Source organism: Acartia tonsa, chromosome 6, assembly GCF_053477335.1.
Source record: "Acartia tonsa isolate MP-2025a chromosome 6, ASM5347733v1, whole genome shotgun sequence".
NCBI classification, from domain to species: Eukaryota; Metazoa; Arthropoda; class Copepoda; order Calanoida; family Acartiidae; genus Acartia; species Acartia tonsa.
Genome location: NC_137265.1, coordinates 52,274,027 through 52,418,205, shown reverse-complemented (window position 1 = coordinate 52,418,205; position 144,179 = coordinate 52,274,027). Strand labels below are relative to the sequence as shown.

The 144,179-nt window shown below is 34.2% G+C and overlaps 5 protein-coding genes and 1 long non-coding RNA gene across 12 annotated transcripts; 3 read left to right on the top strand and 3 right to left on the bottom strand.

Moving 5' to 3' along the window:
• Positions 1-24,111: 24,111 nt before the first annotated feature.
• Positions 24,112-33,841, bottom strand: LOC145323158 (uncharacterized). The gene is made up of 17 exons (XM_080165551.1): positions 33,475-33,841; positions 33,098-33,179; positions 32,646-32,741; positions 32,368-32,418; positions 31,919-31,996; positions 31,762-31,834; positions 31,501-31,561; positions 30,845-31,387; positions 29,643-30,740; positions 29,345-29,572; positions 28,598-28,715; positions 28,288-28,398; positions 27,829-27,898; positions 27,374-27,426; positions 26,062-26,111; positions 24,507-24,552; positions 24,112-24,234 (listed from the first exon to the last, which is right to left on the bottom strand). The coding sequence occupies exons 1-17, from the start codon at positions 33,780-33,782 to the stop codon at positions 24,112-24,114; spliced, it is 3,189 nt and encodes a 1,062-aa protein (XP_080021677.1). The 5' UTR covers positions 33,783-33,841.
• A 3,355-nt stretch (positions 33,842-37,196) lies between these two features.
• On the bottom strand, positions 37,197-52,962 carry LOC145323157 (uncharacterized). The gene is made up of 11 exons (XM_080165550.1): positions 52,854-52,962; positions 52,234-52,285; positions 51,629-51,696; positions 43,281-43,391; positions 42,697-42,745; positions 42,267-42,339; positions 41,133-41,181; positions 40,423-40,487; positions 39,732-39,816; positions 38,395-38,467; positions 37,197-37,203 (listed from the first exon to the last, which is right to left on the bottom strand). The coding sequence occupies exons 2-11, from the start codon at positions 52,275-52,277 to the stop codon at positions 37,197-37,199; spliced, it is 624 nt and encodes a 207-aa protein (XP_080021676.1). The 5' UTR covers positions 52,278-52,285; positions 52,854-52,962.
• A 17,470-nt stretch (positions 52,963-70,432) lies between these two features.
• wnd (Mitogen-activated protein kinase kinase kinase 13 wallenda) lies at positions 70,433-103,604 on the top strand. 7 transcript variants are annotated; one of them, XM_080165271.1, is made up of 21 exons: positions 70,433-70,582; positions 71,706-71,788; positions 75,277-75,345; positions 78,749-78,799; positions 79,958-80,063; positions 80,433-80,562; positions 84,730-84,814; positions 85,713-85,814; positions 86,137-86,328; positions 86,526-86,673; positions 87,085-87,287; positions 88,572-88,691; positions 89,749-89,824; positions 89,946-90,052; positions 92,350-92,452; positions 92,866-93,042; positions 95,704-95,910; positions 96,388-96,559; positions 97,016-97,603; positions 98,650-99,013; positions 99,813-103,604. In XM_080165271.1, exons 1-21 carry the CDS (start codon positions 70,481-70,483, stop codon positions 100,447-100,449), a joined length of 3,822 nt encoding a protein of 1,273 aa, XP_080021397.1. In that variant the 5' UTR covers positions 70,433-70,480; the 3' UTR covers positions 100,450-103,604. The 7 variants fall into 7 exon arrangements, with proteins under 7 accessions (XP_080021397.1, XP_080021393.1, XP_080021398.1 ...); XM_080165267.1 differs by having other exon boundaries at positions 92,866-93,168; XM_080165272.1 differs by lacking the exon at positions 78,749-78,799 and adding an exon at positions 76,992-77,033.
• An 8,879-nt stretch (positions 103,605-112,483) lies between these two features.
• LOC145323156 (uncharacterized) lies at positions 112,484-132,684 on the bottom strand. Its single transcript, XM_080165549.1, has 7 exons — positions 132,600-132,684; positions 122,244-122,342; positions 121,777-121,875; positions 121,299-121,397; positions 120,358-120,447; positions 112,944-113,039; positions 112,484-112,491 (listed from the first exon to the last, which is right to left on the bottom strand). Exons 1-7 carry the CDS (start codon positions 132,682-132,684, stop codon positions 112,484-112,486), a joined length of 576 nt encoding a protein of 191 aa, XP_080021675.1.
• A 3,947-nt stretch (positions 132,685-136,631) lies between these two features.
• LOC145323155 (uncharacterized) lies at positions 136,632-140,600 on the top strand. Its single transcript, XM_080165548.1, has 2 exons — positions 136,632-137,073; positions 137,401-140,600. The coding sequence occupies exon 2, from the start codon at positions 137,685-137,687 to the stop codon at positions 140,598-140,600; it is 2,916 nt and encodes a 971-aa protein (XP_080021674.1). The 5' UTR covers positions 136,632-137,073; positions 137,401-137,684.
• A 2,244-nt stretch (positions 140,601-142,844) lies between these two features.
• Positions 142,845-143,284, top strand: LOC145323424 (uncharacterized). The gene is made up of 2 exons (XR_013880968.1): positions 142,845-142,916; positions 143,182-143,284. It is a non-coding gene; the product is annotated as an uncharacterized LOC145323424 (long non-coding RNA).
• The last annotated feature ends 895 nt before the right edge of the window (positions 143,285-144,179 follow it).

Genomic DNA, 144,179 nt, shown 5'->3' with positions numbered 1-144,179 from the left:
TCGGGTGCCCCGGCCACACAAAGATAACGCTCAATGGAAACTTGTATCTAGCCAGGAGCAGCCCAGCCGTGTCCAGCCCAGAGAAGCAGCCGTGACCCGAGCCGAAGATCCCCAGCCGCGTGTGCGAGGTAGATGGCTGCCTGGAAGCTTCTCACACTGGTGGATGGTCCTGTGGGGACTACTGCTGGCAGCCGTGTGGCCTACAACCAGCTACGTCCTGGTGGGATGGGACTGTGCCAACCCCACCCACGTCACAGCCTACAATAAAGAAAAGATGTGCAACACAGAACCTCTACACCAGGAGGTGCCCCTGGGCCATGAAGTACACGTCCTGCAGCAAGTCAAGGTGAGGGAAACAACAGGATACAGTTGTCAGCTCACTGTGTCCCAGTGGACATTCAGGTGTGGGGTATGGGGTCACCTCAAGGTGACCTCGGTCCCCACCCTCATGAGGCCAACCAAGATAGATCCAGAAACGTGCCGCGACCTGGCCAGGAACCGAGTCTACACGCTGCCAGGCAAGACCCAGCCACTGACGTTCCAGCTGAACCATCCCCTGTTCTTCACCCTCGATATGGTGGGCGCCCTCGTCAACAGCCCCGAGGGGGTGGGTTGTGAAGGGGAGGACGTCCACTTCGAGGGCCAGCTGTACCGCAATGAATTAGTGCTCCAGGAGCGACGGCTGCTGGACAAGGAAGAGACCTACGTAGTAGAGGATGGACGGGTGGAGTCCCAATCTGACCACCTGACCTTGGAATGTCCCCATTCAGAGCTGTCTTGCATCACTGGGGAAGCAACCTACGTGTGGGACCACCTGGGGAGAGATTGCCCCTTGAGGCTGATCCGCAGCCTCCAGCCTAGCCTAGTGATGGATGCGTTCCTGGTGGACCATCAAGCCCAGTTTTTCATCAACATGACCAACCCCACCTCAATAGTGAACTGCGACTTTGAGGCCCATGCCACCAACCACCCAGCATTGTTCGTGGCAGCTGACCCAGCCGCGGCAGCGCTACCCAGAGTATCGGCCAGGGATGTTGATGTCCCCCTGCAGGCCCAGATACATGCAGGTTATATTGGATTTACTCTGGAGACACGCATGAAAAGCACAGCAGCAGAAGAAGTAGCGGCCAACTGCTGGAAGCTCCAGCAACTAGACCCGGCCCACCCGGTGCGTGTCCAGGGGAGCACGTTCTCGGTGCTGAGGGGAGATGTCCTGCTCCAGCTTACCTGCCAACGCAACAAATATGTTGTCCGTGAACACAAGGAGTGTTGGGACAAAGTGCCAGTAGAGCCCACAGGGTTTGTAGACGCCGTGACACGAGTGTATAGCGGCCACGCCACCAAGATTCCCTGCTCCTCCACATACCCCCTGACTGTGCACGCGGAGGAAGGCTGGATAGAGTTAACCCCCGCTCCTAAGAAGAGGCCACCCCCGCTGGACACGCCTAAGCAGCTGCTGACAGAACCCTTGGATGACTTCAGTTCAGGGGGCTTGTATTCGCAGGCTGAGTTGAACGACTGGCAGCAACTGCTGGCGTTCCCAGCATATAAAAGCGCCATGCTGACCGGCCTGTCCTATGGCTCATGCGTTCAGCAAGGTAGCTGTTCGGCCACAGGTGACCATGGGATAGTGTCCTACAACATCGACCGACTGGCGGAGGAAGGAGAGGCCGCCCTGGATGTCTGGGCTGGGTTCAGACAAGCTATTCACGAGTGGGGAGATGGCGCAGCCATACTGTGCTTGCTGTTGTTAATCCTCAAACTGCTGGGGGATCTGACCATCATTTCTCTGGCAGCAGCACAAGGAGGTGTACGGGCAGCCATGAATGCGATGTCACAAGTGTTCCTGTACCATCCAACTTTGTACAGGAAGGCCTTGGCCAGAGCCCGGCTCACCCATGCCAAGTCCCGGGACTTTTCAGTAGACTGGGATGCCATTCCCATCGGCCGGGAAGCAGCCGAGGAAATGGTGTCCATGCAATCAGCCGATAGCGGGCATGACCGCCCAGGCAGGCCAGGACCGCCCTCTGGACGACCCCGCGGTCCCTCGGGAGGTCAGGCTGCCGCCCAGACGGTCAACTTGGCAGCCAGTGCCCCAGCCGCTGCCAACAACAACCAGAACGCCCCACTGCTGACTGTCCCAGCAACAACTGTGCCACCCGCCAACCTGACACCTGCCGGCGCTGAACTACGTGTCCAACCAAAGCCAGCCTCTGCCTTCTATCCCACGTTGGGAGCCCATCAACCCTGAGAAACACTCACCACTAGGATTCCATTGAATCATTATCGTTTGTATATATCTTAGCCCTAAGGAGCGGACCGAAGGCCTCAACCACTGTCGGAAGTCTGGTAGGGAAACCCTCTCCCAGCCTTCCGAGGGGAGAGTTGTGGTATTCGGCAACCGTGAGCCATGCCTATGGCACCCCTGACCGGGGTTCGGTGGAGGGTCAATGGCCCTCCCCCCAGTCCTGGGGAAGGGGTCTGTCGACCCCCTCCCTATGCCTAAAATTAATGATTGAATCTGCCAAGTTTATTATGGTTAACTGTATTGTTAATTCCCCCCACCCTTTCCAGGGATGGGGGATCATTATTGCCCAAACTGACTATTGTATATGTATTATAATGCTTTTATGTTATGACTATTTATTCCTATCTGTGTAGTTATTGTTTGTTGTATATAGCTTTAGTACCCTTTAGACCTGCAATAAAGTGACAACTGAAATAGATGTTGATTATTATTTAGTGAATGCTAGAGAAGCGTAGCTTCTCTATAGTAAGGTGTCCACGTCTGTCACACTGCCGTAATCTAATTGAACTCCGGTGTCTGCCATTTATCCTCGGCGGATACCACAATTACATATCAGGGAGATCAGAAAAATAGCCTCAAACCAATTTAGGACATTATATAGCTTCTCTGAAAGGCACAACTTATTTGGAAGAGCAATTTATTTTCGAGATCTTTAGCTACAGACAGAAGGCTACAAAACTTTATATTATAGGATAAAAAGAGAGTCCCACAAAAAGTTGTTTTTATTTTTAGAGACATGCAGGTGTAATAATTTTAGGTATTTTATATCTAAAAATGTAAACCAATTTGAATTTTTTACATTCGTTCGTTTAACTCTCTTTCTTTTTTCCTTGGACACCTTTTGTAGATAAAGTTAAAAGGCGTGTAACAAAAGATGTATAAAAATGAGTTATCTTTGGCATTACATAGTATGCAAAAGTACAAGGGATATGAACTACAAAGAAAAAAAATTGGACAGTCCTCTTTTTTTTACAGTATATTTTGTCTGGTAATCTATGTAATTTATTGTATATTAACATTATTACTAAACTTAAACTAAAGATGGACATTAATACTTTTTCACACTAGCGGCTGCCCGACTAGAATCTAGGTTCTCAAAGAACAGAGAAAGCAGAAAAATAGACTAAAACCATCCCAATATGTAAATCTAAAAATCAAATAGCCATAAAGCCAACCTTCGACTTATGTAAAGCTTACATAAAATGGAGAAATATCGGTTCAGTAATTATCGAAATCTTGATTTAGAGACAAAAAAAAGCTTACTACTTTGCATAAAAGGATTGGAAAAAAAGTAATATTTTAGAATCAATATACCTTAAAAACCTGTCCATATAGAAGTCATAAATAGATGGATAGGCCTGTAAATGTACACATAATTCATTACATGCTATTTTGGATAATCAGGGTTGGGACAATTCAATTGAAGAAAAAAACTTTTTTAGTAAAATTATTCAGAGAGGCTGATAAATGTCCCTAAAGTTTTATAATAACGTTTTTTATTTGTTGGCTTAACAACTTTGATAACTTTTATTGAATTTTAAATCTAAAAAAGGGGTTATCATTGGGGGTGGGCATTAATTTATCGGCCATTGTCTTATCCATTTAGATCACTAAATTGTAAGAATTGCATATTTTCAACTACAAAAAAATCAATGAAAAAAAAAGAAAAATCCTCTAACTTAGAATATCTATTTAACAGAGCCTATAGTTAGTTCATTCAGTTTGGGCCAAAAAAGTAAACCAAAGGCACAGTTTTTAAACAAAATATATTCATAGGGAAAAAAATTTCAATGTAAAATTTACATGATTCTGACATTTTTGGGCTATAATACTTGATTCAAAATGTCCGTCCGTCCGTCTGTCCACCCGTCCGTAAAAAAAGGAATTAAGGAAACAAAAATTTATCAACTACATTTAAAGATAGACAACCGAATTTGGTGTGAAAATTCTCTGTACCAATAGGCATCCAAAATATGTGATTTATTTGGTCCGTCGGTCTGTCGATCATGCTATCAAAGACATAAAAGTAGTAATAATATAAAAAGGTTTCGTGCTTTTCTATATATCAATCATTTCTTATATGCTTTATAACCTACTTTTTTTTGCGCTGGTACATTTAACTTGCAATAAATTTTTTGTTCTTCCTTTTTTTTTCAATTTATACTACAATAATACTATATAACAGTTTACTGTTCTATGTAATCATTAAAATTTGGTTGTTTTATATCATTTTCTACTTAATCCGTGTTTTTATGCAATAAAAAGATACGAGGAAAAAAAATACGAAAATCTTTATAAAAACTAATCCTGGGATGTAATCAGTTTTCTAGTACATTAACTCCTATATATCCTATAGTAGATGGATCTTTTAGCCACCGACTACCCCCCCCCCCCCCCACCCCATGTATATATTACACTCTTTCATACCTTTTCCCCAAATTTTTCAGGGATTATTATATCAAAATATTTAGCAAATAAAATCAAGAGAAATATTACAGTATTTAAAAACTTTTTGGCTTAAAAATATTGTTCACCATTTTCTTAAACCATAATAGATTTTATTTTACTTTTATTGTAACAATTATAGTTTTTAGATAATCAGAATAGTCTTATCTATGTACGATATCAGTTTTTAAAAGTGAAGCTTTTCTATAATTAGAGTCGGTCCGTCCGTCCGTCACAGAGAATTATATCTTTTCGTTAATTTCAACAGGTTAGAATTGTCCTATCGATTCCAAACTTTGCATGATAATTCCTTAAGTACTTAGGTACAATTTAGAAAGCGTAGCAACTCTATAATCAATACCAGAATGTCCGTACGTACATTTGAAACAGTACCATCTATTATGCAGTTTTGCAACAAATATACTTACAATATTGTTTGTACTGATGCATTGATATTCTGCTAATTAGGTTCTTACAGTCTACGATTGTTATTGTTCGTTGTCCTTCCATTTCAGAGCTTCGCTTTTATGGATGTTGTCATCCTTGTTTTCTAAAGATCTCGCCAATGGGTGATCCTCTTCAGATAATCTTCATATTGGTCCTATTTATATGCTATTCGTTCAGCCTTCCCCACCCCCAAAAAAAAATATTTTATATTTTGCTTTAACTCAAAATAGCCTAAAACCATCCCGGGACACATGTGAATCAAGATAAAACCATATAAAAAATTTCCTACTTTATATTTTCAGCTTATATCTATTTTCCTGACGTAACCTGTCCCGTAACCAAAAAGTTATCATATTATTAATCATGTGGTTACAAAAAGGCACCTTTCATTAGATTGTGCCTTTACACCAGAATATTTATCAAAGATATTAAAATAGTTATTTATCACACGGTATTATCGTCAGATTTCCGCAGATATTAAAATGAAAAATTAAAAAAATTAAAAATAATCTAGTCAGCCCAGAGGGGCCGAAGGCCGTTGTAACAAAACTGGTATAAATTTTAATATTTTTTTATTTAAACATTCGTGGAAAATTGTCTATAATTTGCTGCTATACATGATTTCTCAGTATGGTTTAGAACCGGTTCTAATCCACCAGGTATTAATCGGTTCCAAAGCTATACGTGAAAATATTTTCTAACAAGGGCGTGAGGGAAGGGGGATATAAACACCATCCGCATATTAAATTCACATGATTTAATTAATTTTATTGACATTTTGACTTCATACAGGCATTTTATATTTTTACTAGCGGCTTCGCCCCTAGCCTCTATGGCTTTGCCCCAAGAGGTTTGATCAAACCAATTTTTCGTAATTTAGATTTTTAAAAAGAAATATAAAAAAAATTTCTTCGGGGGGGGGGGAATTTTTTTTATGGGGGGGAGGGGGGGTAGTCGACCCCACTATTTTAATTTTAGTTTTAAAAAGAAAAGAAAAAAATTTGTTGGGGGGGGTATTTTTATTTTTTGGGGGGGTTGGAGGTGTCCCACCCTCCAAGAAAATAGTAATAAACCTTCCCGGGACCTATGAGAAGCTACCCTGTAAAGGAGAACCCGATCGGTTCAGCGGTTAGCGAGATCCTTCGCTACAAACAAACAGACACACAGACAAACAGACAGACATCGTTCTACTTTGTATTATAGATATCCTAGATGTTTTAGATGCGGCGTATCTTCTCTACATGTCGATTTTAGAAAGAGAGAGAGATATATATATTTATAATAAGAAAGTATCAAAGTATCATGAATTTAAAATAGATTTGCTATTAAAATAAGAATTAATGCAATTATGGACAATGCAAATGTGGTATTCGGCAACCGTGAGCCATGCCTATGGCACCCCTGATCTGGGGTTCGGTGGAGGGTCAATGGCCCTCCCCCGAGTCCTGGGGAAGGGGTCTAGTGACCCCCTCCCTACGCTTAGAATTAATGATTGAATCTGTCATGTTTATTATGGTTAACTGTATTCTTAATTCTCCCCCACCCTTTTCAGGGATGGGGGATCATTATTGCCCAAACTGACCATTGTATATGTATTATTTATGCTTTTATGTTATGATTATTTATTCCTATCCATGTAATTATTGTTTGTTGTATATAGCTTCAGTATCTTTTAAACCTTCAATAAAGTGACAACTGAAAATAGATGTTGATCATTATCTAGTGAAAGCTAGAGAAGCGTAGCTTCTCTATAGTAAGGTGTCCACGTCTGTCACACTGCCGTAATCTAATTGAACTCCGGTGTCTGCCATTTATCCTCGGCGGATACCACACAAATACGTCCCCTCTAGACTATAATTCATAACAACAGCAAGATAACAAAATTTGTGCATAAACAAGAAAATTCTTATCTTTGAGTTTCTTGTTAAATTTTGGATGAATGTGGTTGACACAAACAATTTTGTTTTTATATATAGGCCATAATAGTGGGGCAGATAAACAATTTACTTTACGTTAGATTAGGTTAGGTTGGGTAGCCTTGCAGGGTTTTGGCACCACAGGTATAAACCCAACAGTGTTATTAGATGTGCTTATTATATTCCAGAGAATTCTTATCCTTAAGTTTCTTGTTAAATTTTGGTTGAATGTGGTTGACACAAACAATTTTGTTTTTATATATAGGCCACAATTGTTAGGCAGATAAACAATTCACTTCACGTTAGATTAGGTTAGGTTATATCTGGTACTGGGTAGCCTTGCAGGGTTTGGGCACTGCAAGTCTATAGGTGTCCAATATAGGGATTGACGAAGCCCAATTCATAAAAATGAGGAATTATCAATATATTGGTTTTTTCCCCACTTCTTCTCTCATCTCCCTTATTTTTATGACGTCACAGAATCGACCAGGTATTAAGCATTATAAATACAACGTTTATTCTAAAAAAATGGGTGGTTGCATTGGGATTAGTGTTTGACAGGCCCTTTCTGGGAAATCACCAAATAACAATGTTTTTTTTTATTTTTTTATTAAAAGATGATTTAAAACTATGAAGCATTAATAGGACAATATATCTAATGATCTGATGATCTAATGCAAATTTAGTTTGGTTTAAGGAGGGTGTTGCACCTATGAACAATTTTTAATGTTTTGCGCACATTACACCTCTGATCGAATGTATAAAGTAATAATAGAGGATTAGTTATTCATGCATCTTTCCGCAAATGTTAAAATAAAAATAAAATTGTAAAAATTAAGACCAGTTTTATTAATCCCGAGGGTCTGAATGCTTACAAATTAAATATTAATTTTATGATTTTTTTTAATATTTGAAGAAAATAGTTTATTATACACGATTTTTTAGTATGCTTGAGAACTAATTCAGCGGATAAAAAACGGTTTCTAAGCCATACTGGAAAGAGCTGATAACATCCCCCCAACTAGAAAGCTGCAGAGAAATTTATAAATTCATAAAACATCTATAAATCTGTCATTTCATAAGAAAATTTCAATATTTTCACATAATTTATCTTGTAATTTCAATTCAATGAGGTAAAATTTATTATATTTTCTATTTTTCCTATTTTTATGCTTTAGGAGGACCAAATCGGTCCAGTGGTTAATAGTAAATTTTTTTAATGGTTATTTTGGCGGTTTTCTCTCAATCAAATAAAATTTTATTAAGTTTAAATATTTCCCTAGAAAAAAATAATCTATAAAATCTTTTGACAAATTTAGTTCAATAGAGATGTTTTATAAGATAAAACTTCTATATATTACAGGGTGTTCGTAATTGTAGAATTTCAATAAAAGCGAAGCTTTGAAACTGTAGGACAAAAACCATTATCACTTGTAGAGTGTCAATACTGAATAATCAGAACATAAATGTATAAAAGTCTATACAAAATTGTAAGTAAATTTGTTGTTGAAAAAAATGCGCTAATACAGGATAATATTTAAGGACATTCTTACATTTTTAGGACTTGATTATATAAATGCTTCGCTTATAACATTGTACTGTGTTGTCTTAGGAATCACTATTCCAAAAATCAGATTAACGAGATCATTATATCACATAAAAATTTATTGTAAAAAAGTTTTAAAATTTACATGTTTAACCATTCTGATAACGATTATATAGTTGTTACGCTTTTTAAATCATATCTAACTATTACAGGAATCGCCATGCAAAGTTTGAAATCGGTAGGACAATTTTAACCTGTTAAAATAAACGAAAATAGCTAACTGTTACGGACGTACGGACGGACCTACCGTGATAACAGAAAATTCTCGCCTTTAAAAATTATTAAACATTTAAGTAATCTTACACAAAAATTTATTGGATGGATAAAAATTGTAAATACACTCTACACTCGACAGTACAACGGCAAACAAACGTATATTCCGGTCCCGTGTACACATATAAGTATTTAAAACAAGGACAATTATATATATTAGTAGCGCAGTATTTAAGAATCACAAAAAAATGAGAAGAAGTAAAGAGAGAGAGAGAGAGAGAGAGAGAGAGAGAGAGAGAGAGAATAAAAGTAAAACATTTCATTGTCACAATATCAAGATTAATATGTGCTCTAATAAAGTGAAACTTGCAGCTGGCTAAAATAACGACCCTCCCCCATCAAGCCCCACCTACCAGATATGCGAACTGGCCAATGAGTAATGTCCATATTAGCAACTTAAATTGACACCAACTGCATTTAAGACTTGTAGAGTAACTATGCTTCTAAAACCCTAGAACAAAGTTTTTTTTTAGTTCAGTTTTAAATTCTTTAACAACTCTGAAAGCGGCTTTACATTGAATTTGAAATAGTGCTTTATCAATTTCGCATAGTGTCATATCTGCATAGTTTTTTCAATAGCAAATTGATGTGGTTTTAAATGGGGAATATGGGAAAGATAAGTTTGTGCTGTAGTAATAATTAAAATTATGATGCTTTAATAAAATGTATATAGGATATACGTAAATATATTGACTGGAAAAGTTATCTTAAAGGTTGCTAATATGGACCTCATTTATTAGAGAGTTCTTTCCTCTAGTAGGATGGGAGGGAATGGGGTAAATAGAGTGAACCATTATTTTAGCCAGCTACGAATTTAACTATATTGGTGTACATGTTAATCTGGTGTAACATCCAAGTAATAATAAATCCATTGGCGGAATTATTTGGACACCATTTGAAATGGGTTTGTCGTTGAATAGGATGTAATTACAGGATAAAAAGTATTAATTGGTGGAATTGTTGGGACACCATTTGAAATGGGTTTGTCGTTGAATAGGATGTAATTACAGGATAAAAAGTATTAATTGGTGGAATTGTTGGGACACCATTTGAAATGGGTTTGTCGTTGAATAGGATGTAATTACAGGATAAAAAGTATTAATTACATACGATACAAATTTTATGTATTCAATTTCAGGATTCTCAAGGGATAAGACGATGTAAAATATATTGATGTAGAACCCCAATGATTATAACTAATGTAACCTTTTTTGGTTGAAAAGTTCATACACTAACTGACTAAGCGTTATAAAAAATCTCTAATGTTTTAAATTAAACGAATGAAATTAGGTGTTTATAATACTTCGGTACATGTATGCTTTACAGTCTAATGTCCACTCGCTCCCTGATTATGAGTTAACATTTAAAAAGCGAAGCTACTACCAAAGCCTTTTTGTCCGCATGTTTGTTTAAATGAAACGTTCTGGTTATCCAAGTTTTTCCAGCTGCTTATCATTATGTATGTACATATGATTTTTAGTAGCGAAGCTACTCTATAATTCACAATGTCCGTCCGTCCGTCTGTCCGTCCGTCCGTCCGTCTGTCCGTCCGTCCGTAATTAATGAATTGGGGGAAACGTGATTTTCTCGGCTCCTATAAAAGATAGAGAGCTGAAATTTTTTGACAACATTCCCATCATTAAGGAGCAAAATTAACTATAAAACATCAACGGCGATCGGACTGCTTTTTAGCAGGTTTTAGGCTATTTTTTATATTTTCCAAATTTTCCCCATATCTTTGGTGTTTATGGTCCGATTTTCAAAAAATTTTCAGTTGAAGATATCAAATTAAATTTCCCGTCATTTGAAGAAAACAACAATGACGGTCAGACTACCTTTTTGCAGGTTTTTTGCTATTTTAATATTTTTCACATTTTACCCATATCTTTGGTGTTTATGGTCCGATTTTCAAAATTTTTTCAGTTAAAGATATCAAAATTAAGTTTCCTGTCGTTTGAAGAAAACAACAATGACAGTCAGACTGCCTTTTTGCAGGTTTTGGGCTATTTTCATATTTTTCACATTTTTACCCATATCTTTGGTGTTTATGGTCCAATTTTCAAAAATTTTTCAGTTAAAGATATTAAAATTAAATTTCTGGCGTTTTAAGAAAAGAAACAATGGCGGCCAAACTGACTTTTAGCAGGTTTTTGGCTATTTTTATATGTTTGACATATCTTTGGTATTTTTGGTCCAATTTTAAAACTTTTTTGCATTAACAGTTTCAACATATTTTTTCCATTGTTATGTGCATCTAGTATGTAATTTACTTTAACCGTCTTCATCATACAAAATAAAACAAGGTTTCGTGTTTATTTTCTCCAACAAATCTATTCTTGATTTTAATAAATACACTTTAAATCTACTTCTACGTATTCTCATCCACAATTTTTGTGCTTCGCTACTTATGGATGTTGTCATCCTTGTTTACAATTCTAATTATTAAGAAGTAACTTATCTACTATACCCCAGTCTGCTAAATTATTTCGTTATATTTCTTTTTTTCTAACTTTTCTACCTTGCTAACCACTTACTTCATTTTCAATTTTAGAAAATATTTGCCCTCTTACTGAACCCCTCTTTTCTTTTCTAAACAGAGTTGCAACGCTTTTTAAATCCTCTTAAATCTCACTATTTGAATTATTACAAATAATGTTAACTATACGTTTGTAAATTCGTTTCTTATCTAAGTATTATTTTTAAATCATGATTATGTAGTACAAACTCTCTTTTTCGATTAAAATTAAAGGGTTTTATGTGCCTCAGTTTTTGTCCATTGTATTATCCATAAAGATGTCAGAAGTTATATATCATATAAATGCTTTGCTGTTAACAAAATTTTCTCTTATTTTTTTTATAACAATCACTATATAATTAACCCCTTAGAATTTTGAAATACGGTTTAGGTTCCGTCCTCTATCCGACTAAATTATCATTTCAGAGATATATCTCGAGGGAGAGATAGAGAGAGAGAGAGAGAGAAAGAGAGAGAGAGAGAGAGAGAGAGAGAGAGAGAGAGAGTAGAGAGAGAGCGAGAGAGAGAATCCAAAATTAAGAGTAATAGCGGCATATAGAGCGAGAAATGGACGAAAAACTATTCTTAAAAATATTTGAGACTTAATCACATAATATATTATAGGTACTCAAAATTAAAACCATTTTGTGATATTCTATGTTTTTAAAAATGCGTAGAAACTGCCATTAGAGACATTATAGAGTGCGGAAATCATGGTATCCCATGCTTTTGGGGTTAACCCACAAAAACGATAATAGTTTTTTTTACATAATTTCAATAATGTATTTTCTTACGTTTTACCTTTATTGATTTTTTTAACAATTAAAAGAAAAAACCTAATAGAAAAAGAAAGAGAGAAAGAGAAAAAGAGACAGAGAGATAGATAGAAAAAACTAATTTATGTTTTATATAGTAGTTTTTAGCAGGGTTGTGGGGACACCGATAAATTCCCTTTTGAATCAACCCATTTTTCCCTTTTACAATTCGCATAACCCACTTAGAAATAATGTGATTCAAAAACGTTTATTTACTCGTAGTACCTACACTGTAAAAAAAAAATAAACACAGTTATTTGAGTTATTTTCATTATATAATGCGCAATCATGAGCCCAATAACCCTACAGACAACCAACCCTTTTCTGGTTTTAATGATTTGCGTCTGTAAGCCCTGTGGCATTTCTACTATTTAATAACATTTTTAATATCTTTAGTTATGACGGTCTTTAAATCAGGGATATGACATTGGCTAATAAATGTATGAGTTGTGCTAACTTGCTTACTCGAGTCTCACCGGGGTTAGCAACCTCATTTATTTCTGAAAATAAAGTTAGGAAAAAGGGAAACCCCTTAAATCCCCTTGTTGAACTATAAACCCCCTAACTAACTCCTAATAACTTACACCTTTCCAAAAATAATATGCTTAATTTAATTCCCCTAAGTATTTTGAACTTGAAATATTAAAACTTAGTATTGGCAGACAGACATCCTGTTACTTTAGTGGAATGCAAATAAAGGGCTTACAGCTTAAAACGAAGGAATAAAAAAGGTATTTTTAGCAAGGAATTGTTTTTTATTGATAAGGAAAATAAAGTTTAATAAAAAATTATATTAAGACATAAATTGATTTTTATTTTAGGATTTGCAACAAAGAATGGAAAGAGATTTATGCTGTAAGAAAAAAGGACTAGAAAACTAAAGAAAAAGATGTTTGCTCCAAGAGCCTTGGTGTCCGACTGCCAGATAAATCTGCCAGCAGTTTTCATATCAGTTTTAATATTGCCGAAAGAACCTTGGCTTAGGCCCTGTGCGCAAAAATTCTTACACGCTCCTTTGTTGCAAATTCTTACATTGTATTCTTATAATGTAACATAATTTTTAATAATCACAATTTCATTACATTTATTAGTACAATTAATTCAAAATAAAAATTTATTTTAAAACATAATATAATTTTAAAACCTAATTTGGATTAGACGAGTCCGGAAAAAAGTCCAAATTTGAGCACACTGGAGTGTTTTAATCTATTTAACCATTTTCATGTGAAATATGTGAAAAAGTATTTACGCGAATTTGTGCTAAAACAGACTTATTGATATTCATTGAATAATTTTTGTTCTATTGTATAAAAAATGTTATTTAAATACAAAATGTCTAAAAAGTGTTATATTTTACTGATTTATTATATTTAATTGTTAAAATTCATACTGTTTTTGCATGAAAATGATAAAATGATCAAAAGTAGTATTTTTTAATACATAGAGTCGGATGTTTAAAACTCATGAAAACTAATGTTTCCTCGGACCTTTTCCCGAAACCGAATCTTCCCTTCAAGTCTTAAAACTTCGTTTTTACTATTTCTACTATTATTTTTTAAGAAAATTGGTAAATTATGAATTTTTTGACTGTTGTGAGTGGCCAATTTCTGCATTATTGTATGTCTTATTATGTACTTAAAGTTTTAGCATGCTAAAGGCTTGAATGGCCTTGCTAAAGGCCTGCGCAGCCTGACATTTATCTTTTAGGCGCGCCTTTAAAATAGGCAATCGTTTGATTTAAATTACTTCAAGAATATTCTAGAAAGAAATACACTCACACAGAAGCTAGGCCACTCTATAATTATCAAAATTAAATTGTCTATTTTAAGAAATGCATTATGATCCATGGATAAAAAGGGTTCTGTAAATAGAAAAACCATGAATCATAATGCATGTACATCCCCAATTATGATGCACAATAATGCCCATATGTAGATTTAAATATTGTTAGAAAAGTTTGGAAACTTCTAAATTGCACCAACCAATCAATATTTATTAAAAATAACCCAAAGTTTTTAATGAGCAAATGAGATAAAGATTTTACAAAACTTTGGGTATCAGTATAATTCACAATTCAATGTCTACTCCCTCCCTGCTTTAAGATGGCAGTGGGAAATTTGTCGGCGATTTAGGTTGCTTACATAGACTTTCTTTACTGGTCAGTTCGCTAATTCAGTAGGCGGGGATAAAATTGGGGTTATCGTTATTTTAGCCTGATGCGTGTACCACTTTATTAGAGTATATGAAAAATGAATAGATTTTTTACAGTGCACGCTAGGAGACGCTTTTTAGCAACAATAGAAGTAATTTCAAATAGGGGTGAATTATGTCCTTCCAAATCAGTGGTGTTTTTTTCGGAGATCTTAAGGGATACGACATTGACCGATAAATTGATCTCCATTCCTAATAATGATACTCAAAATTACCACTTTTGTATATTAAATTTATTGGTTGAAACATTTGATTACTCAACTTAATGAACCAACTAATTAAAATTCAACAAAAGTCCCCAAGGTTGTAAAGCCAACGAATAACATAAATTTTTGGGACTATTGTAAAAAAAACAGCCCAATGTCCTCTCCCTCCCTGATTTTTTTATTATGGGGGTTTATATTTGATGGATATTATTAAAACAAGGATGACAATATTTAAGTAGCGAAACACAGAAGTATAAAAAAATAGTATAATGTTATTCTATAATTTATCTGATTGTTGGAAAGGAGAATCTTCAAAATAAATATCAGAAACCTATCTCATTCAATTATAGTAATTCATCTCTCCAGTATGGCTTCGAAAACATCAGCTGGATTAAAATCATCCATACTGAAAAATCAGGAATAGCTTTGTATTATAGACAATTTTCCATGAAAATTAAAATAAGAATCATAAAATTAAATCTAGTTTTGTTAAGCAGGGCCTCTGGCCTCTCGAGGCTAACAAAACTGGTTTCAATCTTAAAAATTTTAATTTTAAAAACCGCGGAAAGCTGACTGTAATACGATGAGATAGATAACTATTATTACATTGGACAGTTTTTTAATAGAAGTTTAAAGTATTAACAAATACTTTCAGCAGATATATCCTTAATAGCAACTGAAAAAAAAACTTTTTTGATAAAAACCAAACTTCTAGAATAGACTTAAAGGTAGACAGGGGGACAAAGTGAGTTGTAGAATATTACGTTATTAGTCACAAATAATCTTTACAGATCATTTCATCTATTCATATTATATAAGCAAAATGGACAGACAGACATTGTAAGTTTTAGAGTAGTTGAAATGAACATAATTTAAACCCGTATTTCTTTAAAATTTTAATGTATACAGAATTTTTAATGTTATCAAATATTAAATACTGTGTGACTATATGAATAATTATGTTCGTTTGTCCAACCGTATAATTTGATGCGCTTTGCTTTTATAAATGTTGTCATCCTTTTTAAAAGCGAAGCTTTTCTATAATTAGGGTCGGTCCGTCCGTACGTCCGTCCGTAACGGATAGCTTTTTTCGTTAATTTAGGCATGTTAGAATTGTCCTATCGATTTCAAATTTTGCATAGTGATTCCTGCAGTAGTTAGGTACGATTTAGAAAGCGTAGCAACTTTATAATCATTACCAAAATGTCCGTACGTCCAATTTAAACATGTTGATTTTTTTACTTTTTTAACAACAAATTTTAATATGAACTAATTATCCGATTGATCTGATTTTTTGTATACTGATTCCTGGGACAACAAAGTACAATATTATAAGCGAAGCAACTCTATAATCAAGTCCTAAAAATGTAAGTATGTCCATAAACATTATCCTGTATCAAGCAGTATTTCAACAAATTTACTTACAATTTTGCTTTCACTCTTATACATTTATATTATGATTATTTAGTTCTGACACTATACAAGTGTTAATGTCCGTTTATCCTACCGTTTCAGTGCTTCGCTTTAATGGATGTTGTCATCCTTGTTTCTTTATAGTTATGGAAATCTATATTTAAGGCTAGGCTACATTGATCAGAAATTGGAAAAAATAGAACACTATCTGAAGCTTAAGTTTTTTGTTATAACATGCAGTGCAGCTATTGTATTTTTCCTCTCATTAGACACTTGGGGTGAAGCTACTATCCTTATACTAAAGTAACAAGATGTCTGTGTGTTTGTACCAAAGGATCTCGCTAACCGCTGAACCGATCGGGTTCTCCTTTACAGGGTAGCTTCTCATAGGTCCCGGGAAGGTTTATAACTATTTTGGGGGAGGGTACTACCACCCTCCCAAGAGAAATCGCCCCTAGAAAAAAATTAACCCTCCCGAAAAAGAGATTTAAACGAAACATAAACCAATTATTTCTCTAATTAGATATTTTAAATAAAAAAAAACATTCAAAGTGCCACTAGAGGTCTCTAGGGGCGTAGGTTAGTTATCTTTATAAGGAAACATCAAAGAATATGATATTTTTTGTGTATCCAATATGAATTGTAATTATAAGAATAGGTGTTTTTACACTTCACCATAGTGTTTTATATTTGTAAAAGTTCACAAATGCTTATTGGTTAGATGTTGGTTTATAATACAGGGATATAAAGGCATAAGGCATTTGCCGATTAATGAACGTACAATCCCAATTATGATACACAAAATTACCCCTTCTGTAAATTACAATAAGTAAAGTTAAAATGTTATGTTTCCTTAAAATGTTATACTTGGGCCTCTGGTGGAACAAAAAAGTTTAAAATAAGTTGTCTCTATTAAGATCAGCTGTTTTTATTTATGTTTCTATGTCAGTGGTGCCGCCTAGCGAAACCTTTAAATTTTGTTTTGTATTTCCTTTTAGTGGTTATTTTCCTTGGAATAGTGGTGGTATCCTCCCCAAAATAGTTATAAATCTTTCCAGGATCTACAAGACCCTTCATTGTAAGAAAAACGGTATCATTTCAGAAGTTAGCAAGATACTTAGGTACATACAGACACACACACACAGACCCTATTACTTCTATATAAGAATAATGCAGATCTCTACTAATTTGATACTGCGGAAGTGATTGCATATCATAAGAATGGGGTGTATGAATTATAAATGAGTGGTATTGCATATTCCTTAGTACTGTAGTATGCACTATTATTATATTCTGTAAAGGGTGATGTTAAATTATAAAAAAAAAGATAAATTGGACCTTAGATGCGTATCTTAATCCTTAACTGTCGGGCTCTAGAGGATCATATCATGAAACCTGAAACTGACTTGAACACCTGAATTTCATATGAGGATATTTTGTACTATTAAAGAATATTTTAAAATTTTGGTAACATGAAATGCTTTTTACCTGGATGACCCTGCCCAGTTTGCTGGTATCATGTGTCCACAAGGATGGAGATATTCAAAAATTTCCAATTCTCAGTTCTGTGTCACCCATATTTAAAAAGTCATACAGCTAAAGCCCTCTATCTTACTTATTAGAGAAAATGAGATAGAAAGAAAATAAGGGGGTGGGGGCGTCTCCCCCCCCCCCTCTGACCGATAGGGGTTAATTGTGCACACTTTATCTCAACGTAAAACTTTGCTCTGGAGTAAACAATATAAAATTATACATAGAATTAGAAATGTGGATAAACTGTAATTTTAAGCATTAAACATAAGGTATTTAAATAGTTTATGACCCTGTATTAATGATATGTTACTGTATGCAGCAGAATTGCAAGAATATTTTATTAACCATTCTTACTTTCTTCTATGCTTTACAGGAATAACCCTCAAGGAGGGATAAGACATTGGGCTGTTTATTACACTAGTTTTCTTATTTGTTAGCTTAAAAACTTTGGGGACTTTTAATGAATTTTGATTAGTTAGTTCATTAAGTTGATAATTTAAACTTTTTAACTACGAATTGTAATCTACTGAAAGGGGTGATTTTGCGTATCATCATTGGGGATGTACATCAATTTATCGGCCATTGTATTATTCCTTTAGATTCCTGCTTACTTTCTATGCTTTACAAGAAGAAAATAACAGTTATATTTCAAAGCGAGGCTGCTCTTGGTTTTAATATTACATTTCCCCAGGGATCTAAAGGGATAAGACATTAACCGATAAATTGATGTATATCCACCATGATGATACACAAAATTACGCCTTCTGTAGATTACAATTAATGGTTGAACCATTTGGACGCCAGACTTATTAAGCCTACGAATAAGAAAACGATATTATAAAACTTTGGGGACTAGGATAATTCTTTTTCTTGTAGACAGATATATGACAAACATTTATATTTGTAAAATATGTCTTAACAACTAAATAACCTTTGAAAATGCAGAAAACTAAACAACTTTAATATCAAGTTTAAATTAGAATAGCAACATGCCAACTTTAATGTACACTTTATTTATTTATGCTAAAAAAAGAAATAGTTGTCTTGATATATAAAAATACTAGCGGCTACGCCCCTAGACTTTAGGGGCTTAGCCCCAAAAGGTAATTTTAAAAAAATGTAGTACATGTGGTGCATCTTCATCTTCGTCATTGTTATCTGCATCATCAAAAAAAATTAGGGGGATTTTTTAAATTTTTGGGTGGGTTAGGGGTGTCCCACGCCCCAAGAAAATAGCTTAAAACACCACAGGACCAGTAGGTATATTTCCTGAAGAGTAGAATCCGATCGCTTCAGTGGTTACCGAGATCTTAAGGGACAGACTGATAGACAGACAGACATCAAGCTACTTTGTATTATAGATATCTAAAGGCTACGCCCATAGAGGCCCCAATCAACACTTAGGTGGGGGGTTGGGGAAGCTTAGAGGTAGTATACTCCCCCCTTCCCTACATTCACTTTTAGTTTAAAAAAGAAAAAGTATAAGTTAACAATATTGGAGATTTGTTTTTTTTCTAAGTGCGAGTTGAATGATGGGGTATCCTACCCCTAAATAGTTATAAACCCTCCCTGGTCACATGATGATCTACATTGTACAGAAGAACTATATCGGTTTAGCGGTCGGTGATGACAGACATACTATTACTTTTTCATGATAGGTTAATCTTCGCTTTTAAAGTTGTCGTAATTAAGCTATAATTACTTTACATTTGCCCTATAAATAAACGAAATATGAAGATAAATATTGAGAAAAATATTAATGAAAACATTCATAAAAGTTGAGCTCAACAAATCATGCAGACAGACGAACATTCACAATATAGAGTAACTATCAAATTTTTTTTAATTAATAAAGGATATTTATAATGGACCTTAGATCCTTCTGGTAAATGTTATATGGTTTCTATAAATTTCACCCAATTATAAAAGGAATCATCTTATTATGTTACGGACAGGCAGACCGACCTAATTAAAGAAATGCTTTGCTTTTAAAAACTCGAACATTGGCATTTTAAGGAATGCCATATATCATCACACATTATCTTAAAATAAGCTTTGTTAGCGAAAATTTATTGTATTCTAAAATAAAAATCTTTGTCAGGTAAAAATCTTTAAGTTTGTTGCATTTGATTGAACATCTAGGGTATTAAATCTATTTATTTAGACATGGAGTGCATTCACAGGCGCGTGACATCAAAAGTAAGATTAGGTAGAATTTCCGTACACAGTTAGAACTCCCAGACAGAGGTCGTGCAATCAAAGAGATGGATGTCTATTGGTTGAATGGACACTAAATACCGCAATTATAAGACGTGGACTATGTTTCAAGGTGCGTGTAGAGGTCTAGTACCAAAGCGACACAAAGCCCCTACAAAGATCATCATAAAGTAAATAAAAGCTTAGGGGAGGGGGAAACAATTCTAGCTAATTAAAAACAATTTGACTTTAAAGTAACATTTAACAAAAAGAAATAAACTGTTTCTATAAAATTAATTTTTTTTACTTTTTAGATAATTTTAAGCTGTTCATATTGTTTTTGTTCGTCTAATCATATAATTTTTTTACTTTTGCTTATGTAGATATTGTCATCTTTGTTTAAATTAAGTTTTTTATTAAAAATAATATGTATGGGCGATATATTCAAATGTAAAAACAAAATTTGCAAAACTCATTAAATCCAGGGTACTGTTTAAGAACATTACTTTTTTATGATTTGATTATAGAGAATAGATGAATGGGATAATTATATCACATTAAAAATTGTTGTCAAAAAAGTTTAAAATCAACATGTTTTAAATGGACGCAGATACTTTCTGGTAACGATTATAGAATATTGCTACGCTTTCTAAATCATATCTATCTATTACAAGAATCACCATGCCAGGTTTGAAATCTATAGAATAACACTTTCATGCCTAAATTAACACCAAGAGCTTTTACGAACGGACGTAAGAATGAACCGACCTAATTATATAAAAGCTCCGCTTTTGAAAAATAAAAATGTTGTATTTACTATTTGTAAAGATTAGTAACGCCATTAACAAATTGACATCAATAAGTATAAAAACATTATAAGAGGATGAAAAGAAAGATCAGCCCATATTGCCGCAAAAAAAAATTTACTAGAAATTGAGTATAGTTATTATATTAACATAAGTATATAGTTATAGTATCATTAGAATAACGCTATTTTGATAATTTGTACTTATGTAAGGTAAAAATATACTTTAATTTTAAAGATTCGGTTATCTAGTTTTGACACTTAGTTATATAGCAAACTAGCTTTGCTAATATAATATTTCTAATTGCTTATATTTTACTAGTAGCTGCGTCACTAGCATCGTATCTGTATTAAAAATTGTAAGAAAGGACAGAAAAATATCCCAAAACAATTAGATCTTAAATCCAAAATTAGCCTAAAACCACCAAAAGATCTATGTGAAGCTTCCCTAAATAGAAAAACTTAATTGTTATCGAAATCTTAAGCTACAGACAAAAAAAACCTTACTACTTCATATTAAAGGATAATTTTCATACTATGTTGGAATGTTCCGACACCAAATAACAAATACCCATCTCCACCATCCCCTCCCTGTTTTTAAAATAGAGTTATTATATTCGATAAATAATATTTTGTTGTCGACATTCATCTTAGAAAAGGTTGAGAAGATTGTAAATTTATAATTTTTTCACCTTTGTAAGGAAAGTCCAGTAAGTCATTTCCCCTAAAATAATCAGAAACCTTCCAAGGACCCATATCGATTTAGCGGTTCGCGAGATACTTCGGTACAGGAGCAAACACACAGACAGACACAGATTCTGTTACTTTATTATAAGAATTAATTGATATTTGCACTTAAAAGTTGTCTATTTTAATATGTCTATTGCCCTCTTACTTATATTTTTTTGGTGTTCATTCCATATTGCTAAAATATAATAAAAATTCAACAAATTGTATTGTACAGAGTAAATAAATTACTTTGTTATACAGTGAATAAACTATGTTTTTAGACAATTGTTTTTTTTTTATCAATACTTAACATCTTTAACTTTAAAAACATTACAAAAAGTCTAGCGATAGATAGATTTTTTTTTGATAAAACCCAATCATAGAGTAACTGTGCTATATTAGTAAACAGACATTGCATAATTTGAGTATCTGTGCTACTTGAAATTATTATTCTGCATGGTTGAAACGTTTATTTTTGCTTGTCAAATACAGCCAAAGATATTTCTTAGATAATTGGCCCTATTTAAAGAAAATAAATCTGTGTGGTGGGGGGGATTTTTTTCAGCAAGGCAACTCTATAATGTTTAACTGTTTCTCTGTCTATAAATGAGAAAACATGAATTCGTGTGCTACGAATAACTACTATGTTTTATTTAACCTAACCTAACTTGTCCTATTTAAAGACAGTCTGTGTGGTGGGGGGATTTTTTTTTCAGAGAAGCTACTCTTCAATAATTAATGAAAATATGAATTAGTTGCCACTAATAACTACTACGTCTGAATATAGTTCATTTAACCTAACCTAAGTTGCCCTATATAAAGAAAATAAATCTATTTGGTGGGGGGATATATTTTTATCTGCGAGCATACTCTATAATGTTAACTTTCAATTCGCCTTTAAAAGAGAAAATATGAACTATTTCGCTAACTAATATGTCTGAATAAGATTTGAAGAATTCATTGGCCAAAAACGAAAGGAGAACCATATCGGTTCAGCGGTTACAGATATCCTTCTGTACAGATACAAATCCTGTTACTTTTATGTACGGATTATTGAAGTATAATTATTTAAAAATTATTATAACAGTAAATTAGTATTGTGAGATAATCACATGATATGACATTTTTGTTCGATAAGTCGATTTGTTTTAATCATTCAGTGGTTAGTGAGATTATAATGGATAAACAAAAATGCCTTGCTGCTATACATTATAGGATAGAGATTAAAGTAAAAGAATACAGGTAACAGAAAGCAATATTCTAGTAGACGAAAAGGTCTTCACTCTTTGGGCCAGGTAGTTTATACATCTACATTTATTGGATAGGGGGCGAGGAGGAGGGGGGTCAATTAAGAATCTAGATAACGTAAGGGATTTGAAACGGTCCACTTTTACAATAAAGGATATTTCCCAAGATTTTAACAATAATAAAAAAAACTGTTACTTTTTGGCTGATACAGCAAAACCTTTCTGTTAGAGGCAGATTTTACAAACTTTACCTACCAAAACTTTGTACATCTATTTTTATTGTTCTGTTGTAATCTCTTATCGTTTTTAAGCGGATATAACGTAATGTATAGATATTATTAGTAATTTTGGCCTGTCAAAATTGTCCTTTTGATTTCAAACTTGGCATGGTCATTCCTGTAATAATTCGTATGTCTATTCAAAACATGTTAATTTTTTCTGCTTATTAATTTCTGACATTCTAAATTTGTTAACGTTCGTTTGTCCCACTGTCTGTTTTTAGGGCTTTGCTTTTATGGATGTTGTCATCCTTGTTAAAAATGGATTTAAGCTTATGAGGTTAATATTTCTCCTATATCAGGCGCTTGATGTTGATAAAAAAATAAAGTATGCCTTGGCCCATAAACAGGTACAACACATTATATAATGAGTTCTTCCACTATTAAAAGGTATGGTATCTTTAGCTTCACATATTCTATTTTTTAAAATTATGATTATAATACACATATATAATTAAACTATTTTATTTGATAATGATTCTTCTACAGTAGTATATATTCTTGCAGTTCTGTAAAAAGCATTACTTTAATTAATGTTGCACATTCGCCCGTTGTCACAAAGGTGATAGGTTTGAATCTCAGTACGAAACTAAAGACGTATGGTGTGACATAAATAGTAAGAGTTGGGTGGGGGGGGGGGGGGTGTTTTGGCCATTATCAAGATATGCTTATTACCATGTATAGCTATATCAAAGGTCGCGCACTTAATTAGCGAGATTTTGTTCGGAGATTAACCAAAAAAAAAGATCTCGATGCTATCTTTCTCATCAAGATAGCAGGAAAATGAAAATATAAAAACATTCATAAAAGCGAAGCTCTGAAATGGTAGGACAAACGAACATTAACACGTGTAGAGTGTCAGAACTAAATAAGCAGAATATTAATTCATACATCTAAACAAAAATGTAAGTGAATTTGTTGCAAAACTGCTTAAATACATGATACTGTTAAAGGACATACTTATATTTTAGGACCTGGTTATAGAGATGATTCGCTTAAAATATTGTACTTTGTTGTAATAAGGATCAGTACACTAAAAAAAGTTGTACCTAACTGTTATAGAAATCATCATGCAAAGTTTGAAATCAATAGGACAATTTTAACCAGTTTAAATTAACAAAAAGCTAACCGTTACAGACTGACGGACCGACCTTATTATAGAAAAGCTTCAATTATATAAAACATAAATAAGCTTCTTTGTTGCAATTAGCATGAGTGTCTTTGTCTTTTTTAGAAATATAAAAGTTTTGCTTTCCTGCAGTTCATAAATTAAACTTCTCATCTCCTCCACCTAATAATAAGTTATGGATTAGCTTTGGTTCATACAAAGGGGTTTATAACAAATAGCAAATATTTCAAAATCTAATAATTTTGATTTAAAGTAACAAAGCAATATCATACAAGAAGGATAAAAGCATCCATAAAAGCGAAAATCTAAAATCAATGTTACATTAATAATTCCTCTCTCTCATTAGTTAGCTACAAAAAATAGTATCCATTTTCAGAATATTTAAATAATTTACCGTCTACTGTCATGTCCTCCAAATTTTGATAAAATCTTACCATTCGATCAGCTTCTCGCGTGCTCTCCAACTTTGATTTCAAGTATCTAAAAAACGTTAAGAAGGTAAAAATGTCCAGGGAAATATCACAAAAATTATGCAACGTATCATCTTATTAACCCCTTACAGTCGGGCCCCTTGCCGCACCTTAATCGGTAGGGGGGGGGGGGGGCGTTCAACGCCCCCCCTTATTATCTCAGTTCCTATTAGAGCTAGAGGGCTAATTTTTTTTGTGCAAGTCCATGGTTTGATAATAAATTTCCGACCTTTTATAAGTCTAGGTCAATTTTCGCTTCCTTCACTCTTTTATTTAACAACCTTTGTTTTCAGGTCTTTTTTTACTTAAAAATTTCAAACGGCTGTAACTTTCTTATTTACGAAGCTAGAAGAAATTTTTTTTTCCAGAAAATGTTTATTTTTATGTAAATTTTACATTAGAAATATCAAATATAAGTTTCAGCGGCCGCAGCTGTACTTGGCAGCTGCCAGCCGCCGCAGTCGGCGGGAAAACGGCGGCGGATCTTCATGAAATTTTGATACGTTATGTAGACATGTAAGAAAAGCTTAAGTTTAAAATTTGAAGTCTCTAAGTCAAAAATTGCGGCCACAGGAGCCTTTTAAAGATTTCTGGAGACCTGGAGGATCAGGACCTGCAGGATCATACCTGGTACCTGAAAGTGACTTGAACACCTGTATTTCATATAAGGATGTACTACTAGAGGATATTTTAGTATTTTGGTATGATAAAATGCTTTGTTTTAGTCAAAAAAATATTTTTGCTCTTTACCTGGATGACCCTGCCAGGTTTGCTGGCATCCTGCGCCCGCCAGGATGGAGATATTCAAAAAATTCCAACTCTCAGTTATGTGTCATACCCATACTTAAAAAGTCAAAAGTTTGGGCTCTTTATCTTTCTTGAGGGTTAAAAAAAAATTTGCTCACAAGGATGACAATATACATGATATCAAAACTTAATAAATCAGCCCTGTTTTAGAAAAGATTTATTTTTAAAAATTATCCTTAAGCACGATCATTTATAAACAAGGATAAAAACATCCATAAAATCGAAGCACTGAATCGGAAGGACAAACAGACAGACTGAATAATCAAAATATAAAAGTATCGAAAGAGTCGAATCAAAATTGTAAGTAAATTTGTTGAAAAACTGCTAGATACAGGATAATGTTTTGGACATACTTACATATTTAGGACTTGATTATAGAGTTGCTTTGCTTATACTATTGTTCTTTGTTGTCCCAGGAATCAATATACCAAAAATCAGATTAAACGGATGATTAGATCACATAAAAATTTGTTGTTAAAAAAGTAGAAAAATGAACATGTTTAAAATGGACATACGGAAATTCTGGTAATGATTATAGAGTTGCTACGCTTTCTAAATCGTACCTAACTACTACAGGAATCATCATGCAAAGTTTGAAATCGATAGGACAATTCTAACATGTCTAAATTAACGAAAAAAGCTATCTATCTCGGACGGACGTACGGACCGACCCTAATTATAGAAAAGCTTCGCTTTAAAAGAATATAATTACCTATACATAAGTCTAGTTATGTCTCTTCTTTGTGTATTCAATTCCTTGTTCTAGAAAAAAAAGTGATTTAATATTGTAATCAATAAATATACAAAATGAATATTAACATAATATTGTAAATTTTAAAAGAAAATATTCAGTAAGACGATATTCTGTCACTTATTTCAGTTATATCCTTTACTCCACTCAGGGAAGGAGGGGATATTGGGCTGTCAATTACTTTAGTTCCCATAGTTTTATAATAACATTTTCTTTTTCGTCGGCTTAACAACTTAAGGGACTCTCATTCAGTATTGATTTGTTGATTAAAACCATGAATTAAATAAAATTTGCATGACTTTAATGTTAAATTGTGTAGGCTTTTAATTTGTTATTTTAAGAATTTGACAAAGCAGCAGTAAGAACTATTATAATAAATTTCCCTCTAAAATCATTTTGAACTTATAATTGTACGAATAAAAGGGATGTGTCAATGAACAATACATTGTACACCACCAAATAGAATAAACAAAATTAACCCTTTTGTAGATTAAAATTATAGGTGGAAACTGCTAGTTTGTATCCTTATACTAAAGTAACAGGATGTCTGTTTGTGTGTCTGTGTGTCTGTACCAAAGGATCTCGCTAACCGCTGAACCGATCGGGTTCTCCTTAACAGGGTAGCTTCTCATAGGTCCTGTGAAGGTTTATAACTGTTTTCTTGGGGGTGGGACACCCCCAACCCCCCTAAAAAATGAAAAATTCCCCCCCCCGAAAAATTAAAAAAAAAATTTTTTAACTAAAATTAAAAATGAGGGGGGGCACCCCCCCCCCAAAAAAAAAAAAAAAAATCGCTCAGAACACAGTAATAGTGTCTGACTGATTATGACGTAACAAAAAAAATTAGCCAATGAGAGGCCACTATAAATTTTACCATTGGTCAATAACGGCCTCTCATTGGCTAATTTTTTTTGTTACGTCATAATCAGTCAGACACTATTACTGTGTTCTTCGCTCAACCCAAAATCTTTTTAAAATTTTACTTTTAAAATCTAAAATAAGAAGTTGGGTTAATAATTTTGACTCTCTCCTCCTCAAGTGCCCCTAAGTCCTTTAGGGGCGTAGCCTGGACGATACATTGTACACCACCAAATAGAATAAACAAAATTAATCCTTTTGTAGATTAAAATTATAGGTGGAAACTGGTAGTTTGTATCTTTCAATCAAGATTTATAAGTAAAAAGATTTAAACAAACAAGCAAAAATTGTTTTTTAAACTTTGGGTACAAACTAAGTTCCTACAAAAAGATGAAAATAATCTTTCTAGGATAACCTGAGAAATTTCAGGATCCACACCAGGATCTGGAGTCAAATGGATCAATAAACCTGAAAAGCAAAAACAATTTTTGTTAAATATTTGTATAAATAAGAAAAAATATAAGAAAACGTCATTGAATAATAAATTATTCTAGTGCCCTAAAAAATTAAAAACAATTAATTCCCTTACTTAAACAATTATAATTAAATCTATATATAGGGTTACTTTATCATAATTTAGACTGTATTGTACAGTGTCTTATCCCTTAAGATATCTGTATGAACATATGAGCCATATGATAAAGAGTCCTATCCCAGGTGTGCGCATTAGTTAACAACACCACTCTTTAAGACTTCAAAATTTATATAAGATTATTTGTTTTGTTTTATGAGTATTACTTACAAATTTTTATTAATTTTAGTCAAGATAAATCTTTGAATTTGTATGTTAAATACTTCAAAATGTGTTACCATAAAGAGTTGAGAGTAGCCTATCTTTACCAGCTATGTTGCCAACTCTAGTCATTGTTGCAGCAAATGTCTAAATAATAACAATTATAAGACCTTTTTTTAATTTAATCTTACCTCCATTAATATTTTTTTCAAAGAATGTTTCCTAATTGTTGTGATTTTTTAACCAATTTATAACAAGCCCCCAAAATTCAAAGTTTTTATTCACTGGGGTTTAACAAAATAAATTTTTTCAATAATTACTCAACAGAATTCAAAAAGTACTACTAAAGGCAAAACTTACTGAAGGCACCGACTAAATATTTTTTTAAAATCACAAACATTAGGACACGTTCTTTAGAGAATTCCCAATTTAATTTCAACTTATAATCAAAATATTATCGTGATCAGACTTTAAAAAGTTGTTTACTGTGAATGCAATAAATAGATTTACTGATGATCAAGTCCTAAGTATAATACCTCCTCATCTAGAGCAGAAGAAGCCCAAGGGGAACTAAAACAGTCCCAGTCCTCCATGTTCAATGTTTTCAATGCTTTAGGATTGTTGGGGAACAACTTATCATAGATAACCTAAAATGTATATGAATTTAACAAGTGTTTGTTTTTTTGATATGGAATATAATTTCTTTAGGCTTCTTTGTCTGTCTGTCTGTTAAGAGCTTTAAACCACTGCACTACATGTCTTCGCCATTCTAGAGTAGCTTTACTTAGGTATAAATTTAGTTTGAAGGAAAGATGAACCTAAAGGAGGGGTGCATAGGTTGCTAACCTGAATTTCCTGATCCCAAAATCCAGCTTTTGATTCCTGATCAATAAGGTCTTCTGAATCAACATTAGCCCAACAGAGTGCCCAACCATACGTAAACCATGTCTTTGATATCTCACCTCTGAGAGTAATTTGAATTTATATGAATATAGCTGGATCTTTAATTCGTTTTTATGGTGCGCTGAATCGGGGCGATTCAAAGGTGAACCGTAGGTCCGCAGATGGTGAGCCACAGCGCACTTATAATACATTGATTTTTAAAAGATTTTCGGCGCGGTGTTGTTAAATCGCTTGAGCACTCACTAAAATATCGATCCGCACCAGTACAACTTTATTACTTAAGCAGTGTTAGTAAGGTATTTTATATAAAATGCCGTGTCAGTATGGTATTTTATATAAAACATTAATATATAATTTATTTTAAAAATAACTATAAAAATGTTTTCACGATAGTTTTGCAAAAAAATATTAAAGTAATTAAAAACAATATTTATTTATTAAATAAATCACCCCGATTTGGTTCGGCAATGCCACTCGCCCATGCAAATTCGATTTAAAGATTGGTGTTTAATAATTTGATGGCGCGCTGAATGAATCGCCCCGGTTTAGATCACCTATAAACGATTTAAAGATCAAGCTATGAAAAGACTGAATAAAAATCTATATTTGTATAAATACCAGTTTGCTATGTATTAGATTAGATTAAAACTACTATTGATAAATAAAAAAAATATATGATATAAGAATAACCTTATATTTTCCCAAACGTGCTGGGGAATGCTCTTAATTTCATCATAGATTGGAACACAATAACTGTGAGTCTTGTGGGCATTGTCTGCATACAGGTTGAAGATGTTTGGATCAATAACAACTCTCTTCTGGCCAAATGTACTCAGGAATATTAGACTCTTGTACTCTTCAATACTTGGATATCTGTCCTTCATTTTAATACAGTATTCTTTATAAACCAACTCTCTTCTAAAAATTAAACAAACCATTACAAACCATAAAATGTAACAAGTGAAATTTAAAGAAAGTGTAATCTTACCTGAAGTTGAGATTATGAATTCTGAACTCCTCCTCAACAGTCAGATCAAATATAGGAATCTTTCTCCAATTTATAAATCTTGACTTGGGATACCTTACTTGTCTCATTCGCTTTTGTTTCTTTAGCGGAATGTTATCCTTATTACCATCAAATGATGGAAGATTGTATGTCTTCTTCTTCTCAGCTACTGGTTCAGGACTTTCTATGCTGTCAACATCCTCCTCAAGCTCTATGATATCCTCTTCTTCTTCATCTTCAGTGCTTGTTTCTGAATCATCATCTTTATCGCTTGTATCATCAAGTACCTTGGTTCCTAATTGTCCTTCCTCTTTATCCTGTAGCAAGCTTTCAATGTTCAAATCACAAAATTCATCTAAATCTTCTAGCATTGGAGTTTCTACTTCATTCCTCATTGAGTCGACACTGTTCCAGCTACATGTTGAAGTTGAGGACACAGTACTTCTTCCACGAACAAGTGGACTTATTACTGTTTCACTAGAAAGAGTATCATGAAATTTAGTTTGTGTGTTTTTGATTGTACTTGCTGCTGTGTCTTTAGAAGATACAATGTAGAAATGATTGATTGGTTCCCCTGAAAACCCACCACTGGATTCTGTTACAACAGAACAACACTCTTGTTCAAGTGAATCTGCTGATTCAGAATATTGATGGGGCATACGCGCATTATCATCAAAAGTAGATTGCTCAAATCTATGTTCCTGTGGTTCACTCATTTGCAATGCAGAACCATAAGTATATTGATCAGAACTGTTCCAGACAGGAGCATTTGAATGGGGGTATTGGTTTTCTAATAAATCTGTATTTGAATTTGAAACTTCTGGAATAAGGTAAGCTTGTAATGCTCTTGCTGTGTTATCAGAAACACTAGAAGTTTCACTTACATAGTTGTGACCAGATTTTCTATGATAGTTAGATCTACTAATTCTTTTTGGTGCCTTGATTACTTTTTCAGTTTCTACAGATTCATATGGACACCAGATTTTTGTTTCTTTGCAATCAGTTTTTGTCTCATTTGAATCTTGGTTGAGAATGAGTTTGGATCTTGATCTTGTTATGGGAAAGGATTCAGAGCAGCATCTAAAAATCATAAACATATAAAATAGGCATAAATACTTTTTCTTTAAGTGTTATGTTTCATCATTTTTTAGTGTTGAGATTTTTTTTGTAATTCTGGAACTAACCTGCATGGTTTATTAGGATCACATACTAATTTTGTTGCCCCCAAACACAATTCCTTTCCTTCTTCAAAATTTCTGAACCTTTTCTTTTCAATTTTAGGTGAATTTTGAAAGTTATTAGATGAAAACTGTTTCCCATATAGAGATTGATTGTAAGTTTGATTATATGCATGTCTAGTTGAAATTATTTTATCTGGATAAGGCCTGAATCTTTCTTCAGGTGTAGTAATTTGCCTGGAAGGATAATCTGATCCAAATTTATTAATTTTGCTTTGATGATGTCTTTTATCTTGAAGATTTGGTGGATAATAGTAGTTACTGAAATCAGGTTTATATACAGATCTTATCCTTTTAGTTTGTTTCCCAAAAGTTAGATTGTATGAAGATGTTGATGGTTTGTTTGGATAGTTTGTTTCAATGTAGGCAGATGGTTGCTGTAGATTTTTCTGTCTCTTTAAACTTTTTCTACAATTATTCAATTCTTGTTCTATCTCTTCCTTTTTCTTGTTTAGAAGTTCAACTTTTTGGATCAGTTGCATCTCATTGCTAAAATGATTGCAAGATTAAATGATAAAAAATGTAAAAGTTTCAAATTATCTAAGATGAAAAAACTTAAAGATTGGATATATTTTTATCCCTCTAAAACTAAAAAATGTTACCTAGTCAAATTTGGATGTACAATGATAGATGCCATGTGGGGTCTTGGTTCTTCTTTCCTGTCTTTCAATAATCAGAAATGTATTATGGTTAATATCTGGCACAACACAAGTGTCTTTTTGTCAGTTCAGAAAAATCTCTATTTTGTCAATTTTAGAATTGGATGTAGCAGCAAAAGAATTAATTCTTAGTGATGTTAGGACAATGTGTATTTTAATAAATTCCAAGCCACAATTTAGTTTATCAATAAAAGTCTTTGTTACCTTGAATTGGTAGTCGAGAGGTTGAACTTGATCGAGTTGGAATTCTTCTCTCAGACAAATGATCAAATTGACCCTTTTTATATAAAGGGTAAGTTTTATATTTTATATTTTTATTTATTAAAAAAGTTTTTTAATAAATTTTAAAAAACATTGTTACCTGATTATATTTTCTAATATGATTAAAATCATTATATTTTACCCTTTCTACAGGACTTGAATAATCAGTTTTTCTTTCCTGCAATGAACAGTTATAGGCCAGTTGTAGTTATTAATGAAGTAATCATAAACAATCACATATCCAAAACAAACTATAGATTGTGATGTATAAGATGCATTAAATTTTTAATAATTATATTTTTAATAGTTAAAAGCTAAAGTTCAAGTGCGCAGTACAACTCATTACATTGTAATGTTATAGCATCTAGATAATGGTTTTAGCAATTAAAAGGTAGGGTTGTCTGTAATGGTCAGGATGACCAACAGTTGGTACCAAGATAAAAGTCACTGACTATACTGCCAATAAACATGTTGAACTTAAGCTTAGATAAAAAGGACTAAAAGAAACGGAACATATAATTATAAATTGTCCTAATATATGAATTTAACCTGAATTCTTGTATGCCAAACTGGATCATGACTTTGCTGGGAAAGTTCAGTCTATAAGATCAAAGAACATGCTTAATTAGGCATATAGAAATTGGAAAGCTTATATGGGATGATAGGTACTTATTTACAAGTAAATTAAGGAACACACATTTGGTCCATTGGTTTTAGAATATTTTGTAGAAAATTTCAAAAATTAGTATTGATTTGAGCAAATATTTACTAATGCAAAATTTCCTTCATGTGGAAACTACTATCTTTATAAAGATTTTTAATCTTACCTGTATCTTTCTTCTAGCAGCTGCATCAACTAAATTTGGATCCATACCAGCTTCTATACACATCAGATACCGACATTTCTTACAGCAGGTTCTAGTCTACAATTCAGAAAATCATATTAGGAATAATTGCAATCCAAATTAGACTATTAAGTAAAACATTTGACTATAAGTTCTGTTAATCCCCAAAGTAAACAAAAAATCTTTAAAAACTCGTTTAATAAAAACACTTTTGGATTTTTGGTTGATTTATGACTGATTAAAACAAAGTAAAAGCTGTCCAATAGTATGCAACAATTATAATCTGGAAATTATGAAAAATAGCATAAAAGAAAGTAAACTAAACAAACTTTTTCACTAAATTGCATGAATATAATGAAGTATTGAATGTAGAGAAATAAGATCGAAAACTGAGAAGAACAAAGAACTGTAAAATATCATTGTTAAAAAAGTACCTTCACTGTGATTTTACAATTATTTCTTCCATTTGAACAGACCAAATTTCTGGAGGAGCTAACTGTGCGTCGAAAAAAGGCTCTAAAATCAGAAATATCAGGTTTATGGCAATGTTGGAGTGTCATTGATAACGTAATAATAATAAGCTTCAATCAATGTGGCCATGACTTACATTTTAATAATATATTTATTATTTAAAAGACAAAATTGAGACAAAATATATTGATTTTATACACTTTCCTGTACAACTGAATACTAAAGTAATAAATAACAAAGAAATTTATGTATTATTATTCTACAAAAAAATGGCTGGAAAATTCGTTTTGGGCAAAACAAAGTTTCATTGGGTGCCATATTACCTTATCCCAGATAGTACCTGCAAGAGTAGCAGCAGACAGCTCCATAGTGCTGATGGTGGTGGGCGCTGTCACCGCACACAGAACAGGCTCCTGTTTGACCGCCAGCCTGACTGTCACTTTGAATGCTTCTTTGACTGTCTGTATGACTGCCACTTTGACCATAAGCATGGCTGCTTGTTTGACTGCCCCTGTTACTGCTAGTATGACTGTCAGTCTGACCGCCATAATGTCCGGTAGCCTGACTGCTAGTATGACCGCCATCATAACCGCTAGTTTGACCACCACAATTTTTATTGTAACCTAGACTCACTTTACAAAAAGACATTTTACCAGGAAATTAACATCTTAATAGAGAAAATACAATGGCTGTTTAATTGATGTACAATCTTAATGATGATACACAAGATTACCCCTTCTGTGGATTGCAAATAGTGGTTGAAACATTTGGACACTCAACTTAATGAACCAACAAATCTGTTTTGTTGACCCCAAGGCTTGGACCGTCAAAATTACATGATTTTTTTGTGGACAAACATAGAATTATAGCACTTTAACTATGAAATATATGTGAGCAAAATTTATGTAAAGGACTCGCCAGCCGCCTCAGGGAAAATCAAAAGTTTACAATTATAAAAATCAGCTGAAAGTCTAAACCTAAACCAATTATGACAATCCCTCTTACAAAAACTTTTCAAAGCATCCAAACCGGTTTAAATTTGATATTTCGTCACGGCTAGCGTACGGCTGCCGAGCCCTATAAAACATGTCATTATTTAACTAGAACATGTATCCTAACTAATGTTTTTATGCTTAATTATACAATTTACAAATGTTTCAGGATTCATGCGACAAAGTTTAAAATCGATAGAACTATTCTAAAATGCCTAAATAAATGAAAGAGCTATCCATTAAAGAGACCTATGAAATATAATCATAAAAAAAGTTTTGCTTTAAAAACTAATTACAAGCATAAAATACAATCGTTTGTTTGATTGCTAATAACTGCACCAAAAGTGTCCACTCTGAAACTAAAAAGGAACAACGTTGGCTGAGAATTAATTTTCTGTATACATTAAAAGTATACTCCGTGTGACATTTTTACAAACAATTTTTTAAAGAATCCAGCCTCTAACTTTGATATGGCAAAATGTAAATTAAACAACAATAAATAATATAATCGTTCATAAATTCCTTGAAAAACAAAGCTAAATCGGTTCAGTGGTTACCAAGTTCTTCAGCTTCAAATAGACAGATTAGCGAACATCGTTCTACTCTAATTCCTGCTCTAATTAAACTACCGGCTACCCCCGTAGAGGTCTCCAGGGGCCTTTGTGGGGAATGGGGGTAAGTTGACCCATCAATTTTCAATTTAACTTTTATAAAATTAATGTAAGAAAAATATTTTTTTTAGGGGGAGTTATATTTTTCTTTTGGGAGGGTAAACTTACCATCTCCAAAAATAGATATAAACCCTTTCATGACCTATGAGATGCTATACTGTAAATCTTATATTAACTTTAATTATTCTTTTAATGTTTTTATACATTACAGCCTAATTGTCCTTGTTTATATTTATCTATTTCTACAACGTAAAACTGCATAAAAGTAACATTCAGAATTAATTTTCTCGTATTCATTCGAATCCGGTGGATAGGAACCGGTTCTCATCCATACGAAAAAACTATGTCTAGCATCGTATAACATCCAGCTTTCTACGAATATAGAAATGTACGATCATAAGATTAAAACCAGTTTTTTTAGCCGGTGCCTCCGTTACCTCGGGGCTAAAAAAAACTAGTTTTAATCTCATAATTGTACTTTCTATATCCGTGGAAAGCCGTTTATAATACGATGCGAGAAATAACTATTATGGAATTTTTAAAAGCAAAGCTTTGCTACAATTATGTTTTGTCAATCCAAACAAATCTTATTTAGGCATTCTATAGATTTCAAACTTTTGCATGATGATTCCTGAAACTGTTATGTAAACTTAAGAAAGCATAACAACTCCAAAATCTTTAACTTTAAGTATGTATGTCCATTTTAAATAAGTTGATTTTATATAAAGTAGTTTTTTTTTCTGTCCCAAAGGATCTCGCTAACCGCTGAACCGATATTGTTCTCCTTTGCAGTAAAGCTTCTTATAGGTCCTGGAAAGGTTTTAAACTATCTTTGGGGAGGGTGTCTTCACCCCTTTCCCCCCAAAAAATATTTTTGTACTCTTTTTAAACTCAAATTTAAAATGGTATGAGGACGACTTTTCCCTCTCCTACCTTAAGTGCCCCTAGAGGCTTCTAGGGGCGTGACCGCTAGTATCTAAAAATATATTAAAATTGGTGATTCTAAGTATCCCCATATTCAAGTCTAAAGACTAATATAAAAAATATAGTTCCTCTATTTATGTCAATATACGAACAATCCGATGTTTTACAGGGATCTACAGGGATAAAACAATGGCCGATAAATTGATGGATATCCCCAATGATAATACACAAAATTACCCCTTATGTATTTTACAATTAGTTGTTTAAACGTTTGGACATTCATCTTAATGAGCCAACCAATTAAATTTTAATGAAAGGCCTCAAAGTTGTTAAACCAACGAATAAGAAAACCTTTTATAACTTTGGGAACTAGTGTAATAAACAGCCATATGTCCCCTCCCTCCCTGGATTTTTAACGCTTGCTTATATGAATGTTGTCATCCTTGTTAAACACACAATATAGTGAACTTATTTTTTCAAATTAACATACAATTCAATGTATGAAAAACAGCACGAAAAAAGTTTTTATTAAAAAAATGTTCTTTAATTTAATTAATTTAGATTTAAATGTATGGGATTTATTATTCGTTGGATTTCACACCAGATAATCATGTACCTTAATAAAGTGAAACTTATTGCTGGCTAAAATAAGAATACCCCCCCCCCCATTAACCCCTTTAACTACGTCCACTACCTCATGCTAGGATGAACGAACTGACCAATACTAACCTAAATTGAAGACAAATTTCCCATGTCATAATATCCACGTATATTCTTTATCAATTTATAAAATATTCACCCTGTTAAACGGATGAGCTGTTATTATATCAACGTTAGAAAGTAGTCATAATGTCATTTAAATGATGATATTATGTTAAAAATATATTGACAGGGGATAATTGGTCATCAATTTAGCTTGCTAATATGGACTCATTTATTGGTCAGTTCTTTCATCCAGTTGGAAAGGGGAGGGGATGGGGTTAAGGAGGTGGATGGAGGTATCGTTGTTTTAGCCAGCTGCGAGCATCACTTTATCAGATTGCATGAAAATTTGGTTCAGCACCAAAGTAATTATACTTTGAATGTCGGCATTGATAATATACAGTAAGAAATTTTTTTGTATCTTCATTTGGGATGAACATCAATTAACCGTTTATTATCTTAATATAGTTTTGATAGTTTTAATGGACATACAGACGGAAACTTAAAATCAAAGAAAAAATGACAATAACACAAATATAAATTTATTTCGATAAACTATCAATTTTAAAACTTTCCAAAAAACTAGTTTTCGATAAATTTTCGTCCCAGTAGGGAAATGCTTTGGCATCTTTGTGGACAAACAGGACGTCATAGTAACATTTGTCTACTAGCTCCTAGATAGATAATCAATTAGTTAGTTAGATAGATAGATAGGATAGATAAATAGATAGTATCTATGTAGACAAATAGCACGTCATAGTAACATTTGTCTACTAGCTCCTGAATAGATAATAAATTCAACATTTTTAAAAGGAAGCTTTTCTATAATTAGGATCGGTCCGTCCGTCCGTCAGTCCGTCAATCCGTCAGTCCGTAACGGATAGCTCTTTTCGTTAATTCAGGCATGTTAGCATTGTCCTATGGATTTCAAACTTTGCATGTTAATTCCTGTAATAGTTGGTACCAGAATGTCCGTACGTCCATTTTAAACATGCTGATTTTTAACTTTTTTAACAGCTAATTTTTATGTGATACAATTATTCGATTGATCTGATTTTTGGAACACTGATTCCTAGGACAACAAAGTACAATGTTATAAGCAAAGCCTCTCTATAATCAAGTCCTAAAAATATAAGTATGTCCTGAAACATTATTCTGCATTGAAGCAGTTTTTTAACAAATTTACTTAATTTTCTTTTCTCTAAATTATACATTTATATTCTGATTGTTCAGTTCTGACATTCTACAAGTATTAATGTTCGTTTGTCCTTCCGTTTAAAAGATTCGCTTTCATGGATGTTTTTATCCTTGTTTTTTTTATAAAAAGATATACATAGATTTGTTTATTTGTTTAACAAACAATATGTATATCTCTATTTTCTATCAATACCTATTTATTTGACTCGATTTTTCTTTCTTGCAAACAATTTTTTCTGTCTGTCCATCTATCCGTAAATATCTATCTTACTATGACTATCTTTGAAATTACAACAATGTTAAATAGCCTAAAATATCTAAGTATCCATCCAACTACCTAAATTGTCTATCTATCTATCTTTCTTACCTGATAAGTAATAGGCCAGGGCACATGTGGTATATATCCTGATTTAGTGCTCATTCACTTCCACATTATCGCATCAACCAAAAGACACAATTGCAACGAAATAAAGGGGTTAGTTTCATAATAAATTTATAAAAGTAAGTCTATTTGTCTCTCTGTCTATAGCTTAAGATCTCGCTAACCAATGGACCGACATGGTTCTCCTTAAGGAGAAGCTTCTTATAGGTTCAGAAAGGTTTAAAACTATTTGTAACCTCTAAGCTCCCAAGAGAATTCGCCTCTGGCAAAAAATAACCTCCCCAAAGAATTGTCTAAGCCGCTAGTAAGCAAGAAAAGCAAAAGAAAATTTGTAAAAAACTTGTAGTTGTGCTAATTTAATAATGTTTAAAATAATGTGAAAGTAAATAAACATTCCTGATTTTTGCATCAAAGGTAGAAATTCTGTTTTGAATGTTGCAAAACATGGGCTCACAAATCCTTCTTCTAAAATATAACAAAAGTACTTTTACTTAAATCAATATCTGAAAACACTAAATACCACACTTTTAAAATAAATTGGAAAATATTAGAGGGGAGTGGGGAGTGTTTTTTGTGGAAAAAAGACAGAAAATATAAATCCTTTATCTTTATTCGATAATTACTGCGGGGGCTCTAACCCTGCGGGTCCTATACCTGTGGTGCCCTATCACTGCCCTGTGCCTTACATAACATAACTATCTTAGAGTAGAAAAAGGTATATCATCATCCTTATTATAAAAAGTAGTAAGCGTTTTTTGTCTGTACCGAAGGATCTTGCTAACTGCTAAACCGATATTGTTTTCCTTTACAGTGAAGCTTCTTATAGGTCCTGGGAAGGTTAAAACTACTTTTGGGAAGGGTGTCTTCACCCCCCTCCCCCAAAAATATTTTTTTACTCTTTTGAAACTCAAATTGAAAATGGGTTGAGGTCAACTTTTCCCTCTCCTATGTTAAGTGCCTTTAGAGGCTTCTAGGGGCGTGGCCGCTAGTACAATATAAAGCAGTAAGTTTTTTTGTCTGAAGCTTAATATTTCGACAACTACTAAACCGATTGAGTTCTTCTTCTATGGAAGCTTCACATAGGTCCTAGGATGGTTTAAGAATAATTAAATTAGTTTAGATATAAGTCAGGGGCGTCCAAGCTTTTTATTTTGGGGGGGGGGGGTAAAATGGCGCGCGAAGCAAATTTTTTTTACCCCCCCCCAAAATTTTTACCCCGGGGGTAAAATTTGCTTGGGGGGGGTAATTACCCCCCCTGAAATCTGTTGGCAGGGGTAAAATTTGTTTACTCCCCCCAAAATTTACCCCCGGGGTAAAATTTTTGGGGGGGGTAATTTAAATTTTATCAAAAATTTAGTATTAAAAATGCGCGCGAAGCGCGCAAAAATTTTTTTTGCTAGAGATTTTCTATTTTGGGGGGTGTATTTACCCCCCCAAAATTGTTTGGGGGGGTAAATACCCCCTCCTAAATGGTTGGGGGTGCCTACGGCACCTCCAGGGTAGGGGTAAATTTTAAATGGGGGGGGGTAAAATGAAAAAAATTTTGGGGGTGCCTACGGCACCCCCAAATTCGTTTGGGGGGGGTAATCGCCCCATTACCCCCCCCTTGGACGCCTATGATTTAAGTCTTCAGCTTGTCTTATACCTTCAATTAGAGAGCTCCTAGATGCTAGGGGCGCAGTGGCTAGTATATATATATAAAAGTATGTATGTATAAGATATAATTTACCATTTTTACAGTGCATTTTCATTTCCATCTGAATGTAAGGTACAAATTTTGGCTTCATTTCTATCTCTAAAAACTTCTTTAATACCTAAAATGAAACAAATATGGTCAGAAAGAGAGGAGACATTGTGCTATTTATTACACCAGTCCCTAAGTTTCATTGTAATCTTTTCTTATTCGTTGGCTTAACAACTTTGTGGACTTTTAAAGAATTGGTTGGTTTATCTAGTTGGATGTCCAAAGTTTGAACTGCTAATTGTAATCTACAGAAGGGGAGATTCTGTGTATCATTATTGGGGATGTACATCAATTTATTAGCCATTGTATTATGCCTTTAGATCCCTATTATTATCCCGTTAAAAAGTATTTATTAATCATTATAAGAATTTGTGTTTGTCTGTATCAAAGGGTCTTGCTAACTGCTGAACCGATATGGTTTTCCTTTGCAATAAAGCTTTTTACGGTGGGGTGGGAGGTGGGGGGGGGGGGGGGTAACACCGCCCTATGAAGAACAATCGCCACTAGAAAAAAATACCCCCACTTTAAATTTTTAAAGCTGATATAAAAAAGTTAATAGGTCGACTTCTCCCTCCCCCCCATATCAAGTGTCACTAGAGATCTCTAGGGGCGTAGCCGCTAGTACTAAGATAAACCAACATATTCAAAATGATCTGTCATTAAAAACAAATCTCACCTTGCATTCAAATCCCTGTATATCCAACTTCATGATAAAAGTATCTCTATCTGTGTATAGATTATCTAAATAACAAGCACAATCATATTGATAGAAGAACAGCTTTAAAGGTAAATAACAATTTAAATATTTAATATTTGTGTGTAAAGGGCGAAAGGAAACGATATGTAGGAATGATATAATGGCAGAAAGATATGGGATAATGGACTGTTTATTACACTCGTCCCCAAAGTTTTATAATAGCGTTTTCTTATTTGTTTGGGACTTCAGATAATCCTGATTGGTTGGATCATTAAATTGTGTTCAAACGTTTCAACTATTAATTGTAATCTACAGAAGGGGTAATTCTATAAATCATCATTGGGGATGTACATGAATTTATTGGCCATTGTCTTTTCCCCTTAGATCCCTGTATAAATGACTGTGGATTTTACTGGTACACAAAGGTTTATAGACATGCTAGGACCTTTTATTTGATATTGATTGTTTAGTTCAAACTAGTAGTGTACAAACTTTGCAACCAAGAACTTTTTCTACAGAAAGAGAAATAATCATTGAAAGTGTATATCAATCTATCGTCCATTGACTTACCCCTTTCTAATTTTGGGTTTGAAATCGTGATATAGGAATCAATCTTATAATCAATCAGCGGAAATCTATGCGATAAATAACTATTAATTTCTTATTTAATAAAACATTAAACAACTTACCAAAAATATCAAATAATGTTATTGAGGACATTGCATCTTCTGAATATTGCTAAAATTAACATTAAATTATTGCCTCTTTCATTTTTATTGTCTTTCCATCTATCTGTATTTTTATTTGTATCTATTAATTTATCTTTCTATCCATTTGTCTATATATTCTAAATTTTTTCCAACTTGCTTTCACTGGATGCCTATAATACACGTGGATATTATGAAGGGGGAAAATTGTCGTTTATTGGTAATATATTGCATATAGTAGGCGGGGATAGGATAGGGTAAAGGAGGCATCGTTATTTTAGCCATTTACAAGTTTCACTTTTTTAGAGAATATGAAAATCGGGAGTAAGATCTATGTTGATATTCATTTATCTACCTGTATATCTTTGTTTCTATCTGTTTTTTAAATATCCGTATCTTTCCATCTATATATATCTCTCTATATTATCGTCTTATCAATCCAAATAAATGTCTATCTACCTGATTATTAATATCAGAAGCATGGACTAAAGTCCCGTCCTTGTCTCTTCCATGATATACATAATATCCATCTATCTATCTATCTATCTATCTATCTATCCATATATCTATCTATCTATCTATCTATCTATCTATCTATCTATCTATCTATTTATCTATCTATCTATCTATCTATCTATCTATCTATCTACCTGATTATTAATATCAGAAGCATGGACTAAAGTCCCGTCCTTGTCTCTTCCATGATAAACATAATGTCCATCTATCTATCTATCTATCTATCTATCTATCTATCTATCTATCTATCTATCTATCTATCTATCTATCTATCTATCTATCTATCTATCTATCTATCTATCTATCTATCTATCTATCTATCTATCTATCTATCTATCTATCTATCTATCTATCTATCTATCTATCTATCTATCTATCTATCTATCTATCTATCTACCTGATTATTAATATCAGAAGCATGGACTAAAGTCCCGTCCTTATCTCTTCCATGATAAACATAATATCCATCTATTTATCTATCTATCTATCTATCTATCTATCTATCTATCTATCTATCTATCTATCTATCTATCTATCTATCTATCTATCTATCTATCTATCTATCTATCTATCTATCTATCTATCTATCTATCTATCTACCTGATTATTAATATCAGAAGCATGGACTAAAGTCCCGTCCTTATCTCTTCCATGATATACATAATGTCCATCGCTAGAGAAAAAATACTTGATTTAATCTTTTAATATTTAACAACATTATACAGGATTTTTTCTACATGTTTACGGGAGTTTTAAAAAAATTACTCTTCCCCCTCCCCAACTTTGTGTTTATTTTATTCTTTTTTAGGGAGAGTAAGGTTGCTCCTTCCCCCTCCCCCACCCCCACGAAAATAGCTTAAAACCATCGTAGGAATAGAAGTTAGTTCAAAGTCTGTCTAATGCTTAAGATCTCGGTAAGTGCTGTATCAATTGGGCTCTTCTCTTCAGGAAAGTATAGCTACTGGTCCTGCGTTGGTTTTAAGCTATTTTCTTTCGGATGGACAACCCAAAGTTTAAAAAAAGTTTTTACCTCATAGCATTCAAAACTTGAATAACATTATCATCAAACTGATTTAAAACTAGAATAAAAATAAAAATTTATTAATTTACAATCACTAATTTTTTCTTTGTTTGGGTGGTAAAATTTGGGTACCTAATTAACTTCCTGCAACCCCCAACCCCCCCCCCCCCTCTCTATAAAAAATCCAATAAATAGATAATGGCCTTTCCAACTATTTACAGTTTATCTATTTGTATACAAATCAATCTATTTGAGTATATATATGTCTGTCTAAACATATGTCTATCAATCTATCTACTTGTCTGTCCGTATATTTTTTTGTCTATCTATCTTTATGTCTATCTATCCATCTATCTCTCTAAAGGTCTATCTATCTATACAAAAATCTATCTAAGTATCTATCTACAAATCAATCTATTTACCTAAACTATTAAACAACACCGCATGATTTTTATAATCTGTAACTACTTCTCTATAAGTCTATACATATATCTATCTATAAGTCTATCTATCTGTATACCTGTCTATCTATCTATCTATCTGCCTTTTTACCTATCTGTCTCTATATGTTAATCTATCATATTTTGACCTACCTAAACTATTGAATAACACCGCATGATTTTCAGGATCTGCATCTACAGCTATGACAGGATTACCCATAGCTCTACTAGCCAAGGTGTAGGAACCTATATTACTTCCAAGATCTAAATAACAAGGATAATAATATTCATAAGTGACACAGCATCAACTAATATGATATACCCATAGCTCTACTAGCCAAGGTGTAGGAACCTATATTACTTCCAAGATCTAAATAACAAGGATAATAATGTCCATATGCTGCACAGCATCAACTGATATGATATACCCATAGCTCTACTAGCCAGGGTGTAGGAACCTATATTACTTCCAAGATCTAAATAACAAGGATAATAATATTCATATGCTGCACAGCATCAACTGATATGACAGGATTACCCATAGCTCTACTAGCCAAGGTGTTGGAACCTATATTACTTCCAAGATCTAAATAACAAGGATATTAATGTCCATAAGTGACACAACATCAACTAATATAACAGGATTACCCATAGCTCTACTAGCCAGGGTGTAGGAACCTATATTACTTCCAAGATCTAAATAACAAGAATAATAATGTCCATAAGTGACACAGCATCAACTGATATGACAGGATTACCCATAGCTCTACTAGCCAAGGTGTAGGAACCTATATTATTTCCAAGATCTAAATAACAAGAATAATAATGTTCATAAGTGACACTGCATCAACTGATATGACAGGATTACCCATAGCTCTACTAGCCAAGGTGTAGGAACCTATATTACTTCCAAGATATAAATAACAAGAATAATAATGTTCATAAGTGACACAGCATCACCTAATATGACAGGATTACCCATAGCTCTACTAGCCAAGGTGTAGGAACCTATATTACTTCCAAGATCTAAATAACAAGAATAATAATGTCCATAAGTGACACAGCATCAACTAATATGACAGGATTACCCATAGCTCTACTAGCCAAGGTGTAGGAACCTATATTACTTCCAAGATCTAAATAACAAGGATAATAATATTCATATGCTGCACAGTATCAACTAATATGATATACCCATAGCTCTACTAGCCAAGGTGTAGGAACCTATATTACTCTGGTAAGCCGAGCGTACTCGGCCCACGGGGTAACGAGTTCGGATTCAACGGGCCCTAGCCTTTAAGTATTCTACCAAACAAACAAGCAGGATTCAATCATACAGAATTATATATTTAAACTGAATAATATTTACAAGTTATGTTTACTATATATATACAACAAAAATATGACAATAGTTAGGTTTGAAGGGGGTGTGGGGCGCTAGGGCTTAGCGCCCGACGGTAGACAGGCTGTGGGGGCAGCGGTGGTAAAAGGGGGAGGCAGTGCCTCCCGATTATATAAGTGCATGATGGACTCGTGATAGTTGCATGTTCAAGTCCCCTCCCCACATTTAGGCAGGCTTAGTTTGACCGCCGGGTGCGGGGTTAACAGCGGTCATGAGATGGATAGTGATATAATAGGATTAGTGCGGGGGGTTTGTTATCATAAGTCACAGCGAAGCAACTCTGTATTCGGCCTGTCCGTATGGGTGTCGTATTACCACAACCTCCCCTTCAAGGGTTGCGTGGCTCCTGAGCCACCAGGCCTTGAACCTGGGGATACGACAGCCGGCTCCTGCGCCGGACAGGCAGTTCCTGGGGCACAGCTCGATGGAGGACAGCTCGGGCTACACAGGCTCCTCGGGACACTCGTTGCTCGGTCTGACTGTGGTTGGTGATCAGCATTGTCAGCTCCTGGTTGGCTTCTAGGCGTGGGTTGGCCACGGCCAAGCCTCGCCGCTGGAAATTTTGCCTCGTCTGCAGGATCAGTTCTGTCTCGGCTGGTAACTGGACACGGAGGCCTAGGCAGATTCTGGTGGTTCCTAAGGGTGGAATGGTGATGGCAAAGGGCGCATAGAATTCCATGGGGGCGTCTGCTTGGTTCAGGTTGCTTGGCCTCCTAGCTCCTACCCGGATGGGGATGGCTGTCATCAGCAGGGGGCACATGGCTTCTTCTTCTTCTTCTGGGGCGGCTTCTTCCATCGCAGTGGCTGGCTCTTCTCCTACAGGTCCGCTGCCGGCTGGCAGGTTCTCCATGTCTGCGTCAGGGTTCCAGATGGCATCTCTGAGTGGCTCTGGAGCGGGCGGCGGCGGCGGTGGTTCGTTGGGTTGCTCCTGCAGGTTTTCCTCCACTGGGTCACGATCTTGGCCGCTAGGCTGTGGGGCGGCTGCGGCTGGCTGGTGCACTGGGAACTCTCCTGGGTTGCTAGCTGCGGGCGCCGCCGCTCCAACTGGCAGCTCGGTGGCATCCTCGTCGCCGTCCACGTCAACTTGGATGTCTTCTGGGATCTGGTGGGCAGTCACATCTCCAGTGTATTTGCGCAGTCGGCCTACATGCGCGGTAACTTCTGAGATCCTGGCTACTGGAGAGGCAGGTTTGATGACATAATGGACTTCTGTAGCTTTCCTCACTACTTTCCAGGGGCCAGTCCATCTCTTGGTAATCTTGGCTGCCTTTCCTGGCACCAGGCGAGGGGCCAGGTACCAGACCAAGTCTCCAACCTCATACTTGGCCGTGCCTTCGTAAGCTACCGCGCTCCTCCTGATGGTTCCCTCCTCCTTCTGCTGGATGGCATCATAAACTGCATAGTAGCGCTGCAACAGAGCTTGGACGTTGGCTGGAACTGAAGCATATTCGGTCTCTGGCAGCCGGAGCACCATGTCCACCGGAAGTTTGGCCTCTCTCCCAAAGAAGGCCAGGAACGGGGTCACACCAGTGGATCTACAGGCCTTGGTGTTGTAGGCAAAGGCAATGGCAGGCAGGTGGGGCTCCCAGTTGTTATCGTCTCTGTCTAGGAACAGGCGCATGCCTGTGTTGAGCGTCCTATGAAACCTCTCCACTCGGTTGGACTGCGGATTGTAGGGTGGTGGATGTGTCAGGCCAATTTCGAGCCGGGAGGCCAGTTCCTGGAATACCTGGCCGGTAAATTCCATTCCATTGTCGGAATGGATCTTCAGGGGGCATCCGAACGTGGCCAGGTGGCGGTGCAACAGGGCTTCAGCCACCGTGAGGGTGCGCTTGTTGGGGATGGCGTAGAGGCTGACAAACCGGCTAAATCCATCTTGGCAGGTGAGGATGTAGCGGTTTCCTGCTGGGGTCTCTGGCAGTGGCCCCACCAGGTCGATGAATAGGACTTGCTGTGGATACCCCTGGCGGGAGGGCACGTGGATCCCCTGCTTCAGCCTCTCCTTGGTAACTTTCTGGACACACTCAGGGCAGGTTTGTACCATCAGGCGGACGTCACGGGCCAGGTTGGGCCACCAGAAGTGCATGGCAACGCGGGCGATAGTTGCGTCCATCCCAAAGTGCCCAGCCATGGGGGTTCCATGGGCTAGGAAGAACGCATCCTGCTGGAGGGCCGAAGGCAGCAGGTATCTTGTCCTCTCTCCTGTCAGAGTCTGGTCAGTGGTGGTGAGGCAGCCATGCTCGTCAAGCCCCAGGGCTGAGAAGCGGCTGGCGTACTGCTGCTCGTCTCGTTCCTTGCCGCGCAGCTCAGCCTTGGTTGGGGCCTTGCCATCAGCCACCCATTGGCGGACACGGAGCAGGAGGGGGTCCTGTGTCTGGGCTTCCAACACTCTAGCTGAATCCAGTCGGGCGGCAGGAGGCCGGCTAGCTGCGGGCTCCCCTAGCTGGGCCAGGTTGTGGATATACTCAGCCTGCTCTGCTAATTCTTCGGCGCTAGCCGTTGGCATGTTGGCATCTTCCCGGCGGCTGAGGGCGTCGGCGTTGGTATTCTGGGTGCCAGGCCTGTGGCAGACGGTAAAGTCTAAGGCCGCTAGCTCCTCCTGCCAGCGGGCCACCATCCCTGTGGATGTGTTCAGTGATTTCATCTGTAGCAGGGCAGAGGAATCAGTGTTGATCTGGAAGCTGCGGTAGGACAAGATGCCGTGGAATTTTCGGATCCCATAGATAATGGCGGCCATCTCTCCCTTCCAGGACGGGTAGCTCGTCTCAGGGTCGGTTGTCTTGCGTCCCACGGCGGCAATCAGCCTCTCCTTGCCCTCCTGGCATTGACTCAGTATGGCAGAGATGGCGCGGCTGCTGAAATCTGTGGTGAGCTGGAACACTGCTGGTAAATCAAACCTGGGCGGCGCTCGGATGGGGGCCTGTCGGAACTTGTCCTTGAGTTGCAGCAGCTGGGCTTCCATCTCAGGCGTCCAGGTTAGGGCCTTGGCCGTCTTCTGCCGATTCATCTCGTAGGTGAGGTCTGCATACTCTGGGATGAACAGGCGGTAGTATCCAAAGAAGCCCAGCAACGCCAGCAAATACTTGGGGGTGCTAGGGGCTGGCCAGTCCAAGATGCGGTCAATATAGTCCTCTTGCATGGCTATCCCCTCCCGGCTGAGGGTGTGACCCAGATAATCCACCTTGGACCGGAACAACTTGGTCTTGGCTGGCTTGAGGCGGATCCCTCCCCTGCGGTGGGCTTCCAAGACCTCTCGGAGCCTGGCCAGGTGGGCCCAGGTATCCTGGTGGAAGGTCAGGACGTCGTCAAGGTAGGACTGGAGGTTGGCTGTGCCTAGTGGGTTTAGGACCCCTGCAATAAACCTGGAATAGACAGACGGTGCCGTAGCCAGGCCAAAGGGCATCCTTTTCCATTGATACAAGCCCCTGGGGGTGGTGAAGGCGGTGCAGGGCCGGCTATCCTCAGACACACGGATGGTGTAGTATGCGGCCACCGCGTCTAGAGCACTGTAGACACGGTGCCCGCCAGCTCGTTCCACCAATTGCTGGATCCTAGGCAGGGGGTAGCTGTCCAGCTCCAGACACTTGTTGAGGGCCCTGTAGTCGACGGCCCAGCGGGTGCTCCCGTCCTTCTTCTTGATGGGCACCAGGGGGCTGCTCCAGGCGGAGTCCGACGGCTCTATGACTCCTTCCTGCAGCCAAGTGTCCAGTTGTTTCTCCAGTTCAGCCTCTTGCCGCGGGTTCAGATCCCTAAATCTCTGGCGGATCGGCTGGGTCCCTGGCTTGAGGCGCAGCTGCAATTCAACCACATCTGTGCAGCCGGGGGTAGAATTGGAGAAGACGTCCCTGTATTCTGACAACGTAGTCCAGACCTCCTTCTTGAGCAAGGGGTCCTTGCGTAGGAACTCATTGTCTTCCATCTCCAAGGCCTCCCACAACTCTTGCATGTCTATGGGCTCAGCAGGTTCTTGGACCGAGTGGAGACGCGGGGGAGGCGTATCAGAGACCTCCAGAATGTCAGGTTTGACCAGCTCCCCTGCCACTGGGAGGCCAGCATCCAGCAAGAGGGGCACCTCCCCCTCATTGACCACCAGTACTCTAAACACAGTGGCAGAGCCAGGCCTGTGGGCATACAGGCCCTCTGGAATAACAAGGTCCTCCCCAAACCTCTGTTCTGGGGCAGCTAGTTGAATGGCATCCTTGGTGCGATGGCCTACTAGCTCAACAGGGACTGCCATAACCCCGCGGCCAGGCAGGACCACTCGCTTGGCTGTGCGGAGCTGGGGTGGTTGACCGTCAGTTGGAGTGACAGCGCTCAGCCTATACGTGGCTGGTGAGGGGTCAGCCTTGGCTCCGGGACCCACCGGCCGCGACTTGACGGGCTCGGCTTCTGGAGAGGCTGACGTGTCGGAGCCAGGCTTGGCTCCGGGGGCGTCCGGCCACGATTTGACGGGCTCGGCGCTGGGAGAGGCCACAATGCTGGGTCCAGCTTTGGCTCCGTGGGCGTCCGGCCGCGACTTGACGGGCACGGCGCCGGGAGAGGCTGGGGCCTGAGAGTTGAGTGTGGCTCCGGGTACATCAGACCGCGACTTGACGGGTCTGGACTCGGGCTTGGCTGGTGGACTGGCTGGAGGTCCCAGGTAGAGGGGGCCAGGTGGACACGGCTGGCCGTTGATAAAAATGTCGGAGGAGAAGATTGGTTCTGGAGGGCTGGCAATCTCAGGAAACGTTGTTGGCAGGCTCTCCCTTGGCACCTTGGGCACTGGGGGCAACCCCATGGCTAGCAGGTTAGCTCCCTTGTGTGCGTTGAGCTCAGCGTCCACCCAGTGTGTGCATTTCTCAACCACACGCGGCTGCTCAGGCAGGGGGCCTGGCAGAGGCCCCTCATAGCTTAGCTCTCTCTCGGCTGTCTCCCGGTCAATGGGGACGCCACGGAGTGGGATAAACTCCCCACGCGCCCACAAGCAAGGTGGTTGCATGTCGAAACAGAGCCTAGTTCCGAACTCCTTGAGAAAATACCCTCCTAAGTTCAGAGGGTGGGAGAGATTCCGGACCACAGTCACGTGGTATAGATGGAGTATAAGAGTGTGTGAAACTGCCATATATAACTCTTTTAATTTTCCAATTACCTGGAGGGGCTGGCCTTCCTCATTAGCAGTCAGGATCTGGGTGTTGTCCGGAATCAACATGCGTTGCACGCCCATCGCGTGCATGAGGTGCTCAGAAATTACAGCAGACCCTGGTACACGGTTGCCAGAATCAACCATGGCATCAACCTGTACATGCTGGGCAGGGTCAGGAGTAGGAAACCTCACCCTGATATGGCAGGGGAAGTGGAGGTCCTGCCCTTGAGACAAGGGGGCCTCTCGTTCGGCTGGGGTTGGCAGAAACTTTGGTGGTGGCCGCACCGCAGCTATGGTGGTATCGCTTACCATGGTGGCTTAGACTGTAGCTTCGAATCACTAGAGCTTATTAATTATCACTTGGTCAACAATTTTATATTTATTTTTATCACTTGGTTGACATTTTATACACAATGATGTGTTGTTATCACTAGGAGCTCTAGGTGTGATTCTGGAAGCACTGGCAGCAGGGAATGTCCGTCCTGCAAGGTTCAGAGGGGTGACGGCGGTAGGGAATGACCCGTCCTACAGCGCCGCTGGTTCGAATCCCGACAAATGGCGGCAGGGAATGGCCCGTCCTGCAGCGCCTCGGGTTCGAATCCTGGGAGGCAGCGGCAGGGAATGTCCCGTCCTGCCGTGCCTGTGGCTCAAAATCTGCTATCCGTCGCAGTGGTAGGGCTTACTTGTGTGCTGAAGCTGCGCAGCCACACATTGCCTTCTTAGGGAGACCAGCACACAGCTGTCTGTCTCGTAGGTTTGGCCTGGGTGTCCTGGGGCTTGTCCCAGCTACACTTGCCAATTTAGACTCAGTTTTGTAGCCGTCTGAGCTAAATTATCCGGTTGCCGTGGCTGCGCACCTAGCGCTACTCCTACACGACACGGAAAAAGCGTCTTAACTGGCGCTTTTAGCAGGCTAAATCTGCTTGCCGTAGGCCAGAGGCCCACATATTGCGTTCAAAATGATGGAAATTCGACCTAAAAAGGCCGTCTCACGGGTCAGTTGGCGGCTGATTGTCCCCTTACTTGCCAAAGGGTCCAATCAGAGGTAGAATAGGCTAGTTTCTGTAAGGCTCGATTGAAACACGCTGACACCAAGTTCTGGTAAGCCGAGCGTACTCGGCCCACGGGGTAACGAGTTCGGATTCAACGGGCCCTAGCCTTTAAGTATTCTACCAAACAAACAAGCAGGATTCAATCATACAGAATTATATATTTAAACTGAATAATATTTACAAGTTATGTTTACTATATATATACAACAAAAATATGACAATAGTTAGGTTTGAAGGGGGTGTGGGGCGCTAGGGCTTAGCGCCCGACGGTAGACAGGCTGTGGGGGCAGCGGTGGTAAAAGGGGGAGGCAGTGCCTCCCGATTATATAAGTGCATGATGGACTCGTGATAGTTGCATGTTCAAGTCCCCTCCCCACATTTAGGCAGGCTTAGTTTGACCGCCGGGTGCGGGGTTAACAGCGGTCATGAGATGGATAGTGATATAATAGGATTAGTGCGGGGGGTTTGTTATCATAAGTCACAGCGAAGCAACTCTGTATTCGGCCTGTCCGTATGGGTGTCGTATTACCACATTACTTCCAAGATCTAAATAACAAGGATAGTAATGTTCATAAGTGACACAGCATCAACTGATATGACAGAGATACCCATAGCTCTACTAGCCAGGGTGTAGATGCATATCCATTAGTTTTATTTTTAGTATGGCTTTGAAACAGATTGATATACGCTGGATTAAAACTGGTTCTCAGCCATTCTGAAAAATAATGTACAGCTTCGTATAATAGACAAGTTTCAACAAATATTAAAATGAAAAATTATCAAATTAAGACTAACAAAACTTAATCTAAAAATTTTTCATATCAATATCCGCAGAAAGTTGTTGTTAATACGATGCGATAAATAACTGTTCTTCTTTCTACTATATGAGAATGCCAGAGTTAATACAAAAGTAATATAATCCTACCTAAGACAACTGCCTTGGGATAATTATGAAGTAGTGTCAGCAAAACATTAATTAAATGTTCCTCAAATCTGAAATTAAATTGTTTTTTTAAAAGCGAAGCTTTTCTATTATTTGGGTCGGTCCGTCCGTAATGGATAGCTCTTTCCGTTCATTTATACCATTTAGAATTGTCCTATCGATTTTAATCTTTCTGACACTATACAAGAGTTATTGTTTTATTGTCCTTCCTTATGATTTTAAAGCTTCACATCCTTTTTCAAGATAAATTAATAACCATTAACAGTTATAACGTGAGTAAGTTATAATGCAGATGTACAGTGGCCATAAAAAAGAGAGAAAATATTTCATATCCCTCCATTGCGCGGCCGTTGCGTTACTGATGGACAGACGGACGGACTGAAGACAAGGACAGACATACATTTTAAATTATAAAATATCTTCACTCTAAATGTCACACCATTTTTCAAACACAGTCTTAAGGTAATAAGTAAAACACAAAAGAGATAAGTTGCTTATTATCATAATTAGATGGGGGATATTATTTTATTATCCAATACCCCATCCTTATATCCCTGAAAATTTCCTTGACATAATTATTAACTTACCTCTCCGCAGTTCCTGAACTTTTATTTTCTTCAAAACCAAACATAGACAAATCTAAAATATGAAATATTTGTGTGAAAAAAAATATCTTTATTATAACAGGATTTATTATTTAGTAGTGTCAGAACTTAATAAGCAAAACATTATTTGTATAACAAGTCTAAACAAATGTGTACATAAATTTGTTGCAAAATTGCGTAAATAAAGGATACATAAAGAGGACATCAAAAAAGTAAAAATAATCAGTATGTTTTAAATGGACGTATGCACTTTACGTAACGCTTATAGAGTTGCTACACTTTCTAAATTTTACCTAACTGTTATATGAATCATCATAAAATAGAAAGGTCAATTGTAAAATATCTAAAAGAGCTAACCGTTACGAACGAATGGAGCGACCCTAATTATAGAAAATCTTTGCTTTAAACAAAATGAATTATAAGCAGAATTAATACCATTTACAATTTAAAATTTTATGTCCTAAAGCTCTACAAACAGACTAACAGACCTTAAAAAAATAAGCTAACCTTCTTTCTAATGGACAGACATAATTATTGACGATCGAACCTTAGATATAGAGTAGATGCGCTACTGAAAAAGATTATTAAATTATAATACTTACATCCATTAACTCTAAAAAATGTTGATGCTGCCTAATTTTCATATTTTACTCGTTTCATGCAAAGTATATTTTTATTCAGGAAGAGAGAGAACAATGAGCTGTTTATTACACAAGTTCACAAAGTTTTATAATAGCGTTTTCTTATTCGTTGCCTTAACAAATTTGGTGACTAATGAATTTTGACTAGTGGGCTTATTAAATTGAGTGTCCATACGTTTCAACCAATAGAAGAGGGGCAATTTTGTGTATTAACATTGGGGATGATTGCACATGAATTAGTCGGCCATTGTCTTATCCCTTTAGATCCCTGACTTTTATTAGCACATCTATTTCAATAATTTATGTTTGTTCGTACGTCCGTCTGTATGTCAGTATGTACAAGTTACATATTAACAAAGTTATACACTACTGATTTTGGTATAGTAATAGTAACAAGAAGCCTCTAAGGGCACTTAAGGGACGTGGGAGGGTGAGAAAGGACCCTTCGCTTTCCATTTTAGTTTTTGAAAAATATATTTCTGCTTTTTCATGAGGGGAAGTGCTAGGGAGATTTCTCTTGGGAGGGTGGAGATAACCTCCCTCAAAATAGTCCTAAAATCTTAAGGATAACTGTAAAAAAACAGAAAAACAACCATCCCGTAACTTTAATATTAGGACTAGAACTAGAGGCTGTCATTCGAAATGCAAAGAAATGACAGAAAAGTAGCCTTAAAGCACCCCAGGACCTATATAAAGATTTCCTAAAGTTTAGTAGTTACTGAAATCTTAAGCTTCAGACAAAAAAATCTTACTACTTTATATTATAGGACATAGATGATCTAGAGATCATTTTTTTGCATGAAACTTTCCGATTCATGATCATCATGTTTAACGCAGACTATAAATGAAATGTTGAACTGGTGCCGGCTATATGGAAGGCTCTCCTTTACAGTAGATTTGATAGGGAAGCAGGTAGGAATTATTTAGGGGGGGGGGAGGGGGGGTACATAAATGAAACGTTTAACTGGTGCCGACTATAGGGCAGGCTCTCCTTCAAAGTATAGTAGGTTAGATAGGAAACTAAATTAGTGGGGTGGGAATAGTTTTACCCTCCCAAAAACCTATTTTGCTGCTTCGTGCATCTATTCAAAGTTTTTAAATATAGCAAATAAGGCAATTTTAGACATTTCACCAAAATTGAATTTTTAGCGCCATTTCCACCCTCTCCCATCACTTAATAAAATTTAATTTAGAAGCATTTGTTGGCCCTTGTACTTCTTAAAAGTGGTACTTTCAAGGTCTACTTGGTATATGTCACCCTACTTCCATATAAAATCTACTGTTCCTTGCATAATTGAGCTCTGTAATCATCTAACACCCGACTAAATAAACCTAAACAAATAAGATTCAATGTTGCTAACTTCTAACTGGTTTCAATATTATAATTTTTCTTTTTAATTGCTGCGGAAAGCTGTCTGTAATACTGTGTTATACATGATTTTTTAGGATTGCTGAAAACCAGTCCTAATCCAGCGGATATAAATCGCTTTTTTGCTAAATATCACCTAATGGTTTCGTGATTTTCTTTCTTGTGTGGCTTCTCTATGACTAGCGTATGTTTGTCTGGCTGTTCGTAATAATGAATTCAATATAATCTGAACTCATCTTACCTTTATTGGTTTCTTGTTGATTTGATGAATCTTTATCATTTCTAAAATAACAGTTGCATGAAAAACAACATTTTAATAAAATAAAAAATAAAATTTTGGAGGTTTTTTTTCTAGAGGCCATTTTCCCCAATAGCTAAAAACTTTACCAAAAAAAGCTCCACTGATAAGTATGATCCTATTGGTTCAGCGGTTAGCAAGATCTAAATCTTAGAACAGACACTGAGACATCCTTAGTATTATAAACGAAGGATAAATTGCAGGGAAGGCTGTTTATTAGACTAGTTCTCAAAGTTTTATATTAACGTTTTTCTTATTCGTTGTTAACAACTTTGGAGAATTTTACTGATTTTGATTGGTTGGTTCATTAAGTAGGGCATCCAAACCTTTCTCAACCACTAAATGTAATCTTATCCCTTTATGAGAAACTAGCGGCTTCACCCCTAGCCTCTAGGGGCTTTGCCCCAAGAGGTGATCAAAAAAAATTAAGGTGAAATTCGTAAAAGGACCAAGGAAATCCTCTGTAAAAAAAAGGACCAAGGAAATCTTCTGCAAAAAAAAAAATGGGGGAGGACTTTTTTGGTTTTTAAGGGGGGTGGGAGCCTAAAACCACTACAGGACCAGTAGGTATATACCCTAAAGAGTAGAATCCAATCGGTTCAGTGGTTACCGAGATCTTAAGCTTCAGACGGACGGACGGACGGACGGACAGACATCATTCTACTTTGTATTATAGATATAATATGTACATACCTTAAAATTAAAAAAGTATTTAAAACACAAAATATTAAGCAAAAACATCTCCATCTTGTTGCCTGATTAATTGTCATTTTATCTGAAAATAAAACAGCAAACTATTATACAGTCAAAACGATGAATTCAGTAAATTGAATGTTTAAAATTAAATATTACTTACTCCGCATAATAAAGTAACAGGATGTTTGTACAGACATTTTTGAAATTTGCTAAAAACATAACTAACAGTTACGCCTTCTATCATCGAAAAAAATATTTTTGGTAAATAGCTGATTTTAAAATACATTAAAAGAAACAATTTTCTCGTATTCATTCGAATCCGGTGGATAGGAACCGGTTCTCATCCATACGAAAAAACTATGTCTAGCATCGTATTATATCCAGCTTTCTACGAATATAAAAATGTACAATCATAAGATTAAAACCATTCCCTGAGGAAATCTGTTTATAATACGTTGCGAGAAATAACTATTATGTGTCCCTAGAGGCCTCTAGGGGCGTAGCCGTTAGTATAATGTAATAAAATAAAACTAGTGTCTGTGCCCTAATTATTTGTTTTTGTGATACTAACAAGGAGGGTCATAGATATAATAATCATTTATCTTATTATATATAGAGTGTTTCCGTGGATAGTAAAATTAAAAATGATATGTTTAATTCCAGTTTTATTGCCCTAAGGGGCCAAAGGCCCGTCCGACAAAACTGGTATAGATTATATGACTTTGAATTCGTGGAAAACTGTAAATGATATGATGCGATACATAATTTTTCAGCCGATCACATGTGTTAGACCTCATGCATACACGCAGACAGACGCACATCCTTTTACTTTATAATATAAGTTCACAGAGTTTTCACCGTTCATGAGAAACTAATAAGTCACGTTAAACTTTGCCTTACAATTTTTGCAAAGTCATTCTTTTCAACTTTCTTCTGTTCAATGTTCACTTATATGCTCTAAAATGCTTCGCCCCTCCCCCCCCCTCCCCCCCCTAGCCCCTCCCCCTCCCTCCTTACAATCGATAGAGAGGGGAAAAGGGGGGGGGGTATCGAGACCCTTCGCAAAGAAACCAGCGATCTAAAGGGATAAGACAATAGCCGATAAATTGATGTAGATCCTCCAATGATGATACACAAAATTACCCCTTCTGTGGTTTAAAATAAGTGATTGAAACGTTTGAACACCCAACCTAATGAATTAACCAATCAGAATTTAAACTAAAGTCCCAAAATTTGTTAAGCCAATGAATAAGAAAACGTTATTTTAAAACTTTGGGGACAACCCATTGTTCCCTCTCTCTCATCCATTAAACAACATCCATTAAAACGAAGGTTAACAATTCAGACAGACACAACGATACATTTTAAAATCTATAACAAATGAATAAGTAAATATAATAAGACTTTATTGTTGATAAAATTAGAATTTTAGCATGTTTAATAAATTGTTGTCAAAAAAGTTTTATAATTCAACATGTTCTAAATTGACCTACGGACTTAATTATATAGTTGCTACGCTTTCTTAATTGCATCTGATTGTTTTAGGATTAACCAAGCATAAATCAATGACAGACGTACAGTCAGACGGACCTTAAACACTATAAAAACAAGGATGACAACATCCATGAAAGCGAAGCTCTGAAACGATAGGACAAACGAACATTAACATTTGTAGAGTGTCAGAACTGAATAATCATAATATAAATTTATAAAAACTTACATTTTTAGGACTTGATTATAGAGATGCTTTGCTTATACAAAAAAATCGATAAGACAATTCTAACATGTCTAAATTAACGAAAAAAGCTTTTTGTCAAAGTTGTTATGGCTGACATAATATCGACCTAATGATAATTTGAATGTCTTTATGACTACATACTCATGTTGATATTTATTTATAAACGAAACTTTAACAAAGCCTGTTAAACTCAATAGTTTTTTTATGATTTAATGGGAAATTTTAGTGCGTTTTTTGACAGGAAATGTCTACTTTTTAAAGTATTAATACAGCCAACGTATAGTATCAATTTAAAGTCTTGGGTTGTTATGATAAAGTGTAAAAAAAAACGTACATTTATAGACAACACTTGTAGAGTAGCTTTGTTAGTTCTAGTCATAGTGATCTAGTATTTCTAGACATAACATCTATAAATTTTTCAGGGATTGGATAAGGGATAATAAATTAATCATCCCTTCAAATATTTCATTTGAACAAATCTGCCATTCACAAGAATACATTTAGAAAAAATTAGCATCTTTTTTCCCTACTTCCCTAAAAATTATACCAGACCCGTGTCAATGTTACTTACTTTTAAATTACCCCATCTCCCCTTCCCTCCCTTATATGTATTATAAGCAAGTAAAACATGCCAAATATGGTCTGGTATGAACTTTCAAAGATGACTCACTATGTCTTTCCGATGCGTCTGTTATATTAACGCTATAAGAAAGAAAATACGGAATTCATAGCTGTTGTTTAAGATAGACGGCTGAATTTATTCTCTGAAGATTACTCTTTTGCTTATAAGCGTCTAATCTATTTTTAATGTTGTCCCTAACGTTTTGAAATATTTTTTTCTTATTCCTTGGCTTAACAACTTTGAAGATTTTTCTTGAATTTTGGTTGATGTCCAATCGTTTCAACCAATAATTGTAATCTACAGAATAAGTAATATTTGTATCAACATTGGTTATATACATCAATTTATCAGTCGTTGTCTTATTCCTTTAGATCCCTGATATTAACTTAAAGACATGTTTTTCTTTATATTTTGGTAAAATTCGTAATTGTTACTAACGGATGTTGTCATTCTTGTTTAACATTTATATAAAAAACTTAAAAATTTTGCAAAGAAGACGTTCATTTAGCAACAAAGGTTACAAAGTCTGCTAAATACCTTGAATAAAAATATTACAATTTTTTTTATGTTTCAGGGAGAAAAGGACAATGGATTTTTAAAAAAATTGCAATCCCATGTTTCTACCAAGCTTTATCATATTTCAAAAGCAGAATTTTACTCACAATAATATTTTAGGGGAAGCTTTAGTTAGCGCCCATTGTCCTATCCCTGTATACAACCATGGTAGAAATCTGTGGAGTGTGACGCATCGATGGTTAACAGACAGAGTAACCACGGATGCACAAGAAATTTTGGCGCGTTTCCCCTTAAAGTGCCCTGTTGAGCTCAAAACCTCCCTACCACTCCCTACTTAAAATCATATTGAAAATTTAGTATGGGTGATATTTTTATTACTACAGGTTAGGTTAGATTTTAATTGATTTCTAAATGAAAAGGTGGAAGTGGGGGATCAATGCTTGATAACCGTTTCAAGGGAAATAATTGTCGGCTGGTTTAATTTTGGTGCACTGATTTTCCATTCTTGCAACAATTAGGTATAAGTAAGAAACCAGAAAGAACATTAGGTTTCTTAGTTTTTTTTTAAATATGTAAAATATCAACTTCTAAATAATATGGTATAATATTATAAAAAAAATCAAGGTACATTCTTCTGTTGCATGTATTTTGTAAAAAATGTACAAAAAAGTAAACGATAATAAATGTCGTACTACATTCGTTATCCGTGGAAATAACATTTTTGGCTTGAATAAAAATACCTCTTTTCTTCCCTTACCATTAAAAAAAACATTTCCCATCCACCTCTCAATTCATTGTCTCCTTTCTCTCTTTCTCTCTCTGTCTCTCTATCTCTCTCTGTCTCTCTCTCTCTCTCTCTCTCTCTCTCTGTCTCTCTCTCTCTCTCTCCTATGTTTCGTCTTCATACCTTTTTTTCACCTACTCTGGCTTACACAGTGCTTTGCTTAACTATTCACAGTAGAGTATACAACGAAAAAAGTCGAGGATAATAGAATAGAACCAAAAGTTGTAAAATTTATGTATATTGCAGTTTTGAAGGTTTTATCCAGTGGCATCCACAGGGTTTGCCAGGGGGGGGGGGTATTTCTTCAGTGATGGTGGGATTCCCTATTTAATTTTGACACTTAACACTACACCCTTTTCCTCTGGTTTATGGTTTTATATTATGAATTATATTGTGTAATTCACGTGATGTTAAAAAACATACTACTATCATGTCCAACTTGTTAAAACCTCAGTAAAATAAGTGTAAATGTCTTGACTTATAAACAGGCTCAACTTATTACTATTCACTATTAGGATTCAACCAAAATCATAATGCATGCTATTAAAGGATCGGTTGCCTGTAATGTATTGCTTTTACTTATGGTATTTTTTTAACAACCCCTTTGAGAACAAATATTTTAGAAAACATAAACCTTTTTCAAACTATAATTTTCAATTTACAACAATTTTGGTTTTATAAATTATTTCTTATTTGCGAAACATTTTTCTAATCCCATACATTTAAATAAGGCTATAAAAAAAGTAATATAAATGCAGTGTTTAAAACCCAATTATTGTCTAAAATTAAAAACAGAATACTTTACAGGAAAAAAATTTTTATTGAACGTACTTTTTGGATTTCGTCTACCCCAAAACTTTTTTTGTCTTCTAACATAATGTGTTTTCAACTCCACTCCCTTTTCTCCCTTGTACACCTTTCCCTTTTTGTGGTATGTCCGTTCGTCCGTCCAACTTCCAAGTGTTTTATTATGCAGGGAGGGAGAGGACATTGGCAGATAAATTAATCTACATTTCGTTTTCCCCCCCAAATGTTAGTCAGCTATAAATTATAAGATTACATATTTATAATGGGATAGGATTTATTTATTTTTCATTGTCTTATCCCTATAGATCCCTGCTTTAAACTAAGCTAGCCACTGTGATACGGCTTAGCTATTATCACTGGATATTTTTGTGTAGTTATTAATCTACCTTACTTATAGCTGTTGTAATTATGTGAAAAAAAGAAAACATAATACCTTAAAATTTATCTAAAAAGTGAATTTTAAAATGATTAAATTTGTGACATTTAGTTGAAAGTTAAAGTAAAATTTGCTGTGAAAATTATAAATATTTAATATTTTTCTTCAATATGTCTGATATGTTTGAAAATGTCATGTAAGTACGACGATTGGATAAAATAGAAAATTTTAAAAATACAAAAAATAAAATATTTTCTTTATTTATTTATGGATTTAAAGCATTTAAAAACAAAAAAGGTTTTAATTTTAGAGATTTTTATACAATGTCAAAAATTTTGAATTATCGCTTGAAAACATAAACTAAAGTAAATTTTAAATGACAAACCATAATTATTTCCTTTTTTTATTACCTTAAATGTTGTTAGCTTGTTATTGCTGCGCTACTTAAGATTAAATTTGTTCTTTTATTATATATTTTTTATTATCTTATCATTTTTACATTAAATTTTCATTTATAATATTTGATATATTATCAGGGAGGAGAGAAGACAATTGCAGTTAAATAAAATTGATATGCTATCCTTATTCTGCATATTCAAGCTGTGCAAAAGGTTCTTACACATCATAACAATTAGGGGAAAGATAAATTTTATTGGCCATTGTCTTATCCCGCAATCCCAGGAGAACTGAAATTGCGTCAGATTTTGATATTTGTTGAAGTTTTAACTGTTGTTAAACATGTGATAACAAACAAAGTGAGGATTTTAGATTATATTTTGTAATTCAAGGCATGTTAGAATAGTTTTATGACTTTCAAACCGTGCATTATGATAATTGAAAGCTTGACTATTAGAGTTTTCTAATTTGTGAACCTTGCTTTTATGCAGGGAGTAAGAGAGGGGACAATGGGCAATTAATTCAATATAAGAGTTATCAAAGAAAGGGCATGAAATCCAGTTTAATCCAATAAATTTGTAGGAAATTATAAAGGGATTGTTAATTGAATAATAGATTTCCATAGCGTCATGTAAAGTGAAATCACAACTTGTTTTTGATAAAATATATTGAGGTTTTTTGGTGTGATTTTTATATTAAAACATTATTGGACCCGGCCAGCTGCTAGCAAGAATATGACTGCCCCTTTTTATTCTGTTTATTTCCCTTGCCCCTTGCCCCCACCTCCCTTCTCCCTTCTCCCCGTCTGCTACATTCCAAACTAACACAACGAGTGTTTATTTCCCTTGCCCCCACTTCCCTTATCTCTTCTCCCCGTCTGCAATATTCAAAACATACATAACGAGTAGCGGCATTTCATGCGCAAGTCCCCAAACTCAGTCAGAAACTGCTAAATTCTTGCACATTCCCTTTAAGCCAGTCCCCAAAGTCTGAGACTCCTAAAAATTGAATATTCGATCCATTGTCCCCTCCCTTACTCCCTGAATTTTATGTCTATGAATGCATTTCTCCTAAAATAATGTATCTACTACTCCCATAAAAAAAAACAGCCTAAAACCAACCTAGCCTCAAAACATAGATTACTTGATGTTAGAACCGTTTTCTAGACATTGAGTAACAGAAACAAAGGCGCAATTTTCTGTTAAATGGTGAAGTATTAAAACTATAATATGTTAAATCTCATTTAAATAGTAAAAATAATTTTAATCAAGGATGACAACATCCATAGTTAGATACGTTCACAGATATTCAACATTTTTATAGAATTAAATGGTCTGACAGTCTAAAGGAAATATAGACCATCAATTTAAGACCACTATCTTTGATAGCAGCCTAGAAAATCTCAAGGCTTTATATACAAAAAGTCAGACACAAGGCTATAGAGTTGATTCTCATTGGCCATGGGAATATTTATTAAAAAAAATTAACATTATTCTATCTAATATAGCAGGCAAGAAAATTAGCGTTTTACCGACGAACGAACATCACATATTATTGAGTAGCTTCACTAATTAAAATAGAATTGCACAATATTCATAAAGATTTATAATAGGTTATTAAAATCTTGTTTTTAAAAAGTACGTTAAAAAACGATTGAAAAATTAGAGATTGTTTTGATTTTCAATATTACTTTTTAGTGTCAAAGCTGCTCTATAACTCACCTACTCTGTAATAAAAAGTAATAGGATGTTTGTTTGTCTGTTTTACTGTATGTCTGTCTGTATAGATGTCCAGTAAGATATCTTAAACGGCCAGATTTGCAGGAATTTCAAGTATTGTGTTTAATCAGATTGAAGGCTTTTTTACACAGGCCCTAAATGATGAACCCTTCCCTTCTTGAGGCTTCGTTAAGGGGTAAGCCTGTATAGAATATTAAAATGTTTATTTGTCTATTTATTCAAAATGAAACTATTAAAGTGTAACATATGGTTAATGAACAGTAACACACAAATATGCATCGAAAAAAATGATTATTTTTCACGTAAATTACCCTAGGTGCTATTGTTATATCGACCTAGTCACTGTTATTATCAGAAAAGCGTTATTCTTGGCCGATATATGTTTCTAGTAGTATGATATCTTTAATTTAAAGTAAATATTTAAGATTTATGTCAATGAAATATTTGTAGGTTTAACAGGATTAATTTTGTATTTAAATAGAAAGAAATGAGAAAATAGCAATACAATTGATCTACGGCACCTTTCTTCTCTCAATTAAGAAGCAAGTAAAGCATGTTATTATTTATTTTCCATTGTCCTGTCCCTAAATCTCTGGAAAGAGCCACAAGTTATATTTCCCTCGCTGGGGGGGGGGGGGAAATCCCGCAAGTTTCGGCCCAATCAACCAATAGGAAGCCTTGGTTTGTACATTGACCAATAGGAAGCCGTGGTTTTCTATGACGTCACATGACATCACGGCTGTCCAATGGGAGGCCAGCATTTAGCTTCAGTTCTTGGAATTGCGTCTCCCAAGCATTTTTAGAAATTGCCTCTAGGGTAAAACTTCTTTTTTTAACAAGCACAATTTTGTGCATAATTAGCACAGAAAAAGGATATAGACAATTTTCTTTATCTACTCTAATGTAGTGATGAAGTACAAGACCTTATATATTAGTAAGAAGGGGTAATTTTGTTTATCTCATCATATCCATTATAATTCTTGATGAGACAGTTTAAGCGACGTACATATATTGTTATTTTGGAGAAGATTCGCTAATTGCTTTTAACCAAATGTCATTTTTTAAAAGTATTATTTTAAATATGACTTCGAAATCGATTGATATCCGCTGAAATAGAAACAGTTCTCAGCCATACTGAAAAATCATGTATAGCATCATATGACAGTTTATTTTCCAAGAATTTTGCCCTAAGCTTAATACGCTACGATAAGAAACTTTTAACTAATAATATTCATTCAAAATGACAATAAAACTTAACGCTTTAAGTTAGTCTGTATGTCATTATAAGAACAGCGTTATGTTTGACATAAATCTAGAAAAATCAGCCCAGTATTTTGTGTTGATTTTATGTCAGTTGTTGCCTCATATATTAACTACATTTAATCAACATTAAAATAATAATTTTACATTAATACTTTAAACCAAAATTATTGTACATTGTTTTATTATTTATGTCATAAGTGCAATAGTGAAAATAATCAGGGATCTAAAGGGATTAGACAATGACCGATAAATTGATGTATATCCCCAATGATTATAACTAAAATTTCTCCTTCTGTAGATTAAAATTAGTGGTTGAAACGTTTGAACTCTTAACTTAATGAGCCAACCAATCAAAATTCATTAAATTCCCAAAGTTGTTAAGCAAAGGAATAAGAAAACGCTGTTATAAAACTTTTGTGACTAGTGTAATAAAGAGCCCATTGTCCCCTGTCTCTCTGGTAAATAGTACAATTACATCCATAGGTAACGTAATACTAACTCACAAATACACTTTTAATGAAAAATATAGCTAAACTTCAATAAAGTACACTGTTAGAAATATTTTTTTTATTTAGTATGAATTGATACTCTGGAGAGTATTGGACCCGTAAGTACCCTACAACTATATAATTAATATATAACACTATGTAATACTATATAACACAATAATTATTACTATACAGAACCCATACATTTTTTTAGTATCGATTGATACGCTCTAGGGTACTATAGAATACGCTGTAGAAAAGTTTATAAAAATAGTAATATTTTATACGTTGTAGGGTATCGGAAAATACGCTGTAGAAATGTTTCTTGATTTAGTACTATTTCATACGCTGTAGCGTATCAGACAATACGCAAGAGAATGGTTTATTAAATTAGTAACTATTCATACGTTCTAGGGTACGAATCTGTACTGTAAAGAATAATTGAAACAGACACCATTCGTGCACACCTCTCATGGAAGTGTTTCAATGCTTGGTCGTTTTAGACAAAGATGAAATGTTACTATTTATGCTCAGATTTATAGTTTTGTTTTTTGTAATTATGACTGACCATAGTTTTTATTTTTAAGGATAATGTTTAGTCCTAAACATCTTTAAAGTAATTTTTTTACTAAATTTACATTTAAATTAATGTTTTACTTTTATGGCTCTGCTTGGTATGTTTGTTGATATAACAAAATGTATATGTACATATAATAACAATATATTATAAACTGATCTTTCATTCAAAGTAAAACAGTTTCATACTGTACAGCGTATCAAAAATTATGATAGAGGATATCAAAAATTGCAAAGGAGAGTATTAAAAACTTACTTCTACCATATTGAATTTTATTCCCAAGGGCGTATTGGATAATACTCTACAGACAAATACATTATAAAGTAATACATGTTACTTCACAGAACATTACCTAATACTTAATACAGCATTGAAAACTTCCTTGTATCGTAATGAGGTTTTTTTCCTAGTACGTACGGATTGATACTATACATTAATGTGAAGAATATAGAGTATCATCTGATGCTAAAAAAAAAATTATTTTTAACAGTGTATAGTAGAAATAAAGATAAACATTTTATTATTTTGGCACGAAATTTGAGGGAAACTTTTATTTAGTCTTTGTAAATTAATGTAAATAATGATACCTAGACAGTTTTAAATCAGCAAAACGAACATAAAAACAATAATTATAGAGTAGACTTGCAATTTATAATTGCAATAATTGTATAAAAGTACAATATCAATTTTATTGGTCATTCATTATTAAATAATTTTTAGTAGCTAAGCTACTGTATAACTAGGGTAGGTCCGTACTTCTTTACACAAGAAAAAAAGAGACAAAATCATATTGATTTATTGTCAATTCCTGCTATTTTCGTTAAAAATCATATCAGGCAAGGAGGAAGGAGGGGCATTAGATTGTAAATAATACTGCTAACGAAAGATCTCTATATTCACATTCTCATTGTTTAGCATGAAAAATTTGTGGACTTTTATTAGACTTTGATTGGTTGGTAAAAACAAGCAGTGTATAAACTGTTCAACCAATAATTTTAATCTACAGAATGTATTATCTACGGGAGTTGCAAAATGCAATTATATATTAGACTGTTATTACTTCTAAATAAATCTGCTTATATACTTCCCCAAAAATAGTACTAACTACAAATGGCAGAAACATATTAAAACGATTTCTAACCTTGTATTGCAAGTATAATAGTGTGATGCGTTTGTGAACTCGAACCTTTATCCCTTTTGTTTTCCTTATCATTATTTGCAGTTTAGAAAGCGCCCAAGTTTAAATAAAGTTCATAATTGAACGCGGCATTCAAAACAACGCTTGCGCAAACCAAAACAAAGCTAGCGTGGCCATCTTTAATCTTTCTTTCAAGATGTGCGGAATATCTGTGTGATAAAAAACCATGTATAGTCAAAAATGTGGTGTTATCCGTACTGAAAAATACCTTTGAGTGCTTCCCGGCTTGACAAGATCAATGACCTGGGTAAGAATTCTTCCTTTAAGCATTTATAATAGAGTGGAGTGATTTTCTTTAAGACGGCAAATTAATCTTTCAATTTCATTAAAATTAGACCAAGTAATTAATTTATTTTGTACCAGAATATTTTAATAGTAGTCTATGATGATTTTATTTATGAATTTCAAACTCGCATTCAGTTTTGATTAATTTTAAGCAAAAAATAACCCTAGCTTTTTTTATACATTTTGAAACATAATTTCGAAGTCACGCAACCTTTTATAAGGAATAGACGATTGTTCCAAATAAAAAAGATTTATTTTCTTTTACAAGATTTATTTTATAATATATTTAACATATTAATATTTGATTATTAATTTTGTTATTTTCTATTTCAGCATGACCGTTTTCATACAATAAATTGTATTAGTAACTATGCTGGTTTTGATTCTTGTGGGAAGTAGCAGGTTTCGTACGTTTGTACGTAAAGATCTGGTAAACGGCCAGCCAAATGCCGTTGTACCGAAACAAACCTCCACTTTTAATTTGATACCAAACTAGAAAGATAAATTAATCGTCCATTGTCCTATCTTTGTAAAAATAATCCTCTAAAATCTTCGACAGGGAATAATTTTATGAAAGTCATTGCTCATTTCCGTTAAAAAGTCTTTTCTTTTTAGTTCATCAATATAAACTAAGTGTTTTTTTAAGCAAAGCTACTCTACAAATATAGTATCTGCCTTATAGTAGTGTTGCATTACACAGATTATATTTTCTTAGCTGTTATGAAGATAAGACAATTAGATTCTTGATTGATGTTTTGAGACAATTATTTTTAGTGCTTTCCTGAATTTCTTATCTTTTAGTAATGATGACAACCTTTCTTTATTGTGTACTTTTCCCCTTATTGCTATAGCAAAAGGACATTATCCAATTACATAAAGTAATAAGTTTTTTTCTGTCTGTAGCTTAAGATCTTGGAAACTGCTAAACTGATTGAGTTCTCCAATTCAGGGAAGCTTTATATAGGTCACAGGATATTTTTAGGCTATTTTATCCTTCCACACTTCTTGAAGAGTTTCTAGATGTTTGGGGCGCAGCAACTGGTACGTTAATTTAAGGTTAACTTAGCAAGATATAAATTATGAATATTCTTGTCCTAGTACTTCATGTTTTGTTAATATAAAAGGCAGTTGATTATTTTTACCCCATTTCCTAAAAAAATCATTGCTTTCGCCGGCTTATTTTGTTACCCCCCTCTGATTTATGAACAACGGACCAATTGGATGGTTGTCGCATAAAACTGTGTAAAAATGGCCTAAAACCAGAATGGGACAAACAATTTAGAACTATTTTTTGCATCAGATCAAACCTATTCCAATTTTTTGTTTTTCCATTTTACAGATCTTAAGCAACACACTCTACTACTTTTAGTTCAACAGGAGAAACATATTAAACCATGTGGCTAAGCCAATCTTCTGCCCTTTCTCCCCCTATTTTTGCTTTTCTTTTACTGATTACTGCGATAATATGGAAAAGGGAGTGATTTTGGTTGTATGCCGCTTCAAGCGGTTAGCTATCATTTTCGTCTAATATTTTTTAGCTGCATTTTTTTTACAGCCTCATATTCATTTATTATAACGATTAATTGCTTTGGATCATGGGAAGAAAACGAAGTAGCGAGTTTCGTCGTTTCATCACAGTAGCTTTTCTATTTCTAGCTCCTGCGGTGGGCTCCAGCCCTGCGAGACCAAATTTTTAACCCTGCGGGCCAATCATTAACATCTACCTAACCTTACCTAAAATAACTTAACAACAGGTAATTTGAAAATACGACGAAACCCGCTACTTCCACCTTATCTGCTTGTCGCGAATATGTATAACTCTTTATACGAAAGTGGTGTCACACGGCTTCGATATAACGGAGGCTCAATATAAAAAAAATCTTCCGACTTTCTCCGTGGATAGAGAGAGAGTAGTGCCAGCCCGTGGTATACAGAGTTCAGAAAATAATATTGGATTTCTTGCAGTAAGCGATGTTAGTATTCCGAATATTGTGTGGATTTTGTTGATTTTTTCTGGACTCTGCTGTATGGGCACACACACACACACACACACATACAAAATATAAACTCTACATTCCTTAGTTGAAAATGGACAAACTGTTGTGGCATGTTTAGAAAAGAAAAAAGTGACATATTTTCTATTATTTACTTTTAAAAGTATTAAAAAGGGATGATAGGCTAATATAGGCATAGAGAGGAGGACTGTAAAAACTTTTGTGCATGTACCAAAGTTTTTAATGAAGGCTTAAACCTGATTGATTGGCTCAAACTAACAGTGTTAACCTTACAAGTATTCAACCAATAATTTATTCTATAATTTCTATATAACTATTAATGTCGGCTTGAAAAAAACTGAGTTCTAGCTTAAATGGCAGCTGAGTAAATATTATTTTCTCACTATTAGACGGACGGACGGACAGACACAGTGAATTACAGAGTAGTTGTTCTATTAAAGAATTATTATACAAGTGTTTATGTGTTACAGAAATATTTTGTTTTGTGTACACAGTTGAGTTAGAAGTTTTTATTCATATTTATTTCATAATTGTTATCAACAAAGAAAATATACAACAAAAATATTAGTGATTAAAGTGATTTGTAAATAAAAATGAGGAAAAAATAATATTTTAGAGTGAAAAATTACAATGTGCCATCGAAATATAAAAAACCGTATCTATCAAAATAAGTACCTACACTTTTACCCAATAATGTAATCGATTTGTTTCTGCCTTGTAATCGTTCAATTAAAGTATTTAACATCTAGACTTTTATATTTAGTGCAGTAGGTATAGCCTATGCTATAGGTATAGTTTAACAAAGAGCAATATTTTTTTCATGCTGGATTTATTATTACCTGGATCCTACACCAGATTTTCATGTTCTACAAAAAAAAGTGAATTCTGTAGCGGGCTAAAATAACGATCTTCCAATCTACAACTATTACATACATACATCCTATTATATAAAGTAGTAAGGTTTATTTTTCTGCAAGTTTAGATTTCTAAATTTTAAGGAAATTTTAAGTCAAGGAAAATTTAAGATTTTAGGCCTTTGAAAATTTTAAATTTAGTTCTTAGTATGATTTTAGGCTATTTTCTGCTTTCCCTACGCTTCAAATCCAGAATAGATAGATGTTGGAGGCACAGCCGCTAGCATTTTATTTAGCTATATTGATTATCGAAAAAAAACGTACACTTTTACATAAATGCAATTTTAAAAAAGAATTTGATTATCATTATAATATTTATTTTTATCAAGTTTTTATTTACATTTCAAACATGTCCAAATAAGGCAAAAATTTTATTGTATTGTTTTGAATTGATAAGAAGAATATAAATTATATTAAAAGTGTACATTTGTTCATAGATTTTACATTTTAAACAATAAATAACATTTATTTACATATAGTTTTTAATATATTCGGATCTAAAAAAACAACCATGTATTTTTTTTTCTGTGCATTTTAAAAGCTCTTGACAATAAATTTAAAAAGTATAGATCTCCAATCTTATCCCTAATTTATCCAGCATAGAAACAATCCATCCACATTATTTGTTAGAAAAAGTACACATATTGGCAGTTTTTTTTATTTTATTCGTTTAATAAGTCAACTTAAAATAGTTGAATTCTTAGGATTGGTATCTGATTGTGGATCTAGGGTAATGTGTCTATTATCTTGACGTTTACATGAATATCAGAGAGAAAGTGGACATTGGGTTATCTATTACACTAGACCCTAAAGTCTTATAATAACCTTTGCTTATCTGTTAGCTTAACAACCTTGGGGATTTAAAAAAAAAATTTGATTGGTTGGTTTATTTAGTTGATTGGCCACACTTTTCAACCACTAATTGTAATCTACAGATGGGATAATTTTGTGTACCTCCATTGGGGATTTACATTAATTTATCGGCCTTTGTCTTAACCCTTTAGATGCTTGCATAAATAAAGAGTAGCTACGCTACTAAAATCTAAGTCAAATATTGAAAGAGAATTGTTTGATAACCTAATTTTAATATAAAATCAGCTGTTTATTCTATATGCTAAAGTCGAACGATGTCTGTTTGTCTGTCTGTCTGACAGTCTGAAGCTTAAGGTGTTCCTGAATTCTAGAAAATCTAATTATACAAACTTATATAGATAATAGTTATCGCATTATATAGACAGTTTTCCGCGGGTATTAAAACAAAAGTTTAGTATTCGTAGAAAATTTATGTAATACGATACATGATTTTTCAATATGGCTTAGTACAATTTCTAATCCAGTGGTTTCTAAGCCATACTAAAACATGTATTCACATTTTTATATTTATTGTGAGCCTATTATTTCATTTAATAAAATTGCAATCATTAGAACAAATAGTTAATTAAAATTTATTTTCAGATTTGTAAATAATGTTGTGAATTACAAAAAAACTATAAAAAACAATCTAAAAATGGTCCTAACCTCACCCGTCCACACAAGCCCCGGGGGGCTACAGCCGGGCTCCAAGACCCTCCCCGTGGGGCTACAGTCCCCGGATTTCGATGATGACGAGGTAAGCTACCCCTGCAGACTCAGTGTTTCGGAGCCGTTTAATTTTGATGCGGCTCCGGATCCGGCTCCGGCTCTGGCTCCGACCTAAAATCAAGAAAAGCTCGACATAATCTTTCCCCCCATAAAAAATATTTTTTATTTTTGACTTTTGAAGGTTTTAATATTTGATAAAAATGGACTAGAAAATGGTATTTGCACATGACAAAACAGAGTTACCAAATTATAATTTTAAAAAATCTCTTTATTTATCTAGTCCGGAGCCGGAGCCGTTTTTTTAACGAAAAATACGGCTCCGGCTCTAGAAAAATATGGCGGCTCCACGGCTCCCGGCTCCGGCTCCGAAACACTGCCTGCAGTAGCTTGTTTGCAGTAGTTTATGGCAACCTTTAAATCATATTGTAAAATCATCCGCTCGTTAAAGACGTTAAAAAAGGTTTGTTCTGCTGTTATATAAGTTGTTTGTTTATGTGCCAATAATAGTTGGGGAAATGTCTTAGCCAAAAAACACAGGCGTTCCCAGTACAATGCATAATTAGACTTTGATAAAAAGGTCTTACGATCAAAGATCCAAGAAAAATATGTACTTTATTATTCATAAATATATAATGTAAATTACATATTCACAAAAATATGCAGTTTTTTTTTAAAAGAATAATAAAGTTTTGTTAAAGTTATATAAGAATATTATATTACTTTTTTTTATACATGCTATTTATTACATAAGATCTATCTATCTATCTATAATCTATCTATCTATCTATCTATCTATCTACCTATATATATATATATACTAGCGGCTACGCCCCTAGAGGCCTCTAAGGGCACTTGAAGGGGGGGGAGTCGAATTTGAAACCCAATTTCTTATTTTAGATTTTTTTTCTGGGGGGGGGAGGGGGGTATTTTCATTTTGGGGGGGTTAGGGGTGGTCCACCCCCCAAGAAAATAGTTATAAACCTTCCCGGGACCTATGAGAAGCTACTCTGTTAAGGAGAACCCGATCGGTTCAGCGGTTAGCGAGATTCTTCGGTACAAACAAACACACAAACACGTACACAGACACACAAACAGACATACATCCTGTTACTTTAGTATAAGGATATATCTATCTATCTATCTATTTCTAGTATGAAGACCCAGTGAGAGGTAGAGCGATGACAATACCCCGCTATTTGTCGACAAGCTCGGGAGATCAACCAATTTTCTCTAGGTAAATAGTTTATGTTGCTTATGGACTTTGATAGTCATTGTTTGCAGGGAGCGAGAGGGCATTGAGATATTTTATTACACTAGTCCCCAAAGTCTTAAAATAACGTATCTCAATTGTTGGCTCAACAACCATGGGGACTTTTATTGAATTTTGTTTGGTTGATTCATTCAGTTGGGTTTTCAAATGTTCCAACCATTAATTGTAACTACAGTAGGAATAATTTTGTTTATCATCATTGGGAACATCAATTTATCGACCATTGTCTTATTCCTTTAGATCCATGCCATGTTTGTCTGTTTGTACAAACTGTATGTGAAGCGATGCCTATATTTTGCTCTAGACATGATGAAATTGTCCTATAAATTTGAAGCCTTTTAAGAATACCTCTTTTGAGGTTTACAGAAGTTTAAATTAGAATTATAATATCTTAGAATTTCTGAAAGAAATGCTGAAACCAATGAATTAAATATTTAAATGTCAAATGCAGGGAAATAGGGATAAAAAATGTAAATTTATTATTTTATTAAGTATACTATACAGCAATATATTGTAGCTTACGGAAAAATTATTAAAAAAAAATTGACGAAGCCTAGTCTGTCCACTTCTGCACCACTTTTGATTCCTTTGACGCTATAAAATGAGGGAGAAAAGAGGATAAGTGGGAAAGAAAACCCCTAATAAAGAAATGGAGTATCCATCGTTTGTATTACGTCACAGGAATCAAAAGTGGTACAGATTGGGCTTCGTCAAAAAATATCTTGGCATGACGTATCCCTGTATTCGGTCAAATAATCAGGGAATTCCATGTTTTACATCCTAGAAATGGGTTGTGTCATCACTTCTGTATATCGTCAATTGTGCTAAAATAATATAGTCGATAATGATATATACAAGTAACTGGATATATATAAGTCTGCCTGTGTTTCTGTCTGTGTGTTGCGAAGGATCTCACTAATTATTGAGCCGATTTGGTTCTCCATTACAGTAGAGCTTCTTATAAGTCCAATAAAGGTTTATAACTATATTTACATGTTCATCCACCCTTCAAAGATAAATCACCCCTCGAAACCCCCTATCAACCCCCCAAAAAAATTTCCTTACTTTTTTCTTCTTAAAACTAAAATTGAAAGTGAATAATCCCCTTTCCCTAAAATGCCCCTAGAGGCATCAAGGGACGCTGCCGCTAGTATAAAATATAATAGAAGTTGCCTTAATGATACGAGTGAAGTAGACAAAAAGAATAATAGATGCTGTAGTAATAATTCGTATATCAATAATCTGGAATATTTTACGGATGTATTAACACACCTAAATAGATTAACCTTCAAACAATTTGGATTTATTCAAGCATAAGAAAAAAATTATAATTTAATGCAATTTTTTATTTAGTAAGGGGATGTTTTTATTCATTTTCCCGGGGAAAAAAAAGATAAAAATATTACGTCACTCGTTATCAACTTGTTTTTTGTTTTAAATATTTTCTAATGTTCAATATTGATAACAATTATGGCATGCTATATCAAGAGAGAGAAACTAATACAAATAATTTAAATTATTGGCCCTTTTTAGTTGGTAGAAAATTTAAAGGCGAAATATCCTCAGGAATGGAGGGGACATTGGACCGTTTATTATACTGGTATCCAAAGTTTTAAAAACATTCTCGCTCATTCGTTGTCTTTGAAATACACTTTGAAAAATCTGGCAATGTCCAAAATTTTTAGAATGGATAGTTTTGATTATCATAATTGGGGTGTTTTCAATGTATTTACAATTATTGTTAATGTCTTATTCCTTAAGATCCCTGTACTATTTTTCCTTAATTTCAATGGTTTATTTTCAACCGCTTTACTCATTCTACTAATCGTTATATTATTACTTGGATGTTGCACCAGATTTTCATGTACTTTTATATTGTGATACTCGCAACTGTCGTTAATAACGATACGCCTCATTACACCGTCCCCTTCCCTCATACTGGATGAACGAACTGACCAATAAATGAGGTCAATATTGCAAGCAAAATGACGACAAATTTTCCCCTTTCAATATGTCCACGTATATTTTATATCCATTATTTTACTGTCCAACTAATGTCAGGTTTTAAGGGATAGGTCAATAAGGGAATTGTGAATTTCTGCAGAGAGAGAGAGAGAGAGGTGACAATGGGCTGTTTATTACAATAGTCACCAAAGTTTTATAATAACGTTACTCGATAGCTTAACAACTTTCGGACTTTTTACTGAATACTGATTGGTTGGTTCATTAAGTTGAGTGTTCAATCGTTTTAACCAAAAATTTTAATCTACAGAATAGGTAATTTTGTGTATCATCATTGGATATGTACATAATTTTAAAGGCCATTGTCAGATCCCTTTAGATCCCTGGAATTTCTGACATTGGCAGCTTAATATATTTTGGGGAAGATTAGGTTCATTACATTGTATCTGTCATCTATTTGGAATTAGGAAACATGAAATTTTCCTCATTGTCTTATCTGTTTATTCCTGGGTACTTGGTCCAACAACAAAATAACAAACCAAAACAAATCAGGGATGCAGGGATAAGACAATAACAATTAAATCATTATTTTTTTCCCATTTCATTAATACATTACATTAGTAGAAAGTGTAAATTATTGGAGGGAAAATCATCCATTGTCTTATCCCTTTAATCTCAGTTCATGCAACAACGAGCATAATTTTGCAAAAGTCATATTCTGCAAACTTTTCAGAAGCGAAGCTTTTCTTTATTTGGGGGAGGGGGTGGTCTGTTTGTATGTTTTGAGCGTTAAGGCACGTTAGAATTGTTCTATTTATTTAAACTTTGTAAGTCGATTTCTGCATTAACGAAAGATATTGTTTATATCATAACTGGATAGTTTAATCTTCAATTCTATTTCTTTTATCTTATTTTATCTTTATTGGTGATTCCTCTGACAATTATGTTATATTTTATAGCATCCTTGCATTTTAATTAGATTAACATTTATTTATTTTTTCTTTGTTTATGTTCGTTTGTCTCATCATAATATGATTTGATAAGTTTTGCTATCATGGATCCTTGGTATTTTGCAATTAAAACTAAAAGTATCAAAAACATTATAGCTTTATAATACACTTTTTAATGAATAAATTATGATTTATATAATTATGCTTTATTTCTATAGTAATCCTAAGTTTAAGAAAGTTGGATATGTATATATGTGTTTCCAATAATATCTCGGCAACTTCAAAGTATTTAACGTGCAATTTTCAGGAATTCATTGTCTTAAGTTTTTAGTCAATTTAGGAAGGGTACAAAGTGTCTAAAAAAATCAGCCATGTGACGTCATAAAAATGAGGGAGTATCCATCTCTTTTTTTTGGTTTTTTCCCACATCTGCTCTCCTCATTTTTTAAAGACACTTTGTCCCCTTTCCAAAATAGATATTTTCTTGTTTTGCAGTTTATTATTATTTTTACTGTATTACAATTTATTGTTTTGTTTCAGAAATGCACCTGCCAACCTCAACATACTTTCTTGCCCCTCAGACAAAGACGAGCTTTCATTCTCAAACAGGTAAATACACCTTACCTAAACCCTGCTGGGGGCAACCTAACCCCTACGTGGGCAACTTACCCCCTCTATGACGCACTAACCATGCACAGTTCGTTTTTTTTATTATACTGTTATATGTTAATTTGTTAACTAACACAACATATTGAATCTAAATCAGGGAGGGAGTGGACATTGGACTGTAAATTATACAGGTCCCCAGAGTTACCAATTTAATTTTTCCTCAAATCTTTAAAAACTACAAGGGGCTACAATTTGGTATTTATATCAATTTATCGTCCATTGTCTAATCCCTTCAGATCACTTGGAAGAAATAAAATATTGAAATATTGGTTATTTTTTACACTGATAACTAAAGTTTTTATGACTATTAAATAAATAAATGACAATATAACATATGGTAAAGGTAGAATTTTGCAGACAGTGACACCATTAAAATTTTCTTTATATCTTTAAAAACAAACAAACATTAGAATCTGAAATTAGTGCTTCCGTTAATGTAACTTTCACATACATTATTAACTTCATTATATCAAATTCATTTTCACAAAAAAGCACATTAGTATATTAGTTTATGGTTTTATTTGTGCTGTTTTACTTTTTTTTGTACTTTAGAGCTGAGACAAATAATAAAATAAGATTTACTGTAAAGGAGAACCATTAAGGCCCAGTGGTTAGGGAGATCTTCAGCTCCATACAGACGGCTAGACATCATGTTACTTTATATAAGAGTTACATAGACTTTTACTAATTGACATTGTAAAAATGGATTTTTTTGCGAATTATATCAAACTCCTATCAAGTTGGTTTTAAGCTAGTTTTGCTTCTCTCTTATGAAGCCTAATGGGCGAAGCCACTAGTATCCTTATTATAAACGTATTAGAGCGGATTGACATCACATAAAAATAGAGATAAGGTCAAAACAAATGACAATAAAAAGAAGATAAGAATTTTGAATTTTGGACATTTTACAAATTTTTGTGTTTTGTTTTATTTTTTTATCAGCTTTGCTTCTTTATAACTGAGGATTGTCAGTATGTCCGTCAATTAGATTTAATAGATTGCTATGAGAGAAAAATAGGTGTCTGATTTGTCTAGTATATTCTTTAACATATGTATTTTATTTTCCCTCTTCTCTTAAAAGTACGTTAGTTAATTACTATGTAAGAAACCCAACGGGGTAGAGAATATCAAAAAATAGCTTAAAACCAACCCAAGACATTAATGTAAAACAGATACCCTAAAAAAATCTTACTACTTTATTAAAGAGGTTATATAAATCGGAAAATTTTATACTTGTTCTAAAACTGCGCTAATTAAGAGCAATATTGTCCTTGTTATTTCATATTAATAAATAAAATCACCCCACTATATACTAATGTATTAGATAGATAAACCAACACAATAAAACAAAAACGGGAGATTAAACTTGGAAATACTAAAGATGGTGTTTTTTTTTGTAACTTTCAAGTCTGCATTGGCTAATCAGATAGAAGCATTTCCTTTCAGATTAACACTAAATTATGTATCAGCCGTTTTGCCGGACTAAGCAGCCTTTATAGTTACCATATGAAACCTTTCTAAGTATTACCTACTCACAATTTAGATTTTCACCGATCTTTTATGTTTTTATTTTTATTTTCTCGCAGTGCAATGGCCATGGACATAGACTCTGACGCCTTTGAAAATAGGTATTTACTACTAGAAGCATCTAGCTATCATAAACTTTGCATGCTACTATCCTTGTTATTGTATCTTATTCAAATGCATGAGAACACTATAGTCAACGATCAAATTTATACTTTGTTAATGCTTTGAAAATAGGTATTTACTACTAGAAACATCTAGCAACCATAAACTTTGCATGATACTATCCTTGTTATTATATCTCATTCCTCTATGCATGAGAAAACTATAGTCAACAATTAAAAATTAGACCTGGCATGGCTTTGAAAATAGGTATTTACTATTAGAAACATCTAGCCACCTTCAACTTTGCATGCTACTATCCTTGGTATTATATCTTATTCCTATATGCATGATAACTCTATAGTCAATACAACAATTAAATTTATACTTAGCATGGCTTTGAAAATAGTTATTTACTACTAGAAACATCTAGCAACCCTTAACTTTGCATGATACTATCCTAGTTATTGTATCTCATTTCTCTATGCATGGTAACACTATAGTCAACTTAATAATTAAATTTATACTTAGCATGGCTTTGAAAATAGTTATTTACTACTAGAAACATCTAGCAACCCTTAACTTTGCATGATACTGTCATTGTTATTATATCTTATACTTATGCATGACATCACTATAAATAACCCTTACTTTGCATGATTTTATCCATGTTTTAAAATAGATGTCAACCTTTTGCTATGCATGAACCTGACCTAGTTTATTTTAGAATTATTTGCTTGATCTATATATCTATATATATAGGTGATCATTATTGAAATGTTTTCTTTACAATAGTATGCTGTGATTAAAGTAAATAAAGATAGTTTAAAATCAAAATATGAGTTATAGAAACTTGTAGGAAATTTTTTTATTCAGGTGCAATATCACTGCTATTTTTGTTATTAAAGCCTTGTATTAACTTTCCCTTTATGACTGTTGCCAATCTGAATATGGTAAATCTATTGTTTTGATAAAGTCAAATTGCCACAAATTAAAGATAATCTCGTTCACTGTTTGACAGTTGGGAGGAAGGGGACATTGGGCTGCTTATTACACTGGTTTCCAAAGTTTTATAATAACGTTTTATTATTCGTTGGTTTAAGAACTTTGGGGACATTAGTTATTTTTGATTGGTTGGTTTATTTAGTTTTAACCACTAATTGTAATCTACAGAAGTGTAATTTTGTGTATCATGATTTGGGATGTGCATCAATTTATCGGTCATTATCTTATCCCTTTAGATCCCTGGTTTGACAGTCTTCTATATTAAAAAAAAAAAAAATTAAGCAATAAACTTTATATAAAATGACTCCTGTCATTGCATTCAAAAGCTATAGAAAAAAATAAAGCATGCAACTTCCTAATATTAAAATATCGGTCACATATGTTTTAATTCATAAATGTATAGTTTTTTTTATATTTAAATATAAAATATAAAAATCTATTTATATATAAATTAGATTATTATATAAGATAAGATTAGAACATTACGTACAGAATTTTTGTTTTCATTTTATTTAAAGTATGCATGCTAGAATTAGCAGGGGTAGGGACAATGGACGAAAAAGTATAATAAGTTAGAATTGAGTTTTTAGTTTCTAATTTTTTATTTTCCTCTTCTTATTTCCAAGCTAATATTTCCAAATTTAGAATTACATTATTGGGGGAAGATTAATTTCTCGTCCATTGTCTCCTTCCTGCCAGAGTATTATTTTAGAATGAAACATGCATGCTGGAAGCTTTTTATAACACTAACATTTAGAATTTGGTGAGTCTCTTATCATTTTCTCTCCGTTACAGACAGATAGACAGATGAAAGTATGTACATTTTAGAAAGACAGACAAACAGACTGATGGAAAGATTAAAGGCAGATGTAAGAATAGACAAACAGAAGGAAGTCAAGACATATAAACAAGAGTACATACAGATAGAAGGAAGTATACGCAGTCGGACAGATGTACAGACAGACAGACATACAAACATAATTATGGACAGATATATTGACAGACTAAAGTACAGATAGACAGATGAGAGTACAAACATATGTAAGTATGGTTAGACAAATGAAATTGTGGTAAATCGGAGAGACAGACTTGCATACAAATGAAAGCATAAAAAGACAGACTGACAAACTGTAGTACAGACAGACAGAGGGACAGTATCTTATTTTATAGCATTAACATTTCCTGTTTCCATGAATTACAGGAATTATCATACTAACTTTTTGTATTTGTCTTTATATATATATACTTAAATATCCTTTTTGGTTGTGTTTGTCTTTTAAATGATATACAATTGCATGTTAATTAAATTATTAGTACATACAAAATGCATGATTAATAATAAAATTTTTACAAATTTGATTATTTAGCTTTGTTAGATTAGATATTGTTATTTTTTTTTCTTCTCTTAGTAACATAATAGTCTCTAAAAAATGCGATTGCCTTAACCTAACCTAAATATCAATAATCTGAATTATCTCAACTTATCTTTTATCAATTATCTTACCCTCTATTTTTCAAAATTTTTAAAAATAAGCCTAAGAAAAAAAATATTACCTTTTCAATACGTCTCTATTATTTACTATCTAGAATCTTAGAAAACTAAAAATTAAATCTTATGAAACTGTATTTCTTATGGAGTGCAGGATTTTATCTAAAGAAATATAGAAATAAAATTAAAGCATGGACGAATTTCGTGTATAGTCCCTTTCGTGACAACGCCTCTTAAGGGGCGTTTCGTTGTATTTTCACATAATCTTTTCTCAAATTTCTAGCCCCTGCGGGGGGCATTTACCTAACTATGAAAATACGACGAAACGCCCCTTAAGAGGCATTGTCATGAAAGGGACTATACTCCGAATTTTCTAATTCAGGTTATTCTTTTTTTCATTAAAAGGACTGTCTAATTTATATTTTTTTTCAGTATGCTCCACATTGACGATGATGGACTATCCCCACGAAATTTATCCCCAGTTTTGCTGGATATCAAGAAGGAAAAGATTTCGGATGAAGAGGGAGAAAGCTCACAGGTTTTTAGCTATTTTATATTTTGTTTAGCAAAACAAGAATGTCAACATCTATAAGTACCAAAGCAAAAAAAAATTAATAGACAAACGGACAAAGCAATTTATATATTATATATTAATTTGCAACAGACTGATGGACCAAGTAAACTATATACTGGTTGCTCAACGGTCCACTAAAAATTACACTGACTCTCTTAAAAAGCAGCAGATAAATTCCCATTTCCCCAGAGCATTACGGACAGACTGACAGTCAGACAAATTAAACTATAGAGTAACTTCGCTTAAAATTTGAAACATGCAGATTGAAAATATGCTTTAACATTAGAGATAATCGTCCTTTAAAGAAAAATCTTACAAATGTCTTTTTTTAAGGTTGCCTACCGGCCGGCAATGGCCGGAAACCGGACAAATAACAATGCCTGGTGGTTTGACGGAATTTTCGGCTGCCTGAAACCGGTTTGGTTGGCAATGGGCAAAAATAAACAACATCAGATTGAAAAAGGTTGGTTTTAGTCTATTTATACTGGTATGCATGACTTAATATGTCATACTATATAGAGATTGATGAGACTATGGACGGGATATTTTATATGCACTAAGACAAACAACATTACCCCTTTTATTGATTCCATGATTCCAATATTTAAGACTCTATAAGTTTTAACAAGACATTAAGTTTTTGATAAAAGTACCCATAGTTATTATGGAAACGCTTGAAGAAAACGTGTTATAAAACGTTTGGTACCAATATTATTTACAGTCCAATGTCCCCTCCCTCCCTGTATTTATAACAGCTAAAGTATATAGAATAAAAGTAGTCAATATTGACACATAATCGCATTGTAATAACACTGAATTTTTTTGATTAATGTCATCAAAGAAGTAAAACAAGATTATTAACCATTTAATTACTGAATAGTACTCTACTGTTTCTATGCTACTTATGTACATATATATTCTTGTAAATTCATTATGTTTTACTTTTTAATGAAATCTAATATTGAATAGGGAAAAACAAAATGAAAAATAAAATAAAAAGTTTGCTTGGTTTTTATTTTATTGCACTTTATAATATCAAAAAGTCCTCCCCCTTTTTTTTATAGATTTTTTTCTTTATTACAAGGATAGGCAAAAAGGCTAGAAATGTAAGGAAACCAGTAAAATTTTGTCTTGTAATTTTTCAATATCGAGCTATATAAATAATTTCATTTGATGCTACGAATTCTTAGTAACAAATATGAAACGTGCAAATGCGCCAAGAAGTGCCAAACTAGCCTTAAACCATTCCAAGACCCGTATATAGCTTCCCTGAAACGTTCATTAATCATTTTTTAAATCATTAACTTTGAGAGACTTTAGCTTCAAAAAAAGCTTACTACTTTATATTATAGATTTATAAGTATATTACCATGCTGTAATTGTATTCAATAAAGGAATATCTTATTTTAAAAACATTTTAGCTAGCCGTTAAGGAGTAAAGTCCTTCAAATAACACCGTTTTTACATACTTTTAATTGGTGGAAAAGTTACCTGCCTCTGTTATCCGTGACACCTGGGGCATGACAACAGGCCAACCAAAAATAATGCAAAAAATCAATGCACAAAAAAACTGTACGTTTGCCTTATATTTGGTGTGATTTCATTTCCGCAATTTATCATATCCGCAAAAAGAAACATAATGGCAAATAATACGAGAGGATGTTTAATTGATAAGAGTAAAGCAAAATACAATACACAGTTTGTGTTGTTGTAATAATTTACAGCTCTGATAATTTGATGATATTATACATAAGTGGAAGTGAATGAACACTTATTTGTTTGTTCGCACAGCTACTCTATAATTAGAGTCTGTATGTACTTTGCTACGTTATTTATCATACTTAGTGATTTAGTCACAAGTCCTACAAAATACTAAAAAAATATTCTTCATATAAATGTTAAACCCTTACTATATAACTGTACTTTTTCTATTAAACTATTATCATCTTGTTATTGCTGCTTTGCTTTTGAAAATAGTTGCCCTTGTATTATTTTTTACTTTCTAAACATTTCATGTTTGCAAAATATTAATGAAAAAAAAGTCATTAGAAATACTTTCATAATTTTATAATATAGGTTTTATACCATTTTTATGTTCCTTTGTCAATTTTATGAAACTAAGCCGATGGATATAGAATATACGTGGATATTTTCGTCAATTTTGGTTGCTAACATGGACATTATTTATTTGTCAGTTAGTACATCTAGTGGGAGGGGAAGGGATGGGGTAAAGTGGATAGAAGCAATAAGCCAGCTACAACTGGAAAATATTATGAATGAATGACAAATATATCTGACAAAATTCTATGTTCATACTGAATGACCCCTTTTCTTGCATATTCAGGCAAAAGCCAAGAGAAATAGGGTTTGTTTTAGAGTTACAAGTTTTTTTGTTTGTTGGAGTGGGGGATGAAGAAATATTTTGTATAGAGGGGGGGTGGGTTGGATATCTTTATGTTGGTGACATAACCCACCCCCACCTGTCCTAAACCTATCATGTAAAAGGGAAATACAGTTATAATAAAAAAAAATTTCATTCTTACTTTTGTTACTCTAAAAGGTTTCTTTTGTGTTCTATTTTTATCTCATTCTGGCAGTCAAAGATGTATCTAAAGAAGGTGTCCAAAAAATTATATTTTATATTTTTTGGGGTGTTAATTTTTTGAGCCATACAAATAAAGAGGGTTTACCAAACCCATCTCTCTTTTAAAAGATTTAAGCTCTACTGGGATCTAAAGGAATAAGTCAATATAAATTAGATTAATTTACACCACCAATGATGATATAAAAAATTATTCCTTCTGTAGATTATTATTAGAAGTTGAAAAGTTTGGTAACTCAACTAAAAGAACCAACCAATTGAAATTTAATAAGTCTCCAAAGTTGGTAAGCAAACGAATAAGATAAAAAAATTATAAAACTTTTGGGGCTCAATGAAAATAATTCACCGTCCTAGTATTCTTTATTTTACAAGATTTTACTAGACATACATAAAAAAACTTACAGACTACTTACTTTAGAATATACAAGCGGCTTTTTTTTTTGGGGGGGGGGGATTTTTCTTTTTTGGAATGGTTAAGGGTGTCCCACCCCTAAGAAAATAGCTCAAAACCTTTACAGGACCAGAGGGTATATTCCTTGAAGAGTAGAGCCCAATCGTTTCAGTGGTTACTGAGATCCTAAGCTTCAGACATAAAGACAAAAGACTTCAGACACACAGACAGGTAGACATCGTTCTACTTTGTATTATAGATGATAATATTCATGGGACACTTGGTATAATATACATCTACTGACGGAGGCTGTGGGATTCCCAAAATCCAGAGTGGGGCCATCCGTGACGTCACACATTTTTCACACACACACACACACACACACATACACAAACTAATACACATACACAGAAAAATGATGATTACGGGATAGGACAATGGACGATACATTAATTTTCTGAATATGGTTCAGTTATCCTTTTGCTAATCACAACCCCTCCCCCCCCAAAAAAAATGAGCTATCAAAGCTAGAAAATAGTTTAGGAAGTTTGATGGTAATATTCATTTACTGTATTATATTAAATGTAAAAAGCATACCTATAAAGGGAAATTCTAAAAATAGTCTAGAACAAATGTTCTATTTTTACAACTTCTGCTAAAAATACCCTGTTTAATAGTAGCGAAGCTACTGTAAAATTTGTTTCTGACTATATGTAGGTCTCTTTGTATTTAGGTTGCATGACAGTCTTTCTATATATGATTATTTAGTTCAGATTGAGTCAGCCACGACCACTTTTAATACCATATAGTCATCGTAGGGCGTGGTAGCTAAGTGGTATCGCACTGAGATGAGGTGACGAGAGTTCAAGTTCAAGTCCCCATGTGGCAACTCGAATTCTCAGTTAAATGCATTTCACACTACTTTCCCTGGTTGTGTAGGAAGGGAGATTATTAAGTGGTTTGGATACTTAATAGTCACGTAAATAATATCTGTAAAACCCTTATCCTAAACTCCTCTGCGGAGAGCGTCATTCATTACGATGACTTTATTTGGGACACCTGCCATACTCGGCGAGGGTGAGGTAATAAAGAGTAGCTCTCTTGAGACAGCGGGTCAAGGCATTATGTATTTGGGCGTGGAGCTTGATAGCCCCAGTGGCTATACAACTGTGTCTCGTTCTTCTCTATGACTACTTAGGTCCAAACACTAAGAAACAATGGCTACACACAAACACCATATAGTCGACATAAACAATTGAAATTCAATATAAACTTATTTTTGCTAGGAAATCTAATTAATTTATGTATTTGCACTTGTTTTGCTAGTTTCATACGTAATTTTTAATTTTACGCAAGAATGATAATAAGTTGAATGGCCAAGTGTTATTTTGTTGGTAATTTACAGACAATTTTAAAAAAACTTTCTATTGATTCATTTTTTTTCGCTGATAAATAAAATACAATTATGTTCATAAGTTGTTAAGCAATAACTAGGTATCAGGTTATACAGTAAGAAAAAGTACCCAAAGTTTTCAGGATTGCAATAAAGATTAAATAAAACTTTGGGTACCTGTAGGATTTACAGTCAAATTTCCCCTTCCTCCCTGAATATAAATTTTCATTATTTTTATTTTAAGATGATAATTGGGAGATACCGTTTGAACTGATCTCCAACTTGGAGTGGCTAGGATCTGGAGCCCAAGGGGCTGTTTTTGTTGGCAGGTATGTTTTCTTTTTGTTATGCCTAATCATCGCAGGAATCCCCTCTAGAGCTCATGGCACTGTTTTTGTTGGCAGGTATGTTTGCTTTTATATTATGCCTAAATACCTCAGGAATTCATCGGATCTCAAACTTGGAGTGGCTAGGATCTGGAGCCCTGGGGGCTGTTTTTGTGGGCAGGTGTGTTTAACTTTATATTATGCCTAAATACCTCAGGAATTCATCGGATCTCAAACTTGGAGTGGCTAGGATCTGGAGCCCTTGGGGCTGTTTTTGTGGGCAGGTGTGTTTAATTTTATATTATGCCTAAATACCTCAGAAATCCTTCTGATCTCAAACTTGAAGTAGCTATGATCTGAAGTCCCTGGGGCTGTTTTTTGTTGGCAGGTATGATTGCTTTTTTCACTATGCCTAATCCCCACAGGAATCATTCGGATTTCTAACTTGGAGTGGCTAGAATCTGGAGCAAAGGGCGCTGTTTTTTTCAGCAGGTATGTTTGCTTTTTTGTTATGCCTAATCCACACAGAAATCCTCCTGATTTCTAACTAGTGACTAGGATCTTAAGTTTAGAGAACTGTTTTTGACGGCACCTATGTTTTTTTTTCATTATGCTTAATCTCCCCAGAAATAATTTCGTTTTACAACAAGAAGTGAAATATTATGCCTTATTCAGTATTCTTACAGAAATCATGCAATGTTTGAAATCAATAAGACAATCTTAACATGCCTATTTTCAATATCAAAAACGGCATTTAAGAGAAAGTAAATAGAAAACTGTTTTGGATAGGTATTGAACTACATTTGAGATAAAGTGTGGATATTAAAATTTTAATAGGTATTAATATTACCTTTTATGACAGCCACAAAAAGACATCCTACTACTTAAATACATATTATAGGTATCAGGGAGAGACAGTGGCAGTGAAAAAAGTGAAGGAAGAACGAGAAACAGACATCAAACATCTCAGAAAATTACATCACCCCAATATTGTACAATTCAGGTAAGGAATTTTGTTGCTATAAGGTATAGTCTTGAAAGTGTAGCAGCTCTTTGTATTCATGAGAAATATATTAGTTTTCTTATAAGATAGAATTATCATAATAACTTGATTTTTTAGAATTGGAATTCCTAAGATGATTCAGTAAAATGATAAACAAATATGTCTATGTAATTAAACTATGTTTAAAATATTAAGTGAACATTAATTATCGAAATAAAAGCTTTTAGAAAAAAATATTTACTCCTCATCATAAAAGGATCTATCTTTTTTTTTCGTATCCATCTGTCAATCTGAATATCTATCTATCTATTCTATTTTTCAGAGGCATATGCACCCAGTCTCCGTGCTACTGTATAATCATGGAATTCTGTCCGTACGGCCCTCTGTTCAACCTGCTGAGAGAGGGTAAGGAAGTGCCCCCCAAGAAGCTGGTGAACTGGACAAAACAGATTGCCATGGGCATGAACTATCTACATCAACATAAGATCATTCATAGAGATCTTAAAAGTCCAAAGTAAGTATTATTATTTTTAATCGCAAAGCTACTTAATGTCTAAATTTGTATGTTCTTTTTCGCGGTAAGAAAGTATGTCCCAAAAATGTTTATTTGTGGCTTAAGGTCAGTTACTTTTTTCCAACATAAAAAATACTACGTGTCTCAGCCGTTCAAAATATCTAAATTAACAAACAAATCCATCGTTTTTTTTTCAGTGTTTTAATCGGGAAGAACGAGGTGATCAAGATTAGCGACTTTGGTACGTCCCGCCAGTGGTCGGAGCACAGCACCAAGATGAGCTTTGCTGGCACCGTCGCCTGGATGGCTCCAGAGGTCATCAGGAACGAGCCCTGCAACGAAAAGGTAATTATTAAGTAACACCCAACAGACTGATAACAAACTCTTTGATTGCTTAAACTTTGTCTAAAAGTTCTGTATGTGCTTGATAATGGGTCCTTATTAGGCAAAAGCATCCCCCATAAGCTTAAAAACATCTTTTCTAGGTGAATTTATTCAACTCCATTTATTTTGCCAGGAGGGTGGATACCCCCCCCCCTGAACGCCTCTGCTATATTAAAGAAAAAAATATTTTATTTTGGGCATGAGAGACATTTCTGCTTGCTATTATTTATGTCGATTCCTGTATTACATAATATAAAAATGGTCATGACTTTCAAATATCAACGTGCTATAGACTTTAGAGATAAAATACAAGTGTTTACAAATGACATAATTATAATTTGCAATTATCACATAAACATAAATTTATTTTAGGTCGACATTTGGTCATTTGGTGTGTGCGTATGGGAACTACTGACCTGTGAAATACCTTACAAGAATGTCGACAGCTCGGCCATTATTTGGGGAGTGGGCTCGAACTCGCTACAGCTGCCGATACCATCCACGTGCCCTGAGGGATTTAAGCTGCTTATAAAACTGTGCTGGAAGGCTAAGCCGAAGAATAGACCTAGTTTTAAGTAAGTAACTCAAGTCTATCTCTTTTTATTTTTCAATATATCAATTCATATTTCAATCAATGCATTGATCTAGCTGTCTACATATTTCTTTATCTAGCAAGATAATTTATTATTTATTCGTCTATTTTATGAATGGTTAAAATTTCAGTATTTTTTCACCAAAAGGCATAATGAATGCAACTGCACTACTTAAATTTTAAAAAAGCCGGGAAAAAATCATCTCGTCTATTTGTCTATTTATTTCTATTTTAATAATAATAATGATAATTAATCTAACCATAAATATTCCCATCCTCTAATACATCTATCTATCAATTTATTCACCCATCCATCCATATTCCTATCCATGCAACCATCTATCCATTTATTCATTTATCCGTCAATCTATCCATCCATCTATTTATCCATTAATCCACCTCTGCGTAGATTAATCTTTCTAACTATATTTCTATTCATCTATATATTTATATACTTACATCTATCTATCTATCTATCTATCTATCTATCTATCTGTCTATCTATCTATCTATCGATCGATCTATCTATCTATCTATCTATCTATCTATCTATCTATCTATCTATCGATCGATCTATCGATCTATCTTTCAGTCTATCAATCTATCCATCTATCTATCTATCTATCTATCTATCTATCTATCTATTTATCTATTTATTGTATCTTTCTGATGATTGCAAAAGCATGAAACTCTGAGTAAAAGAAAATAAAAATTTAAGATAAAATGTTGTTTTACTTTTAAGTATTTATTTATCTATCTATATCTATCTATCTATCTATCTATCTATCTATCTATCTATCTATCTATCTATCTATCTATCTATCTATCTATCTATCTATCTATCTATCTATCTATCTATCTATCTATCTATCTATCTATCTATCTATCTATCTATCTATCTATCTATCTATCTATCTATCTATCTATCTATCTATCTATTTATCTATCTATCTATCTATCTATCTATCTATCTATCTATATATCTATCTATCTATCTATCTATCTATCTATCTATCTATCTATCTATCTATCTATCTATCTATCTATCTATCTATCTATCTATCTATCTATCTATCTATCTATTCTATCTATCTATCTATCTATCTATCTATCTATCTATCTAACTATCTAACTAACTATCCAGGCAAATCTTGATGCATCTGGATATAGCCGGAGTGGAGGTGCTGTCCCTATTGTCCCCATTGTTCTATATATCTGTCTATCTATCTTTATATCTAACTAACTAACCAACTATCTATCTTTCCAGACAAATCTTGATGCACCTGGATATAGCCGGAGTGGAGGTGCTGTCCCTACAGCCGGAGGATTACTTTAGAACCCAGCAAACCTGGAAGGCCCAAGTCTGGGAGTATAATGAGAAAATGAGGTAAATTAGTCCCCAAAGTTTTATAATTACGCTTTATTTTTCGTTGACTTAACAACTTTGAGGACTTTGGTGAATTTTGATTGTTTGAGTTGAGTGTTTAAACGTTTCGACCATCAAGTTATCGGCCATTATCTTATCCCTTTAGAACCCTGGGTCATTAGGCTGTAGAATTTACGTTTGGCTAATGAACATTTTCAACACAAAAAAAACAATGTCTGTCTATCCGTCCGTCCGGTTCATTTTCAGTAAATAACTTTAAAAGGGGGAAATATAAAATAAAGATTACATGAGTTACAAGTGTTTAAATTTAATGCTTCGCTATTAATGTTGCTATAATTATTCAATAAACAAGGATGACAACGTCCATAAAAGGTGAAGCTTTGAAATCAAACAAACATGAACACTAATAAGCAAATATTAATTTGAAATTAAAAACAAAACTGTATAAAAACTTGTTGTACAGTTTGAAGTAGATAGAACAATTCCAAAATTCCTGAATTAACATTAAGAGCTCTAACTGTGACGTACGGATGTTCAGACCCTAATCATAGAAAACTTCGCTTTTAAACAGTGATTTTTTATTGAGAATAAATACATTTCTTTGTATATAATTATATATAATTGTGTTTTATACTATTTAAATCGTAGTTAAAGTATAAAAATAAAGCAAGTTTTAAAATATTGCATAATATGTTGAGTTTTTGAAATCTTATTTTATCTAGTTCTTGTAAGATTTAATGCTAATTATTTTAACAAAGATAGCAACATTTAAAAATACAATGCTTTATTTAAAATCATAGATATCGCTAACCAATGAACCGATAATGAAGTCCCTCGTTTTTGAAAGCTTTACATAGGCCAAGGGAGCGTTTTGTGTTATTTTATTTGAATTTGATAAATTTTAGTCATCGGATTGTTTTATGCTATTTTCTGCCCACCCCCCTCATTTTTCAAACACAGACCCCTAAATGCTAGTGGCACAGCCACTAAAAGTACATTTTCAAAAGATCAAAATATTCTTTCATTTCCCAAAATACTTGTATATATTATTGTTTAGATGTGAACGAAGCAATATTCCTTTGGCTGATGAGGCTTTAGTTAAGAAACGACAAGAAGAATTAAAACATGCTCAGGTTTGATTATTATTCTAGTTTAAAAATTTCCATTTCCAGAGATAAATGAATTGATTAAAATCAATGGGACGATTCAAACATGCCTAAAAAGCGAAGATTTTCTATAATGATGTTTATTTAGGATGTACGAGAGTTGTATGAGAGAAAAATGGAGAGAGCCAACAATGTTTTTCTAGAGCTCAGTGCTGTCATGCTCCAGTTAGAGCAGAGGGAACAGGAGATATCCAGGTAGATAGATAGATAGATATCCAGGTAGTCAGAAAGATAGGTAGTTAGAAAAATGGAGAGAGCCAACAATGTATTTTTGGAGCTGAGTGCTGTCATGCTTCAGTTGGAGCAAAGGGAACAGGAGATATCAAGGTAGATAGATAGATAGATATCCAGGTAGATAGATAGATAGAAAAATGGAGAGGGTCAACAATGTTTTACTGGAGCTTAGTGCTGTCATGCTCCAGTTAGAGCAGACGGAACATGAGATATCCAGGTAGATAGATAGATAAATAGATATCCAGGTAGTGAGATAGATAGAAATATATCCAGGTAGTGAGATAGATAGATAGATATCCAGGTAGTCAGATAGATAGATATATAGGCAGGTAGATAGATTATACTGACAGACAGACAGACAAACAGACACACAGACAAACTGACACACAGACTGATACACTGACAAAGAGAGACAAAAGACAGAGAGGCAGATAGATAGATAGTCATTTAAGTCAATAAATGAAATCAAATAATGTTAGGAATTTTAAGTAGTTTATTTAACAAGTGGACAAAATCTCTTTGATTTTATTTGAGTCCTATGATAATATGACATGATTCTAATGGCCTTATCAACATATTTTCTTTCTTATGTTGATAAAAAAAAGATTAACAAATACATGGATCTAAAGGGATAAGACAATGGTCGATAAATTGATGTACATTTCCAATGATGGTCCACAAAATTACCCCCTCTGTAGGTGAAAAATAGTTGTTGAAGTGTTTAAACACTCAACTTAATGAATCAACCAATCAACATTCAAAGTTGTCAAGCTAACGTTATTATAAAACTTTGGGGACTAGAGTAATAAACAGCCCATAGTCCTCTCTCCTCTGAACAATTACCATGTCGACAAAGAGGGGTAAAAAAGCTTAAAATTAATATAAAAGGAAACTTATTACAAGTGTATTTTTAGTATAGGGAAGTATTTTTATCATGTTATTGACGTAATAACTCATCATGTCTTTGTTTTTGTATTTCTGTGTTAACGCTAAACTGGAATGTATAAATTTACTCAGCTGCTATTTAAGAAAGAGGATAAAATAAATATTGCATTTATAGAAGAAGAATTTATTTTCTTGGCTGCTATAAAAGTTAGATGTCTAAATATTCTTTTTGTAACAATATGATTTGATCAAGGTATAATCAATCTATAACTTACTTTGTCCATCTGTCTTTTGGACACTTATTTAAAAATCTATGGGAGGGGGGTAAGGGAGGTCAGGAAAATACTAATAGTCTAACTTAACATCCAACTAAACTCAAGACTGAAGAGGGTGCAATGTCCACCGAAATATATATTAATAAATAACTGGAAAGTATCAAAGACTTTTTTACTCAGTGAATTTACCACCAATCCCAAGACTTGTATAAAGCTTCTCTGAAAAGTGCAAATAATTCTAGCCAGCCTTTTTCGAAATATTTACCTTCAGATAAAAAAAGTTTAAGTTATTTATTAATGTTATCATCCTTGTTTTACTATTATTGACGTAATAACAGATCCTACAGGCCCACTAACACTTGTATAGATAATAATTTTAAGTCTAATTACAGAAATATTCCTAATTTTCATTACCGCATTCCAAACTAACAAAGAAAGCAATTAAAAAAATAATTTTGAAATGTTTTAGTAGCTTAGATACTCTATAAATAATGTTTTATAGTCTTAAGTTTTATTTGAATGTATTTCTCTTTCTTTGTCTGTATTTTATAAATAAGATTATGATTTTTTTTGAAATTGTTGTTTGAAATTAATTTACTAAATAACAGAAAACTATGCTTTACCTTGCAAATAACGCTATTCTAATAGTTGGATTAGTATATTAGATATGTTGTCGACTTACATTGGTTTGTGGCGTTACTTAAAAGTAGTAATTATTGACATAAAATGTCATGTTTCTAATAAAAAATGACCACAATTTTGATAAAAACAGCACATAATTTACAGGAACGAAAGTACTTTGTTGATATAATAATAGCCAGAGAGAGAGAAGGGACAATGGGCTGTTTATTACACTAGTCCCCGAAGTTTTATAATAACGTTATGTTATTTGTTGCCTTAACATCTTTGGGGACTTATTTGATTTTTGGTTGGTTGCTTTATTAAGTTGAGTGTTCAACTTTTCAACCACTAATTTTAATCTACAGAAGGGGTATTGTTGTGGATCATCATTGGGGATGTACTGTACATGAATTTATCGGCCATTGTCTTATCCCTTTAGATCCCTGAATAATAGCTTAACCAGGATTAATATTTCAGGCGAGAACTTGATTTGAAAACGGGAAGGCGAAGCACAAAGAAGGCAAAACCGGTTCTGGGTAAATCTGGACGCATTCAGAAGAAATATTCAATAACATCACAGGTTTAAAATTGTTATTATTAGCTGTTCCTTTTTAATTTGTTTTGTTTGCATTACAATAAAAGATTCCGTCTGTACATTAGAGTAAACTACAAGAGGGAGAAAGGGTTAAAGAACTGTATTTTCCTATTACAATGACCTCCATAGGGACTTTGAAAATAAACCAATAGTAATGGGAATATTAACAGAACCAAGTAGCAGAAAACTATTTGTTAGCCGACGAAAAAGGTCATTGAAAAGGGGGGGGGGAGAGGTAGTTATCTATATATACATCTATACTATAGATCTGTTGCCTGTACTAATTTGATTTATGTAAGAATTAAAATCCATTAGAATGTGCTACCTAGGAACGAAATATTATTTTTTTACACTTATCCCTTAATATATCTGAAATTAATCATGCTTGAACTTTTCAGGGAAGCCTGAGACATCACGAGATGAACCCCGAACTCTTATCCTCCTCCCCCGACAGCCCCGTGCACACAGCGCCCTCCACCCTAGCCTCGCCGCGCTCCCCAAATGCACCACAGTCGCCGCCGTTTGGCGCCCAGGCGTTGGCGGGCGCGCATGCCGCCTTTCCCTCGCGCACCGTGGTAAGAGAAAATCCGCTCTTTCACATGGACGACGACATTATCGTATTCGGTGGCGGTGAATTGGATAATGGCGCCAAAGTTGATAAAAATGGCGGGAAATTTGGTGTTGGTGCATTTTCTTCTTGGGTAAGCGACTCTGGGAGCACCCTTTCTGCACTCTCTGTTCTATCTTATGGATATACAGGGATTGGACAATGGATGATAAATTAATCTCTCCTCTCATTTAAAACAATAATAAGCAAATTACTTCTTAGGTGGACTATTATTATCGGACGGACGGTTTTAACTTTTGAACCATTAAGGGTTAGCAAAATTAATTTATTTAGTCTGGAAAGAAGATTAATTTATTGCTAATTGTCTTATCTCTGTAGCTCTTGTTCTATTTAGTTAAAGTATCATTATCAAATATATATAAAAAAAAATTAAAAGTCTATTTAAACTGTTAAATTTCACTATTTGCTTTACTTCTCTTTAACTTCGACGTAGTGACATACAGACAATACTATATAAACAGGGTATAATTATAGAGAAGCTGCGCTGCTTAAAATAACTTTTAAAGAAGAATATATTTGATAATGTTACTTGCTAAAAATTTCCAACTTGCTTCTGCTTTAAATATTTTTCCAATTGCATGACTTTTTACCTTTTGTAATTAATTTTTATTTTATACGTATCTTGATTGCATGAAGCTTTTATATTAAATTTGTGTCTAAGTTTAATTTGATTACCTACCAAAAGTGGGCTAAAATAATATCTCAACAAATCTTTTATATGGAGATACGAAAAGTGTCATGTGTGACGTCGTAAAAATACGTCTAAAATGGAAGGTTGAGAGGAGAAGTGGGAAAGGATTGTGGATTTAGAGGTATTTTTATGACGTCACAAACGACAATTTCCATATCTCCTCTTTTTATTATTTAAAATTCTTCAAATAACATCTGTATAAAACAAAAAACGGTTATGAAGAATCTTTAAACAAAAGTTTTAAAGATTGTCCGCAGAAATGTAAATATAAATTAGCTTAGTCCAGTTTTTGGTCCTTTGTTCTGCTGCTATTAAATAGTATCTTCAATCTACGTTTCTGTGGACAATTGTAGTAATAATTACAGTATGGCTTCGAAACCGATTAGTATCAGCTCGCTTTGGACTGGTTATCAATTATATTGAAAAGTCATATATAGCATCGTATTACAGACAATTTTCTACGAATATTAGATTGAAAAACCACAACATTAAAACTAATTTTGACCGAATGTTAAAACTGGTTCAAATTAAAAAAAAAATCATTTTAATATCCGCGGAAAGCTGTCTATAATACGATGCTATAATAACTATTAATGTATGCAATGATGCATGTTTTTTCTTCTTTCTAGTGTGATGTCATCACAAAGCACATAGTTACAAACTAGAATAATTAATTGTAGCGGGACAAAGTGTCTCAAAAATTAGATATGTGACGTCATAGGGAGATGAGATGAGAAGTGGGAATGAAAACCCCTAAAAAAGAGATGGATAATCACTTATTTTTTTGACGTCACATGGCTGATTATTGAGACACTTTGTCCCGATACAATTAAGATCCCCTCCTTTATCAGAATTTTGTTATCAATTAGGCTCTTTATTACACTAGTCCCTAAAGCTTTATAATAACGTTTTTTAATTTGGGGACTCGTGTTGAATTTTAATCTATTGGGTCATTAAGTTGAGTGTCCAAAAGTCTCGACCACTAAATTGCAATCTTCAGAAGGTGTAATTTTGTGTATCATCATTGGGGATCCCTGCAATTAATGCTATATTAACAGCACTTTGATTTAAGCAAAGCATTTGATACGACCATTCCTTGTTATACGGTATCAGAAGGGACAAGAAAGAGATAAACTGATGTACATCCCCAATGATTATACACAAAATTACCCATTCTTTAGATTTAAATTAATGGTTGAAACGTTCGAACACTCAACTTCATTAACCAACCAATACAGATTTACTAAAGTCCCTAAAGTTGATAAGCCAACGAATAAGAAAACATTATTATTAAACTTTGGGGACTAGTGTATTAAACAGCCCATTGTCCCCTCCCTCTCTGAGTATTTCTAGTAATACACAGTTATAGGTTAATGGACAGCAAATGAATCCTCCCCCTAAATTATTCTAGTTTGTAATTAAATATATACAACAATACCCAGAGTAGTTTGCTTACTTAGTAACACTTTAGATATATATGCTATTATTTTAGAAACACAATGGTAAACAGCGTATAGTGTCCAAAAAAATACGTCATACAATACAATTGACCAATGATAGGCAGGAATACATTGTAATTGACCAATGGTTAGTTGTATACTGGCCTATCTTTGGTCATTTGTATTGTCTTACGTCATTTTTTATTGGACACTATGTAACAACTGTTTCTAAAAAGGGCAGTTATGTTTATAAGTAGCGCAGTAATAACAAAAATTGCTTATAAACAAGATGTCAATAAATCACTTACGAAATCATTAAAAAGCATATTTAGATTTTTACCAATCTACTACTGTTTTTCCATTGAATTAACATACTCTGACTAAGTCACAAACGAACAAACACTAGTTATAGAGTTGCTACAAAAAAAGCAACGTATAACAAATTAGTATTAACTAGAATTTACTTTTAATATTTTAGCAACAAAGTGAAGAAGGAGGCGAAGCCGTGGGCATCGAACTAGCATCCCCAGCCGCGGGGCAGCCGCAGGATCTAGCAGCTGCAGCTTCCGCAGAACAAGAACAATACCATCCGACAGCGGAGAAGCTGAAGGTAAAGAAGCGCGGACACAGACGTACTGGCAGCCATACCTCCTCGGTCAGGGATAGTCCACTTTGGGAGAGAAAGGTAATTACATTTTTATAAGCTGAAAGGGTTTTTTAATGTGACAAAGTTATTTTAGTATATTGAATAAATCCTTCTTTTTTTGTTAATTTATTTTAAAAGTTTGAGGTATAGATAAGAAAACATATTATAAATCTGATTTATCAAAAATAGTAATTACGTTCAAGGGGTAAAGATGTGCTTACCACCCAACCCCAAACTAATTTTTAAAATTACATTTAATTATCACCCTCCCAAAACCTCAGAAAACCCGCATTTTACACACAACCCCTCCCCCCCCCATGAATTAGTGAACAAAGTAATTATTCTTATAGAAATCTTTAGATAAATTTATGGTTAGCCTATACTACTTTTCATCAATGTAAAGCTAATGAAATCCTTATTTTTATGTTAGCCTAACAATTATTTAAAATTAAGTACTAAAAATTGATATATTATTATTTTTACCACATAGTTTTCATTACACATATGAATCTTAAGGTTGTGAGAGGTGAGAGTTGTGAGAAGTCACCACCCAGTTGCTGTGATATTGAGACTCAGACAGACCCTGTTAACATCGTGGAGCCGGGGGTGGTCATTGTCGACAACATAACTATCCCCGTCCCCTCCCCCAACGCGTCTCTCTCCCCCGACGTCACCCACAGAACTTCAGGTAGTACTAAAATGAAGCAGCTTATAGTGCCCAATAGAAAAAATGACGTCATAATAAACAAATGACCAATGATAGACAGACAAGTATACATTGTAATTGACCAATGGTAAAATGTATACTGGCCTATCATCGGTCATTCGTATTGTATGAGGTCATTTTTTTATTAGGCAATTATAAGCTGCTTCTACTAAATTTTTGTTTATGAGCGAGCGCAGCTACTCTATGCTGAGGTTCTGTCTGTAAGTCTGTCTAACTTTCTGAATGTTATAACAATATAAAAATTCTCAGTGTTTATATTGATTCTTGACTATTATCTAAATTGATTGTATGTCTCCATGGCTGACATATTATCGACATAACAATAGTTTGAGGACAACATACACATTTAAAGATATAATTTGTCGAAATTTATTTTTAGAAACCTGTATCTACCTAATAACACTATTCTAATTTTAGGTTACTTTTCTCGCGACACCTCATTCATGTCTCGCGACGGCTCCTTCCTAAGCCGCGAAAGCAGCCGCGACACCCAGGGATACTTCAGCCGCGAATCCTCCTTTATGTCGCGGGACAATGCATCTCATTTCAGCCGCGAGGGCAGCTTTATGTCGCGCGGCACGCCGCGCCTCTCCCGCGAAAACACTGCCGCCAAAGGCTGCGGCCGCTCAACCATCAAGGATTCTCTGGACGAGGCAGATGAGAGTCGCGAGCTGACGCCTGTCAATAAAATGGCGGATGTGGCGGCGGCTCCGCCGCGTGATTGCAGCACACCGGTCAAACAACAGCTGACAGCAACGCTCAGCGGGGGGCCAAACTCACTAATGCCAGCTGCCACAACATTAACAACAACAACCAGCTACCTCATTCAACAGACCAGCCTGAACGGCAACAGTACCGCTGCCGTGCCTGTCTGCGGTTGTCCCGGCTGTCCGGGTTACCAACAGCCGTTGGCATCAGCGGCTGGCAGCTGTGACGATGAATATGATTGTGGAGCGGATACTACTTCTGAGTTTGGCTGTACCAGTGCTGCGGGCTATATGGCAGGTATACAAACATAGATGGATAGATAGATAGATAGATACCAGTACCAGTGCTGCAGGCTATATGGCAGGTATACAAACATAGATAGATAGATAGATAGATACCTGTACCAGTGCTGCGGGCTATATGGCAGGTATACAAACATAGATAGATAGATACCAGTACCAGTGCTGCGGGCTATATGGCAGGTATACAAACATAGATAGATAGATACCAGTACCAGTGCTGCAGGCTATATGGCAGGTATACAAACATAGATAGATAGATAGATACCAGTACCAGTGCTGCGGGCTATATGGCAGGTATACAAACATAGATAGATAGATACCAGTACCAGTGCTGCAGGCTATATGGCAGGTATACAAACATAGATAGATAGATAGATACCAGTACCAGTGCTGCGGGCTATATGGCAGGTATACAAACATAGATAGATAGATAGATACCAGTACCAGTGCTGCGGGCTATATGGCAGGTATACAAACATAGATAGATAGATAGATACCAGTACCAGTGCTGCGGGCTATATGGCAGGTATACAAACATAGATAGATAGATAGATACCAGTACCAGTGCTGCGGGCTATATGGCAGGTATACAAACATAGATAGATAGATAGATACCAGTACCAGTGCTGCAGGCTATATGGCAGGTATACAAACATAGATAGATAGCTCTAATAAAAGACTTCTAATTAAGAAAAAATGAAGATCTTTATGGTGCCTCTGAAAATATGATTTCATACTATACAAATGACCAATGAATGGCCAATTTACATAATAAATTACCAATGGTAGGCCAGTATGACGTATTTTTTTATAAGCTTCGAAATAAAATAATCATTAGTTTTAATGATAAAGGACATTTGTGACTCGTCTATCCCCCAACCCTTTTATCAACCCCTTATAGTTTTAGATTAAATTAAAATGTGAAATATTTTTTTATGTTTTTGTGGTATGGTTACTGTTAGGTTAGGTTATAATGGGTAAAGGTAAGCTATGCATGCAGGGTTAGGGCTTTTTTTTTATTAAAAACGATATTTTTTTTAGATGTGCTTGAAGCTGACACCCTTGCCAAGCTGCGCGAGGGCGTGCACATGAACGAGGGGGAGGAGGACTGTCTCGACACAATGGAGCGAAAAATCAGCGAAATAATGGCCAAGGACTCAAACCGGCGACAGCTGCAACAGCAGGCTGCTGCCGCAGGCGGTCATAACGCAAATGATTTACGCATAATGTTGGGCGGCGGTTCTCGCCACCAGTCAGGCGGTTTTGGCCGCGGCGTGCAGGGGCACTCGGCCGAGGTGGGGGAGGATGCGGGTTCGAGCTCCTCGGGGCTGGATTCGTCCCAGGAGAATTTGTCTCAGTCTTATTGGTCAGATCAGGATGATAACTTTGTTCTTAGAAGGAGAAGGTTGGAATTTTTTTAATTTGACAAAAAAGTCTTAAAAATTAGCCATGTGACGTCATAGAAATGATGGAGAAATTAGAGGATAAGAACCTCTAAAAATGAGATGGATATTCCCTCATTTTTGTGACTTCCCATGGCTGATTTTTTAGACACTTTGTCCAGTTAAATTTTTTTATCTTGGGCAGGTATTGATGAATAGAATTTGTTTAATCTTTCCTAAAAATCGTATGTGTATTACTTTGTTTTTGCTAATAATAAGGTTTTTTTAGAATTATCTTTTTATGTAAAACTAGTTGCTTCTCTCATAGCCTCTGTTGGAAAATAGACTAAAACTATACAAAGTCAGTTTTAAAGTTTCGTTGAAAAGTACAACGAATTAGCACCTGCTCTTTGAGAGATCTTTAGAACTAGACAAAAACTTTACTACTTTGCATTTTTGTATATAAATTAGAGGGCAAATAAATTCAAAATAACCTATGCCTTTTTCTTCCATTCAACTCTGATTTCCAAAGGCAGATTTTCACACTTATAAACATAATAGAAATACTATTTATCTTTCATTGTTTTATCTTTGTAATCAGAAAACAATAGGATAACATCTAAATTTTATTTTTCATAATCTTATAATAAATTAAAAGCAATTCAGTTTCATATTAATGCTTTTTATGTCTATATTATTTGATCTTTCCTTGTGTATTACCTTTCTATCAAACTATCAAAATTATAAAAAAAGAAATTAAATCTATCTATCTATTGATTTAAAAATGTGTTATACATTTTTTAAACAATATCTTTTTTTCAGCCATGCACGCCGGCCTATCCGAGGGATCAAGGCGCAAAACTCTGGCGCTTCCGCCATCTCAATGCGCTCTGTGAACCTTAGCAGTGAGGAGGGCGAGGCCAGCGAGTATCCGTCCAGCCAGCGGTCAACACTAGAGAGCAACCCGGACAACTCGGCGGGTGCTACAGGTACCACTGTGCGCGGCGCGCATGCGCTACGCGCCATGCACTCCTACGGGCGCAGTGATGAATCGGTGACAACGCCGACACGTTCGCGGTTAACGGTTCCCGAGTCGTTGAAGCGAATGAAGGCGGTGGGGTCGCGAGACGAGCCGCTACAACGAATCCCAACTCTGCAAGTTACTTCAGCACACCACGAGTCGCCGCTTAAACGCATGGCGGCCGTTAGGTCGCAGGATATTTCAGCGGCAACGGCGGAGCCGCTTAGACGCGCGCCTGCCGTATCTCAACAGGACTCCTTAAAACGCATGGCAGCCGTGAGCACTGATGACTTATCAGCCGCCGAAGACAATGAAAACATGGTGATTACAATACAGTGTCTAGATGACGCCGAAACGGCTGCCGGCGGCGGCGAGGGAAACCTCACAATTGCCCCGGAAAGCAGCCACGGCCCTAAAACCATCACTTTAGAAATGTAAAAATAAAAATCACATATTATAAATATATAAATGCATCACGATTGAAACAGTTTAGTGATAAAAGATGATTTTTAACTTTAAAGTAACTAAATTTACTCATGAAAATAAGTGAAAATAAACTGTAACGGCAACTAGAGTGATATAAGCATAGTTATAGAGTAGCTAAGCTAAAAATAATATTATTTTCTGAACAAATAAAATATAGTTTTGCCACATATAAATAAATGGTAAAATTGCAACAATTTAACACATGTAAAGATACAGACTTTATTTTTCGATATTGATTTGTATAAAGCAATTAAAAAACATTTAAAGATATTTCATCAAATTTAAAGCCTCTAATACAAATAAGTTACCAATAGACCAAAATAAATTTTTAAGTTTTTGTTTTTTGTTAAAATTTTATTAATCACTAACTATGGGCGAATTAAAAATGTATTTTTTTTTGTTTAATATGAATGTATGATCACTATTTACCAGGGAAGGATGGAACAATTGACGATAACTTAATATTCTCCCCAAGTATTTTAAATAAAACTATTATTCTGAAAGTTTAAGAACAACTAAATATTTGGTAGAAAATTAATTTATCTTTCATTGTGCTATCCCTTTATCTCTGGTGTTCTCCTTTTATTTTATGTACCTGAATATTAAAAATAATTAAATGTATATTATAATAATGTATTTTTTAGTATTTTAATTTTGTTAAAATATGCTCATTTTATCTGTTTAAATGTATTTAGTTAACAGTTTCAAGACCAATTATATTCATAAGAAGTGCAGCTTTAACAAGATAATTAATTGATATAATTTTTTCAGGATAGATAAAAGCCTCGGGGAAATCCACATTTTACAATTTTAAAGATCAGCTGGAAGTCTAAACCTGACCCAAATAAGGCAATACCTCTTTCAAAAAACTGTCATCTAAACGGGTTTAAATTTGAGTCCCTAAAAGACACATTCTAGTTAATAGAGTATCTGCGCTACTAATTTAAATTCAGTATCATTCCATAATTAATACATTATATATTTTATATATGAAAAAAAAACTTGATGGCGAGTATTTTTATTACATTTTATTGAGCGAAATTGTGTCACAAAGTAAAAATATAGATTCTATTTTCATAAATATACGTTTACAATAAAAAAAAAAAAATATGAAAATTTATTATAAACTTAAAAAGTGCATAAAGCAGAACTGAAAGACCGGAAATTTTTCCATTTTGTATTTATTTTCCAAAGTTTATTCCTTCTCACAGCTCCATGGAATGCAAATTTGAAAACTGTAAAATAACACTAGCTTGGAAATTGTAGCTTCTGTTATCTGTTGATACTTTTTTTATGCTAAATTAAATTTAGTTGCCTTAACTTTTATGTTATTAAATTAGAAAAAAAAAATTTTCTTTACAAAATGATCATCAAGTTTTTAAAAAAAAAAAAACAAGCTTATCAAAAAATTTAAAACAGTATTTAATGCTTCAAGATAAAATTTCTAAACTAAAACATTTAGAAATTTCACTCTTGCTATTTTCAACAACAACAAAAAATGTGCTAGAAAAAATATAGGTTTTTTCACAGTTTTCAAACTCGATTTCCAGGAGAAGTGCAAAAATTATTTCTGCTACTAATGCTAAGTATAAAAAAGAAGGATTTTTCAGCATAAACAGTTTGCAAAAATAAAGTATCATGAAATATAAAAATAATTTGCAATTTTCCCTGTACAACAGTTATTCAGAAAAAGAGATATTTCACCTAAAGAAAATTTGTTTTACCTCTAAATATCCATTAGATTAGGTTAAAGTTACTTATCTTTTAACATCTTTTTTGTATATTTTTTTTATTAATGGAGCCAAAATAGTTTGTTAGAATATCCCTACCCCTGTTAATGTAAGCTGTATTTTGTTGTTTAGTGAACTTTGCCTAGCATGGCTTCAATTAAGTGACAATACTTTTTTATTATTTTTAAAACATCTTTTAGGATTTTTTGGCGGGATATATATTGGGATTAAAATATACTCCCTTAAAGTCAAAGAAAAGACTAATTCCTAAATCAGAATAAAACCGAAATGCACAAACTAAGAAAGAAGATCGAGTTCTTCTAACCCAGGGAGCATTATATATATCTCAGCTTCTATTACACCTAGAGGGCTATGGGTTTCTTTCTTAAAAGTACAATGAATCTCCCCCACCCTACCTCCCCTCTACCCCTACCCCAAAACTAAAAAGTAAGGTATAATCATGAAATGCCTAAATTTGCATTATTAAAATGCTTGCAATATTTACAATAGCAAAAGCTAAAAACGAATTAATAAACCAAACCCAACAATTAAAAAACCAACCATTTCACTAAACTTAGATATCAAATTAGATATAATTTGCAATGCCTTTCTTTTTTTTTCATTACTAGTGGATCTACCCCTAGCATCTAGGAGCTCTGTAAATGAAAATGGGGTGGTTGGGGCCTTGAACCATCGCCTAAGATATTTAGTGACAAATAAAAACTTTTACTTCAGAGTGTAGGAATAAACTTCTTATTTGCTTTAAACACTAAAGGTTTTTTTGAGGTTTGACTGTATTTTTCTTTCTTCTGATATGTTTAAAGTACAAAATGAAAAACACTTTACTTTTAGAAAATCCTTTTTAATACTTGGCATTATGCATTCTCATTATTATTAAATTTTTTGGGCAAATAGTTGAATTATAGTCCCCTTTCAATGGCAACGCCCCTTAAGGAACGATTCTTCGTATTTTCACAGTAGCTTTTTTCCTATTTCTAGCCCCTGCGGGGTTTCTAACCCTACGGGGCCATTGCCTAACCCTGCGGGGTAATCACCTAACTTAATATAGACTAACCTAACCTATAATAAGCTATCAAAAGCCATACTGAAAATATGACGAATCGCCCCTTAAGGGGCGTTGCCACGAAAGGGACTATTCCCTACTTTTCTACTAGGAAATTAATGAATACGATTAGGAAAATTAAACTTTAACTTAACAAACCCCTTATACCCTCTTTTAAATCGAAAACCGGTTTCATGCCGTAATAAAAAGTGATATAAAAATTGTTATTGAATATTATTATTATTATTTGTTTATTGTTAATGTAAAGAATTATAAATGCCATGTTCTATGAAAATAAAGTTATAATGAATGGAGATACTATTATTGTTTTTAAAGTTTAGATTAAAACTCAGAAAAAAACAATATAAAAAAGCAGGATTCTTATGGGATAAGACAATGAACGATAAATTGATTTACATCCCCAATGATTTTAACAAAGTTACCACTACAGTAGATTGAAATTATTGGTAAACAGTTTAGTCAATATTAGTTTGGAACCTACCAATCAAAATTCATTTGAAGTAACCAAACTTCAAAGAGTTTTAGGAAACGAATAAGATAACAAGGTTATAAAACTTTGGGTACCCGTGTAAATTACAATTCAATGTCCCCTCAATAGTCACAACACCATGTTGTTGATATATCTTCGAGTTTTTTTTGAATTGCGGTTTTGTTAATTTGATAATGTGATAAATATTTGGAGACATTGGACTGTAAATTACACTGGTACCCAAAGTTTTATATTAACGTTATCTTATTTGTTGTCCTAAAAACATTTTTTTACATTGAATGATAATTACTAATTAGTGACAATTTACCAAATTTTTCAACCAATACTTTTTGGTTACATTTTGTTTATTATCATTGAGATGTATATCCATTAATATCCCTGGTATTACATTTGTTTTATTTATAAATATTATACTTCAAAATTTTACTTTCCTTCTCAGTGACAGAGATAGAACATCTGAAAAAAATTTATAACTTTTCCGCCAGAAAATATGATGTCGAATATTTTTAATGAAGTCTTATCATCAATGAACAATGAACATGAACTCTATGACTTACATTATCCGTCAGTTTGTTTCTGCTCATTTTTTTAGCCTCCCTCCTGCCTTAATTTCTAGACATGGGGGGGGGGTTGTATTTTTTGTGGTTACTCCCTACTGGACGCCCTAACCTGTGGTACCCTAACCCTTCTTGCCTATCCAGTCCCCAATATAACCTAACCTGACATAAACAAAAAACAAAAACAACAACACCCCCTTCTTAATTCAAAAAAAGGAGTTGTTGGGATTGGGTGTCTGAGCTCGACTGGGTACTTAGAGGGAAACGGCCACTGTATCTTACTTGTATAAGATACTGAGAATAAATCAATTTGTTGGAGGCACTCTAGCTTTTTATATGGATCAATATCCATGTTTCTCTATTTCTTCAATTTTACCTAGTAATAGCTAAATTGCTTCAGCGAGAAAGGGAAAGGAAAATTGAGATTTTAACTTGACAAAATCATTTTAAATATTGTGCCAACATTAGGTCAGCAAAGACTACTTCTTATAAAAGCCATATAGTCGACATAAATTTAATGAATGTTTTATTTTTTTAAAATGCATATATATGTAAAGTCAGTCGCTACCACTTTTAACAAAAAGTTGCATTTCGACGGGTTACCATTTTTTTCAGTAGCAAAGCTACTCTTTTTTCACGTTGACTGTTCGTAATGCTACAAGGAAAATGTGATTTTCTCGTCTGCTATTTAAGATAGATGGTTAATTATAACGGTTTATAATTCCCCGTAATAATGACTACAAGCATACAATTTACTTAGTTCTTCGGTCTTTCATTCATGCGTCAAAAGACAAAGATCCATATTTTTCTTAAAGGTTTCGTGATTTTATATAATTGGTTGCATATTCTCTCTCTTCCTAAACATTCGTTTGTACGATCTATGTGCTTTGCTATTTATGGCTGTTGTCATCCTTGTTATTAAATATTATAAACCATTTTCTCGTATTCATTCGAAACCGATTAATATCCGGTGGATTAGAACCAGTTCTCGGCCATACTGAAAAATTATGTCTAGCATATTATATCCAATTTTAAAAATGTTTTATCATTAAGATTAAAACCAGTATTTTTATGCCCGAGTCTATATTATTTTTGTTTTTAAAGCGATGCGAGAAATAACTATTTATGAATCAAAATGTATTTTTCCCTTTATACCTGTTATAAAAAGTATGCAGCATTGAGGAAGCTATATTGATCAAACAACGCAAAAAGTATGAAGGTATATTATGGGTGGGGGGTGCATCCAGGGACCTACAGGGATAAGACGACGACTGATAAATTGATGTACATCCCCAATGATGATACACAAAATAAACCCCTACTGTAGATCACAATTCGTGGTTGAAACGTTTGGACACTCAACTTAATGAACCAACCAATTTAATTAAATTCAGTAAAAGTCTCCAAAGTTGTGAAGCCAGCGAATATAAAACGTTATTATAAAACTTTGGGGACTAGTGTAAAAAGTAGTCCAATGTCCTCTACCTCCCTGGGTTCCATCATTTTATAAATATATATTTATTTTTTTAGGTTTTTACTCATAAACATTTTATTATTTTTCTAATATAACAAGGCTACTTTTTTAATCACTTTGTCTGTCTGTCCGTAACGCTTTATGAAGGTGAGGGGGGGGGGGGTTATGAGGAGCCTTAACCCTGCAGAGTGACATAGCACCCAATATAAGTAAACCTAAACTGATCTAAAGTAACAAACCAACCAATAAACAAAAACTACCCTTTTCTTTATTTTTAGTTTATTTCAAAATTTAAAAAAAAAAAACAATGGGTCCAGGTTGTCTTTGTGTCTCCAGACTATGAAACGGTTCCATAACTAACTTTGACCAGTCGGTTTTCTCTTTGCTCATTAATCAAACATTTGTAGTATGATTTATAATATTTGACTCCTGATTGTCTGATTTTTGTTCCAATGAGGTTTTATTCTGGATTTTTTATTGTTTCGTTGGCCTTAAAACTTTGGGTACTTTTGATTAATTTTCCAAACTTAGTGTCTAAACTTTCAAACCAATTAATTTAATCTATAAAAAGAGGTTATTTTGTTTATCTTCATTGCTGATTTGTTATATGTGTAAATCATGATCACCCTGTTGATGTTAATGTTTATTTTCTTTGATTGTGTTCAACTTCGCCTCATTGGTAGTTATCATCCTTGATAATAATAATGGTTTTATTATTACTTGGATGTTACACCAGATTATCATGTACTCTAATAAAGAGAAACCTGTAGCTAGCTAAAATAACAATACTCCCCATCTACCCACTTTACCCCATCCCTTTTCCTTCTACTGAATGAACGAACTGACATATAAATTATATCCATATTAGCAACCTAAATTGATAACAATTTTTCATCATAATTGATTTTTTATTTTGAAAGGTTTCGTGATTTTAGAAAATATTTAACAAATTTTAAAAGCTTAAACTTATATATAACTCTTCTGTAGCTATATAATGCAGTTTTTTTAACATTTTTTTTCTTCTTTTAACCCTTTACGGTCGGGGGGGGGGCGTTGAACGCCCCCCCATCCGGTTTTTTCTATCTCATTTTCTGTGTGTGAAAGATAACGAGCCCAAACTGCGTGACTTTTTAAGTTTGGGTGTGACACATAACTGAGAGTTGAAATTTTTTGAATATCTCCATCCTGGCGGGCACAGGATGCCAGCAAACCTGGCAGGGTCATCCAGGTAAAGAGCAAAAATATTTTTTTGACTTAAACAAAGTATTTTATCTTGCCAAAATACTAAAATATCCTCTAGTAGTACATCCTTATATAAAATACAGGTGTTCAAGTCAATTTCAGGTTCCAGGTATGATCCTGCAGGTCCTGATCCTCCAGGTCTCCAGAAATCTGTAAAAGGCTCCTGTGGCCTCAATTTTTGACTTAGAGACTTCAAATTTTAAACTTAAGCTTTTCTTACATGTCTACATAACGTATTAAAATTTCATAAAGATCCACCGGCGTTTTCCCGCCGACCGCCGACTGCGGCGGCTGGCAGCTGCCAAGTACAGCTGCGGCCGCTGAAATTTTTATTTTGACATTTCAAATATAAAATTTACATAAAGATAAACATTTTCTGCAAAAAAATTGTTCTTCTAGCTTCAAAAATAAGAAAATTACAGCCGTTTGAAATTTTTAAGTAAAAAAGGACCTAAAAACAAAGGTTGTTAAATAAAAGGGTGAAGGAAGCGAAAATTGACTTTGACTTACTTAGGGTCGGAAATTCATCATAACTGATTAAGGTGCGGCAAGGGGCCCGACTGTTAAGGGTTAACAACCAAACAACTTGTGATCTCGAAATTAATTGCTGCATGTTTTTTTTTTTAAATTTAGAGTAGCTTTTTAGCCATTTGGAAGATAATTTTGCGAATAAGTTTGGTGATTTTCACTGCAATTCAAGATAATAAATACACTAAAATTAAAGCAAAGCTTTTCTAAATTTAGTGTTCATTGTATGTCCTTCTGTCTGTGTGGTTGGACAGATTGCACTGTAAATTATGCATGTTGGGATAGTCCTATAGATTTTAAACCTTTTATGAAAATTCCTGTAACAATAAAGAATAACCTTAAATCTGAGAACCTGTATTCTTTTTCTTTTTTTATCAGTATTGTTTTTTTTTGTAAATTTCTATCAAAATTTAAATAGAAGCTTTTATTTAAAATTTTTTCCTGTTAAAAATGCGGTTAATTATTGCATGGTATTGTATGTATATATAAAAAATAGGAAAATTTTGTATCAAAGTCATACCGGAAATTGATTATTACACAATTTTAAATCCATTAAACTTATTTTACTTGATTTTTTTATTCATTCATTACAGAAAACATGATGCAGGGTTTGAAATTTTGATAGGACAATAATAACATACTTTCCTAATTAAACTACCAGATCCAAATGAATGTACGGACGAACTTGTCCTGAGTGTAGACAATCTTCGCTACTATTTATGTCATAACAGGTTATTATACAGGCATCAGCCAATGGTAATTTCATCTGCATCCAGCATTTTTCAAGTATGAAACTGACAAGATCAGCAACAACATTTTAAAATTATTTTTTAATAGCCAAACATTGTGAAATGGAATAATTATTACTTGGATCTTACATCAGATTATCATGTTTTCTACTGGATGAACAAACTGACCAATAAATAACAGGGGATATAGCAATCTAATTGACAATTTTCCCCCTGTCATAATATCCACGTATATTCTATATTGATTTACCGGTATCTTTTTTGAATTTGATTATATTATTATTCATAGCTACAACCAAATTGTCTTTTACACTATAGATAAAGAGGACAGTTAAATATACATGTTAAATAGTTAAAAAAAAATTTCTCTTATTGATACACTATCATCTGCTCCCCTAGCATATTTGTATTCGATGGAAAGAAAAAGAAGAATTAAAGAACTTTATCAGTCTAATAGTGATAAAAAATCTTAAGGTTAAAAAAATCCATAAATACCAAAGCACAAAAAATCAGACAAAAAGTGAGCTATAGAGAAGATGTTCAGTTCTCTTAACAACAAAAAAAGAGAGAGAAAATGCAAAACTCCAAGAAAATCATGAAACCATAAAGCATGACTGACAGACTGACAGACAGAACAATAGATAAAATAGATCAGCATAGGAATCTTCATTAAAAATTTCAGCTAACAGTCTATATTTATTAACAGCCAAGAAAATCACATTTAGACTGACACATAAGAAAAAAGGATAAGAGGATGAATACTCACCCCAATTTCATTGTAAAATATTACTTCCCCCCCTACTAAAATAATTTGTCTGCTATTTATCTAAACCGTCCGCGGCTTTTTGCATCTTAATCATAACCTATTCTATATATGTAAAAAAAAAATAAAAAAATTTTATCTTATTAATTATTATTATTTTTCTGTAATTTATTATGTTTTAAAAAAAATTAAAGAAAATATTCAAAATACAATTTGATTTAGAATCTTAAAAAACAAACAGCCGCGGACGGTCTTAGTGCAACAGAAAAGTATGTTTCGCCTAGTTTAAAAATAGGAGGGTTCACCTTTTATGATCAAAAATTTATTTTTTTTCAAATTAGCCTAAATGTAATATTTAAATCTAATTAACATGATAAAACTTTTAAATGTTTACTAATAAAAAATTAATAGTTTAGCTCTCAGCCACCAGGTTCGCTAGTTGTCTACTTCAAAGACATACATTAAAACTAAGGCTAAATATTAAATAAAAAAATTCATAACTGAATAATCTAAATAAGTGAATAATCTGTAAAGCTATCTATGTTCTTTCTCAGACAATACTCGTTTTTACAATATTTTTAACATTTTCAAGTGATGTTATTTACCCCTCAGGGTTTGGCCCTTTAGTGACAAAAATCCAAAACAAGAAAAATACAGGCAAAATAAAAATTGATGAACGCTTTGATATTCTAGTTCTATATCCAAAGCTAGATGGCACTGAAAAACTGATTATTATAATTTACAATCAAATGTTCATATTAAATTTGTAAAAACGTTTATTTATTAAAAAATATAAGTTAGATAGACTGCAATATAAATCTTATAAGCTGATAATGAGTGTTATGATTAAAGTCAGTAGCAAAGTCATGAAAAATTAATAATGATAATTTTATATTCTTTCATTAGGTTTCATCAGAATGGATGATAATTCAAAATATTTCTATATCATCCCTTAAAAATTAGATTTATGCTTCAAACAGCAACTATAATCGTCTTGAAATTATATTTAATTTTAAGATATTCCCATTTTGAAAAGTGGTGGAATAACATTAAAAATTCAGCGCGGCAATTGCTCAATATAGGCCTCTAGGCCCACTGCCTATTTTAGTCCTTCAAATACCTCGATTTCTCTCTTTTATTATTTTCTCTATGGACTGACAGAATGATAGCCAGAAATAATGAATCATAGAGTAGCTCTAATACTAATTAAAAAGTAGCTTCAACACTAAAAACATACTTTTTATAGAAAAAAAACAACACGAAAAAAATAATAATAAGTAAAGAAATAATTGAAATCATATTAATTTTATTCAAAAGCCAGTATATAATGTATTATAATATCTTTACATGTGTAATATTCATTTAATTAAGCATTTAAAAAGCCATGATTGGTGAGTCCAATTTCTAAAAATTAAATAGAGTAAGTAATAAAAGCCATATTTTATTTGTAAAGATGGAGAGGTAAGTAAGTTAATATTTAGATGAAAATAGTTGTCAAATAAATTAAAATTTGCTGTGTAACATATTTAAAAAAGATGATTTTTCACCATTGCAGTGTTTTGAGAAATGAATAAAATAAAAACTAATTATATATAATTGCAAGACCAACTAAGATACAATGAAAAATAAATAACCCTAACCTAGGAATAATCAATTATCGCATCATATTATTGCCAGCTTTCTGCGGTTAGTAAAATTACAATATTAATTTCATATTTGTTTCCCCTGTGGGGACAAAATCCTTTGCTAACAAAACTTGAATCAAAATTAATATTTTGTACTTTTTCATTTGGTGAAAATGGTCTAAACCACTATGCAATACATGATTTTTATAATGGCTAATTAACTGTTTTAATTTAGTGGATGTTAATTGGTTGGAAAGCAATAATGGAAAGGTTTTGATTTTAAGTTTCACCTGAATATATTGTACAAATTATTCAAACTCATTTCAATTCTTTGCTCCTGAATTAGAATTTACATTTTAGTTTTCTTTGTCTTATATTGTCTTCCATTTGATTTACCCAACTTTTATTAAACAATTGTGATATAATTACTGGTTTACTACCTCCCAGTCCCCATAATAAAAAGCTTATACCCCCACCCCCCATAGGTTTATACATTCATTCTACCAATCTTAAGCTTAAAAACTTTTACTGGTTAAGATTAAATTCTTATTGGAATGTTGTACAATGTAACAGTGTCCAAAAGTAAAAATGGTTTTCATCTATATAAGGGGTAATTTTGTTGATCAACACTTGGGTTTCAAAATATCATTGTTCATTGTCACATACTTTGAATTCCCAGAAAATGAAAATGAAGTTACAACTAATTGCAAAGCTCACCATGTTCTTTGAGTAGTTCTGCTGTATCAGTATGACCTCCCTTGTTTGCCATGGCTAGTGCAGTAAAACCTTTACAAAACAAAGTATATAAATATGTTTTAAATGTTGCTGCTTGTATTGTATCTAAAGCATTAATCTCTAAAAATAACAAAGCATGTCAAATCATGGATACAAAGGGAGTTCAACACATCTCTCCCCTTCCCCCATCACACCTAACAGTTAAGGTTTAAAGGTTAAACTATTTGATTGTTTGACAAACCATCATTATTCATGACACTGATGTCAGCTCCATGTTGTAGCAGTAATTCAACTATTTCTTTGTGCCCATACCATGCAGCAACAATAAGACTGTTATCTCCTTAATAGAATGATTACAATTACTTAGAGGTAATATTACCCAAAAACAAGTATGACAAAGTTCATAAAAGCAAAGGTCTTTTAGAGTGTCAGAACATAATATGCAGAATATTAACTGTTATAGGAATCATCTTGCAAAGTTTGAAATCAATATGACAATTCTAACATACCTAAATTAACAAAAAAGCTAACCGTTTATTTTTTTATATTTTTTTATATTTACAATTATTTTTCTTCTTTTTAAATTTCTTTTCTTCTTTTAAACTTTTTATTATCAAATTTATAAAGATTGTGAAACCAAAAAGGCTGATGGCAAAGAAATCTTTAAAAAAATTTAATAAATGAAAAAATCAATGGTTTTAAATAATATAAATCAATATAAATAAATATAAAAAGTTATAAAATGTTATAAAAAGTTATAAAATGTTATAAAGAGTTAAAAAGTTATAAAGAGTTATAAAAAGTTATAAATTCAGAAAATATCTTTAAAAAATGTAAATAAAATGTTTAACAATGAACCTTCAGGAAAAAAGCCCCTAGAGGCTAAAGGCGAAGCCGCTAGTTGAATATATAGTATGAACACTTTTCAAACAATTCTATATATTAACTTTTGATAAAAAAATAAATAAAAATAGGCCCAATCGATAGACAAAACATTTCTCTATTAGGTCTAGTAATCTAATTGGTTAATCAGGCTTTTAATGATGTAAATAAGAATTTATAAAAGATATTTGAGGCTTTGGAATTAATAGTCAAATTCATGAATTAGATTTTTTTGTATAACTACAACAACTCCCCTTTTCAGGGGATATAAAAATAAAGATCAAAACATCATTAATTTAAAATATCATAAAAGGAAACTTTATACACATTTGGTTTTCTCCCCTTAGTAGGGAAGATAGATAAACGAACATTTACTTGAGCAGAGGAGCAAAGCTACTCTACAAGACTTACGGAAAAGGTGAGGCCCTACTACAGTATAATATAAATAACATCCAATTGCAATTTATATTATTAGCTTATTACTAATTATAAAATATGTATCTTCTATAGTTTGGTGCTTTTGCTCTAATAGGCTTGAACATAAAGAATTATTTTTAATTAGGGTAATACATAAATTGAATATTTACCTTTATCATTCTTAGCAGATACATCTGCACTATGATCAAGCAATAACTTGACAGTACTTTTCTTCCCTGCTTTAGCTGCAGCATGTAGAGGAGTTTCTATAGAAAAATGTTATTGATAAAGGGGAAGGTAGCTTTCAATGAATTCTATGTGTGTTTTAAGACTTTCAAATAGGAGTAGAGCTCTAAAATATGGTATGGCAGTTGTTCAATATGGATCAATATAGAATTGTGAACAAACGGCAACAAAACTGCCGTTGCCGCCAAAAACCAGAATATCCCACCAATTTTTTTTTCTTTTTCTTGCTAAATCACACAAATTTGAATCATTTAAGACAAACCTATTATTTTCTAATAAATTTGACCTTTTATTGCTTTGGTTACTTCTGATTTTCTGATAATAAAAACAAGTTTCAACTCTACAAATAAAATCAAAGACAATATTAAGAAATTAGAAAATAAAAGTTTTTAGAAAATTATTCAAAGTTTCTTCACATATCCAACCTATACCCTATAAAAGTAAGTTCTACTCCTATTTTAAAATCTTTAAACACACACCTTTACAGAATTCTGCAAAAGCTTCTGTCCCCTTTGTTTATATTTTAGTTTGACAGTGTTGTTATAAAGTTATATAGTTGTTAAACAAAAATGAAGGAGCTACTGCAGTTCATGGTAAAATATTGCTGGTAAGGAATGCTTCCTGGTTACTGGCACTATTACAAGATTTCTGGATCCAGCAGCACGCATATTCCAATAAATCCTAGGTTCCTGTTAGCTGGCAACCAGCAAATTTTCCAAGTTACCAGCAATAAAGAAAGATTGCTGGCCAACGGGACTTTTTACCCCATTCCCCTCTTTACAATATCCTAAGGGGAAACAGCAATGTTTAAAAGGGATAGTGGCTTCTAATACTGTGCAACTAGCTTCAATCACTTAGGTGAAGGAGGAGGAGGAGGTTGGGGAGGGAGATCTTTACCTTTAAATTTAACTGTTTTTATCTTAACCCTTAACGGTCGGGGGGGGGGGGGGGCGTTGAACGCCCCCCCCATCCGGTTTTTTCTATCTCATTTTCTGTGTGTGAAAGATAAAGAGCCCAAACTGCGTGACTTTTTAAGTTTGGGTATGACACATAACCGAGAGTTGGAATTTTTTCAATATCTCCATCCTGGCGGGCACAGGATGCCAGCAAACCTGGCAGGGTCATCCAGGTAAAGAGCAAAAACATTTTTTTGACTTAAAAAAAGCATTTTATCTTACCAAAATACTAAAATATCCTCTAGTAGTACATCCTCATATTAAATACAGGTGTTCAAGTCAATTTCAGGTTCCAGGTATGATCCTGCAGGTCCTGATCCTGCAGGTCTCCAGAAATCTTTAAATGGCTCCTGTGGCCGCAATTTTTGACTTAGAGACTTCAAATTTTAAACTAATGCTTTTCTAATGTCTACATAACATATTAAAATTTCATAAAGATCCGCCGCCGTTTTCCCGCCGACCGCCGACTGCGGCGGCTGGCAGCTGCCAAGTACAGCTGCGGCCGCTGAAATTTATATTTTGATATTTGAAATATAAAATTTACATAAGATTAACATTTTCTGCAAAAAGATTTTTATTCTAGCTTCAAAAATAAAAAAATTACAGCCGTTTGAAATTTTTAAGTAAAAAAGGACCTAAAAACAAAGGTTGTTAAATAAAAGGGTGAAGACTTAAAATTGATCTTGACTTACTTAAGGTCGGAAATTCATCATAACACAGGGGACTTACACAAAAAATTTTAGCCCTCTAGCTCTAATAGGAACTGAGATAACATGGGGGGGCGTTGAAAATTTGAATAGCATCCCAATGAAATCACAACCAATCCCGTCTCTTTATTTTTATAATAAATTTTAAAAAGTGGGGGAGAGATAAGATAAAGTAACCTCATGACAAAAAAGCTAACTGGCTAACCATTTTTATATTTATAACGCACAATTATATTCTGAATCTCTGATACCTTGGGTGGGAGTTTTAAATTCAAATTATTTTTCCCCTTTTTTATGCTTTGTAAACTCAAGACAAAATAGAGCAAGACTGACATTATAGCAATATTTGTTTGTTTCTCAATTAAGATCTCACTAACCACTAATTCGATTAAGATCTTCATTTTAGAGAAGATTCACAAGGTCCTATGGTGGTTTATTGTTTATGCTATTTTCTGTTCCCTTCCTACCAATTTAAAAACGGAGCTTCATGATGCTAGGGGCGCAACCGCTATAGTCTACAATATAAAGTAGCAAAGGATTTCAATTTAAATAAAAATATTTAGGAAAAGTAAATTACAATTGCATAATAAGTTTCATACTTATTTATAAGTAACAGAGTGTCCGCTTGTGTGTGTGACTGTCTGTGAGCACAGAGGGATCTTTCTAACTAATAAACCGAAAAAGTATACTAATTTTTTCTAGTGGCAATTTATCTTGGGAGGATTGTGGATTATATCCTCAAATCAACCAAAATAGTAAAAAATATTCCCAGGACCTATTACCCTTAAAGTTTTTCCTGACAACTTTTATATCGTTACTTTTTATGTCTACGTAAACTTTGCATGTATTATTAACTGTTGATAAAAATCAGAATTAAGGAATATTTGTCTCACACCGCCCCCCACCCCCCTTTCTATTTCATTATTTACATTTGATCAGTAAATTGTGGGGTAAGTGTAATAAAAAGGAAATGGGAATTAAAAAGGGAAATATTGCTTTTTGACAGGAATATTTCAAACATGGCAGTGGCCAGGAATATGCATAAATTGCCAGCAACCAGGAAAATTAAACATTGGTGGCTCCAGAAATATTTCTTGTTATGCCAGATCCAGGAATCTTCTAATATTGCCAGGAAACAGGAAGCATTTGTTACCAGCAATATTTTACCATGAACTGCAGTAGATCCAAAATGAATAACAATAAAGTGCAGTATTTCTTCATTAATTCAAGTTAATGAATTCCTCAAAATCATTATTTAGCAGGTGGAACTTATTAAAGCCCTCAACACTTCTAACTCATAAACTATATGAGAGATATTAAGACACTAAATTGGTGTAAAATGATCAGGGAATAATAGATCTTTTGTTAACATAATTTTAACTGGGGAGAAAATATCAATTGCCAGAATTCTAGTTACAAGTGTCATGTTGACATTATTAGGTGCCTTTTCTTTCCAATGAAAGATCTAATAAAAATCTGACCTAAAATAATTAGGAATTATGAAACTTCTAAATATCTGGTTAACAATGAATGCAAACAATGCTTTCAAGCTATTTTCATAGATTTCCAGTTTAAGTTTTAAGTACTGTAAGCAAGAAATGGAAACAATATGTGTAGATTTTCTAACACTTCTGCACAGGAGGGCCCCTTGCAAACGGCTGTGATTTTCTTAATTTTGCAGAAAATATTTATCTTTATGTAAATTTTATATTAGAAATATCAAAATTTAAATTTCAGAGGCCGCAGCTCTACTTGGCAGCTATCAGCCGCCACAGTCGGCAGTCTGTAGGAAATCGGGGGCGGATCTTTATGAAATTTTAATATGTTATGTAGACATGTTGGAAAAGCTTAAAGGAAGCCTGCAAGAAATACCACGCTTTAACTGCTGAAAGACTGCCACAAGTAGACCCAATTCCCCAAATTTGAAGCCTTCAGCTTCTATAACAAAAAAGTTCTAGGCATTTTAAAATGACATTTTGTGTACAATGAAAATTTTGAAAGAATTACAGTGCTAATGTTAGAAATTTTGAAATTAAACTACGTGGCCTAGAAACAAAATTATAAGCTTATTTTTGTCATAAATTTAGGCAACCAGTAACTAATTATATTTTTACAATAAAAATACCCATTTTTATAGTCAAAATCATTAAAAAAAATTAAGTTTAACTTGCATTGTACCGAATGTACTGTAGCCAATCAGAAGGCTGAATCAGCTCAGCAACCAATCACAGCTGAGTTTCCCCCTTTGTTTCCGCTATGATTTTCGTTTAAAAATGTAATTTAAATAGAATTTTTTTCATGGATTTTGACTATGAGATGTGGTGTTTTTATTGTAAAAATGTAATCAGTTACCGGCAATGTAAGTTTCTGACAAAGATAAAGTCATAATTTTGTGTCTAGGCGACGTAATTTAATATTGTTTTTTCTTTTATAAGCATTGGAAATCTTTGAAAATTTTCATTGTACATAAAATGCTATTTTGAAATGCCCAGAACTTTTTTGTTATTGAAGCTGAAGGCTTTAAATTTGGGGTATTGGGTCTACTTGTGGCAGTCTTTCAGCAGTTAAAGCGTGGTATTTCTTGCAGGCGTCCTTTAAGTTTAAAATTTTATGTCTCTATGTCAAAAATAGCGGCCAGAGGAGCCTTTTAAAGATTTCTGGAGACCTGGAGGATCAGAACCTGCAGGATCACACCTGTAACCTGAAATTGACTTGAACACATGTATTTAATGTGAGGATGTACTACTTAGAGGATATTTTAGTATTTTGATAAGATAAAATGCTTTGTTTAAGTCAAAAAAATAGTTTTGCTCTTTACCTGGATGACCCTGCCAGGTTTGCTGAGATCCTGTGCCTGCCAGGATGGAGATATTTAAAACAATCCAACTCTCAGTTATGTGTTATACCCATACTGAAAAATTCAAGAAGTTTAACACACAGAAAATAAGATAGAAAAAACCCCAACCATTAAGGGATAAGCACCTTTAAAGGAACCCTTCTTTAACACAAGGCTTTAACTGTTGACATACTGTCACAAGTAGACCCAATACCCCAAATTTTAAGCCTTTAGCTTCAATAACAAAAAAGTCCTAGGCATTTCAAAATTACATTTTATGTACTATGAAAATTTTGAAAGATTTCTATTGCTCATAATAGAAATTACAATATTAAACTATGTCGCCTAGACACAAAATTATAACCTTATCTTCCTCAGAAACTGAAGTTGCAGGTAACTGATTACTTTTTTATGAGATAAACATCACCTTTCTACCTAAATTTATGACCAAAGAAGATAAAGTATAGAATAGAAAACCCTAAATATTTCTTGGAAAGAAGTTGTATCAACTATTTTGCTTTTTATTTAAGATAGCTAGCCGGTCCTTTCAGTAAGTAGTAGATGTAAAATTTTTCATAGAATTCAGATATGCAATCGGTTTTTTTGTAGACCTCTTATTTTTTAAGTAATTTAAGTTTTTAAAAAAAATAATTAAGTCGGTTTTAAGGTACTAAAATGTAACAAAATAAAAGAAGAAAATAGCCAGTATAAACAAAAATAGTAAGATCTTTAATTTGACACCTTACTTTTAAAATTCTGTTGAGTAATTGTTGAAAAAATCTATTTTTTTAACCTCGGTTTAATCAAAACATTAAACCTAAATATTTTCTCATACAGACATAAAAAATATGGGTTCATATATACCATTAGAATGAGAAAAATAATATGAATCCATTGTAAGCAAAATTGAAAAAGTTAAAAAAAATTGTAATAAAAAATAGAAAAAATAAAAAAGTTATTTTAAGAATTGTAACTACTAAACTAGCCAATCACAAATCGCAAAAATTGACGAATCGGGAAGCTTAATCTATAAAATTAACCTATAGAATTGCCAGAAAAAAAGGAGAACATTCATACAATATATACAATAGATACTACAATAAATATAGTGATATTAAAGAACATGTAAAGAATGAAAAATTATGAACAAATATGCATCAGTCTGTTTATAAACTTCAAAACAATGCAGTTAAAAATACATTATTGTTTCTTGTGTTTAAAAAATATCTGCTACATTGCATTGTCTTTTGTTTAGGTTTTGTTCAGGTTTGGTTCAAGCTAACCCTTTAAAGCCGAAAATTATGATTCTTAAAATAAACTTATTTTTTTTATTATAGTTTTATAAAACTTTTTCAATTTTGCTTAGAATAGATTCGTAATATTTTTCTGATTCTAAAGGTATATATGAACCCATGTTTTTTATGTCTGTTTGAGAAAATATTTAGGTCTAAAGTTTTTATTAAACCGAGGTTAAAAAAATAGATTTTTTCAATAATTACTCAACAGAATTTTAAAAGTAAGGTGTCAAATTAAAGATCTTACTATTTTTGTTCATACTGGCCATTTTCTTCTTTTATTTTGTTGCGTTTTAGTACCTTAAAACCGACTTAATTATTTTTTTAAAAAACTTAAATTACTTAAAAAATAAGAGGTCTACAAAAAAACCGATTGCATATCTGAATTCTATGAAAAATTTTACATCTACTACTTACTGAAAGGACCGGCTAGCTATCTTAAATAAAAAGCAAAAAAGTTGATACAACTTCTTTGAAGGAAAGATTGACATGCGCAGAAAGGAAAATTATATCAAAGTACAGATCACAGTGACAGGTTGGACAAAACTAGAATAATTTTATTTCTATCAAAATCTAATAAACAAATATTGTTAGAGATAAATTCAATGTTCATGCCTTTACATTCATAATTTGTTATGTGTTCAATTTAAACTTTATCATTAGAATATTTTGTTCAGTTCAATGAGAAGGTATTCACCCTGAAGAATATATATGGTTTCTGACCATATATGATACAAATGATACACATATATCTCTTATTGAAGTGAAACAAGCATTATATGCTTGATCATATTAGACAAAGATAAAAAGTTAAACTTTAATGAAAAGTCTATCATTTTGGTTTTGATAAGTATAATTGACCATTGCTTTAGCTTTAAAGGGTTAGTGTTCAGGGCTCCCCTCTCCACCTCAAGTTCTTGTATGGATGTAGCTACTAGTATATCTAGAAATCAGCTGTTTGAAAACAACATATCATATAAATACTGAGACCAATATTTTTGGTACATTTTTTAAAGTAATTTTCTTACTTAATTCAAAGTTTTAAGGCTTTGCACTGCACATACAATTCAATTTTAATCCATCGTGAATAGGGTAAAGAAAGCTAGATGCACGGCTACATGGCTTTTAATAAATTATTGCAAAAGGAATTCATTTTGAATATATTTTCTGAATAATTACTTGAATCATGTTATTTATTAAAAGCCATATAGCCGTTTGGGCCCTTCAAAAGTTACAATTTTAATTCAGGCTAGCCAGGCAGAATCTTCTACCTAGATTCTATTCTATACTTATATCTTCTTTGTTTATGACAAAAATAAGCTTATAATTATGTTTCTAGGCTATGTAGTTTAATTTTAAAATTTTTGACATGAGCTACACAAATCTTTTAAAATTTTCATTGTACATACAATGTCATTTTAAAAAGCCTAGAACTTTTTGTTATTAAAGGCTTCAAATTTGGGATATTGGATCTACTTGTGGCAGTTTTTCAGCAGTTATATCGTTATATTTCTTGCAGGGTTCTTTAAACAAATTTGACTTACCAGAGTTATAAGTTAAATTAACAGAATATCCATCCTCAAGTAATTTCTGAACTTCATGATCATCCCCCTTTAGTGATGCAATGTATAGTGCTAAAAAGAAAACGTTTATTAACTCAGAAGTAAATTCAAGCTGTTCAATAAGAGATATAAGTTTTCCGGAATTGTAATGTAGGGAGTAGATTTGAAATCTGCATCAAATTTTAAGGATTTTTTATAAAATTCGTTTTTTGTATAATTCTTTATCTAAAAGCGGAAATACAAATTAAGTTAATTAATTTTGGCATCCGTGATTGGTGGATTTAAAAAATCTGCGCTCTGATTGGATGTCGTACATCTTTCAACCAATTAGAGCGCAGGTAGTTTAAAATCCACCTATCCTATTGTTCAAAATTAATTAACTTAATATGTATTTCCGCTTTTAGATAAAGAATTTTACAAAAAACGAATTTTATAAAAAATCCTTAAAATTTGATGCAGATTTCAAATCTACTCCCTACATTAAAATTCCGGAAAACTTATATCCCTTACTGTTCAATCATGCTAAGAAATTAGTATTCATTAATTTAAACATTTTCAATTGATTTGATCAAGATGTTTTAAGTATGACATTCAGCAACATAGGAAATATGTTTCAGACTACATTGCCTGAGGCATTCAGAAAAAAGGTAAACACATTTTTTATAATTAAAATCTGGATAGAATCATTTTCTAAGCACCTTTGGCTAATTGAAATCTAGATAGTTCAGTTGGGTTTCATATCCCTCCCCCCTTGATATACTTTCCTTTTTAGGATTCAAGTATAGAGATGCCTTGTTTTAGTAAAGATTATAGAGTTGCTATTCTTCCTAAATTGTTGTAGGAATCATTATGCAAAGTTTTAAATCAACAGGACATTTCTAACATGCCTAAATTAAGAGTTCCACTATTAATTATGTACTTACCATAATCATCTACAGCTTGTATGTCAGCCCCATGTTCAATAAGTGTTTGAACAACATCTTCGTGTCCATTAAAAGCAGCCAGTGTGATACTGGAAGTTCCTTGAAATTAAAAGTTTACTTATTACGTTTTTATTGTTTACTTGTTACAAAATTAGATATTTGAAATAAAAAAAAAATTAAAGTGCCACTAGAGGCCTCTTGGAACAGTGCCGCTAAAAATTATATATGCATAAAGAATAATAATCCAAAATTATCGATTATTTAAATACTGAACAAACAAAAAAGTTTTAATAGTGAAATAAAGGCTTTATAAATTTATTGAACTAATTTTTGAAGCTATAGCTATTATAGGAGTCTTGTTATTTTAACTATTGATTTGCAGTGAGAACCCAAACATCTATAGCTAAAGAAAATATACATTTACATATACTTGCATAGCTTAAGAAAGTAGACATAATTTAATCAATATGTTATTTACCATAACTGGTTTTAGCACGGATATCTGCCCCATGTTGCAACAGTGTTTGAACTACATCTTTGTGTCCATTTTGTGCTGCTGCCATAAGACTTGTGAATCCTGAACAAATTTAAATTGGTTATTTCATTTTTGCTTTGAAGAGAAGGTAAAGAAATGCTATGTTTCTTAAAGGGACAGTGAAGTAACTTATACATAAAAACTGGATAGTAACACACATTCTAAGCACATTTAGTTAAACTGATTAATCAAAAACGTCCTAATAGCAATACTAGAAAGGATTTATGAATTGATTTAGCATCCTTTTAAACCTTCAGCTACAATAGAAGTTTTGATATTTTGAAATTGTAGTCCTCCCAACTTAGTCTAAAAGTATGATTAGATTTTGCAAAGCAAAAGAAAAACAAAACAACGAAATCTGACAAATTAGAAGAGTCAATGTACACTATAGTCTAATTACATGTACTTACCATTATCATCAGTAGCATTAACATCTGACCCATGATTTATCAATGTTTCAACTATGTCATTGTGTCCATAAAGTGCTCCAAGTATAAGACAGGTCTGTCCTAAATATGAATCTTAATAAAAATATACAATTTACATGGAATTGAACCAGGGACAAAATTATAAGTACCAAAGTAATAGATGTTAGAATCTTTTTTAAAAAATTTCTTTCTAATAAAGTAAACAGGCATATTCAGCGTATTATAAATTATTCACCTTTATTATCTTTAGTATGTATATCTGTCCCATGTTTTATAAAAGTTTGAACCACACCCATTCGACAATTTGGTTAACCATATATTTTAAAGAGAAGTTAAATAGATAAGTAGTTTTAATTTTTTTTAATCCTTCCAGGGTTGATGGATCTGAATAGATTTTTCAAGAATAGTCTAATAATATGGTGTTCAAGTCAATTTCAGGTTCCTAGTATGATCTTTGCTGCAATCTTTAAATGACTCCTGTGACTGCAACTTTTACTCTGAGACATCAAACTTTCACCTAACCTTATCTAACATGATTAATAAGAGCTGAGATAACAGGTAGAGGGGCGTTTAAGCAACCCCCCCCCCCCTTCCCCACTAACCTCCTTATATGATTTTTTGAGTTAATGGGGATATAAAAAATTTTTTTATTAATCTTTAGTCCAAAAATTCTTATACAAAAATAAAACCAATGTTTAAGTCTTAAGATATAACTGTAGTCTAGATAATTCATGTGGGTGTTTTTTGATCCCCTAACATCCTAAGGTGCAACTAAGACAAAATCTGTAAGGGCTAAAGAAAGTAGATATAATTTTAAAAATATGTAAACCAGGGTTTTTGTAAATGGCCAGGGAACGTTAAATACAAGTGACTAATAAATGTGGAATACTACCTAGGACTTAATACACATAGAAATTCTTTTTTCTCAATACAATTCTTTTTTCGAGCACCAAATTTTAATTTCTTAATTTTCAATCTTAATTTTATCTTTTTTGCAACCTAACTTAATATTAAATTTATTTTAGACTACTTTGTCCGGGTCAGTACAGCCAGGAGCTCCTGGAGAGCGTACATTGTGTCCTTCGAGTCCGACCTAAGTACCTACATCCCCGTCGTCGGGTCGTCGTTCAAAATAGATTTCTTACTAGATGTTAACCCCTGCAATTAAATTCATCCAACAAAATTCTTTACAAAATCTCTTTTCTTACATTACAGTTTTAGACAGTTTTTTGGAAATTTTTTCCTTTCAATATTTTAATTTTCAACAATTTTCACAAAAAACATTTAACTTTAATTTTAACAATCTTTTACTTTCAACTTAATAAATTACTTTTGCGGGGGAGCGCATCTAGAAACCTGCTGAGATTCTCATATTTTTATTCCAATTTTATTCCAATTTTAATCAAAATTCTTTTTTCGCAAATTCCTTTTCTTTCTCTTTACCTTTTTTCTTTTGCTTTCTCTTTTTTTACTATATTAAGTCACACGAAATGTCTATATGTCATGATTAGGTTCATATTCCCATATCGGGCGCAGAATTTATCTATCTGTCTAACTGCTAGCCGGTCAATTCGTTGACCGGTCACGTACTAACATTGCTGTAAAGGTTGACATATGGAGGGTATGGAGAGGGAGGTGCAGGCAAAGCTGAAGTGAAGGCGAGCTCGCAGATGGTAAAGCAGTGGAACCACGAGCGGATAACTTTCTGATTCGCATTTATTTGGCGGTTACCAGCCGGCGAAAGTGGTACCGACACCAACCACAGTCCAGCCCGAAGTAGGCTCAGCCACACCTGGGCCGCCAAGAGAAATCACCTAGTTTATCAAAATCCGCAATTATGTTTACCAGTAATAATAAAACATATAATTATTATCGATATAATATGAAATATTAACATGTAATTTCAATATAATAATTAATTGTCTATGTGATTTACTCATAACAGGATTGAAGAGTTATTGAATAAAAGTTCTATTATTATTATTATTATTATTAACCAGAACTGACCAACCAAAAACATCCTAATAATATGTGATTTACTCATAACAGGATTGAAGAGTTATTGAATAAAAGTTCTATTATTATTATTATTATTATTAACCAGAACTGACCAACCAAAAACATCCTAATAATAACAATTAAAAGTATGACTTGATTTGGCTGGTTTCTGAACCTCTATTTATCTTAAGAGATTTAATTTTGTATTAGCTTAAGTTAGGTTATAGGCTATAGGGATGAATGCCCGCTGCTAGGCAGGCTAAGGGGGCCGGGTGCTGCGGCTAGGCAGGCTTGGGCCCGAGGGCTGCGGCTAGGCAGGCATGGGTGCCAAGCGCCATAGCCAGAGTTTATAGTTCTGTTGGGGGGGGGGGGGAGGGGAAGGGGGCAGTGTTCTTATTGTTAGTAGGGTTTTCTAACCCCCCCCCCTCATCTTGATACTTGATCTATTTAGATGCTACTTAGGGCTCAATATCAATGTAGAATGATTTAATCAATATTCAGTCATTATTATTTTATTGGTATATCTATCTATAATACAAAATAAAATGATGTCTGTCTGTCCGTCCGTCCGTCCATCTGTCCCTTAAGATCTCGTTAACCACTGAACTGATTTGATTCTACTCTTCAGGGTATATACCTATGGGTCCTGTGGTTGTTTTAAGCTATTTTCTTGGGGGGTGGGACACCCCCAACCCCCTTTAAAAATGAAAATTTCCCCCCACCTTAAAAAAATTTTCATATTTTTTTCTAATTTTAATGTTTTTTTATGTTTTATATATTTTATATTTTTTTAAATTGTTTTATATTTTTTTTATACTTTTTTATATTTTTTTATATTTACAATTATTTTTCTTCTTTTTAAATTTATTTTCTTCTTTTAAACTTTATTTTATCAAATTCAAAAAGATTGTGAAACCAAAAAGCTGATGGCAAAGAAATCTTTAAAAAAATTAAATAAATGAAAAAATCAATGGTTTTAAATAATATAAATCAATATAAATAAATATAAAAAGTTATAAAATGTTATAAAGAGTTATAAAATGTTATAAAGAGTTATAAAAAGTTATAAAGAGTTATAAAAAGTTATAAATTCAGAAAATATCTTTAAAAAATTTTAAATAAAATGTTTAAAAATCTCCTATGAACCTTCAGGAAAAAAGCCCCTAGAGGCTAGGGGCGAAGCCGCTAGTTGAATATATAGTATGAACACTTTTCAAACAATTCTATATATTAACTTTTGATAAAAATTAAATGGAAATAGGCCCAATCGATAGACAAAACATTTCTCTATTAGGTCTAGTAATCTAATTGGTTAATCAGGCTTTTAATGATGTAAATAAGAATTTATAAAAGATATTTGAGGCTTTGGAATTAATAGTCAAATTCATGAATTAGATTTTATTGTATAACTACAACAACTCCCCTTTTCAGGGGATATTAAAATAAAGATCAAAACATCATCAATTTAAAATATCATAATAGGAAACTTTATACACATTTGGTTTTCTCCCCTTAGTATGGCAGATAGATAAACGAACATTTACTTGAGCTGAGGAGCAAAGCTACTCTACAAGACTTACGGAAAAGGTGAGGCCCTACTACAGTATAATATAAATAACGTCCAATTGCAATTCATATTATTAATCTTGAAATAAAAGTTTTGATATTTTTGAATGGTTTCCCCCAACCCTCCTTATCTATTTAGATGTGGCTGAGTCAATATGACCCCCCCCCCCCCCCCCCCAATCTATTAAGGTGGGAATTTGGGCCCGATCTGTAAGGGTTAAAGAAGATAATAAAAGATGATTCATTGAAGAAGTAAACCCTCATAATAATTTTGTTACACCAAATGTGCATTTTTACAGGAAAGTTTAATATCCAGGGCTAGTGTGGTATTCGGCAACCCTGAGCCATGCTGTATGGCAACCCTGACCTCGATTCGGAGGAGGGCCGAGAGCCCTCCCCCGAGTAACGGGGGAATGGGTCCACCTGACCCCTCCCCATGCTTTAAAATTGATTATAGATTTGACAGCCGCATTATGGCTAATCTGCATTGTTTGGTTCCCCACCCCTTTCCAGGGATGGGGGATAATTGTTGCCCACTTTTGATTAATGCATGTATATTTATATTGAACTTTTGATTTAGTATTAATTATTCCAATCTGTGTATTTATTATTTGTTGTATTATAAAGCAGTAACCTTTAGACTCTGAATAAAGTAACATCTGAGTAGATTCTGTTTGTTATTTGGTGATATCTAGAGAAGCCCAGCTTCTCTATAATTATACGTGTCCACGTCTGTTCGCACTGCCATAATCATTGAACTTGGGTAACGGCCACTAAACTGAGGCGGTTACCACAACTTGGTGACAGCTGTGTGAGATTACGGCAAACACAAGTGTAGAGCAGATGCGCAGCTGAGACTAAGGTACTCCCAGCAGTAAACTGGCAAAACTGACACAAGCAACCTGAATTACCCACCCTGGATAGCAAGGTCTAACTCTGTATCCGGCAGTTGTGGAAGTGAGAACCTTAGTAACCTGCCTGGGGAATAGTATCCAGCCGGCAGAAGACAAGCAGAAGGAGACCAAGTGGGCCTCCAGAGCTGCGGAGAGCAGCGAAATCTAACGGAAGACCGCGGAGAGCGGCAAAATCAGAGCTGCGGAGAGCAGCAAAATCTGACGGAAAACCGCGGAGAGCGGCGAAATCTAACGTAGAACCGCGGAGAGTGGCGAAATCTAACGGAGAATTGTGTGTGAACGGGCTGAAACAGGCCCGCCGACTGGCTGAAACAGGCCAAGTAACTGTAGACGGCTGAAACATGCCCATTACCAACTGTGAGGGATAGCAGAATTCGAACCCATGGCGCTGCAGGACGGGACATTCCCTGCCGCCACCACCTGGATTCGAACTCGTGGCACTGCAGGACGAGACATTCCCTGCCGCCAACTGGCTGAAACAAGCAAAATAGCCGCAAGCTGTGAACGAAAATACAAGTGTAGTGTATCAGTAGGAGAAAAACTACGCTAACCCTAAGTATCCTGGGAGGCTACAGCACAGCCGCCCACCGAGAAAAGCAGATATTGTATCAGATTTTATGTAGTGTCACCCTGGTGTGAGGGATAAACCAAAGATTTATGAGCAGGGACTGGTAAACAATTGCCGGGACTTTTGATAAGCCAAAAATAGAACCCAGGTGCGAGATAACAATGCATTGTTAAACTTGGACCCACAACCCTGCAGCACGGCAAATACACCGCCCCTACCCCAACAGAAGGGGAGGGTCCCCCATAAATCAAAGTGAATATAATCCAAGGTGACATTTTGATAAGCCAAGGATTAAGAAGAAGCCCACCTACTTTTTATAACCCAGTCACCTGAGGCCCGCGGCACCCCCTCCCCCTCTGGGGAAGGGCGTCCTTATCCCGTCCCCTCACGCGTTCCCCCTTCTCCCCGCACTCGGATAAGTCCGTCTACCGTGCAGAGCCAGAGACCGGGAGAACGGAGCGCATCACACGGGTTGCGCAGAGAAGCTCGGAACGCAACGAAATCCGTCTGACAAAAGGGATAAAACGGACCAATGGGAGAGCAGATTGAGGGATAGACGAGAGTTTCACCTGTGTGCGCGCGCCCTGACTGAGCATAGGCGTGTTGTGAGGGGTATTACACACACACACCAAGGAGGGGAACTACTCTATAGCATACAAAGGATAATTCCCAAGGAATTGCAAAGCTCCACCCCCTGTCTACAGTGTGATAAGGAAAACTAAATCAGTTCCTGACAGCAGTTCAGACCCTCAACAACCTCCTAGACCTACCAGCCTACCCTAAAGCTGATTGACTAGCAAGAAATTATCCTAGTGTATACATATTTGTATTTGTGTTCCCAACTATCAACCAAGTGACAAAAGGTAGTGATTGTTGGTATAGTGACCGAAAGCGTAAGCAGCCAATAGTTTCGGCTTAAATTCGTGACACGACGCTGAACCTTTGACCATATGGAGCAACAACAAGCGCCGGGAGGCGATCAGCTCCAAGGATGGCTCCAGGATGACCCCCAGCCGGCTACAGCGGAGTACCGCAAGCTGATGCTAAGTAACCTGCCGGAGTACAGGGGGCCGCCCAAGCAGTCCTGGAACTCCCATATACTGCGTCTCGAAATGGCATGGGCAGCTTACAGAGTACCCGCCCATGACATGCTGAATCGCCGCAACGCCCTCCTACTATCCCTGGCGGGGCAGGCGGCGGAGTTGGCCTCCCTCCCAAGCCTTGACCTACGACCAGGTCAAGGCCGAGTGTGAAATGTTGTTCCGGCCAGCCTATGAGTCACAGACCTTGAAACAGGCCTTCCGTGACTATAGGCAACACTCGACGGAGCCCATCCAGGCCTACATCTCCACCAAGTGCGCCCTCTACAGGGAGGCATACAGTCATGAGGACCTTGAACTCCTCATAGATGAACTGAACCGCGGGATTCACAACGCCAATGTGAAGCGCATCATGATGGGGCACGAGATCGCCTCGGTCCCTGAGTACACGAGATGTGCCATGTTCACCGTGACCATGATAACCAAGCAGCTGAAGGAGGGTGTGTGCCTGGTGGACGCAACCGACGGGCTTACAGGCTCGGCCAGCGTCCAGTTGCCCAACTATGATGACTCAGAGCCCATGGAGATTGGCGCCCTGGCTCCGGGTCTCCACCAGATGGGGAAGGTCGCACCGGACCAAGCTTCCAAGATCCCTGGCCGCTGCTACCGATGCCATGGGAAAGGCCACCGGGTCAGAGATTGTCCTACCCCCCAGGAGCTCAGCCCCGCCGTGACCGGCCTACCCGGTGTGAACGTTGCCACTACGCAGGCCATACGGCAGCTGAGTGCAAGGCCAATTGGGACCAGGTGGCCGGGAGGAGACGTCTAGCCGGCAAGGGCGCTAACTTGGGCAAGTCCAGCTCCCAGGTAGCCAATATGGAGGGAGGTGCACCGCCGGCGGCACCCCAGCAAGCCGCCGCCCCCAGCGTTGTGGGTCACCAGGAAGGGATGCCGCAGTTTGGAACCATACCAGCCAGAATCAACGTGCTGGGAGGAGCAGCTGAACCCAACCGGGTCGGCCTGGGGTTCAGCCTAAACCACATGGGGCCAGAATATGTGCAGCCAACCAACATTGCGGAGCCAGAAGTCCTGCGTCCGCTGTTACTGGGTCTCAACATGATGGTACCTGCCAGGCCGAGCCCCCCCAAGGAGGAGGTGACCCCCGTCACCCCCAACAAGAGACGGGAGGCGCTACAAAGCGCCACCTGGACGATGTACAGGGAGACCCTCGCGGCTGCCGAGTGGGAGAGACGAGAGGCGCTAGCCAGCGCGGCCGAGACGATGTACGGGGTGACAACCGTCGCCGCCACCTGGGAAGGACGAGAGGTGCTACCCAGCACCCCCAAGCCAATGTATGGGGCGACAACCGTCGCCGCCACCTGTGAAGACCGAGGGGTGCTGCCCAGCACCCCCACGCCGGTGCATGGGGCGACAACTGTCGCTGCCACCGAGAGACCTGACCCCCGGGACGAGCCCGCAGCCCACAGCGGAGGAAGGGGTGACAACCGTCACCCCCAGTCAGCTCGAGCCCCCAGCCAGCCGAGAGTGTCCGCCCCCTGGCCGTCCAGCTGTCCCTCAACCTCAACTGAGTCAGGATAATTTAGAATTAACAAATGTATTGTATCAAACATGTTGTGCCCCCCCAGCTTTGCCTGTGCCCCCTGCACCAGAAGCTGGGGAAATTGAGATTTGTGGGTATCAGGACTCGTCTGTGCCACATGCACCTGAGTTCCTAGGGCTGGGGAGGGATGTAAAGCAGGGCGAGCCTGTGCCACACGCACTAGAGCCCCATGCCACTGGGCATGCACTTGAAGAGGGAAGGGCCACTTCGAAGCTAGGGGAGCTGACACCCCACCAGGCGCCGGTTGCCTGTCAGTCCGTCATTGGGGAGGGTATAGGGAAGCCCCGGGCGTCTAAAGATAACACTCAATGGAAATTTATATTTAGCCATGAACAGACAACCAGGCCCCCTTCCCAAGGAACCGCTGTGACCAGAGACGAGAACCCGGCAGCCGAGAACCCGCAGATGCGTGCACGGGGATGGTGGCCGTTCGGCCGGTGCTCCCACTGGTGGATGGTCCTGTGGGGCCTGCTGCTAGCAGCTGTGTGGCCCACCGCCAGCTACATCTTGATAGGGTGGGACTGTGCCAACCCCACTCATGTTACAGCCTTCAATAAGGAGCGGATGTGTAGCCAGGAGCCGCTACACCAGGAGGTGCCCCTAGGCCATGAAGTACACATCCTGCAACAAGTCAAGATCCGGGAGACTACTGGGTATAGCTGCCAGCTCACAGTGTCCCAGTGGACATTCAGGTGTGGCGTCTGGGGCCACCTGAAGGTGACGTCGGTCCCCACCCTCATGCGGCCAACCAAAATTGACCCAGAAACTTGCCGACACCTGGCCCGGAACCGAGTCTACACCCTGCCCGGCAAGACAAAGCCATTGACGTTCCAGCTGAACCACCCCCTGTTCTTCTACCTTGATATGGTGGGGGCGCTGGTAAACAGCCTTGAGGGGGTGGGTTGTGAAGGGGAGGACGTACACTTTGAAGGCCAGCTGTATCGCAATGAGCTGGTGCTCCAGGAGAGAAGACCTAACTGTGCACGCCGAGGAGGGGTGGATAGAGCTAACTCCAGCCCCTAAGAAGAGGCCGCCCCCGCTGGAGACACCCAAACAGCTGCTGACCGAGCCCCTGGATGACTTTAGCTCGGGAGGGTTGTATTCCCAGGCTGAACTGAATGATTGGCAGCAGCTACTGTCATTTCCGGCGTACAAGGCCGCCATGCTGACCGGCCTGTCGTACGGCTCCTGCGTCCAGCAGGGAAGCTGTTCGGCCACAGGAGACCATGGCATTGTGTCCTACAATATTGACAGGCTGGTGGAGGAAGGGGAGGAAACACTGGACCTCTGGGCTGGATTCAGACAGGCCATCCACGAGTGGGGAGATGGCGCAGCCATACTGTGTTTGTTGCTGTTGATCCTCAAGCTACTGGGGGACTTAACCATTATCTCCCTGGCGGCAGCACAAGGAGGTGTATGTGCTGCCCTGAATGCAATGTCACAAGTATTTCTGTACCATCCAACTCTGTACCGCAAGGCCTTGGCCAGGGCCAGGGCCAACCACGCCAAATCTCGAGACTTCTCGGTGGATTGGGATGCCATTCCTATTGGCCGGGAAATGGCCGAGGAAATGGTGTCCATGAAGTCCTCCGATAGCGGGAATGACTGCCCAGGCAAGCCCGGGCCTAACTCTGGAAACGTAAGTGGAAACCCCTGTGGCCCCTTGGGAGGCCAGGCTGCCGCCCAGACGGTAAATCTTGCAGCCAGTGCTCCAGCCGCTGCCACAGCCAACCAGACCGCCCCGTCGCTGACCGGCCCCGCAGCGGCCGCGCCCCATGGTGGCCTGGCAACCGTTGGCACCGATCTACGGGCCCAACAGAAGCCAGCCTCTACCTTCTACCCCACGTTGGGAGCTCATCAACTTTAAGAGCCTGCCGATCACCACTAGGATTCCATTGAATTGTTAACCCCTGTAAATAACAGTCCCTACACCCCTGAGGCCGATAAGGCCAGCCGTCCATGAACACCCCCCCCCTACCGTAGGGTGGGGGAACCGTTCCACAAGGAAAAGACTGAAGGCCTCAACCACTGTTGGAAGTCTGGCGGGGCAGAAAACCCTCCCAGCCTTCCGAGGGGAGAGTTGTGGTATTCGGCGACCCTGAGCCATGCTGTATGGCAACCCTGACCTTGATTCGGAGGAGGGCTGAGAGCCCTCCCCCGAGTAACGGGGGAATGGGTCCACCTGACCCCTCCCCATGCTTTAAAATTGAGTATAGATTTGACAGCCGCATTATGGCTAATCTGCATTGTTTGGTTCCCCACCCCTTTCCAGGGATAGGGGATAGTTGTTGCCCACTTTTGATTAATGCATGTATATTTATATTGAACTTTTGATTTAGTATTAATTATTCCAATCTGTGTATTTATTATTTGTTGTATTATAAAGCAGTAACCTTTAGACTCTGAATAAAGTAACATCTGAGTAGATTCTGTTTGTTATTTGGTGATATCTAGAGAAGCCCAGCTTCTCTATAATTATATGTGTCCACGTCTGTTCGCACTGCCGTAATCATTGAACTTGGGTAACGGCCACTAAACCGAGGCGGTTACCACACTAGGATTCAATGTAAAAATTACAACCTAAAATTCAAGATTGTTATACATTTTGGTTATAAATTATTAAATAATTACCATAAACATTTGTGGCATTGATATATGCCCCCTGATTTATCAGTATTTGCACTATTTCATTGTATCCATTCTGAGCTGCAAACATGATACTAGTCACTCCTAAATATAACCTGAATATAGTAAATAGGCTAGAATAAAAAACTACCCTCATATAGATCTTTGCTTACTAAGAACTTTAACCCATTAGTGCCGAGCGCCACTTTTATGGGCCGATCGAGCTGAAAGTTTCAGGGAAGCTTTATAATGGTCAAAACAGAATTCATATTTTTTTGTTTTGCTCTAGTGGCGTGCACAGGAAAGTTGCAAAAAAACCCGGTTCGGCTCGGCCATAAATACCAACCAGGCATTATTACCCGTTTTGGGCGGTTTCCGCCGGCGTTAAAACCCGGTTTTGCTATAAAAACCCGGTTATTTCGACCAAAAATCGAAAAATGTAATTTTTGAACGCCAAAATTGAGATGAACACTTTTTAGAACTTTGATACGATCCGAAATTGAAAACTACACAACCTCATGTAATCTATAGAGCTACAAGTATAATATGAAGCGATTTATTTCAAATTTAGTGTTTAGCCGGCGATTTCGGTTAAAAAAACCCTGTTTTGTTGTTGTTGTCAAAAAAGATCTATTAGTGAAACCGGGTAATACAAATTTCAGACTCCAAATGGAAATGCCGAACCGGGCTTATATAGGGCGTAAAAAAACAATAAAAAAATCATATAAAAAATAATAATTTAAATAAAACGAATTCACAAATAGATGAACTTGTCAATAAACTTTAGATTTAACGAAAAAAATCAGCGACTTTACTATAAAAACAAAAAAGTTAGATGGGGTATTTTGAATTTTCATGATTTTCAAACTTTGTTGATCTATACTGGCAAACGGAAGTAAGCAAAACTACCTGCTCCAGGGGGAAATGAAAGCCAGGGTAGTAGAGGGGGGATTCATACTGAGAATGATGCAATTATGAAGCCGAAAACCGGTTTTTTTTTACTTTTCTGGAACCGGGTTTTAAAACCCGGTTCGGCACTAATGGGTTAAGGGTAAGCAATAGTTGATGTTTAACAAACAAATAAGTTTAATATTACTATTTATTTATTATACAATGTGAATCTTCCACAGATTAGTGCTTTTGCTTTAATAGGCTTTAAGGTAATACATATTTGTTTTTACCTTAATCATTCTTTGCAGATACATCTGCACTATGACCAAGCAATAACTTGACAGTAGTTACGCAAAATTTGTCAAATGACTCCTGTGACCCCAATTTTTGGCTCATTTAACCTTATCTAACATGTTTAATACTAGCTGAAATACCAGGTAGAGGGGCGTTTATGCCTAAAGTCTAAATAGTCTAAAAGTATGATTAGATTTTGCAAAACAAAAGGAAAAAATTACTATTTCTGACAAATAAGAAGAATCAATTCACACAATAGTCTAATTACTTGTACTTACCATCATTATTGGAAGTGTTAACATATGCACCATGTTTTATTAATGTTTCCACTATGTCATTTTATTACTGCTTTACTACTACTACTACTATTATTTACGTAATCTACTACCTATAAATAAAGTAAGTTCTGATGAAGTATTATAAAGCGTAAAAAGATTTTGTTTTACTTAAAAAGGTTTTTTTTATAATCTAACTAGGAAGAATGTATATTCTAAAAGATTAAACTAATTTCTTAATAGACTTACCATTTTATTCTTTTTAGTTTGGATTATCTATCTAATTTTGTGTTTGTTTTGAAAGTGTAGCTTCTCTATAATTGGTTTGTCAGGGAGTAATAGGTATAACATTAGTTATTTATTCTTAGGAAAAATAAATATCCAGTATTTTTTTACATTGAAGACGTTCCACTATTCTCACCAATCTATTTAGGTGTGGCAGAGGGCCCAATCTTTTGCTGCTATCAAAAGTAAGTTTAATATTACTATTTATTTATTATATAATATACAATGTGAATCTTCCACAGATTAGTGCTCTTGCTTTAATAGGCTTTAAGGTAATACATATTTTTTTTACCTTAATCATTCTTTGCAGATACATCTGCACTATGACCAAGCAATAACTTGACAGTAGTTACTCAAAATTTGTCAAATGACTCCTGTGACCCCAATTTTTGGCTTATCTAACCTTATCTAACATGTTTATTGTTATATATTTTGACTATAAATTATTAAATAATTACCATAAATATCTGTGGCATTGATATCTGTCCCATGATTTATCAATATTTTCACTATTTTGATGTATCCATAAAAAGCAGCAAACATGATACTGGTCGATTCTGAATATAATAGAAATTAGGCCAGAGCTTGATCTTTAAATCGTTTATAGGTGATCTAAACTGGGGCGATTCATTCAGCGCACCTTTAAATTATTAATATCAATCTTTAAATCAAATTTGCATGGGCGATTTTGCGCGGCCAGTGGCGCGGTTCCGGCGCGGCAATGCCACTCACCAAGTGGCATTGCCGGGCCAAATCGAGGTGAATCATATGTAATAAATGGATATTTTTTTAATTACTTTGATATTTTATTGCAAAACTATCGTGAAAACATTTTTATAGTTATTTTTAAAATAAATTATATATTAATGTTTTATATAAAATACCATACTGACATGGCATTTTATATAAAATCTTGGATCTACTGCAGTTCATGGTAAAATATTGCTGGTAACGAATGCTTCCTGTTTTCTGGCAATGTTAGACGATTCCTGGATCTAGCATAACAAGAAATATTTCTGGAGCCACCAATGTTTAACATTCCTGGTTGTCAGCAATTTATGCATATTCCTGGCCACTGCCATGTTTGAAATATTTCTGTTAAAAAGCAATATTTCCCTTTTTTAATTCTAATTTCCCTTTTATTACACTAACCCCACAATTAGAGGTTGATAACATTCACACAACTCAAAAGTGGCTATTTTGGCATGTTTGCCTGATATGGTGGGGGGTGGGAGGGTAGTGGTGTTTCTCTGTTTTAATTGAGGGAGTTAGGAAATGCTATAAATATTGCTACGCTCTGCTACAATTCACAGTATATTAAAAACCTTAAACTGATCAAATCTCAATAATGAATTAGAGAGAGGGGGTGGGGGGACTGAGACAAATATCATAAAAATTCCTTATTTCTGATTTTTATCTACAGTTAATAATACAACGTTTACGTAGGTGTAAAAAGTAACAATATAAAAGTAGTCAGGAAAAACTTAAAGGTTAATAGGTCCTGGAAAGGTTTTTAACTATTTTGGTTGATTTGAGGGTATTATCCACAATCCTCCTAAGATAAACCGCCACTAGATATTATTATATTATTATAATTTTTTGGTTTATCGGTTAACAAGATCCCTCTGTATACAAAAACAGTCAAACACACACAAAAGCGGACACCCTGTCACTTATAAATAAGTATGAAACTCATTATAGGGCGAATATAGGTTCGATATGATATGAGCTTATATCAAAGGTGCCATTGCATAGTTTTAGAATATCTATGTTAAATTTAAAAATTCAAAAAAATCCTTAAGTAGATTTTACAATTTTCGTGTTTTCTTCAACATATGATAAATGAGATGGCCTACAAAATTGTTTATTTTAGCCCTTTACAAGACTTTTTTTGACTAGTTCTCTTAAGTTTAATTGATTATTTCTTTGGTGTTTTGTGAATTTCAGGATATTCATGAGCAAAATTGAACATTAAATTAATTATTCTAAACTCTTTATTTAATTGCAAAAAACGTTGCATTTTAGTTTTAAGTTCACAGTAGTTTTTACAAAAAAGTACTTTATTTTAACAAATATTTCATGCCGTCATCAAAGGGGAAAATATGAAATTATTGATTAAAAAATTTCATTTTTAGCTCAAAATATGCAGATTTTATAGTAAAATTACGTTGCAAATTATGTTAAATTTTATCAAATAAATAGATAATATTGCTGTACATTTTTTGTTTACATTCCAAACCGGTTTCTAAATCTTCAAACTCCTATAAAAGCACAGGTAGTTAGAGGTAAAATTGTAGTCTGATAAGTAAAGTCCTCAAGGTAACAAGTAATTAGAGGCAATCAGCTATCACATTCTACTTTGGTTAGGTAAGTCCTTTTAATTATAAGGCATGGAACCCAAAGTATTGTTTATGATTATTGTTCATTTACCCCAGAACATTTGATATAAATCCAAAAGCTTTACTAGTTTTATTGTACTGCTTTAGATTATTCTTTACTCTAAGCTTATTTCTTTATCTTAATAAGCATTTTCTCAACCATTACATTGATTCTTTTATATGTATTTTGGTTGAGTATATCAAAAGTAGTATTTGATATACTCAATCTTTTGCTACTAATTCTAGATATTTAGGTACAATTTTGTAGTTGCTGATTTTAGCTACAGCTTACTTTGAGTTAGGATATCTAGATGATACATTCACACCTATTTCTCACCTGGAAGGACTCATTTTAGGGTAAGAATAGTTTTGTTATTTGTGTATTATTTTGATTATTGTTACAAGTATAGGTTTAAATCAAGTTCAATAGTATTTAGCCAAGTTAAGTAACAAAATTAAATCTTACAAATAATCTTTATTTTTAGTTTGAATGTTTAATTTCAGTCATTTGAAATTGTTTTATTTATTTGAATTTATATATTATCTGTTATTGTTTATCATATTTATTAGCATTTCGTTTGCCTTTAGCGAATTAAGTGTTAATAAATCTGTCTAAACTGACCAAGCTATATTTGCTTGATTCACTTCACTAAGTAATTATAATTAATATATTTAATATTTCAGAAAAACTGCATCTGACTGTTAAACCTAATGTTTCTACCTAGTGATTTATATAATTTCTAAATGTTTAATATGTTTTGTAAAACTTTAATATTGTAAATAAATTAGTTGAATTAATCTTGTAGTTATTTGATGCAAATAATAATATGTGGTTTATTTTAATTTAATCTTTAAGCCCCTTGTCAAAATCTCCAAAACATTTTTCCTAAAATGAAGTCACCCTTTTTTTGTTTAAAAGATTAAATTAAATTTACTTGCATTTACTATTGGCATCATTAACTAACAAGATGTCAACTAATAATTCAATATTAAGTAAACTTTTGAGTTCAGGTTCAAAATCTGTAGAAGATGTTAATATATTTTCTACTATTCACCTTCTTACAATTAAAAATCTTCAAAGTCTATATCAAGCTGATCAACTTAAGTTTTTGAACTACATGAAAATAAAATGCAAAAAGTATAAGAACAAAATTAATTCATCGGATTCTGTCCAATCAATTTTATTGGAGCGCCAAAGAAAAGAAGTTCTTATGATTGGTTGTAATCTTTCATTAATGGCTAATTTCATCCATTCCTGCTCTAATTTAGCAGATTGTTTAGTAAATGCTATGTTGACAGTGGAATCTGAAATTAGACATTTACATTGTTTGTGTAATGAAATCTCTGATGGACTTAGAAAGAAGATGGAAGAAAGTGGATATGTTTCTGTTGATGACAATGTAACCATCAATGGATTTACTGTTAGTAGTAATGAAATTACTGCAGAAAGTGAGGTACTTGAAGATCTGTTCAAGAAACCTACAACTCAAATTGTTTCAAGAAGAGTAATGCATCAGGACATAATGAACACTGATGTTGATAACACTTATTTAAAGGATTCTTTACTTGTTCCTTTGATAGATATTGATGTTGATAATACAAGAGTTATTGATATTTGTAATCAAACTTCTAACAATGAATCACTTGTTAGTTTATTTACTTCAGGTATTGAGTGTTTAGTTCCAACACCATTAATTTGTGTTGAATCAAGTTCAAGCTATCCAGGAGGAATGGAACCTGAAATTAATAGCATTATAGATTCAAGCAAAAAGTACTTGTGTGGAGCAATTTTAAAACCTGTTAATGATGGCTACTATGGATCTAGCACAGATGGTTCTGATGGAAAATTATATGATACAATGATCAATAATCTTATTGATTTAGATACTGTTACTTCAAGCATAAAGGACAATGGATTTGACTTCTGTAAATCTGTGTTAGCTGAATCAAGTTCTAAAAATGATTCTGATGAAATTACAAGTTCTTGGGAAGAATATTTTAAAGTAAACCCTTTAATTATGGAGAAGTCGCCTGAATTTTTTCCTGAAATTTTGGTTGAGGATCCTTTGGATACTAAGAAGGATGAAGAATGGGCACATGATTCAGGATTTTTTACTGATCAAGACAGTAAAGATGTTAGTATTACTAGTTTGATTAATGAAGATTTAATTGATGTTTCAAAAACAAAGTCTGTTGAGAATGACAATACTGATCAACAGCAACAATGTTCAAGTGTTCATAAGATTTGGAGAACACATTTGGAAAAACAGTTCAATAAAAACTGTAATAATTTTCTTTTTTGTCAAGCAAAAAGAATTAAGATCTTGACCAACAGACTTGATTGCTATAAGAGTTCACCTTTTAATGAACTTGTTGAATCAAGGAATGATATAATTTCTATTCTTGATGACATTTCTGTAACTCTTCAATTCCTAGAAGAGGTTGATTTTTCCAATGATGACATTAAGCAACAGCTGATTGAAATTGAAAACAAGTTTTGCTTTCTTGAGTGCCAATACAAACTCCTTATTGATGTCAAACTTACTGATACAGATGATAAAGTTTCTGCAAGTATTAGCAATGTGTCTGGTGATAATTCCTATAGAATAGATGAGGATGGTGATGCACAAGACTCTGATTCCTGTTATTCTGATGCTACTGATGTTTATTTTGGAGAGGATCTAAATGGTTATTATCAATTAATTATTGATAATTTAATTTTTAGTTTCAACTTTAATCAGTGTTGCATTAGAAGCAACCAATGTTGTAACTTTTATGATTTCCCCATCACTGATATATCTTTTATTCAAGAGGAAGATATGTCTGAAACTCAAAAGAATTTTTCAAGAGAAGAAGATTACTGCAACAATCCCATGATGAATGTACAGAAGGAAGAACTGAATGATTTTATTTTCCTTCAAGATGATGAAGTCAAACATCCTACTGCTTGTGATGTTTTTGATCATATTGTTAGTTTTACAAATTACAATGCTAACAGATTATTTTATGTCAACCCTGCTGAAGATTCTGATGAGAATGAATCTGCTGAATCAAGAAATAATTTCCTACAAAATGAATCAAGAATTTATAGGACTGTTCTTGTTGATATTACAATAAATAATACAACTAAAGATGCTTTCAATGTTCAAGCTTCAGTTGATAATCAAGAACAGAGGCCATTGTTGGAAATGCTTACAAATCAAATTCTTCAACCAAATGATTTGATAAGTTCAAATATCGATATTACAGATTTACAAGATTCTGTGTTAATTCCAATGAAGATTAAATTTGATGATTTTCAAACTGATTCTAATCATGTTTTTACAAGCTCTACTATCAAGGATTACAATTCTAATATCTTAGAAATTTCATTTGCAGATAATTATGAAGCTGCTATTATGAAGGTCAACACAGTTGTTGATAAACTTATTCATCCAGTACACATTGAGGATGAATTTACTATGTCTGTCCAATCTACAGATCTAGAAACTGATTTTGCCAATTTTAACTCTTGGTACACTTATTTCCAGGAGAATCCTATTAATCTAACCAATGAAGAGTCAGATTTTACAACAGATGTTCTAATCAAAAATTCTAATTCACATTCTATGAAATCTGTTGATAAACTTTTGGAGCCTGTTGATGAAATTACAGATATTGCTGTTAACATATCTTCAATGGAAGAAAATTATGTTAATGAAAAGAAAACCAATGATGTTACAGTTATTGATTCTGAAGATATCTCAGAAACCAAGTCTGATCATGTTAGCAAGATGATTATTTGCTACATACCTATTCTGGCAATCCCACATCCTACTGACACCCCACCACCTTATCTTGTGGTATGCTTTATCTTGATGGATGGAATTGATAAAGCAAGTTGAAAATGCTTATTAAACACAGGCACAATTTATTTAGTTTTGATTACTAGATACTCAAATTTTTCCAATGATGAAAATTATTTCCTAATATTCTTGTCTATAAGATTCAGCAGTAATATTTTTTATTATTGCAAACTTTGTTAATAAGAAGACCAATGCAATGTTTTTCTTTAATCTTTCATACAGTAAAAGAGATCATGCTTACATTTTTGTTCATCCTGCTAATAACAAGTCTAATGAAGATTTCAGGTATATTGAGATGGGAACTGATTTTGTTGATTTTATGCAAGTTACTGTTGATGAAATGATTGGTGGATCTTGTACAAAACTGGTAATTAATCATACACCAGAACCAACTGATAAACCACCACCTTAAGGTTCTTGAAAAATTTGTCATTATCTAAAATATTGTCAAAGTTTAAGCTCTTGCTGAAAGTGTTGCAAATGATTAAATTGATTTAATGAAAAAACCAAATGAACAACTTTAAATTTCATGTGTTGAACCATTATATTATTGTGTAAAATCTATTTTTAGATTTAGCAAAACATTTCTTTTAAAGCTGCTGTAAATCAAACTTTACTGCTTCTGAGATTGTTTTATTATTTCATATAAAGCATTTAAAGATCATTTAATCTTTTATCAATGAAATTTTTTATGTCAAATGAGATTTTAGCTGATTAAATTTATCCTTTGTACTCTATGTATTTTGAATTGTACATTATATTACTTTATTCGTATTATATATTCTTAATTATAAGTAATATAAACCTCTGATTTTTGTATTCAAGTCACTTGACTTTTATTTTTTGCTTATATTGAAATTATTTTGATAATTTATTGAAAATAATTTGAATTTTTTGATGATCCATGAGAGTCAATTTTTAAAAATAAGATTGGATGTATCTTACAAAGTTTGGTTATTCTCTTTGTATCCTTAAGTATATTATGTTTCTTATTTGTATTGTACAGAAGATTGGTCTAACAAATTTTTAATGGCCTTTAGCCTAAATACTAACAAATTTTTAAAGGTCTTTAGCCTAAACACTAACAAATATGTTTATGGCCTTTAGCCTAAACACTAACAAGGTGAAGGGTAAGCCAATCTTTTGGTGGTCTTTAGCTGCATGTATTGATATTGTATCTATTCAATGCCTTTAGTGTTGATATTTTGTATTTTATATGTTTAATGTATTACAGAATTGAGATGTACCAACATTTGTAGATGCAGGTTTGTTACTGGTCATTAGATTGATTCACATAAAGAGCATGTTAAATTGTGTTTATCTCTGATTATTCTATTTTTAATATTGTTTTGGTATTAGTACCATCAATATCTATGTTTCCAGTATTTGCATTTATACTATATATATTATTATATTATTTGAGAGATTTCTGATATCAAATTTCACTTTTAATTTATCTAATTTTTGAGAAATGTTTGCAAAATTTTAATTTTTACAAAAATGATTTTTAATTTGTTTACATTTATTCATCATTGTTTTGATCAAATTGAGATTTTAAGCAATGATCTGATGCTTGCTTTGATAGTTTATCTGATCATTTGATTTTAAAACTATTCTTCAATATCTTTATCATTGAGATTCAAACTAAGAGTTTGAGTTATTCTCTAAAGAATTAGTTCTTATTTGTGATGTTAAATAATTCATTTAAAATGCCTAAATGCAATATTAATTAAAATGTTTGAAACTCTTAAACCTGACAAATAATTGTCTTATACATAGTTAATATATTGAAAACAAATTGAGTTCAAGGAGACAAATCAAACAGATACCACTTTTTTTGCCATAATTCAATACTCCAGGAATTATCTATTTATATAAGCTAAACATGTTCAATTTTTTCTCATCTGCTGTTGCCCAGTGTTTTGTGAATTTCAGGATATTCATGAGCAAAATTGAACATTAAATTAATTATTCTAAACTCTTTATTTAATTGCAAAAAACGTTGCATTTTAGTTTTAAGTTCACAGTAGTTTTTACAAAAAAGTACTTTATTTTAACAAATATTTCATGCCGTCATCAAAGGGGAAAATATGAAATTATTGATTAAAAAATTTCATTTTTAGCTCAAAATATGCAGATTTTATAGTAAAATTACGTTGCAAATTATGTTAAATTTTATCAAATAAATAGATAATATTGCTGTACATTTTTTGTTTACATTCCAAACCGGTTTCTAAATCTTCAAACTCCTATAAAAGCACAGGTAGTTAGAGGTAAAATTGTAGTCTGATAAGTAAAGTCCTCAAGGTAACAAGTAATTAGAGGCAATCAGCTATCACATTCTACTTTGGTTAGGTAAGTCCTTTTAATTATAAGGCATGGAACCCAAAGTATTGTTTATGATTATTGTTCATTTACCCCAGAACATTTGATATAAATCCAAAAGCTTTACTAGTTTTATTGTACTGCTTTAGATTATTCTTTACTCTAAGCTTATTTCTTTATCTTAATAAGCATTTTCTCAACCATTACATTGATTCTTTTATATGTATTTTGGTTGAGTATATCAAAAGTAGTATTTGATATACTCAATCTTTTGCTACTAATTCTAGATATTTAGGTACAATTTTGTAGTTGCTGATTTTAGCTACAGCTTACTTTGAGTTAGGATATCTAGATGATACATTCACACCTATTTCTCACCTGGAAGGACTCATTTTAGGGTAAGAATAGTTTTGTTATTTGTGTATTATTTTGATTATTGTTACAAGTATAGGTTTAAATCAAGTTCAATAGTATTTAGCCAAGTTAAGTAACAAAATTAAATCTTACAAATAATCTTTATTTTTAGTTTGAATGTTTAATTTCAGTCATTTGAAATTGTTTTATTTATTTGAATTTATATATTATCTGTTATTGTTTATCATATTTATTAGCATTTCGTTTGCCTTTAGCGAATTAAGTGTTAATAAATCTGTCTAAACTGACCAAGCTATATTTGCTTGATTCACTTCACTAAGTAATTATAATTAATATATTTAATATTTCAGAAAAACTGCATCTGACTGTTAAACCTAATGTTTCTACCTAGTGATTCATATAATTTCTAAATGTTTAATATGTTTTGTAAAACTTTAATATTGTAAATAAATTAGTTGAATTAATCTTGTAGTTATTTGATGCAAATAATAATATGTGGTTTATTTTAATTTAATCTTTAAGCCCCTTGTCAAAATCTCCAAAACATTTGGCATGCATCTTAAATGATAATTAAAATGTTTATTTTATTTAATTATATAGTATTTTATTCAAATTTTAAATAGCGTCAAAAATTTTGCTTTATAGTGCATCATAAAGATAAATATTAAGTTTTTAAATTTATTTTCTCTACTAAGATTTTAGATTTATTCATGATGAATACAATTTATTTATATAAAAATATATAATATGTAAAATATATTTACCCTTTGTAGCCTGGGTAAAGACACAAACATGATGCAACTTTTAGCAAACAAAAATAATATTTTAATTTTGAAATATTTTTTTAAAATTAGTTTTCAGCCCTCCCTTTTTCAATGTACTTTTACAAAATTATGTTATGAAAAATTTATTTGATCA

Bases quoted from the DNA above. Each gene is read 5' to 3' on its own strand.
- LOC145323155 (XM_080165548.1), top strand. From the start codon at position 137,685: ATGTCAACTAATAATTCAATATTAAGTAAACTTTTGAGTTCAGGTTCA.
- LOC145323158 (XM_080165551.1), bottom strand. From the start codon at position 33,782: ATGTCTTTTTGTAAAGTGAGTCTAGGTTACAATAAAAATTGTGGTGGT. The intron at 32,419-32,645 runs GTAAGATTAAAA...TTGATCTTATAG, and splicing joins CTGCTAGAAGAAAGATACAG to ACTGAACTTTCCCAGCAAAG. The intron at 24,553-26,061 runs GTAATTATATTC...AACGTTTTTTAG, and splicing joins ATAACTAGACTTATGTATAG to ATACTTGAAATCAAAGTTGG.
- LOC145323157 (XM_080165550.1), bottom strand. From the start codon at position 52,277: ATGTTTGGTTTTGAAGAAAATAAAAGTTCAGGAACTGCGGAGAG. The intron at 41,182-42,266 runs GTAGATAGATAG...TGTTAATTTTAG, and splicing joins CTTCTGATATTAATAATCAG to CAATATTCAGAAGATGCAAT. The intron at 40,488-41,132 runs GTAAGTTGTTTA...CTTGTTATTTAG, and splicing joins AACATTATTTGATATTTTTG to ATAATCTATACACAGATAGA.
- LOC145323156 (XM_080165549.1), bottom strand. From the start codon at position 132,684: ATGTTTGCAGCTCAGAATGGATACAATGAAATAGTGCAAATACTGATA. The intron at 122,343-132,599 runs GTAATTATTTAA...ATTCATATTTAG, and splicing joins CAATGCCACAAATGTTTATG to GACAGACCTGTCTTATACTT. The intron at 121,398-121,776 runs GTAAATAACATA...TTTAATTTCAAG, and splicing joins CCGTGCTAAAACCAGTTATG to GAACTTCCAGTATCACACTG.
- wnd (XM_080165267.1), top strand. From the start codon at position 70,481: ATGGTCCTAACCTCACCCGTCCACACAAGCCCCGGGGGGCTACAGCCG. The intron at 75,346-78,748 runs GTAAATACACCT...GTATTATTTTAG, and splicing joins GAGCTTTCATTCTCAAACAG to AATGAAACATGCATGCTGGA. The intron at 80,563-84,729 runs GTTGGTTTTAGT...TTTTATTTTAAG, and splicing joins ACAACATCAGATTGAAAAAG to ATGATAATTGGGAGATACCG.